Source organism: Saccopteryx bilineata, chromosome X (genome assembly GCF_036850765.1).
Source record: "Saccopteryx bilineata isolate mSacBil1 chromosome X, mSacBil1_pri_phased_curated, whole genome shotgun sequence".
Classification (NCBI taxonomy): Eukaryota; Metazoa; Chordata; class Mammalia; order Chiroptera; family Emballonuridae; genus Saccopteryx; species Saccopteryx bilineata.
This window is the reverse complement of record NC_089502.1, coordinates 99,888,781-100,013,270: the sequence shown is the minus strand read 5'-3', so window position 1 is coordinate 100,013,270 and position 124,490 is coordinate 99,888,781. Positions and strand designations below refer to the sequence as shown.

Sequence of the window (124,490 nt, the reverse complement as noted above, 5' to 3'; positions counted from 1 at the left end):
CATGTGAAAAAATGTTCACGTCAGTAACGATCAGAGAAATGCAAATTAAAACCATAATGAGATATCACCTCACATCTGTCAGAATGGCACTCATTAACAAGTCAACACACAATAAGTGCTGGCGAGGATGTGGAGAAAAGGGAACCTTCCTGCACTGCTGGTGGGAATGTAGACTGGTGCAGCCACTGTGGAGAACTTTATGGGGTTTCCTCAAAAATTAAAAATTGAACTGCCTTTTGACCCAGCTATCCCACTTTTAGGAATATACCCCAAGAACACCATAGCACTGTTTGAAAAGAAGAAATGCACCCCCATGTTTATTGCAGCATTGTTTACAATAGCCAAGATCTGGAAACAGCCCAAGTGTCCATCAGTGGATGAGTGGATTAAAAAGATGTGGTACATATATACTATGGAATACTACTCAGCCATAAGAAATGATGACATTGGATCATTTACAACAGGGGTCCCCAAACTTTTTACACAGGGGGCCAGTTCACTGTCCCTCAGACTGTTGGAGGGCCGGACTATAAAAAAAACTATGAACAAATCCCTATGCACACTGCACATATCTTATTTTAAAGTAAAAAAACAAAACAGGAACAAATACAATATTTAAAATAAAGAACAAGTAAATTTAAATCAACAAACTGACCAGTATTTCAATGGGAACTATGCTTCTCTCACTGACCACCAATGAAAGAGGTGCCCCTTCCGGAAGTGCGGCGGGGGCCGGATAAATGGCCTCAGGGGGCCGCATGCAGCCTGCGGGCCGTAGTTTGGGGACCCCTGATTTACAACAACATGGATGGATCTTGATAACATTATACTGAGTGAAATAAGTAAATCAGAAAAAACTAAGAACTATATGATTCCATACACAGGTGGGACATAAAAATGAGACTCAGAGACATGGACAAGAGTGTGGGGGTTATGGGGTGGAGAGGAGGAGAGGGAGGGGGTTGGGGGAGGGGAGAGGCACAAAGAAAACCAGTTAGAAGGTGACGGAAGACAATTGGACTTTGGGTGATGGGAATGCAGCATAATCAAATGTCAAAATAACCTAGAGATATTTTCTCTGAACATATATACCCTGATTTATCAATGTCACCCCATTAAAATTAATTTTAAAAAAGGGAAAAAAAAGCAGTGGTACATATACACAATGGAATACTACATGGCTGTGAAAAAGAAGGAAACCTTACCTTTTGCAACAGCATGGAGGGACCTGGAGATTTTTATGCTAAGTGAAATAAGCCAGGCAGAGAAAGACAAATACCATGTGATCTCACTTACATGTGGAACCTAATGAACAAAGTGAATGGAGGAATGGAATAGAGATAGAAGCAGGGTCACAGGGAGCAGAGGGACAGCTCTTAAAGGGAGGGGGATGAGGGGATGGGATCAGAGGTGAAGGGATTAGTGAAATTATATATACCTAACACATAGATACAAATAACAGGACAGCAAATCCCAGAGGGAAGGGGGGAGGGAATTCGGGGGAGAGGGGCAAAGGGAGTATAATGGGAGACACGGGGGGGTGAGGGTGTTATATTTAGTGGTACACTTGAATCCATGTAAACAAATAAATTAAAATTAATAAGAATTTCTAAAAAATATTCCACATACAAGTAAGATCATATGGTATTTGTCTTTCTCTGCCTGAAGATATGCACCCGTGTTCATTGCAGCATTATTTTATAATAGCCAAGATCTGGAAACAGACCAAGTGTCCATCAGTGGATGAGTGGATAAAAAAGTTGTGGTACATATGCACAATGGAATACTACATGACCATAAAAAGAAGGAAATCATTCCTTTTGCAACAGCATGGATGGACCTGGAGATTATTATGTATCTTGCATGTCTTAACTAAGTATCTTGGCAATCATCAGATATCTCCATATTATTAATGACAGTTGCATAGTACTCCATTTTGTAGCTGTATCAGAGTTTATTTAACCAGGCCAGTATTGAGCACTTAGGGAGTGTCCGATCTTTCTTATTATAAAGAGCAAGCACTTCAGTGTATCATCTTAAACATATATCTTTTAGCACAGGTATGAATCTAGCTGAAAGATAAATTCCTAGAAGTATAAATACTGAGCCAAACAGTATATGGATTTGTTAGTTTGTTAGATTTTGCTAAATTGCCCTCTATAGAGATTATATCAATTTAACTTACATGGGCAACTTATGAAAATGTCTATTTCTGGGCAGCCTGACAATACTGAACATTATCAAACACACATTTTTATGTTTACCACCCTCAAAGGTGAAAAAACAGTATCTTAGTAGATTTTATAGGCATTTTGTTTAGTATAAGTGAGGTAGAGTATTTTAAACTCCAACTGTATTTATTTGTCCATTGGATTTTGTTACATGGCAATCACGGTTGACTTTGGTGGGCCTAGTTTCAGTAGCACATAGGAGAACTAGTCCAATTAAGAGCCAGCTGAAAAATAAGAGGATGTAAAGAATAAAGTTAGAGTAGGCAAAAATTTGACTTAGGAAGAAGAGAGAAATAAGGGAGATGGAAGGGAGGGTTAAATGTGCTTAAAATGCGGACGAGAAGAAACCCTAGAGAAATGAACTATGTTTAAATAGTAGGGACTTTGGGCACTGGCAGTTGTAGCTGGGCGACCTTGTGCAAGTCACTTAACCTCTCTGGGGGCTCACTTTCTTCATCTGTAAAAATGAAGCTAACAGTCCCTACCAAATAATGCTGTTTTAAGGATTAAATCATTGAACAGATTCAACAAACTCGGTAAGGGGCCTGGTAAAATATCATACTGTAGGACCGAACGGTCCTCCTCTCCGCAGCCCTCTTATCTGTGTTTTCAGAGACACAGATCTTCCTTGAGCTTTCTCGGGGTTCCAGCCTCGGGCTGAAAAGGCCGCCGGGGACTTGTGCACGGCCACTGTGCGCAGGTGCGCATGGCCAATGAGGCGGGGGCGCGAGGGGAGGAGCTGCGGCTGTCTCGGCAGTTCTGACGATCGCGCACCCCCCCTCCGCTCCACCCGCCCTTGCTAGCAGGCTCCTCCCGCCCCCTGCATTGCTGATGCTGCTGCTGGCCGACATGGACGTGGTGAATCAGGTACGCGTTCCAGCACCGCGGACAGAGCCCGCCGCTGCTGGGCCTCCCTGCGCGGGTCACAGCGGATCGGCTGACTCTGAGAGGCGGTGGCCAGGGTCCTGGCAGCGGGCACCCAACCCCGGACGCTGGGGCTGGGGTCTGCGGCAGACGGAGGGAGGAAGGGGGAGGTGGAGAAAAGGAGTGCACCCTTTGCCGCAGCAAGGGCTGTCCTCACTGCCGCAGCGGGGGCCACCACAAGCCTGGTTTCTTACAGGCCTCCGGGAAGGGAGGAAGAGTGTCTTGGGACTAGGGTATGGGCAAGGGAGAAAGGGGGAGAGTGGAAGAAAGATGGGGGGTGCTGCGGATGAGCCAGGGAATAGCAACAGAAGGCTTTAGGGCGGAAGGTGGGGGAGGGCTGACAGCGGCCCCTCCCAAACAGAGACGGTACCCCAATAGAAAACCACTCCTTCTCCCAGAGCAGACCGAGGAGGTCGAGCCGATTTTGCCTCTCCAAAACCCTTAGTCTGCCCTCCCCCAGCACATATCCAGCGAAGCCATGTCCCAGCCCTCCCCTATCTTAATCAGCCTAGACTCTGCCTTCTCTCTTCTTCAACACATTAGAACCTCACCCCTCTCTAACCAGTACCAACCCTTCCCTATCCTCATCTCTTCAGACCCCCCATCACCACCATCCGATTCACGTTGACTGTTGCAGACCCCTCCCCCACCCAAGTCAACCTGACTCCCTCCCTGTTATGACTCACCTTCACCATTCAAGACCCCCTCCCCCACCCTAATGAACCCCTACTCTGTCCTTACTCGTCCCACCTGATACCTTTCTCCATCTGATTCACCTGTACCATTTCAGACCTTCTCCCTTTGCCTAATTCATCCTGACTTTACCCCATCTTCCTCATCCCTGACACCCTCTGAATCTATCTCACCACCTCTCCAGACCTTCCCACCAGTTCTGAACCCCTGGGGTCTTCTCTTAGAGAAGGTGTGCCCACACCTTGCCCGAAATGTCACTTTCTCCTTCTCACCCCCTCTCCAAACAAACGTCCTCCCTCCCTCCAGGACGTCACATGCCCTATCCCCAGGGGTCATCGCTTGGTGGCGCCCCTCACCTCCCTCTCCATTCCCAACAACCCCACCCCCTCCCCACCATTTCTCTCCTCAGCTGGTGGCCGGGGGTCATTTCCGGGTGGTCAAGGAGCCCCTTGGCTTTCTGAAGGTGCTGCAATGGGTGAGTGCGGTCTGGGTAACGGAGAGCGAAAGGGAGGGAGATAGTGGAATCTGGAAGCGCAGGGGTTGAGTTGGGGTGGAGATCAAGGAATGGATGGGTGGACTGGGGGTTGAAGGAGATGGTGGAATTGTACCCCAGCATGAAGTCCTGGGGGTCTGGGGCCAGAGAATACATGGGCTGTCAAATGATTTCACATAAGGCCAAGTGTACCCCGTTGTGAAGTGGAAGATTGTGACGTCCTACCCTCCTCTCCTGAGGTGAGAGAGAGGCAAGGGAGGTGGAGCTTGAAGCTGGTTGCTGCGGGAGAGACGCAAAGCCGAGAGAAAACCCGAGACAGTGAAAAAGAGAATGAGAGACAGGGAATGATGGAGATAGATATGGAAATACCTAGAAAAAAAAGAGATATAGAGATATGAGAGAGGAGACAAACAGAAAGAGACAAAGAAAATGAAGATAGGAAAAGGTGAACAGAGAACAGAGATGCAAAGAGAAATAGATACAAGAAGAGGCAGAAAATGAAAATGGGATGGGGGAGAGAAAGAGACAGGAAAAGAATCACTGAAAGAAAGGAGAAAAAGAGAGACTAATACACAGAGAAAGAGAGGCACAAGGAAGACAGAGAGCACACCACAGAGACAGTAAGAGACAGAGAGAGAGACAGACAGACTGGGAGACAGAGGACATAGAGAGAGAGACGGAAAGACACACAGAGATACTAGAGAGGCAGAAACAGGGAAACAGATAGAGAGACAAAATGACATCTGAGAAAGACAAAGACACAAAAACAAACAGAAAGGGATACTGAGAGAAATAGAGACACAGAGAACAACAGAGGCAGATGGAAACACAGAGAGAGACATAGAAATAGAGAGACTGAGACAGAAGAGAGAGAGAAGGAGGGGGTCAGAGCATTGAGAGGTACAGACAGAGATAGACACTAGGAGAAAGGAAGAAGCAGCCACACCCCAGTAATCAGCTTGTCCTTGGGCCCTGATGAGCCCTGATTAGGGGGTGGGGGGGGACTGGTCCATCTGCTGCTGCCTGTGCTGGGCCCTGATCTGTCCAGAGGAGGGCACCCCATCCCACGTGCACACAGGCTCACCACGGCCATCCCCATCCCTGCTGCCCAAGGTCTTTGCCATCTTCGCCTTTGCCACATGCGGCAGTTACAGTGGGGAGCTTCAGCTGAGCGTGGATTGTGCCAACAAGACCCACAGTCTCCTCAACATCGAGGTTGAATTCCAGTACCCCTTCAGGTGTGCTCCCACCCTAGTCCACCCCTGGGACCCTGACAGACCTTGAAGAGGGGGGGGTGAGGCGGGACCAGCCAACACCTCCTCCCCAGTGGCTCCTGCCCAGCCCCTACCTCAGGAGACCACACCCATTCAGGTCACTGCACATGCACTGAGCACCTACCTCGTGCCTGGCACTGCTCTGGACACCTAAAGCATGTGGTGAGCAAGACAGGCAGAGGCTTCTCTGCCTGTGGAGTAGCCTTCTATCTCTCTCCCACTGCTTCACTAATAAACTCTTTCACTTTCAAAAAAAAAAAAAAAAAGACAGGTATAGGCTGTTGCCCTTTAGCTATGTTCTAGTGAAGGGATGGGGCAGGAGATGGGCAATAAGCAAGATTCTAAAGCAAAAGTATATACAGCCTTAACACAGTAGGTACTCAATAGTGTTAGCCAGTGTCATTGTTTCATTTCCATTCATTTATTTATTTCCATTCATTTCCATACACATTTTTTTTTTTTTGGAGAATCTGTTGTATGTCAAGTACCGCTCAAAGTGCTGGGGACATAACAGTGAACGAAACAGACCAAGCTCCCTACTCTCATGGAACAAACATTATAACAAGTTAATTAATAAAGAGGATAATTGCAGACTGGGAGAAATTCAAGGAAAATATCCTCATGCAGGGTTTTGTGATAGAGAATAATGACGGGGTGCTATTTAGCTATAGGGAATGATTAAAGCTAACTAAACAATTTACTGAGCTCATACTCTGTGCTGGGTGTTAGGTACATGCAAGTGAGCAGAAGCAGGCAAGGTCACTGCCCTCAAGGAGATGTTTACCTCCTGGCTGGGGGGGGGGGAGACAGAGACCCACAGACACAATTTCACTCCTCCACTGCGTGGGACAAATCACATAATTACTCTAGATCTCAATTTCCTCATCTGTAAAATGGGATCATACTCACAGGGTTATGATAAATATTAACTAAATTAATACTTGTAAAGTGCTTAGCACAGTGCCAGGTACATAATAAGCACTCCACAAGTGTTTGTTAACATGGGGAAAATAAATAAGTTCAAGGGACTCAGAAAAGAGATCATTAATTGGATTAGAAATTGGAAGGGGGTGAGCACTAAGGGTAAATGGAGGCTCAGGAGGTCACCCAGGGTTAGAGGGCAGAGTGAAGACAGGAAAGCCCAGCACAGTCCCTGAGCAATGGTGGAAAGAAAAGGCGGTACCAGGAGGCGTGGCCTGAAAGGCAGGGGTGCAACCAAGGATCCACCAGTTCACAGAAACCAGAGAAGAGTTTGGGGAAGGAAGGGAAGTTGGCAGCACGGGGTACTGCTGAGAGCAGGCCCTTTGAGAATCCAGAAGACCACAAAAATCTGTGTCACTCCCCCCACACCTCCCATGATTAGTACCTCGGGTCCTGAGGATCGACTTTTTACCCACAAGTCTACTGGGAAAAAGTCTGGACCATGGGTCCCCCTAACCAACCCACCACCGTCCCAATACCCCCAAGTGCCTTTCATTCCCCTTTAAATACACCTCTCTCAACCCAGCACACTAGAAACCAAGCAACTCCAACCCACATTCAACTCTCAGCTCCAACTATTACCAGCTACACAACCTTGCACAAGTCACTTAACCTTGCTGAGCCTCCATTCGTTCATCTGTAAAATGGGTATAATAATGCCTGCTTTGGAGAATTTCGGGGATGGAAGGATCATTAAATAAAGCATTTATGCAAAATAGTAGGGGATTAATAAGTGAAAGCCTTGGGACCTTTTCTACACAAGGGCATTGGCCCCATTGGCTCAGGCTCGGGATCCTGCACAGGAACCTGAGGCGAGAGCACTGGGACCCCACCCCAGTCTCCCCCACACACATCTCTCCCTATGACCCCCTCCTCCATCACACCACCAGAAAGGCCTTAGCCCCAGGCCTTCTCAAACAGCCCCTCCCGCCTCAAAAAAACACATCGTGTTCCAGGATCCCCTATTCCCTCCTGTCCGTCTGTGTCTTCCCATTTTGTAGTCTCTTGGGTCTCTGTTATGCATCCATATTTTTTTCTCTCGGGGACCTGAAGTAAGATGGGGAGAAGAGTCAATGTGATGTAAGGGGAAAATACAGGTTTCAGACCCCAAACTCTGCTATTCCCATGCCAGCTGTGTGACTTTAGGTATGTTAATGCATTTCACTGAGCCTCTGTATATTTCATTTAATAAACATATATAAAGTGCCTACTATGTGGAAGCACTGTTTCAGGTCGTACAGACACAGCAGTGAACAAAACAAAGGGAAAAACCCTGCCTTCTTGTAATTACAGCAAAAATGGGGAAAAAAACAATGGTTTGTCAGATGGGATATCACTGCTACAGTGAATAAATGGAGCAAGGAAGGGGGCTAAGGAGTGCTGGGAGGGAATGGTTGAATTTAATTTTAAACAGTAAGATCAAGGAAGACCTCAGTGAGGAGGGGACTGTTGAGCAAAGCTCAAGGGAGATGAAGGGAGTAAGACATAAAGATATCTAGAAGATCATTCCAGTGCACAGATTCTGGGGTGGGAGGGTGCCTGGTATGTTCTATGAATAACCAAGTGGCCCAGGCGCCTGTGTAAAACTAATTTCATTGAGTGCTATGAACAATTAATGAAATGTGACTGGTACACAGTAGGTGCTCTGTGGATGGTTATGTCCTCCTCTTCCAGGGACCTTGTCAATCTGGGGGACTAATGACTGGGCAGGGGGGAGGGAGGAGGGTGGGGGTTCTTCAAGTCTGGGCCACACCTGCCCACCTCTCTCTGCAGGCTGCACCAAGTGTACTTTGATGCACCCGACTGCAGAGGGGGCACTTCCAAAGTCTTCCTACTGGGGGACTACTCTTCATCAGCCGAATTCTTTGTCACGGTGGCCGTGTTTGCCTTCCTCTACTCCATGGGGGCTCTGGCCACCTACATCTTTCTGCAGAACAAGTACCGAGAAAACAACAAAGGGCCCATGCTGGTGAGCCCCCACTGCCACTTGTATTCCAGGGCTGGGAAACACAGAGCCTCGGGGAGATGGCCATGTTCATACATCACACCAAATCCCAGACAGGCCCATATGCAAGCAGCCACCATAAGAGCCACACATGCTACTGCTGCTGTTGCTATGACTATCAGGAACACTAAATCAAGGAGTGACAGAGACACACTCATAGGCCACACAGAATCCCAGACAGGCCTACATCTGGAAAACAGCCACTTCTCACACAACCAAACAGTCACACAGCCTTAGATCAAAGGAAGAAGCACACAGAGGTTCACCACAAGAGTCATGCTTGTCAGGCCACACAGACATGCTGATTCCTACACAGCTGTACTCATACACTCTCAGCCCAGACAAAGAATGACATATCCTCACATTCAGATGAAAGTGGAAAGACACATTACTTTCCACAGATTCGACAACCATCCTCAGAATTCACCCATACCCACACCACGTATCACAATCACACTCCCACATCCTCTGTGTCACACACAAGCCCAAGCTAGGAGGGCTACCTTCAAGTATGTTTTGGGGAAAAGGCAGGGGAGAGAGAGACCTCTTCTGTGGGACCATCCTCCCAAGAAAGCCTGTGATCAGAGGGGGCCCCACAGCCCAGCATGAAGCAGTCCACTCAGTGTCATCTTCCTCTCCCCTGTCCATCCTAGGACTTCCTGGCCACGGCGGTGTTTGCCTTCATGTGGCTGGTTAGCTCATCAGCATGGGCCAAGGGGCTGTCGGACGTGAAGATGGCCACAGACCCAGAGACCATTATCAAGGAGATACCTAGCTGCCAGCAGAAGGAGAATACATGCAAAGAGATAAGAGACCCCGTGACCTCTGGCCTCAACACCTCTGTGGTGAGCCTTGGGAAGCTGGTTGGGCTGGCTAGGGAGAGGGGCTGATCACTTACAGTCTGGTATAGGGAGTGGTGGGAGAGAGAGAATGAGAGAATTCAGAGGACATCCAAGAGGCACACCAACAAGAGAGCCTTGAAGGATTAGATAGCAATTGTAACTACTGTGACACCACAAACTGTCTCCAAGAGGAGAACATGACATTCTCAATTAGGTTGGGGAGACCTGGATCCCAGCCCCAGCCTACTCATGTAAAATCTCCAGCAACTCAGTACCTTCTGTTTCCTTATATGCCAAATGAGTAATTTGAAATATTTCCCACCTGGACGCCCCCTACTGGCCGGAGTCTGTCTGAGCTCAAATCCCTGCTCTGTTACTTCCAAGTTCTGTGACCTGAAACTCGTTACTAAGTCTACCAGGCCTCAGTTCCAGCATGTAAATTGAAAACTAAGAACAGGTCCTGTTCCAAAGTTGAGTATTTAATGAGCTAATAATACAGAGTGCTTAGAAAAGGGCCTGGCATATGGTAAGTCATATACAAGTGTTACAGATATTTAGATTCCAACTTTTATTTGCTAGCTGTGAGACCTTAGGTAACAGGCTGTCTGAGCTTCAGTTTTCTCAACTGTAAAGTGAAGATATTACTTCCTGTCTCAAAATTGGATTATATTGTATATATTTATTTTATATACATGTAAAACATATTTTTTATTTATAAAATGTGTTTAATATGAAAGTATGTATTTATTTATATACTTTATATATGTGTAGTTTATATATGTATGCATAATTATACACCTATTAGTACATTTACATATTTAATCCAAGTTTACGCTTAATATTTTACTATATCACAAATTTAATTTACTATATTTTGTACATATATAAAACGTGCATATGTAACACGTAAATGTGCAAATGTATAAACAAATGTATGTACTGTTACTAGATCTCAACATCCCAGGAATCTGAATTCTAACATGCCCTACCCCTCGCCCTCACGATGATTTTTCTTCACATTGATGTTCATGCGCTGGGACTTGGTGGTCTGTGTTTCAGAAACCACCACCCTTCGGGCGCCCACGGATCCATGCCTGACGCGCACGCTGCCTCGACGTTTCCCGGGGCTGCCGTGGCAATGGGCGTAGGACGACAGCCGGGCTTTATCTCCCCGCAGGTGTTCGGCTTCCTGAACCTGGTGCTCTGGGTCGGCAACCTGTGGTTCGTGTTCAAGGAGACAGGCTGGGCCGCCCCATTCCTGCGCGCGCCTCCTGGCGCCCCCGAGAAGCAACCGGCTCCCGGGGACGCCTACGGCGAGGCAGGTTATGGGCAGGGCCCTGGCGGGTACGGGCCCCAGGACTCCTACGGGCCCCAGGGTGGCTACCAACCCGACTACGGGCAGCCTTCTGGCGGCGGTGGCGGTGGCTACGGGCCTCAGGGCGACTACGGGCAGCAAGGCTATGGCCCTCAGGGTGCGCCCACCTCCTTCTCCAATCAAATGTAGTCTGGTAAGTGATGGGCAGGCGGTGCGGCCAAGGAGGGTACCTGGTAGGAAATGGGTGGGTCAGTAAACCAATAAGAGTCCGTAAGAAATGGTTAAGTGAGACGCTGGCTTCACAAGTGAGGGTGGGAGTTTGAAGGAGCCAATACAGAGGCTTAGCTAGCTACTGCTAAGAGCGAAAAGCTATTCACTTAGTGGAAAGCAGAAGAGTGCTTGAAGATGGGCAGAATGGAGAGCCAATGGGAGAGGATGCAGTATGGCTATGAGGGAAGGGGGGGGACTGTGTAGTGGAGAATCAGCGGAGCATAGGAGTGGTGCAGGAGGAGGAGTGGTCTTGGAAGTGATGGACAAGCCAATATGGCATGATAAATCCAATAAATGGTGAGGGTAAACTGGTTTGGATCATGAAAGTCAGACCAACTCACCAATTCCAATCGGGAGGAGGTGATAGATCTTCCACCTCTCCCCAACTCTGGAGGTAGGGGATGTGGTATGGAATTTCAAAGAAGGAAAAAGGGATGCGGCAGGGGTATTGGAAAGGCTTGCTGGCCTTCTTGCCCGACCTGAAAAGTGAGATTCCCCACATATATGAGGGGAGAAGAAGCAGGGGAATAGAATGAGAGAAGAAAGGCAAGGAGATGGCAGCCCATGGGTGGAGATAGCATCTGGCATTTGGCCAGGGTGGAAAGGGCAGGGAGGAGTTTACTACCATCCCACATCTAATTCATCAAAAAATCATTTTGGCTCTACCTTCAAAATATATCTATAATCTTCCCACTTCTCACTGTCATATCCCCCAAGCATTTTAGGTTTCCACCCCCATTCCTGTTCTATTCGCTGCATTGGAAAATATCTCATTAAATGCTTTTTTTTTTTTTTTTTTTTTTTTTTTTTTTTTTTTTTTTTTTTGAGAGAGAGATGAGAAGAATCAACTGGTAGTTGCATCACTTTAGTTGTTGATTGATTGTTTCTTATACATGCCTTAGGGAGGGGGGTCAAGCTAGGGACGTTGGGAATCATGTCCATGATCCCTTACTCAAGCCTGCAACCCCACGCTCAAGCTGGTGACCTCAGTGTCCCAGGTTGGTGTTCTATTCACTGTGCGACCACTAGTCAGACAGGATCCCATTAAACTTTAAGTCAGTCCACCTTCCTCGTGCTCAGAGCTCTGCCAGGGCTTGAATCTCACGCAGATTGAAAGCTACAGGCTTCACAAAGCCCTACACAATCTAGCCCCTCCCCTGATTCCTCTGGTTTCTCATTTTACCACTCCACACAAACACACACACACACTCACTTCCAGCCACACTGGCCACACCGAGGTACCAGGCACAATCCAACTTCAGGGCCTTGCCTTGGTACTTGCTTTCCTCCTGGAGTTTCACAACCAGGCACTAATAACCTCACCTGGCCAGGTCCTTACAAGTCCCCTTTCTTAACCTCTCCCATGGTACCCTGTGCTTTTTTAAACAAAGTTTGTAATTATTAGTTTAGATGTTTATTGACTCTCCCACTAGGCTAGGGGATGTGACCATGACTTATTCAGGCTATAAACACATCATTTAGAGCACTACTAATGTTAAGAAACATTTATTGCCTGACCAGGCGGTGGCGCAGAGAATAGAGCATCAGACTGGGATGTGGAGGACCCAGGTTCAAGACCCTGACATCGCCAGCTTGAGCTCAGGTTCATTTGGTTTGAGCAAGGCTCACCAGCTTGAGCCCAAGGTCGCTGGCTTGAGCAAGGAGTCATTCGGTCTGCTGTAGCCCCCGGTCAAGGCACATATGAGAAAGCAGTCAATGAACAACTAAGGAGCCGCAATGAAACATTGATGTTTCTCATCTCTCTCCCTTCCTGTCTGTCTGTCCCTATCTGTCCCTCTCTCTGACTCTCTGTCTCTGTCACAAAAAAGGATAAATATTTTCAAAAGAGACATTTATTGAAACAACATAAACATGAAACTTTTTATTCTCTGCTCAGAATCTTCCCATGATTTACACCTCATCCAGAGTCAAAGCTGAAGGCCTCACAACCTAGTTCTATGTGACCCCATTACTTACCTCTCTGATATCACTTCCCATCCCACCATTCTCCCTTGCTCATTCCATTCAAGTCCCACAGACCCCCTTGCTATTCCTCAAAAGCATTGTTCAAGGTCCCACCGCAGGGCCTTTGCACTGGATGTACCCCCTGCTTGGAATGCTCTTTTCCCCTCCTCCCCCAGTTATCAGCATGGCTCATTCCTTCACCTCCTGAACTCTTGATTTATTCCAATATCACTTCTTCAGTGTGGCCTCCTCTGACTACCTTACTTACTACAGCAACCTTCCTTCCCCTGCTGGCACTTCTAATCCCCTTACCCTGGCCTACCTTTTGTTTTTCCATTTCACTTATTATCACCTTACGTTATGCTAGATAATTTTGTATATTATGGTAATTATTTGAAGTCTGTGTCCCTGCTACAGTGTAAGCTCCACAAAGATGAGAATCTTTGTTTGGCTTCATGTAGTTTATAACCAATGACTAGAAAAGTTCCTGTTAACAGACTTTTTTGGGTTAGGGGAGTGAGGACCATAATTTCTTTGGTACCTAACCTAGCGGGGCAAGGTATATCTTCCTAGTAGGGAAAGCTGGGATGAAGCTGACTCCAGGACTCTGACTGAAGGAAAAGGGAAGACCTGGCAGGCAGAGGATAATGCCAGGGCAAAGGTATAGCAACACAGCCCCTCCTTAAGGGTGCTGTGTCTGGACCCCCTCTCCTTTCTGTGTCTTTTGTCTCCACAGGTCAGTGCATCCCAGGAGGATCCCATGGGTGGGCAAGAGCTCAGGAGAAGGCCTGCCCCCCTTCTCACCCCTACACCCCAGGTCTCCACCCCTCAAACCAGGAGACCCTTAACCGTCTTTGATATATATATATATGTAAAATATATATAGATATCTATTTGTCTGTCTGAGCCCTCGCCCCCACTCTACTCCCCTCATGCATTAGGGGCCCAATCTTTAGTCGGCTCCTCTCTTACCTCTGGCTCTTTCCCTGCATCCCTTGGCCCCTCTCTGTTCCCAGGCCCTGTGCCCTGAGGTTGGGGAGGACTCTGAAAGAGGAACAGGGAGGAGACAGACCTTGGCTGTGTGGGAAGGCTGGGCTTGACTTCAGACTGTCTCTCCTTTCTCCCTCCCCTCCTACAAACTCTGGCCTTGATTTCTCCAGCAATGTTTGAACAAGGGCCATTACCGAAAATTCAACCCTGACTGGGGGAGGGAAGAGATTGGAGGGCATGGGACCTCAGGTGGTCTTGGAGAGGAGGTCTGGGGTGGAGGGGACTAATGAGCAGGGAGATTGGGTTCCAGGCATACTGGAAGTGGAGTACATAGGAGAAGGGTGCCTTAGAGCACTCCGGAGAGGATCTTGAAAGGGGGCTGAGGATGAGATTCTGAAAAGATCTGAGCTTTGAGTGAGGCAGTGGGTTGGCCCCACAGTGGTCAGGGCTTGCAGTAGGACTTGGCTCTATGGAAGGGGTTTGACTTGGGGGTCTGGAGACAGGGTTCGGAAGAACGCTGAGAGTTCTGGAGGAGGTGGGGCTTGAACCAGGCAGTGAGTGAAGCTCCAGAGTGGGTGGATCTTGGATTGCGACAGGAGTCTACGCAAGGAGTGTGGCTTGGAACATTTAGGAGACAGATAGATTCTAAAGCTGACTGACAGGAAGGGTGATTCAGTAATGGGCCGCACTTGAGGTGTGGGCGTGGTTGGGGTTCTAAATGGGACGGGGCTTTAAAGTGGGCCGTGCTTGGTGGTTTAAGACAGGACAGCCTGCCACCCTACTTCACAATGGGACAGTGAAGATAGTATGTTTTAAGGCAGGCAGGTTTGGCAGTGGCTAGTGCCTATGGGATGAGAGGGAATAACTCCTGCCAACGCTAGGGACTGAGGGAACCTAGGGAGAGTTGAGAGGTATGGCTTGGAGGGTAAGGGGTGGGACCCAGATAGAAGCACCCACACCTACCGTTGCCCACCCCCACAACGGGACAGCTACGTAATCAGAGGACAGAGCCAATGGGCTTGTGGGGCCGGACCACCCCTCTCTCCACCTTCTCCTGCCTCCTCCTTCCCTCCACACCCCCACCTGTCCCAGGGTGGTTGGAGGCCCCGTGTGCAGCCCTTATCCTACACTTTCTGCTGTGTCCGTGACGTCGGTAGTGCCTGTGACCGTGTGTTGCCATTTTGTCTGGCTGCGGCCCTTCCCCCTCCCCTGCAGACCACCACCCTTTTCCTTTCCCTTGGTATTGTTTGAAGACTCCCTCCCAGAGGAAGAACAAATATGATTAATTATCCTCCCCTAAATAAATTCCTTAACCACCTAGTACACCCGGTTCTGCCTTCTCAGTGTGTCTTTTTTTGGGGGGACACAAAGGGAGAGATGGAGAGGAGGCGAGAGGAAGCTCTTCCCCCAAACTGCTGGACTTGATTCAGTTCACTCCACCATTTTAGGCCCCTCCAGCAGTGTTTGGCCAAGCTGCATCCTCAGTGAGGCCTCGCCTACAGATAATTCTAAGTCATGCTGCCTCACTATTTGCCAAAGAAAGCCCTGTCTTTCAAGAATTCAGTTCATATTGTTTAAAGATTTTATTTATTCATTTTAGAGAGGAGAGAGAGAGAGAAAGGGAGGAAGAGCAGAAAGCATCAACTCATTGCTTCTAGTAGGTGCCTGGACCAGGCAAGCCCGTGGTTTTAATCCAGCGACCTCAGTACTCAAGGTAGACTCTATTCACTGCACCACCACAGGTTAGGCTCAAGGGTTTGGGTCTAATTCTAGTCCGTTAGCCACGCACCTTCCCCGCCCTGTCCTCAAATCCTCAAGATGTTCGATTAGAGAACCCCATACTCCACAGGGAGACTTTCCCCTACCCACACCACACCCCTCGTATTCTACAGACCCTACCGTCTCTTCATCTTGCTATCTCCACCCCAGCTGGAACACAGGGATACCGAGTAGGCTGCAAGGCCGGGAGGCGGCGCGCCAGGGCGACTTGTTATTTCATTCATTCATTCCCTTTAACCCCTCCCAGGCTCCTCCCTGGAGCAGGAAGAGGCGGGAAATGACAAGTCTGTGCGTAATGGAGCGGGAGGGCGATCTGAAAATCCCTGGTGCCTGCGACGAAAGGTTGGCTCACTACCGCCTCTGCCCTAATTAGAGACCCCAGCCGGGCACCCTATTTCAAACCGCAGGCCACGGACCCCCTCCTCCCAGCCCCGAGGTACAGCAAAGCCTGAGAACCTGGAGAAGCTCCCAGCTCTGGGACTGAACTCAAAGAAAGGGCTATCTAACTGGAGAGAGAAAAATGGGACCAGGGGAGGGAAGCCTATTAGATCTTCCAAGGATTTAAGGAACATGACAGCTGGGCCTGTAAGGATGGGGAGGGAAAAACAAAGCGCTGGGAACCTGGCCAGTGACTTTAACCTCCTCCTCATAAATCTCAAATGATCCTGGCTCTGAAGAGATGAGAGCGACGCACGTGGGTGTGTATTAGATCTAGCTCCCTGATGGGGGCGAGTGAGCACCAGCTACAGCTGCGATGCAGTTGAAGACCATTCTTGCAGCATTTATTCCGGAGGAAAGAATCCCTCGGAACATCACCAGTAGGGAAGGGGCTAAGGCTTTAACCCCTCCCCCAAATAAGCATACATGATAAATGGTCACGAAGCGCCAGTACAAGTATCCTAGCGCAGTGGTCTCCAACCTTTTTTGGGCCACGGACCGGTTTAATGTCAGAAAATATTTTCACAGACTGGCCTTTAGGGTGGGATGGATAAATGCACAAAATAAAATTATGCGACCTGCGTAAACACTGTGGTATTTTTAAATATAATTGTCCAACTTACGAGACAAGCGTCAAGAGTGAGTCTTAGATGGATGTAACAGAGGGAATCTGGTCATTTTTTAACAATAAAACATCGTTCAGACTTAAATATAAATAAAACGGAAATAATGTAAGTTATTTATTCTTTCTCTGCGGACCGGTACCAAATGGCCCACGACCGGTACTGGTCCGCGGCCTGGGGGTTGGGGACCACTGCCCTACCGCACCACCCCTTGCAGTCAAGTCACCACTTCCAAGTTCCCTCCTCCACTACAGAGCTGTTAAACCCTAGAATGGCCTGTGAGAGGCCACGTGGCACCTTGGGGTTCTAGGGCGCGGGGCAGTAGGGCCGCCGAGCTCTCTCGCACAGAATCCCTTAGCTGCGTGCCCTTCACCTCTAGGCAGGGGGCGCCTTGGCCCCAGAGAGACAACAGGCCTAGGGGCGGGTGCTCTGAGGCGCGCTCCTCCCCCGCAGGTGTCAGGTTTACGGAACAGAGAGCTTCCAGGCAGGACGCGCGGTGTCCTGACGGCCGCGAGAATTCCATTCGCCTGACCCGGCCCGTGTTGACCCTGCCCGGACGCGCCATGTTCGCGCGTGGGTCCCGGAGGCGCCGCTCCGGGCGCGCGGTGAGCGAGATTCAGGGCAGCGGCGGCGGTCGGGGTAAACTGAGGCCCAGGAGAGAGGGCAGGGGATATAGATAGCGAAGAGTCATTCCACAGAGTGTTTGGGAATCCCCATCCTCAGAATTCCCTGACCAGAGGGCTGGGACAGCTGAAAGCATGTGGATGAAGGAACGGAACGTGGAGATCTAGTGGCCACACTTCCTAATCTCCTCTCCCACCCCAAGGACCGGGTGTGCTCCCCTATCATGTAAATTATGGGAGAGGATTCTGAGGGCCAAAAGATTGGGATTGGGTTCTTGGATTGAGCACGGGCCTTTTGAGCTTCTGAGGGAAGAGGCCTGCCCCTGTGCCTTGGCAGAAGGTGAACTGAACAGTGAGGCCCTACACTCCTATGGTGCCGGAATACTGAGGGTCAAGCGATTGGGATTTGGGGTAAGAGGGTTTCCAGGCTTCCATTTATGCAAGGAGCCTTTGACTTCCTGGATAGGAGGATCTCTCTTTTCCTTTGGCGGGGGTCTCTCGGTGGGGTCTGGGTTTAGTGGTCCAGAGCAGTGAATAGGCCGAAGATATGAGGGGTAAGGACCAAGGTTTCTTAGAACAGGGTTTCTGAAGGTGTCAGTGGCCTCCTGAGGTCCTCCAGTTCTTTGGGTGAAACCAGGGTTTTGGGGGGGGTTCATGTATGGATACCAGGTAAGGAGGAGGTCTCAGGCTCCTACCCTCTGGAACTGGAGTGCTGCTGGCCTCTGGAGTGGTGATGGGCCACGTGAGGCCTGGGGGAGATACTCAGATTAGGGACTCTGTGCGCTGAGTGGGGAGAATAATCTGAGTTTGGAGGGAGGTATTTGAGGTCTGGAGGAGTCAGAGGTTGGAAGGCAGTGTCCTGGCTGGGTGGGGGGAGTTGGAGGCCGGCATGGGGAGGAGAATTCCCTGAAAAGGAGGCGTAGAGGGACGTGGCCTCAGCCGTCCCACCTCTATCTCTGTTGTGCCCCCCTCCCATGAGCTCTGGAGACTGTCCCAGCCTGCCCAGCGTTGCCCTGGTAGGACAGGCCCCAACGTGCAGTCTCTGGCCTTGTAATGGAGAGGCGGGTGTTGACTTCTCCCTCCCTGCCCCCGCTCCTGGCGGGGTCCCGCGTCTTCCCCCGCCCACTACAGCCTCCAGAGGCAGAGGACCCAGACCGCGGCCAGCCCTGCAACTCCTGCAGAGAGCAGTGCCCTGGCTTCCTGCTGCATGGCTGGAGGTAGGTGACTATCCCAGGGCCTTGCCTTCATCAGGGCTCCGCCCTCAGGGGAATCCCGCCTCCCCCCCAAGACTTAAGCCACGCCTCTAGGCTTTAGCTGGTCCACTGAGGAAGCTCAGTCGGGGAAAGATCCTCAAGCTGATTCACAGCTCTGCCCCCTGACTCATTCCCTACTCTCAGATTCCCAGGAGAGCTCCACCCACGGCACAGTCCCGCCCCAGATGTGTCCTTCCCCAAGCCTTATATCCCTAGGGAAATCCTCTGTCCTGAGCTCTGAGCAACGCCCACTGACCTCCAGCCCCCTTATTGAGTTAGGAACATCTCTCCCAGTCCCTTTTACCAAATTCTCCTACTGGAGCCCAGTACCCAAAATATCACATAACATACCACAGACAGAGCCCTACCTGAAAGTTCAGAGGAAAAGTTCAGGGAAAAGTTCCCCAGAATGTCCAGAGCCTGTCCGGAGGGGAAGCCCATAAGGCCAATGTCAGACTCAGAGCCCGCTCCTACTCAGGCTCAAGTCCCAGAGCTGGAAGTCACCCGCCGGCTCTGAGACCCCACAGCTCCATCTCTTCTGCACCCACGCTCACAGCCCCACCTCCTATCAGCCTCGACCCCAGTCCCAGAGTCTTTCGGTGGTGATAATCTTCATGTCCCTGCCCCTCAGTTGGAATTCCTTGGGGTGCTGAGGGGTCCCAGTGGGCTACCCCTTAGTAACTGACCCCTATCCTGACCCCCTTAGAAAGATCTGCCAGCACTGCAAATGCCCTCGGGAGGAGCATGCTGTGCACGCAGTGCCTGTGGACCTGGAACGCATCATGTGTCGCCTGATCTCAGACTTCCAGCGCCACTCCATCTCCGATGATGACTCGGGCTGTGCTTCAGAGGAGTATGCCTGGGTGCCCCCTGGTCTCAAGCCAGAGCAGGTGACCAGAAGGCACCACCCACTGTTGCTCTCCAATGAGGCCACACACACACACATATTCAAATGGAAACCTATATCAGGGGCAACACTAGAGTGTGTGGTCCGACGGCACCTGTCTTTCTGACCCCTCTGTGATCTAGGGTGTGATTAACCCCTCAACCCTGAGTGATCTCTGGGCTTGTTTCTCTGGGCCTGTTCACCCCACTCCTGTTCTATCCCTTGCCTCAGAGCTTATTCTAGCACTTCATTCTCCACACCTCCATTGATTAATTAATTCAACAGTTATTGAGTGCCTACTGCGTGTCAGACAACTGATTCAGGCATTAAGGACACAGCAGTGAATAAAACATACACATACATGGAGGATAAATTCCTGAAGGGAGCAACAACCAATAAGCAAACCTGTAAAGTATGTGATATGGTGTAAAACAAGGAAGGGGTGTGTGGAGAGAGATGTTAGCATTGTAAATAAGGTACCCAGGTAAGCCTCTGTGAGAATATGATTTTTGAGCTTCCTGAAGGAGGTGAACTGTGAACTACGCAGAAATCCTAGGATAGAGAGATCCAGGCAAATGGAATAGCTAATGTAAAGGCCCTGAGGCAGGAGTGTACTTGGCATTTGTGAGGAACAGAGAGAAGAGTGAGCAACAAAGGAGAGTGGTAGGAGGTGGGCTTAGAGCGGTGGTAGAAGGCCATGGAGAGAACTTAGACTTCTACTCTGAATGAGGCAGAAATCACAAGAGATTTGTAAGCAGAGAAGGGATGTTTTTTGTCTTAGAATTTAATGGGACTTCTCTGGCTACCGAGTGTAGAACTGACTGCAGGAGTGAGGGTGGGAGCAAGGGACAAGTGAGAGGGAGACTTTTACAATAAGTCTAGGTGACAAATGATGGTGCTAAAAGTGGAAGTAGTAGCCTGACCTGTGGTGGCACAGTGGATAAAGCGTCGACCTGGAAATGCTAAGGTCGCCGGTTCAAAACCCTGGGCCTGCCTGGTCAAGGCACATATGGAAGTTGATGCTTCCAGCTCCTCCCCCCCTTCTCTCTCTCTGTCTCTTCTCTCTCTCTGTCTCTCTCTCTCTCTCTCTCTCTCTCTCCCCGTCTCCTTTCTAAAATGAATAAAAAAAGTGGAAGTAGTAAGTGCTGGTCAGATTCTAAAGTCAAGATGAGAGGATTTTCTTGTGAGTGTGAGAAAGGAAAGAGGCAAAGATGACCTTAAGGGTGGATGAATTAACTGATATGGGTCAGGCCAGGTCAAGAGCACATTTGAGGTCTAAGAGCATAAGTTTGGTTTTGACATCTAGAGTTTGAGACACTCATTAGACATCTGAGTGGTCACGTTGCTTAAAACTCAAGGGAGAGATCACAGGGCTGGAGGCATGCATTTGTGAGGCATTAGCCATGAAGCGGTATTTATAGCCATAGAAGTTCGATGTGATTCCCAATGGAGTGGAGAGTCAAGAGGACGAGGGACTGACCCCCAGGACCCTCCCACACTTGGAATTCAGTTAGTTGAGAAGGAACTAAAAGAACAGAGAAGGAGCGGCCAATAGGTTCCCTTTTGGTAGGAGGAAACCCAGGACTGTGAGATGTCCTGGAAGCTAAGGGAACGCCGTGTTCCCAGGAAAAGGTAGTCGTCAGCTGTGTCCAGTGCTACTGATGGATCAAGTTGGATAAGGACTGAGACCTGAACAATGATTTTTAACAAAGTGGACGTCATCAATGACCATGACAGGAACAGCTTTAGAGGAAGGGCAGGGACTGCAGGGGCAGGAAAGGCTAACTGGAGTGGGATCTAGAAAGAATAGGAGGAAAAGAAGTGGAGACAGTGCGTGCAAAGAACTCGAAAGGAATTTTACTGTAAAGGAAAGGGGAAAAGTGGAGCAGTAGCTGGAGGGAACGCTTGGCATGTTTGAGAGTTGGCATTAGCAGGCATTACCTTGTGATGACTTTCATTTTCTCGAAGAAGTAGGGACCCACCATGCCACTACATTCCAACCATGCCTGGTCTCAATTGATTTCTCCCATCTCCGTGTCCTCCCAGGTATACCAGTTTTTTAGCTGCCTCCCAGAAGACAAGGTCCCCTACGTCAACAGTCCTGGAGAGAAATACAGGATCAAGCAGCTGCTGCACCAGCTGCCCCCACACGACAGTGAGGTGAGGAGGGCTAAGACAGGAAGGGCCTGCCAGGTAGGGGGCACAGCCTGGGCAAATACCAGACAGAAGGAAAGGAATGGGCAGGATCAGAGGTGAGCTGATCTGAGATGAAAAGTCTGGAAGGGCGGAGGCAATCAGGAGACATTCTTTGGCAAAACTACAGCAGGAGGTTGGGAGGTCAGGGGTGGGTATTTCAAGCAGGAAGCGCCATCTACACAAAAGGCCTAGAAGTAAGTTTTTTGAGCATGGATGAAATTAGGAGGGTGGGGGTGGGGCAGACATCAAGGGAGGAGCTTGGATGAACCCCCACGACCCCAGGCACAGTACTGCACAGCACTGGAAGAGGAGGAAAAGAAAGAGCTCAAAGCCTTCAGCCAGCAGCGGAAACGGGAGAATCTGGGACGTGGCACTGTGCGAATCTTCCCAGTGACCATCACTGGGGCCATCTGTGAGGAGGTGAGCCATGAAGGGCTTCCCGGAGTGAGTGGTGCTCCAAGGAGCACCACTTGCTCCAAGCCCGGGGGTGTGGGACCCATATCCCTATCACACTGCTAGGCAGGGACCACCCCTAAGGCCTTCCTAGCCAGTGATGTCTATGTGTAGGCCCCCCTTGTGGATGGGACCTGGCCCTCTGATCCCATTGTTGGGTGCATGCTGTCTCTAAGGAGGCCCTGGTGTACCTTCTCCTTTAGTTTCCAGCCCTCCATGAAGTAGACATGGGGCTGTCTTTCTGGTCCCCTTCTGCTTGACACTTGTCCTTAGGAGCCCACCCACAATGGCAGGGCCTCTCTCTAGAGCCTGATGGTGAGTGGACTTTGCCTCCAAGCCCTCCCCACCATGCCCCTGACCTTAGATCCTACTGTTAGGTGAGGACTGTCACTATGGTTCCCTCACTGGGCCAGGCCTGTCTCTATGGTTTCACAAACCACCCACAATGAGTAGGACCTGTCTCTAAGGTTTCCCACTGGAGCAGGGTCAGGTTTTTGTGGGAGTTTTTTGTTTTTTTGGTTTTTTTTTCTGAAGCTGGAAACGGGGAGAGACAATCAGACAGACTCCCGCATGCGCCCGACCGGAATCCACCCGGCACGCCCACCAGGGGGCGATGCTCTGCCCCTCCAGGGCGTCGCTCTTTTGCGACCAGAGCCACTCTAGTGCCTGGGGCAGAGGCCAAGGAGCCATCCCCAGTGCCCGGGCCATCTTTGCTCCAATGGAGCCTCGCTGCGGGAGGGGAAGAGAGAGACAGAGAGGAAGGAGAGGGGGAGGGGTGGAGAAGCAGATGGGCGCTTCTCCTGTGTGCCCTGGCCGGGAATCGAACCCGGGACTTCTGCACGCCAGGCCGACGCTCTACCACTGAGCCAACCGGCCAGGGCAGGGTCAGATTTTATTATTATTATTATTATTATTATTGGTCTTAGATTTTGATTTGTTGTTCCACTTATTTATGCATTCATTGGTTGATTCTTATATATGCCATGACCAAGAATTGAACTCATAACCTTGGCCTATCAGAAAGGACGATGCCTAGGCCAGGGTCAGTTTCTAAGGCACTTTTCTTTCCTATGAAGGCAGGGCCTCTCTCAGTTACCCCGGTGGGTAAGGCTAGTCACAGAGGTCCACCACGGGGAAGGCCCAAGTATGCTACACATTGGCTGATCGCCACCTAACCGTCTTTGTGAGGGTTCTGGTGTCTGTTATCTGGCAGTGCGGGAAGCAGATTGGAGGTGGGGACATCGCAGTGTTTGCCAGTCGAGCAGGCCTGGGTAGTTGCTGGCATCCCCAGTGCTTTGTGTGCTCCACCTGCCGGGAGCTGCTGGTGGACCTCATCTACTTCTACCATGCCGGCAAGGTCTACTGTGGTCGGCACCATGCTGAACGCCTGCGCCCGCGCTGCCAAGCCTGCGACGAGGTGCGTGCTTCTGTGCCCAGGGGTGGGAGTGGAGAGCAGGCGGGGCCAGAGGCAGGCCCTGTTGACGGCCACAGCTGCCTGTGTCCCCCAGATCATCTTCTCCCCTGAGTGCACGGAGGCCGAGGGCCGGCACTGGCACATGGGTCACTTTTGCTGCTTTGAGTGTGAAGCATCGCTAGGAGGACAGCGCTATGTCATGCGGCAGAGCCGCCCCCACTGCTGCGCCTGCTATGAGGCCCGCCATGCAGAGTACTGTGACGGCTGTGGGGAGCACATCGGTGGGTGCACATGGCACTGGACAGGGGGATGGATGAACAGCTGGACCCCAGCCCACCACCGTTCCTCCTGTCCACCATGATCCCCATACTTTCAGTCTAGCCCAAGCATCCTAACCCTATATTCTTCACTACAAGTCCCATCAGTGATAGCCCCTATTCTGCTATACTTTTTAAACCCCACTAACACAGCACTACATCTAGGTCCACCTCCAGAGTGCCTTCTAATTCCCAGGGCCCCAGGGCTACTCTGTCAGCCTAACCCTGTGCCCCTAAGCTATACCCTTTTCTCTAAGACTCTTCCATCACCCTAGGTCAGCAGTTTTCAACCAATGTTCTGTAGCACACTGGCATACCACAAGAACTATTATTATTTTTTGAAATTTTTAGTAAAAATTTATTTGAGCCAAACTGACCACATATGCCAGGGCTGTGATAATTTTTAAAACTTGTAATACCTGGCTATTTAATCAGGGGGCATTGACATCTTTTCCCTTAGATTGTCAAATAAATGACAATGGCCAACACAACAATAGCCATCTGGTGTGAATGAATCAAAATCATACCTATACCTATTTTTTTTGGCAAGTCGGCAAAAAAATATATTTTTGATGTGTCACAGAATTTTAGTAATTAGTTTATGTGTGCCATGAGATGAAAAGGGTTTAAAAATCGCTGGCCTAGGTATAGGTACTTTCTAAGCCACACCCTACTCTTTAAGATCCACTCCTTTCCCACCAAAGCCACTCCCTACCTTCTAAGTCCTGTCCACACCACCCAGGCCTCTGCTACCATCTGAAGCCATATCTTACTAAGTCTGACCCACATCTTAAGAGAGGTTGGGGGAGAGGGTGTCTTGGGGTACCCTGCCTCAGATTCCTGCTCTTTTCCAGAGAAAGGCCCCATTCCAGTCCCCCTCCCAGTGAGACATGCCTGGGGGATCTTCCTTAGTTTCCCCCTCTTGGTGTCCCCACAGGCCTGGACCAGGGCCAGATGGCTTATGAAGGTCAGCATTGGCACGCCTCAGACCGCTGCTTCTGCTGCAGTCGTTGTGGACGAGCCCTCTTGGGCCACCCCTTCCTGCCACGCCGTGGCCTAATCTTCTGCTCTCGAGCCTGCAGCCTGGGGTCCGAGGCCACAGCACCAGGGCCTGGCCGCCGCAGCTGGAGTGCGGGCACAGTCTCCACATCACTCGCTGCCTCCACAGCCTCTTTCTCTGCTGTGGAAGGGACAGCCAAGACCGCCACCAAAGGCACCAGCACTGAGCTAGAGCCTGGTGAGTTAACTCTCAATTCTCGCTCAGCCACTCCAAGGCCCGCCCCCTTCCCAACCCCTGGCCCCTCGGGTGACTGCCTAAGCCGTTCACCTGCAGTAGTAGCTCTGGGCCCGCCCCCAAACCATTCCAGGCATGGTCTCCACCCAAACTACACTGCCTCGTGAACCCTGGTTTTTCTCCCTTCTATACAGGGTCCTCCCCTACCTCATTTTGTACCTGCCTAAGCCCAAGTTCCCCCTCCTTTTCTCCAAACCCTTGACCCTCCACCGTATCTAAAACCTAATCTGCTCCAGCCAATGCCACCCCTTCCATCAGAAGCCACGCCCCCTTATACCAACCCAGCCTTGCTTGCCCCTCTTCCGTTCCAACCTCCTTCCCCTTCACTCAGAGCCTGTCCCTTGCCTCATATTTCCCAGATTTCCCACTTCGCTGACCCTGTACGACCCCTGCCCCACTTTCCCAGTCCTGATATGGAAAGGAGAAAGGAGGCCCTTCCACTGGGTTCCTCTGGGAGGGGGCAGACATAGGGATTCCCAGGCATCTGTCTTTCCAGCTGCAGGCCCCAAGGAGCCCACCCGTTTTCTGAGAGGGGCCCCTCACCGCCACTCCATGCCCGAGCTGGGGCTCCGCAGCGTCCCCAAACCATCCCCAGGGACTCCCAGCCAACTGGATCCTGAAGATGGTGCCTTCAGTCGACAGAGTGCCCCTCGCGTCAGCTTCCGGGACCCTCTGGTGTCTGAAGGAGGCCCACGGAGAACCCTGAGTGCGCCTCCAGCCCAACGCCGTAGACCTCGCAGTCCCCCTCCCAGGGCCCCCACACGTCACAGCCACAGCCACCGTCATCACCACCACTGGCGTCGCCGCCAGTCTGGCAGATTTCACCACCATCAGTGTGACTTGGGATCGGGGTCGGACTCAGAATCTTGCTCTGGCTCACACTCTAGCTCCAGCTCCGAGTCCTCAGAGGATGATGGCTTCTTCCTGGGGGAACGCATTCCGCTGCCCCCGCACCTGTGCAGACTCGTGCCTGCTCAGGACACTGCAACGGAGACCCCCAACTCTCTATCTCCACTGCCTCCCGGGAACTCTGGCCCAGGAATGCCTCGCCAGGCCAGAGACAAGAACTGCATAGTGGCTTGAAGGCTAGGCAGTCCTGGGGGGCTCCATTCTTCCATTCTCAAGTCAGAAGGGGAAGAGAATACATCCCCTTCCTGTCTCCCTCTGTGCTATTGAAGTAATTTAATATTTGGTGTAAAAACAGGCTTGGCTTCTTTACCTCCTTGCTCCAGCTGCCCCCGTCCCAACCCCCCCCCCAAATGCTTGAGATTTATCCACATTTGATCAAAGGATTAATTTATTCATTATCATAGAGTCTAACAATCTGCTCATTATTTATTTATACGTATGCCTCCACAGAACCCACATACACACTGAGGTTATTTGGAGTGGGTCACAGCCTGGGGCCTGGAGTCTGAAATCTGAGGCACGCTTCTCCCTCATTTTGTGGCATAGGTGGGGGCTTAGTCCAGGCAGAACTGGTGTCCACTTTTGGACACTTCAGAAGGGGTCCTATGCACACACAATGGTGGCCACATCCAGTAGGACTGACTGGCAGGCTAGAAGACAAATTCTCCTGATAAAGGCACTTTTACCTCAAGAGGGGCTGGGGAGAGTTGGCTAGGAGTGTTTGTAGGGGTGGGGAGAAGTCATTTCAATGGAAGTGTTATTTGCAGGTTGCAGAGAGAAATGAAAGGAGTTCGTCTAAACCGGGCCATCTGCAGTGTCTGCAAGTGAGAAAAAGAGAAAGCAGTTTGGAGCCATATGCTCATTTTACAAAGAAAAATACTGAAACTTATGGTACTTATTGGCACTAAAGCCATAGGTACCCCCTCAACAGCAGCCCCTACACAGATACACGCACGCACACAAACACATGCACACTTACCGGTTGGAGCCGCTGTATGTCTTTGCTGCCTCAAGGGGAAGGTGAAATAAGCATCATAACCAAAGAGGCATGCAGCAATAAGGCCCATCACCTGGGGGTGAGGGAGTTTGGATTAGGCTGGTCAGCCTATTCAGCCTCCTACCTCCTTGTAGCTGCTACTACCTCTAGTGATTGCCCCATGCAGGGATGGTGACTAAAGCCCCAAGTTAGGAAGCCAGAGAGCCCCAGAAAGAGGTCAGGGAACTGGACTCGAAGCCCACTCTCCCTTCTCTTAATACTGATCAACACAGGACAACCTCATGGTGGCCCCACGTATAGGTAGCACCATTCACAGTGTGTATTTGAGAAAAAGTTCTAGCAGATGGTCATATACTTTGTTAACAAAGATCTTGTGTCAGACAAGGGATGGCCCTTTATAGCAAATGATGATCATGAGAGCAAAACCAGGGCCTGGGCCAGACTTTCCTGCAGACCCTGAAGACAAGTGCGGCCTGTGGGTCACACACTTTCTGCCAGAAGCAGAGACAGAAATGGCCCCTAGATCCTCAAATATCTCTCTGTGCTTTGGGGCTTCCTCCACAGCCTTTACCCCTGCGACGATTTTGGAGTGGTTTCCTTTCTCAACAAGGACAATAATGGAGATGATCAGGTAGAGGATGGTTGCTATGAGGGTTCGGAGGAAATCCTGTAAGGGGTAGGGAGAAAAGGGAAGTCAGCATCCAGAGTTCAACGGACAATCCCAATGGCTGCAGCCCCTCCCTTGTCTAGACATTTCTGTTCCCTTTCTTACACTCCAAGGCCAGTTGATGTTTATCCTGGTGTTCAGGTCAAACATGTAGATGACAAAGTAGACAGCAGCAAGGACCATTTCAACCACTGACAAAGAGAAGTATGCTGATGTGGAAGCGATGAAGCAGATCAGAATCACCAGGCACAATATCTGGAAGGATGCATTGAGGAAGGGGGCTTCCATCAACTTCCAGGGCTGAGGGGATGTATTAAAATCAGGGGCCTCAAACTCAGATGCATACCAGGACTGGGAAGATGACGAATCATCATAGCTAAACATTTATTGTGTGCTCATTCTGCTCCAAATATTGTTCTAAGAGCTGTATAAGGCCCTAGCTCAGTCAATTAGAGCATCATCCAGAAACGCCAATGTTCTGGGTTTGATCCCCGGCTGGGGCACAATATGAAAAGCAGCCAGTGGGCCCTGGCCGGTTGGCTCAGTGGTAGAGCGTCAGCCTGGCGTGCAGGAGTCCCGGGTTCGATTCCCAGCCAGGGCACACAGGAGAAGCGCCCATCTGCTTCTCCACCCCTCCCCCTCTCCTTCCTCTCTGTCTCTTCCCCTCCCGCAGCCAAGGCTCCATTGGAGCAAAGTTAGCCCCCGGCGCTGAGGAAGGCTCTGTGGCCTCTGCCTCAGGCGCTAGAATGGCTCTGGTTGCAACAGAGCTATGTCCCAGATGAGCAGAGCATCGCCCCCTGGTGGGAATGCCGGGTGGATCCCGGTCGGGCGCATGCGGGAGTCTGTCTGACTGCCTCCCCGTTTCCAACTTCAGAAAAATACAAAAGAAAGAAAGAAAGAAAGAAAGAAAGAAAGAAAGAAAGAAAGAAAGAAAGAAAGAAAAGAACAGCAGCCAGTGCCTGACCTGTGGTGGCGCAGTGGATAAAGCGTTAACCTGGAAACGCTGAGGTTGCCGGTTCAAAACCCTGGGCTTGCCTGGTCAAGGCACATATGGCAGTTGATGCTTTCTGCTCCTCCCCCCCTTCTCTCTCTCTCTCTCTCCCTCCCCTCTCTATAATGAATAAAAATAAAATAAAATAAAATCTTTAAAAAAAGAACAGCAGCCAGTGAATGCACAATTAAGTGAAAAAACAAATGAATGCTTCCCTCTCTCTTTCTCTCTAAAATCAAGCAACAAAAAAAAAGTTTGGGGGAAAAAAAGCTGTACAGACTGACCAGGCGGTGATGCAGTGCACAGAGCGTCGCCCTGGGACACTGAGGACCCAAGTTTGAAACCCGAGGTCGCTGGTTTGAGTGTAGGCTCATCCGGCTTAAGCATGGGGTCAATGGCTTGAGTGTGGGATCATAGACATGACCCCATGGTTGCTGGCTTGAGCAAGGGGTCACTGGCTCAACTGGAGCCCCCCCAACCCCATCAAGGCACATATGAGAGAGCAATCAATGAACAACTGAAGTGCTGCAAAAACAAGTTGATGCTTCTCATCTCTCTCACTCCCTATCTGTTCTGTCTCTCTCTCTTGAAAAGAAAAGAAAAAGGGCTGTAAAAGTATTAATTCACCTAATCTTCCTAACAAGCTAACCAGCTGGATACTGTTATTAGTATCTTTATTTTATAGATGAGAAAAGCGAGAACCAGAGACATTAAGTGACTTGCCCAGGGTCACCTGGCAAGTAAGGGGTAGATTTGGAAGCCTCAGTTTTCACCCTTTTCCCTTCGAAAATAGGGGCATCCTTCCGGGAGTGGCCCCGCCAGATGTTTTGCGAGCACTGCTGGAGTCAGCCTGTGGCCCTGACAGGGATGGACATGCAGTTCCCCCGGCAACCCTTTGGGAAGCGGCGAGAGTTACACCAGAGGGGCAGGGCTCCGCTTAAAGACAACGCACCCCTTTTAAAGTGACTCAAGGGCGGCATCCACTTTGGGGGGCGGCAGGAAACCGAGGTTCCGGAGCAGTCGGATAGCTAAGGACCTCCTGCCCCACCGCAGAAGAACGAAAAGAACCGGAGAACAGCCGGGCGCCCTAACCCGCAGGACGAGTTCGGGGCTCCACCCCAACAGGCCCCGCCCCTGGGCGCGCCGCCAGCCCGCCCGACTGACTCTGCCCAGGCCGCGCCACGCCCTGCCACGGGAGGGACCCCACGTCCCAGCCACCTGGGACCCCTTCGATGACCCCACGGATGAGTTCATACGGTCTCTCTCCACGGCATTCCCCATATGCATCATGAACCCTTGGCCTCATCCCCGTGGCCCAGCAACTCCCGATCACCTTCTCCAATCCACTGACGCGCCCTGCGCCCCTGGTTTCGGGCCTCTGGCTCTAACCCACTTCCCCCTGTCCCACAGCCCAGCTTCCCCGCCCACGTGCCTGCCTCACCCGGGGTCGCCCGGGTCCGCGTGATCCAGCCGCTCCACCCCGCCTTTGCCCACCCGCCAGTCCGGGGACTCTCACAATCTCAGCAAGCAGAAGAATTCCCTTGCAGGTACGCGCGAAGTTGGTGAAGGCGGCCCAGCAACCAGGGGCCGAGAAGCGCTCAGAATCCGCCATGGCGTGGGCCGAAGTCCCTAAGGGTGCGGACGATCTGCTTGCTTTCTCGCTGGTTCGAGGACACTACACACCCAGCTTTCTTGCCGCTGTTTGGCCGGGAAGGGGCCCCCCAGGGCGAAGGAGGGAGTGAATCACCGAACTAAGCAGAAACGGGCGGGGCCTGAGGGGGCCGGGCCAGGTGGCCGCCGCCCCGGAAGCCCCTCACCGCACCCGCCAGGGATCGTCCCCACCCGTGGCACAGCCACCGGGGCGTCCCATCTCTGGAGGCGCCACCCTTTGAGTCTTGGCACTTTGGGGTACCTTGAACGGTACTGGAGAGACCCTTTGCCCTTTTGGAATAAAAATGCACCCGGGGCTGCCTCAACTCCGAATCGAGGAGAGCTTGCCTTTGGGAGGGAGTGACTGTTTCCTTAGCTGTAAAACGAACTAAGAAACAAAAAAAGGTCGAAGCCCTGGTGAAACCCAGGTATGTTTCCTGAATTCGGAATATTTTGAATTTTGGAAAAATTTCCCAGTGCATATACGATATATTACTTAAGACTCAGTGAGAGGTGAGGCTGCCCCGTTTTAAAAGTATGTTACTATTTCCTCAAGCAAAGGCGTGGACCTTCACAACAAGTGGAATAAACTGGGACTGAAAATTGTGCCGCATTAAGTCAGGTCAGGTTTTGTAACTAAATGGTACCAAATTGTGGGACGGTGTAATAAATCTCTTAGCAGTGAAAGGAATAAGGCTGCTTGCTGTGGAGCACAGGCAGAGAGAGAACAGGGCCTGGAGACCATCCAGCTGCTCAGCAAACATCTTTAATAGTGCCAGAGAGCAGGGTCGCCCTGATTCTCTGTTCTGCATTCCTAGAGAAGCCCAGTTTTCTGGTTCTGAGTAGGGCTGTCAGCCCAGCCCTAGATGAAGAATGGGGGGAAAAAAAACTGGTTTTATTGCTGAGAGCTTGGCAAGAAGGGAAGGCTCCTGGGGTGTTAAGCTGGGTGACAAGGCTGACATTTGGAGAGTGTGTTACCCTGAGCAAATAATTTCTCCTGATTCAGCCTGTCTTTCTGCACCTGAGATAGGTACCTACTTACAGGAATTTGGATCTCCCCAGAGATGTGCTGGGGGGCACCCTCTGTAGACTAGACATTGGTTTTATTCTCATCTCATCAGAGGAGGGTAGAATGGTGGCTGGTAGATCAGAATAGTACAACCCAAGGGCTTGCCTGCTTTCCAGCCCCTAGCTCTGGGCCCCTCAAAACCAAAGAAGGTGCTCCCCTCTTTCAACCCAGTGAAAGAATGATTGGATAGTGGAAGAGATGAAACATAACTTTTCCCAGTGCTCAGTGTGCTTTCCAATGCTGTGAAGGCATGCTGGAATTTCTAGACCATAAAAGGCTCTGCATCAGGGCCTTTGCACTTGATGTTCTAGCTGCTGTCAATGCCCTTCCCCCAGCTCTTTATACATCTGGGTTCTGGTCATTCAGGTTTCAGATCAAATGTTAAATCTTCAAAGAGACCAACAGCCCACCGTAATTACCTTCCCCAACGTAACCTCCATTTTCTGTCTTTATAACTCTCACTTCTTTCAGACATTCATTTTCTTGTCTCTTCTGACATGTCTATCCCCTAGTACATCAGCTACACAAGGATAGAAATCTTTGTGTTCCCCCTCCCCCCAGCATCTCCCCAATTCCTATCACAGTGCAAGTTAAATAGTTGGAGTCAATTAATACTTGTCAAATTCAGGTGAGATTAAAGTTTGGGAATCAGGCCTTGAGTAAATCTTGCTTCAACCTGCCCCCCACCCCCCAGCTATATACTCTTTGGGCCTCACTTCCCTCCTCTGTGAAACGGACATATCAGGATTACTTAACAGATGTGTAACCAGATGGAAACAGTGCAAGTGAATCCAGTAACAGAGATAAAGCTAAGTAAATAATGGCTGGGGTTACTATTATTAGTCTCCTGACCTGGAGCTTAAAAGCCATTTCCTTACTTCCACAGAACCACACCTCCACCAGGCTCTGACTTAAGGGCAGCACACTCCCCCTCCTCAATGTCTACAGTGCTAACCATTCCAGGGTTCACCTCTTCACCTTTTTATACCCCAACTCCCAGCCTGGCTTTGCAGTCTTTGCTCCCCAGTGCCGCCCTGGACATGCACACTTTGATACTTTCATTTCTCTCCCCACTTCCTTCCTGCCAAGTGTTCAGGATATGGTGACAGCGAAGGTGACTGGATATTTCTGGCCTCAACCAGCGCTGGCTTTGGGGCTACCCAGCTTGGAGTCCGCTGGCCATATAAGCCTGGGCTTTATGGCTTTGTTCCCAGGATGGAGGAAACTGGCCTCCCAGGACCGGGAACGCCCAGCGTGTGGCATGTGCACACAAGCCCAGCCGCAATATGTCACCATCTATGGAAGGGGGGGGGCGCAGCCCAAAGTCTCCAACAGTTGCTTTTTTTAAGTCCAGCCGGCTGACTCACACCTTCCCAGCTCCACCCCAAACGGGGCCATGAGGCCGGAAGTGAAAGACCACAGACTCCCGGCAAAGGAAGCCGCCGTTTTTAACTTTGCAATCTGGCCGGCCACCAAGGGTCTGGATGATTCAGGGCCAGGGCTCTGGGTATACTGGTGTACTGTTGCTACAACAGGCCACCTCTGCATTCCCCATGCCACGCACAATAATTATCTGTGAGCCCTGTACACCTCCAAATAAAAAAGTGAAATTAATGAATGGGTTGAGAAGCAGGAGTTGGCGAAGAGAAACAGAGCGGGGTGAAAGCACGCCGGGCTGAGGACCGGCAGAAGTAAAGACACTTTGAAGAAGCCTGAAAGAAACAGCACTTGTCAAAGGTTGCAAGAGGCCCTCCTCCAAACCGGATTGACCCTCCCCCTCCTTTACCCGGTGGACTCAGGAGCCCCACCCGGCCTAGAGCACCTGGCAAGTCAAGACGGATTGGGTGGCTTTATTACCTCCCCAGCCCAAACCCGAAGCACAAGCTGGAGGGTCAAGGAGGGCCACACCACTGACACTGCGAGGGGAGGGGAGTGCGGGCTGGTCGACTGAGCAGCAAGAGGGGGGACAAGGCCAAGTGGCTGTTCTGCTTGCGATTCTGACAGAGCACGCCAGATCCAGGTCGGGCAGTACCAAGTGAGCACCCAGCTGTCAGATAATGCTCAGTGCCTCCGCCTTCCAGCTGCCATCTCCAGGGCGAGCTGCGTGGCCCCTGGGACACCTAGGGCCCGCGAGAGCCGTTCCTCGCTGGGCACCAGCCAGGGTCCCGGGGAACCCGGGGATCGATGGTCTGGGTCCTCCATGCGGCGCTCAGGAGGAGGAACCACGAGGCTGTCTGCTGTTCTCTCAGGGCTATGCTCTGGGCTGCCGCGGCTCCTGTGCGTCCTATAGGACTGAGGCTGCTGAAGTGAGGAAGCCCTGGTGCCACGAGACTTCATCGTCTCCAGTCCCCCAGGATCTGGGCTGTGACCTGAGGATGGTAGGAATACATGTTAAATTGAGCTCAGGGTGGCCAGAAGACTCCAAGTGCTGAGAGAGACAGAAACCCTGCTCCTTAGAAAAAACTTCTGGCCCTGGCCGGTTGGCTCAGCGGTAGAGCGTCGGGCTGGCGTGCGGGGGGGACCCGGGTTCGATTCCCGGCCAGGGCACATAGGAGAAGCGCCCATTTGCTTCTCCACCCCCCCTCCTTCCTCTCTGTCTCTCTCTTCCCCTCCCGCAGCCAAGGCTCCATTGGAGCAAAGATGGCCCAGGCGCTGGGGATGGCTCCTTGGCCTCTGCCCCAGGCGCTAGAGTGGCTCTGGTCGCGGCAGAGCGACGCCCCGGAGGGGCAGAGCATCGCCCCCTGGTGGGTGTGCCGGGTAGATCCCGGTCGGGCGCATACGGGAGTCTGTCTGACTGTCTCTCCCCGTTTCCAGCTTCAGAGAAAAAAAAAAAGAAAAAACTTCCATCAGGTCTGGGGACACGCCCTTCAGGAACTGACGCCTCCCCTCAGGACCCTCACACCTCCTTTCCAGAGACCCCACTCCTCCCTGGACCCAGAACACACCCTCAGAAATAATTTCCCACAATCCCCAAGGGAAATCAAACCTTGACCCTCACAATGTAAACCCCTCCCATCTAAGTCCCCCAATGCTCTCTGCACAGTCCACCTCCTACTACTCTCAGCCCTTTCCCTTATGAACCCCTGTCTTTAGGAACTAGACCCCCTACCCTCTGCATCCTCATCCCAAGCCCTGGCCACTAACCCCACCCAGCCTTCACCTCCAAGGCCCAGCCTTCACCTCCAAGGCCCACAACCCTTCCTTCCGAACACCTGCTTTTACCCTAAACCTCCTCCTTCCTGTCCCCTCCCAGTATCTCCAAAGCCTCCCCTCTGAAATCCACCTTTATTCTCATCTTGGGACGCTGCCCTCCCCACCCCCACTTTTGAGAATGCCATGACTTCCTCACAGACACCAAATCCCCGACCCTCCCCACTAAAGCCACCAAACCCTTTCCACCCAGGACCCCAGACTCTCTACTCTGAGACCTTCTTCCCCTCACAGATCCCAGAGCTCTTTCCCCTGGGAAACCCACCGTCTCCTTTTGGGGGTCCTCCCCCCCTCTCAGACTTGCTGGGGTGGGTCTCAAGAGACCTGCTCAGCACAAGGTGAAGCCGGGGGCCACCTGCGCGAATCCGCTCCACGACTTGGGCATGGGTGAGGCCCTGAGTCGACTCTCCATTGACTTGGAGCACACGGTCACCAATCTGCAAGAGTACAAGGTGAGGAGTGTTGTATGAAGGGCATACGGAGAGCACCCCGACAAAGGATGTCAAAGGATGAGATCGGGGCCCTGGCCGGTTGGCTCAGCGGTAGAGCGTCGGCCTGGTGTGCGGGGGACCCGGGTTCGATTCCCGGCCAGGGCACATAGGAGAAGCGCCCATTTGCTTCTCCACCCCCCCCCCTCCTTCCTCTCTGTCTCTCTCTTCCCCTCCCGCAGCCAAGGCTCCATTGGAGCAAAGATGGCCCGGGCGCTGGGGATGGCTCCTTGGCCAGGCGCTAGAGTAGCTCTGGTCGTGGCAGAGCGTCGCCCCTGGTGGGCGTGCCGGGTGGATCCCGGTCGGGCACATGCGGGAGTCTGTCTGACTGTCTCTCCCCGTTTCCAGCTTCAGAGAAAAAAAAATACAAAAAAAAAAAAAAAAAAAGGATGAGATCGGGGTTAGCACCATGGAATGCAGGGTGCCTGGTGGCTCACCTGCAAGCGACCGCAGCGCTGGGCCGGCCCGTCCTTCAGCAGCCCGCGTATTGTCAGTGGAGTGTCTCTGGCTGCATCTCGGCCTCCACTTAGTGTGAGGCCAAAGCCTGCAGAACCACGAACCAGCTCCACACGGAACCAACCAAAGTCCTGGGGCAGCTTTGAAGCACAACGTGCCTTAACCTGAGTCACTTGGGATGGTGCAGCACATGTATCCCAGGTCTCTGACCGACGATGCTGGAATAAGGACACGAGTGTACATACATATATTGCCAGTCTTGAGGCAGTTGGCCTCGATTAGGAGGACTAGGTGGTACCTGGGGCTGGTGTTCCACGCAAGTGGGATTAGGCAGGCGACTGTCTGTGAACTCTATGTCCGCAGAATCCAGCTCGCTAATGGCTGGCGGATGAAATGGGGAATCCAGGGTCAAACTTCGTGTAAACTACCCAGGTCCTGCCCTGTGAGTTGCCATTCTAGCTTCATCTCATTGACTTACCTCTAGATTGCAAAAACAGAATCGCCCACCCATCTAATAAGTTTTTACACACTCAAATAACTGTACTGATACCGACTTAAATAATAATCTTGGGCCCGGCTATGTAAATCATTTTCCATACCTTCCTCCCTCCAATTACACGCAAATCATGCCCCTCAAATGAACTATAGGCCCACCTTGGAGGCTGCAACTCCAGGATTTGACGCCTGAACATTCCAGGCTCCACCTTCTAATAGCCTTTAATCTCAACCAATCCTGACATTTTGAGCCCCTCCACCACCTGTTTATAGGCTCCACCCTTTACACCAGCATTACAGGCCTGCCCTCAGCTAAAGGCCCACTCCCAATATTCTCCAAGCCCTGCTTTCTTAGGAATACCACCGCTTAAGCAGGGGTCCTCAAACTTTTTACACAGGGGGCCAGTTCACCGTCCCTCAGACCGTTGGAGGGCCGGACTATAAAAAAAACTATGGACAAATCCCTATGCACACTGCACATATCTTATTTTAAAGTAAAAAAACAAAACAGGAAGAAATACAAAATTTAAAATAACAAACAAGTAAATTTAAATCAACAAACTAACCAGTATTTCAGTGGGAACTATGCTCCTCCACTGACCACCTATGAAAGAGGTGCCCCTTCCAGAAGTGCGGCGGGGGCCAGATAAATGGCCTTAGGGGGCCGCATGTGGCCCGCGGGCCGTAGTTTGGGGACCCCTAGCTTAAAGCCTCCCTGACAGGGATAACCAATCCATCCTTGCACCCTCAACTAATATTCCAACACTCACCTAATGCCATAATCCTCCCAATGTCACCTCTTGAAGGTATATGCTAGCCCCACGGCCCCGCCCCCTCGAATCCCTTCCAGCAGGGTCCTCCTAACTCACACTAGCGGCTTCAGAACCAAATTGCATTCCGACCCCGCCCCAGAGGGAGGAACCGCCCCCGATACGCACAGTCCTTGGAGCGCAGGCCCAGTGTGGCGCCGGCCCTGCGTACTAGCGCCGCCACATCGGCTGTAGCTCGGGCCGTCAGGGGGCGCGCGTGCAGCCGTGCTAGCAGCTGCCTGGCGCTCCCGCCCGCTCTCTGAGGAGCGCGGCGACCTGCGGGGGAGGGGCAGCGAAGAACAGGTCAGGGCAGACCCTGAGCCTGGGCGGACCCCAACACTCCACGATGTCCGAAGACCTAAAATACCCCTCAGGCTCCCCGGAACCCCCCACCCCTGGTTAGTTTCGAAGGTCGCCAACTGTCCCTACCATCTCCCGCGAGCCCCGGCCACCACGGGTACGCGCGTGGAACTTCGCCGGCCTCCACAATAGCCCTAGAGCCAGCTGTTTGACCGCAGTATTCCTGGATATCGCGAAGACCCTGTGACTATCTCTGGAACTCTCGGACTGCTCCTTCGTCACCCCCGATTCCAAACTCTTACCCCGCAATATCGAGAGGGACCCCGATTTCCCCTGATGTCCCGAGAGAACACAGTCTACCCCTCCCGTGGCTCCGGGACCCCCGACTCACCCTCCCGATACCCCCTAGGCCATCCTCGTGGCCCACACCGTGGGCCCAGATTGTCCCTCCGCTTATCCCCAGAGGCCCTCGCCTGAGACCCCGCAATTCCCCGGCGATCCTGGGCAGAACCGTCCGGCACACCTCCCCGGGGACTCCTGAGAGCCCCGGAGCTGGAGCGCGGCCCCGTGGCCGGCGCGGATGCGGTGCGGATGCGGGTAGGGGCCTCGAGCCCAGCCCGGGTCGCTGGGCCCCCGCCTGCCGCCGCCGCCAGGGCACCACGCTGCCGTGTTTACCACGTCTCCTAAGGGAACGCGAAGGAGCAGACAGGCGGAGCGAGGCGTGGCGGGGACGCGCTCCCAGCCCCCACTCCCGTACCTCCTCTGCTCCCCCTCGGGTCCGTGGTGCCCCCCGCGCGCGGCTCCATGACCCAGAGTCGCCCGGATGGACGCAAAGCCGCCGGGGACGCGTTTTGAGTGCCCGTGCGCGCTCACCTGGCTGCCCGCCCGGGCCTGGAGGCGGTGAGGCCGGCCTGTTCTGAGCCTGGCGCCCCAGTCCGCGCGGTGACCTACCTGGCGGCAGGCAAAGAGGCCTTGGCTGTGGGCGCCAGCGCTTGGCCTCGCTTTGCCTCGGGCATGCCTATGTTATCCCAGGACCCTGGGCTGGGATCCTCTTTCCATCTAGGGGACGTTGTTATTCCACGTGTGAGAAGGGAAGTCGAGGTCCCGAGAAATTAGGGGCCCAGCCCAAGCCCTGGCACCTAATAACGGGATGCTGAACTGGAGCCCAGGTTACCTGGAAATTCTGCAGCCTCCAACAGAGCTCTGCACATAGTAGGCATTCAGAAAAATTGCAGTGAATATCTGTCCAAGCCAGGCCCTACTGGGGAACTGCAAGAATATGGTGGGCTTGGTACGGGCCACCGTTGGAGCGTTTGTAGCCAAGGGACGGCTTAGAACCTTGAGCCTGATAAGGTAAGGGGGCTCAAAAACTGAGGAAGGCCAGGTCCCCTGGAGTGGAGGGGCAGTAGGGTCCTGGACTTGAGGAGGGTTTGAAGGCACCTGGGTGAGAGGGGACACCAGCCAATGAGAGGGGAGAAATGAGGCTCTTCCTAGGTATGAAAAGTTGGGGGGACCGAGGACATAGGCCCTAAGGAACACTTAGACACAGTGCTACTGCAGTGGAAGGAGAAATGGGGAAGAGTGAGAGACAGACTTGTGCCCACCACTCTGTGGAGGAAGAAACAGGGCTGCGGTGGCTCAGGCACCTGTCCAGGGCCCAGCAGCCAGCTACCAACAGCACCTGTCTCAGGGAGCTCATCCCCAATGCTCACTCGGTCCGTGACTCCTTCACTATGAGCTGGGGACGCACTGTGTCCTGACGTCCATTCCATCAGACTGGACAGTCTCATCCACCTTTCAGGGTCCCAGTGTTGTCATAGGTGAACAGAACTGAATGGTTTCTACTTTTATTTCTCTTGCAGCCCCCCGCCTCTCCCATGTCTGACCAGACCTTGTCTGAGGGTGGACACACTGGACCTCCTTCACTGCTCCACCCCACTCTTGAGATTTCAAGCAGTGCGGATGGGGAGGGCAGCCTCCATTCCTGGGCTGCGGGTTTCCAGAACTAGTGTATGGGGTAGGGAGGCTCTTACAGACTGGGGAACAGGAGATGAGGCTCTGTAGATCCCTGAATGGGATGATCTTGCAGACTGGCATTATTGAAAGGCTGGAATGCACGGATGGTGAAGGGAGGTTGCCAAGCACTGGGAAGCCTGGATGCTTCAAAAAATGGGGCAGGATATCTCCGGTGGTTAGAGCACTGTCTCAGTACGCAAATCTGCCTGTTGAATTCCCAGTCAGAGCACATACAGAAACTGATTGATGTTTCTGTCTCTCTCGCCCTTTCTCTCTTCCTCTCTTTCTAAAATCAATAACATTTTTAAAAGTGAAAGAAATGGGGCAGGCCTGACCTGTGATGGCGCAGTGGATAAAGCGTCAACCTGGAAACGCTAAGGTTGCCGGTTCAAAACCCTGGGCTTGCCTGGTCAAGGCACATATGAGAGTCGATGCTTCCTGATCCTCCCCCCTCCTTCTCTCTCTCTCTCTCTCTCTCTCTCTCTCTCTCTTCTCTATAATGAATAAAATAAAAATCTTTTTTTTAAAAAAAAGATTAATCCTAAATAAATTAATTTAAAAAAAAAAAGAAATGGGACAGGATGCTGGCCAACTGAATGGGTGCTCAAGGGTCTGCAGATAGGGAATTTCTCCCAGATTGGGAGGTTTTTGCCCTGGGGGTTTTTGTGAAGGAATAGGGTGGCCAAGGACAGCCTCAGGGATGAATTATAGGGGCAGGGGCCCTGGAGGTTGGGGGTTCTCTAAGAGCCATGCCAGGAGGGCTGCAAATCTGGGGACAGTGGCAAGGATTGGGGTTCAGGGAGCAGTGCTCAGGTCACCGAGAATGCTGACAGGGTTTGGGGTCCAGAATGACGGCAGAGCGAGGCCAAGCGCTGGCGCCCACAGCCAGGCCTCTTTGCCTGCCGCCAGGTAGGTCACCGCGCGGACTGGGGCGCCAGGCTCGGAACAGGCCGGCCTCACCGCCTCCAGGCCCGGGCGGGCAGCCAGGTGAGCGCGCACGGGCACTCAAAACGCGTCCCCGGCGGCTTTGCGTCCATCCGGGCGACTCTGGGTCATGGAGCCGCGCGCGGGGGGCACCACGGACCCGAGGGGGAGCAGAGGAGGTACGGGAGTGGGGGCTGGGAGCGCGTCCCCGCCACGCCTCGCTCCGCCTGTCTGCTCCTTCGCGTTCCCTTAGGAGACGTGGTAAACACGGCAGCGTGGTGCCCTGGCGGCGGCGGCAGGCGGGGGCCCAGCGACCCGGGCTGGGCTCGAGGCCCCTACCCGCATCCGCACCGCATCCGCGCCGGCCACGGGGCCGCGCTCCAGCTCCGGGGCTCTCAGGAGTCCCCGGGGAGGTGTGCCGGACGGTTCTGCCCAGGATCGCCGGGGAATTGCGGGGTCTCAGGCGAGGGCCTCTGGGGATAAGCGGAGGGACAATCTGGGCCCACGGTGTGGGCCACGAGGATGGCCTAGGGGGTATCTGGAGGGTGAGTCGGGGGTCCCGGAGCCACGGGAGGGGTAGACTGTGTTCTCTTGGGACATCAGGGGAAATCGGGGTCCCTCTCGATATTGCGGGGGTAAGAGTTTGGAATCGGGGGTGACGAAGGAGCAGTCCGAGAGTTCCAGAGATAGTCATAGGGTCTTCGCGATATCCAGGAATACTGCGGTCAAACAGCTGGCTCTAGGGCTATTGTGGAGGCCGGCGAAGTTCCACGCGCGTACCCGTGGTGACTCGGGCTCGCGGGAGATGGTAGGGACAGTTGGCGACCATCGAAACTAAACAGGGAGTGTAGGAGGGGGGTTTCCGGGGAGCCTGAGGGGCATTGTAGGTCTTCTGAGGTCCTGAAGTGTTGGGGTCCGCCCAGGCTCAGGGTCTGCCCCTACCTGTTCTTTCCCCTCCCCTCCCCCGCAGGCCACCGCGCTTCCCGAGGGCTAGTCCCAGAGCTTGGTAGCTCCTGACGCTGCTGCACGCGCGCCCCCTAGTGGACCTAGCTAAGGCCGACGTGGCGGCGCTGGTACACAGGGCAGGGCGGGCGCCACATTGGGCCTGTGCTCCAGGGACTGCGTGTAATTGTTCCCCACTGGACTACAAACCTAACGATAAGGAAGGTGACCAACGTTTTTACAGTGAAAAAGAGGACAAAAATAAATTGAAGAAAACAATATCGTAAATAAAAGAAACATTTTATTCATTGCAACAATAATACACTATAATATGATAAATGCATAATAAAAACATTTGTAATATTTTATATTGTAATTATGCTTACATGCCTATTAATTCTTAATAATAATTGTAAGAACCTGACCAGGCAGTGGCGCAGTGGATAGAGCATCGGACTGGGATGCAGAGGACCCAGGTTCGAGACCCCGAGGTCGCCAGCTTGAGTGCGGGCTCATCTGGCTTGAGCAAGAAAAGCTCACCAGCTTAGACCCAAGGTCGCTGGCTTGAGGAAGGGGTTACTCGGTCTGCTGAAGGCCCACAGTCAAGGCATATATGAGAAAGCAATCAATGAACAACTAAGGTGTCGCAATGAAAAACTGATGATTGATGCTTCTCAACTCTCTCCATTCCTGTCTGTCCTTATCTATACCTCTCTCTGACTCTCTCTCTCTAAAAAAAAAGAAAAGAAAAAGAAAAGAAATGCAAATGTTCCCTCCATTGCAGCCAACTGTTTTTCATCTTTAGAATAATTTGAAGTTTTAAAAAAACTTGTTACTTTATAACTGGAAGCATCTAATGATTGCTTATGTTTGTTGGTGGTCAAGTGTTTATCACTGCTTTACCCCCAAATGCAATACAAAATTTTCTGCTGCAGATATTGCAGAAAACAATGGTACCTTTCTTTGATATGAGGAATGGAAATTCCTTTTCAGTTTATTGTTGAAATGGCATTTTCTCTTGTTTGACTTTCCATACCTTAAATGAAATTTAAAATTAAAAATAAAATATAGAGCTACAGGAATGATGCAAGCACATTAGGAACTGAAAAGTTTACATCATGGTAGGCAAATTTTCCGGAAGCTAAATTAACAAAACTAAATATCAAACAAAACCACTAATTTGGAGTAATATTTGGGTGTATTTTTCATTTTCTAATTAAAAAACATCTGTTTTATGCAACTATTTAATCAAAATGCGTTATTAATAGACATGGTTTGAGGTTAGAGTTCCACTTTAAAACTCAAATTTCAGGAAAATACTTGTAAATAAAATTATATGTATTTAGGCCCTGGCCGGTTGGCTCAGCGGTAGAGCGTCGGCCTGGCGTGTGGGGGACCCAGGTTCGATTCCCGGCCAGGGCACACAGGAGAAGTGCCCATCTGCTTCTCCACCCCCCCTCCTTCCTCTCTGTCTCTCTCTTCCCCTCCTGCAGCCAAGGCTCCTTTGGAGCAAAGATGGCCCGGGCGCTGGGGATGGCTCCTTGGCCTCTGCCCCAGGCGCTAGAGTGGCTCTGGTCGCGACAGAGCGACGCCCCAGAGGGGCAGAGCATCGCCCCCTGGTGGGCAGAGCGTCGCCCCTGGTGGGCGTGCCGGGTGGATCCCGGTCGGGCGCATGCGGGAGTCTGTCTGACTGTCTCTCCCCATTTCCAGCTTCAGAAAAATACACACAAAAAAATTATATGTATTTAGAAATTATTAAATAGATAATGAATTAATAAAATGTGAATTGTGCTTACCTGTCTATGATTGAATATTCACTGAGAAAGAAATAATCGTGAGTCTACAATGTCGTATGTGCCATGTTGTGTTTCAGTAAGAAGTACACAAAGCCATTTGCATGCTCGGTATATTGCGCGCTCTCTCAAGGTCCCCCATAGGGAGCGTATGCATCCCATAATCGTTTCTCTCCACACTGTACTGATCCATGTCAAATACAAATATGTCACATCACACACAATGGATAGACTCTGCATCGATCAAATATAGACATTTACAGATTAGTCTTCCAATATCAAAAAGGAGGCCCCCCCTGGCCGGTTGGCTCAGTGGTAGAGCGTCAGCCTGGCGTGCAGGAGTCCCTGGTTCGATTCCCAAACAGGGCACACAGGAGAAGCGCCCATCTGCTTCTCCACCCCTCCCCCTCTCCTTCCTCTCTCTCTCTCTCTCTTCCCCTCCCGCAGCCAAGGCTTCACTGAAGCAAGGTTTGCCTGGGCGCTGAGGATGGCTCTGTGGCCTCTGCCTCAGGCGCTAGAATGGCTCTGATTGCGGCAGAGCGACGCCCCAATATGGGCAGAACATCGCCCCCTGGTGGACACGCCGGGTGGATCCCGGTCAGGCTCATGCGGGAGTCTGTTTGATTGCCTCCCCGTTTCCAGCTTCGGAAAAAAAAAAAAAAAGGACATGTTCCATGAGTTCTCGGCCAGTGTGTCCGTTTGCAAAGATAATCTATCCACCCAAAGTTTTGTAACTTCTATTAAGAAAAATGATGGACAAGGAAGAGAACATGATGACTGGGGTGTTGTTTTTAAAAATAAACTGTCAGGGATAACAACAACAAAAAAAGGACATTTCGAGGGAGGACAGAATTTACAAAAGGACTGTCCTCCCTAAAGGAGGACGATCGGTCATCTTACTACAGAGGAAGTCTGTTTTATTAATATTTGAACCTAGAGCTTGTTGAGTATTAAATCTGGCATCGGTAGGCATATTTATGTGTCTTTATTATTCTTTTTGTATTTTTCTGAGGTGAGAAGCTGGGAGGCAGAGATTCAGACTTCCGCATGTGCCCGACCAGGGTCCACCCGGCATGCCCACCAGGGGGCGATGCTCTGCCCATCTGGGCCGTTGCTCTGTTGCATCCAGAGCCATTCCAGCACCTGAGGCAGAGGCCATGGAGCCATCCTCAGCGCCCGGGTCATCTTTGCTCTAATGGAGCCTTGGCTGTGGGAGGGGAAGAGAGAGACAGAGAGGAAGGAGAGGGGGAGGGGTGGAGAAGCAGATGGGCGCCTCTCCTGTGTGCCCTGGCCAGGAATTGAACCCTGGAATTCCACACACTGGGCCAACACTCTACCGCCGAACCAACCGACTAGGGCTTATGTGTCTTTATTTTTTACACATCTATTTATTATTGTATTATTGTACACAACTGGCATTTGTTGATTTCTAAAAATATTTTTAAAAGACTTTATTTTATTTTAATTATTTATTTTATTTATAATTTTAGAGAGGAAGAGAGAGAAAGCAAGGGGAGGAGCAAGAAGCAGTTGCTTCTTGTATGTTCCTTGACTGGGTAAGCCTGGGGCTTGGAACTGGCGACCTCAGCTTTCTCGGTTGAGGCTTTATCCACTGCACCACCACAGGCCAGTTTAAGATTTTATTTATTGCCCTGGCTGGATAGCTTGGTTGGTTTAGAGGAGCACTGAGGTTGCTGGTTCTATCTCAGGTCAGGGCACGTACAGGAACGGATTGATGTTCCTGTCTCTCTCTCTTTCTACCCCCTTCCTCTCTCTCTCTAAAAATCAATACAGGCCCTGGCCCGTTGGCTCAGCGGTAGAGCGTCGGCCTGGCGTGCGGGGGACCCGGGTTCGATTCCCGACCAGGGCACACAGGAGAAGCGCCCATTTGCTTCTCCACCCCTCCCCCTCCTTCCTCTCTGTCTCTCTCTTCCCCTCCCACAGCCAAGGCTCCATTGGAGCAAAGATGGCCCGGGCGGGCGCTGGGGATGGCTCCTTGGCCTCTGCCCCAGGCGCTAGTGTGGCTCTGGTCGCGGCAGAGCGACGCCCCGGAGGGGCAGAGCATCGCCCCCTGGTGGCAGAGCGTCACCCCTGGTGGGCGTGCCGGGTGGATCCCGGTCGGGCGCATGCGGGAGTCTGTCTGACTGTCTCTCCCCGTTTCCAGCTTCAGAAAAATACAAAAAAAACAACAACAATACAATCAACATTTTAAAAAGATTTTATTTATGGATTTTAAAGAGAGGCAAGAGAGAAAAAGACGAAGGGAAGCAGCGGGAAGCATCAACTCGTAATTGCTTCTCTGCACGTGCCCTGATCAGGCAAGCCTGGGGTTTGGAACTGGCGACCTCATCATTCCAGGTCCATGCTTTATCCACTGTGCCACCGCAGGTCAGGCTGCCACTTTTTATTTACTTACTTTTTTAGATTTTATCTATTCATTTTTATTAGAGAGAGAGTGGAAGAGATAGAGAGAGAACAGGGGGAGGAGCAGGAAGCATCAATTCCCATATGTACCTTGGTCAGGCAAGCCCAGGGTTTTGAACCGGCGACCTCAGCATTCCAGGTCGACGCTTTATCCACTGCGCCACCACAGGTCAGGCCCAGGCTGCCACTTTTTTTTTTTTTTTCTGAAGCTGGAAATGGAGAGACAGTCAGACAGACTCCCGCATGCGCCCGACCAGGATCCACCCGGCGCGCCCACCAGGGGGCGATGCTCTGCCCATCCCCGGCGGCGATGCTCTGCCCATCCCAGGCGTCGCTCTGTCACGACCAGAGCCACTCTAGCGCCTGGGGCAGAGGACAATGAGCCATCCCCAGCGCCCGGTCCAATGGAGCCTCGGCTATGGGAGGGGAAGAGAGAGACAGAGAGGAAGGAGAGGGGGAGGGGTGGAGAAGCAGATGGGCGCCTCTCCTGTGTGCCCTGCCCGGGAATCGAACCCGGGACTTCCGCACGCCAGGCCGACGCTCTACCACCGAGCCAACCGGCCAGGGCCCAGGCTGCCACTTTTTAAAAATTATTTATCTTCGCACACCAGTAGGGCACAGTAACGTGCACACTAGACGATCAATAAATACTGGTCAAATGCCTACACGAAGTAGTAAATTTCTTGAAAGACTGAGTCTACCTTCTACCACGCCTACCTCTCTGAAGAACTACATTTCCCAGTATTCTTGGCGCTATGCTCTGTAAGAAGTAGGAGGGTGACAATTACTTCCCACGCCCTAATTCGCCCTCGCCTGGCGATGCCGCAGTATTTTATTGGAAATGTAGTTTTAAAGTTCCTTCCTCAGCCCCCGCAAGCTGAGCCCAAACTAAATTTCCCAGCAAGCAGCGCACCAGCCTGGGAAGAGGGGAAAGATGGCGGATCGTGAAGAGAGTGTTTTGCGGCCGGCAGGACCCTCCACTGCTCCAGTTTCGTTCAGTTTCAGTCGTACGGCCGCCCGAAGACGGCTGGCAGACCGGGGAGACGACCTGGATGCGGCTCCAGAAGAGAAAGATTTCTTGAAGACTGTGGAAGGGAGGAAGTTGCAGAGGTGAAGCGCTGGGTCTTTCATCCCTTGAAAATGCGTGCGGTGGGCACAAGAGGGAGGGTGCAATCTGAGTTGATTGTCTTGGTGGCAGTGGCCTGGAAATCCTGAGTACCGTATGTGGAAATTCATGGAGGCGAGAGGGGGAAGTTGTAGGACAGCTGGAGAAATTGAGCCTGATGATCATTGGAATTGTCTAGAGAGAATACAGCTTGAGAGGGAGTGTCTTTAGGATTTGGTGTCCCTGAGGTGTGTGCATTCTTAAATGTTTATTTTATTGATTTTAGAGAGAGGAGGGGAGAGAGACCGAGAAGGAAAAGCAATCTATTCCTATGTGCCCTGACCGGGGGTCGTACTGGCAACCTCTGTGCTTCGGGATAATGCTCTAGTGCGTTCTGAGAGAAGGAAAGGAGGGGGGAAATGACAGGACCCTAGTTTCTCAATTGAAGCGGTGGGGTTTCTTCGATGTGGGAAACGGGACGGAGCAGCAGGTTGAAGATGGGGGAGGACATCATCAGCTTAATTCAGAAAGGAGAGGGCCTGAGGGAGGGAGTTCCAGAAGAGAATCAACCATCAGGAAGCTGGTGTGGAGCCTAGATCTGGGGAGAGAGTTTAGACTCAAGGTAGTGATTGGTGGGTCGTTGTGGAAGCCATGGACTGAGGACTGATTCCTCAAAGGTACAATTAAGAGTTGGGGCTGGAGATACTCCAAAGAAGGCACCATCAGAGACATAACTTGGGAACCAGACAAAACAGAGGGTATGGTCCACGGGGCTGGGGATGAGTTTGGCTCTTATGTTTTCTCTGAATGAAGGCGTGTGGCTCAACACCCACTGACCTGACTTCATCTCTCTGTGTCCACATCAGTGTGTATCCCTCAGAAGCCCCCAAGGAACTTGTTATCCCTTTGATCCAGAAAGGCCCTCGAAAGCAGCCACCAGCCCAGGCCCCTGGCCCATCCGTGGTGGATGGGGTGCTGTCCCAGGCTGTAAAGGAGCTCATTGAGGGTGAGTGATCCCCTTTTCCTTGCCATAGTGAAGGAAGAACAGGAGAAAAGTGGAAGGATATGGTGGGACCTCATTGCTCCCTCCCATTCTTCCTTAGAATCCAAGAAGTCTGTGGAGGAGAGAGAAAATGCGGGTGTCGACCCCACGCTCGCTATCCCCATGGTCCAGAAAAGATGCATCCCCAACGAGGAAGAGGCAGACAGCGAGCCCCTGGCTGAGACAGTGAGCTAGCCCCTCCTCCCTCCTCTGCCCTAGTCTCTTCCCTTTCTGCCAGGCTTGCCTCCCTGCCCAGAGCAGGGAAAGTCTCTGTGTGTACTAGAGGCCTGCTGCCTATCCCATCCTCCTTCCATACTTTGGAGTATTTGAGGAACACCAAGGAGACAGATGTAACTGGAGTGGAATGAGCGAAGAGGAGGGGTAGTAGATGAAGTCAGAAGTGGGAGCTAAACCAGGCAGGGCCTTTTGGGCCATGGTAAGGACTTTGGACTTTATTCTAAATGAGATGAGAACCATGACAGGGCTCTGAGCAGAGAAGGGACAAGACTTAGGATTTGACAGGATTTCTCTGATACCTGTGAGCAGAATAGACTAGTAAGCAAACATGAAAAGCAAGACTAGTAGTCCAGGCTAGAGATGATGGAGGCTGAGACCAGAGTGGTAAAAGTGAAACCTGGAAGGACAAGTAGGGTTTAGTGAGAAAGGGAAGAGCAGGGTGAGTGCTCCTAATGGCAACAACAACCCAGACAGTGGCATGGTGGGAGAAAATTCATGTGGTATATGTTTGACAGGGCGGCAACTTATGGTGTGTCTGGAGTGAGTATAAAGAATTGAGGGAGTGATGATGGGAGGTGAGAACATGAGAGGTGAGGGTTGTGTCTACAGAAGTGACCAAGTCTGTCTCATACCCATGGATCCACTTTTAACCTCTTCATTCACATTTTTTTTTTTTTGTAGTGCTTCTTTGGAGCCTAGTTTTCCTTCAGCCCCAGACCACCATTTCTTTTGACAGAATAGTTCTTAATAAGCTTTCAGACATCCTCTGATTTCTTTCATTTTAAAAAAGGAAGGCCCTGGCCGGTTGGCTCAGTGGTAGAGCGTCGGCCTGGCGTGCAGAAGTCCCGGGTTCGATTCCCAGCCAGGGCACACAGGAGAAGCGCCCATCTGCTTCTCCACCCCTCCCCCTCTCCTTCCTCTCTGTCTCTCTCTTCCCCTCCCGCAGCCAAGGCTCCATTGGAGCAAAGATGGCCTGGGCGCTGGGGATGGCTCCTTGGCTTCTGCCCCAGGCACTAAAGTGGCTCTGGTTGCAACAGAGCAACGCCCCGGAGGGGCAGAGCATTGCCCCCTGGTGGGCAGAGCGTCGCCCCCTGGTGGGCGTGCCGGGTGGATCCCGGTCGGGCGCATGTGGGAGTCTGTCTGACTGTCTCTCCCCATTTCCAGCTTCAGAAAAATACAAAAAAAATAAAAAATAAAAAAAATAAAAATAAAAAAGGAAAAAGGTTTTCACCTCACTTTGCGTCCTCTTCTAGCTTTAGCCTCATTTTCCCTCTTGTTGCCTTCCACATCTCAGCTGATCACAGTTCCATCCATTCTTTCTCTCACTCAGACTAAAAACCTGATCTTCACCTTCCACTCCCCGTATTATTTCATACCCCAAATATAATCTGTCAGCAGAATCCTAGCTCCCTTTTCAAAACACATCTGTATAGCATCTGACCACTTTTCCCCATCACCATTACCAGCATGCTGGTCTGAACCACTAGCATTTCCCATCTGAACTATTACAATTACTTATTCACTAGTCCCCCTTGTGGCTGCTACCGTCTTGTGAATCCCGCCCAGCTCTCCTAATTAATTTTTTTTTTTTTGTATTTTTCTGAAGCTGGAAACGAGGAGAGACAGTCAGACAGACTCCCGCATGCGCCTGAGCGGGATCCACCCAGCATGCCCACCAGGGGCGACGCTCTGCCCACCAGAGGGCGATGCTCTGCCGCGACCAGAGCCACTCTAACGCCTGGGGCAGAGGCCAAGGAGCCATCCCCAGCGCCCGGGCCATCCTTGCTCAAATGGAGACTCGGCTGTGGGAGGGGAAGAGAGAGACAGAGAGGAAGGAGAGGGGGAGGGGTGGAGAAGCAGATGGGTGCTTCTCCTGTGTGCCCTGGCCGGGAATCAAACCCAGGACCCCTGCACGCCAGGCCGACGCTCTACCACTGAGCCAACTGGCCAGGGCCAGCTAATTCATTTCTTACCACTCCTCTGCCTTCACATGTATGTTTCAGTTTGGTTGACTTTCATGATGCTTTTCACACATACCAGGTCTTATTCTGCTTCAGGGCCTGTGCTCTTAACTGTCCTCTCTGCTTGAAACACTTTTCCTTCCCTTATCCTCATGGCTTCCTGTAATCTTCTTGTGATGTTTTCTCAAAATATCAACTCAGTGACTGCCTGGCTTGTGATGGCACAGTGGATGGAGCATCGACCTGGAGCGCTGAGTTCACTGGTTGGAGACCTCAGGCCTGCCCGATCAAGGCACATACGAGAAGCAACTATGAGTTGATGCATCCCGCTCCTCCCCCCATGCCTTTCTCCTTTCTCTCTCTCTTTCTCTTTCCTCTCTCTAAAATTAATAAGTAAAATCTTGCCTGACCAGGTGGTGGCGCAGTGGTTAGAGCGTTGGACTGGTATGAGGAAGGACCCAGGTTCAAGACCCTGAGGTCACCAGCTTGAGTGCGGGCTCATCTGGCTTGAGAAAAAAAAAGCTCACCAGCTTGGACCCAAGGTCGCTGGCTCGAGCAAGGGGTCACTCGGTCTGCTGAAGGCCCATCCGTGGTCAAGGCACATATGAGAAAGCAATCAATAAACAACTAAGGAGTCCCAATAAAAAACTGATGATTGCCCTGGCCGGTTGGCTCAGTGGTAGAGCGTCGGCCTAGCGTGCGGAGGACCCGGGTTCGATTCCCGGCCGGGGCACACAGGAGAAGCGCCCATTTGCTTCTCCACCCCTCCGCCGCGCTTTCCTCTCTGTCTCTCTCGTCCCCTCCCGCAGCCAAGGCTCCACTGGAGCAAAGATGGCCCGGGCGCTGGGGATGGCTCCTTGGCCTCTGCCCCAGGCGCTAGAGTGGCTCTGGTCGCAACATGGCGACGCCCAGGATGGGCAGAGCGTCGCCCATGGTGGGCGTGCCGGGTGGATCCCGGTCGGGCGCATGCGGGAGTCTGTCTGACTGTCTCTCCCTGTTTCCAGCTTCAGAAAAATGAAAAAAAACCAAAAAACTGATGATTGATGCTTCTCATCTCTCTTCATTCCTGTCTGTCTGTCCCTATATATCCCTCTCTCTGACTCTCTCTCTGTCCCTGTAAATAAATAAATAAATAAATAAATAAAATCTTGAAATATATATATCAACTCAGTGACACTCCCTTCTTCATCTTTCTCATCTCCTTAAGCCTTTGAGGAGTATGAACATTCATGTACGTCCTCATTCAAAGCGTTAACAAAAAACTCACTACTCAAAGGGTTAACCTGTTTTATTTTAGTTCATATAACTTGTCACCACCTTACATACCGTGTTTTATGTGTTTATTCTGTGTCCTACACTGGAAGTAAGCTCCCCAAGGGCAGGAGTTTTTGTCTGTTCTGCTTATTGCTTTATCCCCAGCACCTAGAACAGTACCTGGCACTGAATAGATGGTTTATAAATATTTGCTGAAGGAGTAAAGTAAAGTGAAGGATGGAAAAAGGAAAGCAGAAGTTTCCCTTGAGCTGACTGGAAAGCACTGAGGGTCACCCAGTAGGTGACAGCAAGTGCAGTTCAGAGGCCCTACTGTAAGCAACGTCTGACTGTCCTTCTTCCACCTGCACCCATAGGTGCCCGAGGATGCTGATTACGAGGCAGTCCCTGTGGAGGCCTATGGGCTGGCCATGTTGCGGGGCATGGGCTGGAAACCTGGCCAGGGCATTGGCCGCACCTTCAGTCAGTGAGTTCTGGGGTATGGCCATGGGGACAACAGACAGGGCAGTGAACAAGCCCCTGTGGTTACCGCCCACCCACAGGAGGGGCACATTACCACCCTAACCACTTCAGTAGTCTTCCACTACTGTTTCAAAGTCCTGTTTGCCCTTTGAAACCCCATCATGGGATCCTATTTATGGAATGATTGCCTCCCTAGGCATCAGCTTCCATATCTGAAAAAATGGGAATAACAGACTTCCTAGGTCTGTTGTGAGAGTTAAGTGAAATTACACATTTAAAGCACTCGTAGTAGGCCGTGGCCCCAATAAGTATGGACTAGACGTTTGCTATAATCACACAGACTGACAGTCCCTTTTCTACAGTTCTAAACTCCACAAAGAATTCTGAAAACCAAACCATACTTTTTTCATAAACCCTTTGGCAGCCAAATGTGACCTGAACTGACTGTTTTATAGTGTGTTTCTCCTGCTTGGTGTGGATATTTTATATGAGTTCCCCTGTAGAAATATTAGTGTATTTGATTGTACTATAGATCCTATGTATTGGATGGCATATGTAGCATGTTATTAGGTTGAACCAAATGAAATTTCCATCTCTACAGGTCAAAAGCAGTCCTAATATGACATGGGGAAGTATATTCTTTTTATGGGGGGTGATATATTCTTGAACACATTGAAAACATGAGATTTATATAGGGGTTGGGGGGCATCGAACACCATTACATCCCCCAACACGTCCATATCCTATGCTCCCTACAGAGTGGTGAAGCCCCGTGTCAACTCACTGAGGCCTAAAGGGTTAGGGCTGGGTGCCAACCTGACGGAGGTCCAAGCCCTGGCCCCCAGCGGCCCCCACCGCCTGCTGCGGCCAGGTGGGGAGCAAGAGAAGAGTAAGGAAGACCAGCCTCAAGGACTGGCACCTGGAGGAGCTGTGGTGATTCTTTCTGGCCCTTACCGAGGCCTCTATGGGAAGGTAAGGAGCCAAAATGTGCCTGGAGTCCAAGACAGACAGCAGGAAAGACTGACATGAAGGTTGGGGGGGGCATAAAGAGAAACAAACAGAAGGTGACGGAGGATGATTTGACTTTGGGTGACAGGTATACAGAAAAATCGACTGTCCAAATGATGTGGAGATGTTTTCGCTAAATCTTTGTGCTCTAGTTCAGTGCTCCTCAACCCCCGGACCACAGACCGGTCCCGGTCCGCAGAGAAAGAATAAATAACTTACATTATTTCCGTTTTATTTATATTTAAGTCTGAACAATGTTTTATTTTTTAAAAATGACCAGATTTCCTCTGTTACATCCATCTAAGACTCACTCTTGACGCTTGTCTCCTAAGTTCGACAATTATATTTAAAAATACCACAGTTTTTACGCCGGTCGCATAATTTTGTGCATTTATCCGTCCCACCCTAAAGGCCGGTCCGTGAAAATATTTTCTGACATTAAACCAGTCCGTGGCCCAAAAAAGGTCGGGGACTACTGTTCTAGTTGACCAATGTCACCCTATTAAATTTAATTATCTAAATAAAAATAAATAAAAAAATTTTTAAATAAATTTTTTTAAAAAAGAAAAATAATTGGGTTTGGGATAGAAAGGCTGGAAGTCCTTGTCCTTTAGGCCTGTCCAGCTCATTGCCTCATTTAGTCACTCAGGACCACTTGCTGGGCTTTTCTGAGCCTCAGTTTCTAACTAAAGGGAAGAAAATACTGTATGCTACAAGTCCCTGAGGATTAAATGCTTAAAATATGTCCAGTCCCACTGTCTGATGGGGGAGACACAGGGACCAAGCCTGGTCCCCACTCTTGGAGGTCACAGTCTGCTGGGGAAAACATAGGGGTCAGACCGATTAGAGCAGCGGTTCTCAACCTGTGGGTCGCGATCCCGGTGGGGTCGCCTAAAGCCATCAGAAAATACATAATGCATATCAGGTATTTACATTCCGAATCATAACTGTAGCAAAATTACAGTTATGAAGTAGCCACCAAAATTATTTTTTGGTTTGGGGTCACCGCAACATGAGGAACTGTATTGCGGGGTCACAGCATTAGAAAGGTTGAGAACCACTGGATTAGAGGTAAGGGTGGGCAGCTTGGTCCTAGAAATGTGGGCCAAGTCTGCTCAGTGTCTGCCTAACTTCTTCCTCCCAACGCTTTAGGTAGAAGGCCTCGATCCTGACAACGTTCGGGCCATGGTTCGTTTGGCCACGAAAAACCGCATGGTGACTGTCAGTGAGTACTGTCTACGGCCTGTCTCCCAGCAGGAATTTGACAAGAACTCGAGTCTCAGTGAGTGATCCTCTTGCCTCGCTGGGGGAGTGGAGAAGTGTTCCTGGGGGTAGTAGGGCCTGTCTTAGGCAGGGGGCGTTAGACCCCCAGGGAGGAGGGACAGTGGCCTTCCTGGAAGGTGTGCCTGGTCAGAAGTCAGGAGGTGAAAATGGAAATAGTGATTTATTCAGTCTGCTTGAAGAAGGGTTGATCTAGTAACCCTAAGTCGTTAGCCTCTCTGAAAGAGAGGAATCAGGTGTGGAATCCAGTTTCTGCCCTTGGGAGGTCTTTGTCTAGTTGGGCGATGAACCTCTGGTTTGCTAGAGAGTGAGAGCAGCTAGGACTAAGGCCTGGCGGGGAGGAAGGCACGTAGGCATGTCAATGGAACGGGCTAGTGTGGCAGATGGGAGACAGGTGCCACAGAACTCGCCATGACTCCTAGCCCACATTAGGCAGTTGACTCAGGTAGGCACTGTCAGCACAGGCTGCGATTGCTGAGAAAGGCTTCCTGAAGAAGGCCGAGACAGGTGAGAGGAAGGGGAGAGCATTCTAGTAGTCCAGGCAAAGGCATGGTGGTAAAAGAGGACACTTTGGCGGCTGAGAGGTAGCCTGAGGCTGGGGTATGGCCTGGAAGGAAAGAGAGTGAGTCACTGAAGCTTGCCTGGTTCTCCCCATACCCCCTTAAACAGGCCAGGTGAGCAAAACTTCTCCAGGGCAACGGAATGAAACAGCCTCGTCATGGAAGGTCTTCCGGGATCAGGACCTCTCTACCCAGCAGGGAGTGGATGAGAGGAAGCGGAAACAACTTCCTGACAGGTGGAGCCCTGGGAATCTGGGATGGTAAAAAAAGATAGGTGTTTGGGGAAGCTACAGCAGTCAGAGAAGGCTTCCAGGGCAAGGCAGGTGCATAGAAGGAACTAGAAACGGTAGTACGGGTGGGTTTTATAGCATCGGCCAAGGTGGGACGACTGGAACGCACGTCTGACTAAACCTGCTGTCTGCCCCATCTCCACAGAGAAGACGGGCCTGCGTCCAAGAGTAAGAAAGCCTCCAGGAGTCAGCACTGGCTGCACAGGGACCTGCGTGTGCGCTTTGTGGACAGATTGCACAAGGGCGGGCAGTACTACAATACCAAGGTGGGAAGCCCGTTGTCTAGGTCCCCTGCCTCCCCCAGAGGCTGGACCTCCTTTACTCTAGCATTTGCACGTCCCCTGACCCTCTCCCCAGATGACCATCGAAGATGTCGTCAGCCCAGATACTTGTGTGTGTCGAACAGATGAAGGCCAGGTCCTGGAAGGTGAGTCTGAAGGATGGCCACGGGATCATTACCATCCAGGAGGCTGATCAAGAAGGCAGACTGGGAGGTTGGTCAGAGTTAAGGTTTTTCGCAAGGCCCAGCATCCTCTAATACAACATTAGATACTTATCTGGGCCTCACTTTCCACTTAGGCAAAATTGGCACGGAAATGACTTGTTTCTCCCTATCGTGGCCGGAGCCCGATAGAGGTCTGCATGAGTTCCCCGTGCAGGGCCGGGCTTACCACAGGAACACGATAAGCAGTGTCTGTTATCCCCACCAACCATTATCGTTGTATGTAAATGCTCCCTTTAGTACAGCTATTTCTAGGAACGGCTTCTTAGGATTCCTCATTTGTGAAATGGGTGTGGTAAGACTCCTGTCAAGGCCCTGTCCGGTTGGCTCAACGGTAGAGCATCGGCCTGGCGTGCGGGGGACCCGGGTTCGATTCCCAGCCAGGGCACATAGGAAAAGCGCCCATTTGCTTCTCCACCCCCCCCCTTCCTCTCTGTCTCTCTCTTCCCCTCCCGCAGCCAAGGCTCCATTGGAGGAAAGATGGCCCGGGCGCTGGGGATGGCTCCTTGGCCTCTGGCCCAGGCGCTAGAGTGGCTCTGGTCGTGGCAGAGCGACGCCCCGGAGGGGCAGAGCATCGCCCCCTGGTGGGCAGACCGTAGCCCCTGGTGGGCGTGCCGGGTGGATCCCAGTCGGGCGCATGCGGGAGTCTGTCTGACTGTCTCTCCCCGTTTCCAGCTTCAGAAAAATACAAAAAAAAAAAAAAAAGACTCCTGTCAACAGGGTACACAGTAGCTCCAGGGAACACAGGAAAGGCCTTTCTAACAGGACCCTGGTTGAGCTGAACCTCGGCTGCAGACCCCACTCCTCTCTCCTCTGCAGGAGTCAGGGAAGACATGCTGGAGACGCTCATCCCCAGGGGCCAGGGCAACCGCGTGATGGTGGTACTGGGGCCACAGGCTGGAAGGGTGAGTTCTAGACCTGGGAATTCAGGATGGAAGCATGCAAGGAATGTCTCGGGGTCTGGCTTGAGCTAGCTGACTCCAACTGTCCCTATTCTAGGTAGGCCATCTGCTGGACTGGGACAGAGAGCAGAGCCAGGCTGTAGTTCAGCTGCGGAGAGAGGATCGGCTGGTGGAGCTTCACTACGATGCTGTCTGCGAGTACACGGGCCCCAGTGACTCCGACGAAGACTGACCCGTGGACCCGTTCTGTTCCCCAGGCAGTTACCAGTTCTGTGCAGTGTGAAAAGGCCACCTTTGTGAAGGGGGGAGGTGATTGTTCTGTCCGGCACTTGCAGTGCCAACCTGGGACAGGGCCAGGGCACAAAATGAATAGAGCAGAAGGCAAGCTGGAAACAAATCTAGTATTTACCAGCATAGATGAAATAAAAACCATTTCAAATACTTAGTAAAATGAAGGCTCATAAATGGTGTGCTGAGCTGTGTGTGGAGGTAGGAGCCACGCTGAGGTGGGAACCTTGTCATTTGTCAGCCTCACCCCCTGCTTGTGCTGCCAGGCGATTGCAAGGATCCATTTGCTCATGAGCTCACTCTCGGAACACAGAAGTTATGGAATCTGTCCCCTAAGCAGATGCTAGGAAGTCTGGAACAGCACATCTCTGGACAGTTTCCTGAGCAAGAATCGTAGTAGTGGCTCTGCTTCTAGTCTTGTTTCAGAGCAGATGCCCAGAGGATATCTTGAGCCAGTGATGGGAGTCAAGAGGCAGGGAAGTCTCTACCCACGAATGGGACGCGTTAGCACTACTTTCCTGAGGAGCCAGTTAATTTTTTGTTTTGAATTTTCTTTAAGCTAGTGAGAGAAGGGGGGAGGAGCAGGAAGCATCAACTCATTGCTTCTAGTAGGTGCCTTGACCAGGCAAGCCCAGGATTTTGAACTAGCGACCTCAGCATTCTAAGTCTACGTCAGGGGTCCCCAAACTTTTTACACAGGGGGCCTGTTCACCATCCCTCAGACCGTTGGAGGGCCAGACTATAAAAAAAAAAACTATGAACAAATCCCTATGCACACTGCACATATCTTATTTTAAAGTAAAAAAACAAAACGGGAACAAATACAATATTTAAAATAAAGAACAAGTAAATTTAAATCAACAAACTGACCAGTATTTCAACGGGAACTATGGGCCTACTTTTGGCTAATGAGATGGTCAATGTCCGGTTCTGTATTTGTCACTGCTAGCCGTAACAAGTGATAAGACGTGCTTCCCGAGCTGTGACACGTGCGTCCCGCGTCACCAGAAGTAGTACTACTGTACGTGAGTGAGGCTGCACTTTGTGGCGCCACCACATACAGTACTCCAGTACTGCATCCGCATCCTGTATTCCTCTCACTGACCACCAGTGAAAGAGGTGCCCCTTCCGGAAGTGCGGCGGGGGCCGGATAAATGGCCTCAGGGGGCCGCAAGTGGCCCGCAGGCCGTAGTTTAGGGACCCCTGGTCTACGTTTTATCCGCTGCGCCACCACAAGTCAGGCAGAGCAAGTTAATTTTGTGCACCCCAGCCCTGGATGGTTGGCTCAGTGGTAGAGCGTCGGCCTGGCATGTGGAAGTCCTGGGTTTGATTCCTGGTTAGGGCACACAGAAGAAGCATCCATCTACTTCTCTACTCTTCACCCTTCTCCTTTCTATGTCTCTTCCCCTCCTACAACCAAGGTTCCATTGAAGCAAAGTTGGCCCGGGCACTGAGAATGGCTCCATGGCTTCTGCCTCAGGCACTAAAATGGCTCCCATCACAACAGAGCAATGCCCCAGATGGGCAGAGCATCGCCCCCTAGTGGGCATGCCAGGTGGATCCCGGTTGGGCACATGCAGAAGACTGTCTCTGCCTCCCTGCTTCTCTTCAGAAAAATACAAAATAAATAAATAATTTTGTGGGCCCTATTTTAGCCCCAAAACCTTGGCTTGAAGATAAAAAGTTTGTCTGCCTCAGGTAGAATTTCTCTGGTTGCTCCAGGTAACTGGGTTCTCCAAAAGGTTGTCAGAAATTCCATACAGAATCAATGAGGGAAGTCAGAGCTTTAAGCACAGTTGTTTCTGTATCATTCTCAGTCTCTAAGTTGTTAATGTAGTAAGTAGGATTTGAGTTAGATCTAGGCCCCTGGCATAAAGTCCTGATGGCTCAGAATGTGGCCCAGTGCTGGAGAATTTAAACTTACTCCTAGACAGGATAGTAAAGGTGAGCTGCTGTCTCCACTGCCAAGCAGAGGCAGACTGCTGTTTACAGCCAAAATGAGCTGGCCAGATCAATGGCCATGTCCTCCTAAGGTAAGAGATGATTAGGAAACCTTCCTATGTTTACTAACCTTAACATGAAGTACATTAGCACAGAATGATTGACTTTTTTTTTTTAATTCAGTGAGATGAGGGGAGGCAGACACACTCCTGCATGTGCCCTGCCTGAGATCCACCCAGCAGGCCCACTAGGGGGCAATGCTCTGCCCATCTGGGGCCATTGCTCCATTGCTCAGCAACCAAGCTTTTCTTTAGTGCCTGAGGCGGAGGCCATGGAGCCATCCTCAACACCTGGGGCCAGCTTGCTCCAACTGAGCCATGGCTGCAGGAGGGGAAGAGAGAGAGAAGTGAGGGGGGAGGTGGAAAAGCATATGGGCGCTTCTGTGTGCCCTGACCGTGAATTGAACCTGGGACATTCACATGCTGGCTGACACTCTACCACTGAGCCAACTTGCCAGAGCCCTGATTAATGTTTTCATCATCCCTACCTGTAATTAATTCCAGAGCTCATCTGTTGTTGGGTTTTTTTTTTAATTTATTGATTTTAGCGAGAAAGGGAGGAAAGGAGAGAGAGAGAGAGAGAGAGACAGGGACATCGATCTGTTCCTGTATGTGCCCTGACTGAGGATTGAACCGGCAACTGCACTTCTAGACAATGCTCTAACCAGCCAAGCTAACCCAGCAGGGCTGACCTGTTTTCTTTTTAGTGTATCGCTTGACTTTAGAAAGAAAGGAAGGGAGAGGGAGAGAGAGAGCATTTATTTGTTCCACTTAGTTGTGCATTCATTAGGTGCTTTCCATAATGCCCTGACTGGAGATCAAAGTCGCAACCTTAGTGTTTGGGGACAATACTTGATTGAACCAACTGAGCTAACTGGCCAGGACCAGAATTCATGTTTTCAAGATTGGCCAAACAGGCCTGACCTGTGGTGGCGCAGTGGATAAAGCGTCGACCTGGAAATGCTGAGGTCGCCAGTTCAAAACCCTGGGCTTGCCTGGTCAAGGCACATATGGGAGTTGATGCTTCCAGCTCCTCCCCCCTTCCTCTCTCTCTCTTTCTCTCTGTCTCACTCTTTCTCCTCTCTAAAATGAATTAATAAATAAATAAATAAATAAAAAAACAAAAAAAAAACAAACCAAAAAAAAAAAAAAACTTCTAAAAAAAAAAAAAAAAAAAAAAAGAAAACATCAATATAAAAAAAAAAAAAAAAAGATTGGCCAAACAGGCTTGTTAAGGCAAACAGCAGGGACAAACCTCTATTCTCAGTTTCTCCAGTTCTCCAATGGTCGTGATTGCATGCACTACCCCTGGAATTCTAGGGTTAGTTGTATTTTTAGTTTTGGGGGAAAGGTTGGGATTCTAGAGATTTCCAATTTGGCGTGTCCAATAGTCAACATCCTACATTGTATGTGCTTCACCCGGTAAAGGCCTACTCTTTTCTCTAAATATTAAATCCGCCTGACCAGGCGGTGGTGCAGTGGATAGAGCGTCAGACTGGGATGCCGAGGACCCAGGTTCGAGACCCCGAGCTCGCCAGCTTGAGTTCAGGCTCATCTGGTTTGAGCAAAAGCTCACTAGCTTGGACCCAAGGTCGCTGGCTCAAGCAAGGGGTTACTCGGTCTGCTGAAGGCCCGTGGTCAGGGCACATATGAGAAAGCAATCGATGAACAACTAAGGTGTTGCAATGTGCAACAAAAAACTAATGATTGATGCTTCCCTTCTCTCCATTCCTGTCTGTCTGTCCCTGTCTATCCCTCACTCTGACTCTCTCTCTGTCTCTGTAATAATAATAATAATAATAATAATAAATAAAAATAAAAATAAATCATATTAAATCCATCTTTGGTAACCTCTTCAAGAAGGGCTCAAATCCCCCTGGTGAAGGGCACTGGGCCCTTGTATCTGCCCTGCACTGTTGCATAATGTGACAGTTTTGGATAATCCCTCCTTTTCTTGCATACACTATATAGTACTTAAAGTTGTTCTTTCATCAGATTCTGATTTCTTGGAGTTAATATTTCTCCCAAGCCTGCCTTTGAAAGCAAGGTCTGAAGTTCTTGACTACTGCCCCGTGTCCAGAAAGCCTAGCCCTAGGCAGAGCGCCTGGTTCCCCCTGGTGGATCAGTGGATTATAGGAGCTTTTTGTGCTTCCCCGGAGAGAATCCTTCCTGGTCCCTTAGTTTGGGGATAGAGCTCCTTACATTCTGAGAAGTGGACAATATCAGGAGGCTTTCCCAATCTGCCCCTTGTTCGTTGTGCACTAACAAAGACTTGTTTCTTATGATGCTTTGAGTCTGCACCATTTTCTCTTGGCTTGCTGCCAGCATTTGCCTGCTGCCAAAGTTGGCCCTTGGGCAGCGGTTACTGCAGCAACAGCTTCCGTGAGTCTTTGGATTCTCCATGGACCACTTATAAGCTGGGGAATTGGGACCCATGCAATCAGTCCAGACTGGCTTCTTCCACATTACAGGGATTGAGCAAGATGTGGGTGAAGAAGTTTCTACTTATTCTGCCAAGACCCCAGAAATTTCCCTGGCAGGGTGCCACCTCTGTTAAAAAACACTGTCTAGGCCCTGGCCAGTTGGCTCAGCGGTAGAGCGTCGGCCTGACGTGCGGGGGACCCAGGTTCGATTCCCGGCCAGGGCACATAGGAAAAGCGCCCATTTGCTTCTCCACTCCCCCCTCCTTCCTCTCTGTCTCTCTCTTCCCCTCCCGCAGCCAAGGCTCCATTGGAGCAAAGATGGCCCGGGTGCTGGGGATGGCTCCTTGGCCTCTGCCCCAGGCACTAGAGTGGCTCTGGTCGTGGCAGAGCGACGCCCCGGAGGGGCAGAGCATCGCCCCCTGGTGGGCAGAGCGTCACCCCTGGTGGGCGTGCTGGGTGGATCCCGGTCGGGCGCATGCGGGAGTCTGTCTGACTGTCTCTCCCCGTTTCCAGCTTCAGAAAAATACAAAAAAGAAAACAAAAAATAAAACCACTGTCTAGCCTGACCAGGCGGTGGCGCAGTGGATAGAGCGTGGGACTGGGATGCAGAGGACCCAGGTTTGAGACCCCGAGGTCGCCAGCTTGAGTGCAGGCTCATCTGGTTTGAGCAAAGCTCACCAGCTTGAACCCAAGGTCACTGGTTCGAGCAAGGGGTCACTTGGTCTACTGTAATCCCATGGTCAAGGCACATATGAGAAAGCAATCAATGAACAACTAAGGTGCTGCAACGAAGAACTGGTGCTTCTCATCTCTCTGTATTCCTGTCTATCTGTCCCTATCTATCCCTCTCTCTCTCTGACTCTCACTCTGTCTCTGTAAAAACAACAACAACAACATAAAAAAGCTGTCCAGACAGGCCTGGCTTGTGATGGCGCAGTAGATAGAGCACTGATCTGGAATGCTGAGGTCACCGGTTCAAAACCCTGGGCTTGCCCAGTCAAGGCACAGACAACAAGCAAGCAATGAACAACTAAAGCAAAGCAACTATGAGTTGATGCTTCTCGCTACCTCCCCGTCCTCTCTCTGTAAAATTAATAAATAAAATCTTAAAAACAAACAAAAAACACCAGACACTGAGCCAGGAATTTGTGGAAGCAGACTCAAGGAGCAATTTTTCTGCCTTTCAGAGAGAAGGGAATTATTTGGGTGACTAGGAGTGCCTCCTATGGCTGAGCTTCGTGGCAGGTGTGTACCGGGAAGACTCTGCTGACATGCCTTCCTCAGCTGGGTGATGCTCCCTCCACTCCCACACTGGGGCCTCTCGACCTCCATGTCGGTAGCAGCACACAGAGGGATGAGTACTCGACACCATAGAAAGCTACATGAAGGGAAGTGGGTCCTCACCAAGTGTCTCTATTTGTCCCCTATTTATTCAACAAGCATCTATTGATTCTCCTACTGAGTGCCAGGTACTCTTCATTATCCAGGGATCCAGTAGAGAGTAAATTATTTCATCCAACAAATACTGAATCCCTACTATATGCCAGGTGTGATTCTACCTACTGCGAGTGTAGCCATGAATCAAACAGACTCTTGCCCTTGTGGAACTGACATTAAAGTGAGGCTGAGAGACTATAAGCATAAGAATGTTACAAGAGGCCCTGGCCGGTTGGCTCAGTGGTAGAGCGTCGGCCTGGCGTGCGGGGGACCCGGGTTCGATTCCCGGTCAGGGCACATAGGAGAAGCGCCCATTTGCTTCTCCACCCCTCTTTCCTCTCTGTCTCTCTCTTCCCCTCCCGCAGCCGAGGCTCCATTGGAGCAAAGATGGCCCCGGGCGCTGGGGATGGCTCCTTGGCCTCTGGCCCAGGCGCTAGAGTGCCTCTGGTCTCGGCAGAGCGACGCCCCGGAGGGGCAGAGCATCGCCCCCTGGTGGGCAGAGCTTCGCCCCTGGTGGGCATGCCGGGTGGATCCCGGTCGGGTGCATGCGGGAGTCTGTCTGACTGTCTCTCCCCGTTTCCAGCTTCAGAAAAATACAAAAAAGAAAAAAAGATTAAAAAAAAAGAATGTTACAAGAACCATGGGAGGAAAAGAAAGAACAGCAGAGTAAAGGGGACCTGGGGTGAGCAGATGGCAGTATTCATAGGATAGCCAGGGAAGGCTTTACTACAGAGGTGACATTGAGCGAAAAGAAGGAAGTGAAGGTCATGCAGCTATCTGGAAAATGAGTGGTCCAGGCAGAGGAACAATGCAAAGGGTGTGTGGTGGAACCATGGCCGGTGTGCTTGGGGGACAGTGAGGAGTCCAGTGGTCGCAGGGGAGTAAACAAGGGAGACAGGCAGGAGGTCAGGTGAATCAGGCACTGCAGGGCTTTGAGGGACACACACACTTGCACTGCTACACTAAGTACATCTGACACCCCCCCCCCCCCCGCCCCAGTGTGTTGGTCAGTCTGGCTGATTTCCAATGCTGGGAACGGATTCTCCCACTGGCTTCTCAGTGGGAGTAGTTGCCTAAATCTTGGGAAGCATTTGCCTTCCCAGTCCCCGCAGGGATCCTCAGCACCTGACTTCCATGCACCCCTGGTCTTTGACCAGTTCTCTGGGAGTTATCATGGATGTAGATCACCAGACAGTAGCAGCTAAAGGGAAGAAGCCCTAAATGTGTCCTCCCGTTTCCTCACAGCATCTCATGAGAGCACTAAATGTGCCATGGCCAGGTGGCTCAGTGGATGAAGCATCGAGCTGGCATGCCAGAGGTTGTGGGTTCAATCCCCAGCCAGGGCAGACAAGAAGCAATCAATGAGGACACAGTGAAATGGAACAACTAAGTTAAATGAGTTCATGCTTTCTCTCTCTCTCTCTCTCTCTCTCTCTCTTTCTTTCTCTCTCTTTCAAATCAATGAAAAAATACAATTAAAATTTTTTTTTAATTTTTATTTATTTATTTTATTTTTTACAGAGAGAGAGAGTGAGTCAGAGAGAGGGATAGACAGGGACAGACAGACAGGAATGGAGAGAGATGAGAAGCATCAATCATTAGTTTTTCATCGTGCGTTGCAACACCTTAGTTGTTCATTGATTGCTTTCTCATATGTGCCTTGACCATGGGCCTTCAGCAGACCGAGTAACCCCTTGCTTGAGCCAGCGAACCTGGGTCCAAGCTGGTGAGCTTTGCTCAAACCAGATGAGTCTGCACTCAAGCTGGCGACCTCGGGGTCTCGAACCTGGGTCCTTCCGCATCCCAGTCCGACACTCTATCCACTGCGCCACCTCCTGGTCAGGCAATACAATTAAATTTAAATGAAATAAAAGAGACCTAAATGCCACAACTTTACTCACCAATCTTATAGAAGTTCCCTCATTAATTATCCCATCCAGTAATGGCTTTTCATATTTCGGGCCCTGAGAGATGATTTTTTTATGTCCTCTATCAGAAACATCACATAATGATATGGACACTGAAAGAGACTGTGGTGGCTTATAAGAGCAGAAGGTAGGGATTGTGCTATTTTTATCTTGCTAACTTTTTCTTTAGAGAGGAGAGAGACAGAAAGGAGGGTGGTTGAGGAGCAGGAAGCATCAATTCATAGTGCTTGCTTGTTTATGCCTTGACCTGGCAAGCCGGGAATTTTGAACCGGTGACCTCAGCATTCCAAGTCAATGCTTTATCCACTGCGCCACCACTGGTCAGGCTCTACCCCCCCCCCCCCCCCGTTGATTTAAGAGAGAGAGATGAAGGGAGAGAACAGCATCAACTCGCTCCCCTTAGTTGTTCCATTTATTTGTGCACTCATTGATTGCTTCTCATCATGTCCTGACCGGAGGTCGAACCTGTAACCTCTGGTGCACCGGGTCAACACTTTTTCCACTGAGCCACCTGGCCAAGGCCGTATAATGTTTAAAATGACATGCATTCACCTGTGAAACCATCACCACAGTCATGATAGTGAACATACCATTACCCCCAAAAGTTTCCTGTGCCCCCTGCTAATCCCTTCTTTCTACCCTGCCCTTATCTCCAAGCAACTGCTGATTTTCTTTCTGTCTTAGTTTAGTTTGCATTTTCTAGATTTTTCCATAAATGAATCATTCAGTATGTATTCTTTTCTGTGTGACACACTCTGTCCAAATGATCAGATTCACCCATGTAGTACCATGTACATTCATATACCATCAAATCCACCTCTTTAAAGTGTACAACTAGGTGGTTTCATTTTATTTTATTTTTAAGTGAGAAAGGGGAGATAAACAGACTCCTGCATGTGCCCTGACTGGGATCCACCTAGCAACCCCATCTGGGGCCGATGCTTGAATCAACCAAGCTATCCTCAGTGTCTAAAGCTGGTGCTTGAACCATTTGAACCACTGGCTGCGAGAGAGGAAGAGAGAGAGAAGGGGGAGAGAGGGGGAGAGAAGCAGATGGTTGCTTTTCATGTGTGCCCTGACCAGGAGTTGAACCCAGATGTCTGCACATGGGGCCAATGCTTTATCCACTGAGCAACTAGCCAGGGCCTATCCTGGATATTTCATATAAATGTACCACACAAGATGTGGCCTTTTGTGTCTGGCCTGCTTCACTCCGCATGATTTCAAGATTCATGCATGTAATAGTGTGTATCAGTACTTCATTCCTTTTGTGGCTTAATAATATTCCATTGTTGCCTGATCTGTGGTGGCACAGTGGATAAAGCAGCAACCTGGGATGCTGAGGTCGCTGGTTCAAAACCTTGTGCTTGGCCCTGGCCAGTTGGCTCAGTGGTAGAGCATTGGCCTGGCATGCAGGAGTCCCAGGTTCCATTCCCAGCCAGGGCACACAGGAGAGGCGCCCATCTGCTTCTCCACCCCTCCCCCTCTCCTTCCTCTCTGTCTCTTCCCCTCCCGCAGCCAAGGCTCCATTGGAGCAAAGTTGACCCGGGCGCTGAGGATGGCTCTATGGCTTCTGCCTCAGGCACTAGAATGGCTCTGGTTGCAACAGAGCTACACCCCAGATGGGCAGAGCATCGCCCCCTGGTGGGCATGCCGGGTGGATCTCGGTTGGGCGCATGCGGGAGTCTGTCTGACTGCCTCCCCGTTTCTAGCTTCAGAAAAATACAAAACAACAACAACAACAAAAAAAAAACACAAAAAACCCTGTGCTTGCCTGGTCTAGGCCCATATGGGAGTTGGTGCTTCCTGCTCCCCCCTCCTTTTCTCTCTCTCTCTCTCTCTCTCCTTTCTAATAAATGCATAAATAAAATCTAAAAAAAAAAGAATGGCATAAAATTAATATTCCATTGTATGTATATACCACCTTTTGTTTATTCACTCATCTGTTGATGGAGCTTAGTCTTTGTATGGCATATATTTCCTTTCTTGTGGGTACATACCTAGAAGTGGAATAACAGGATCATATAATAAGTATACTATGTTTAATTTTTTTTTCCTGGAGGTTGGGTAATCCAAGATCATGGCTCCAGCAGATTCAGGAACTGATGAGAACCCATTTTCTATTTTTTTATTTTCTTTTAGAGGGGAGAGAGAGAGAGAAAGCAGGTGAGGGAGGACAGGAAGCATCAACTCTCATATGTGCCTTGACCAGGTAATCCCAGGATTTCGAAACTTCAAACTGTCCACCTCAGCGTTCCAGGTCGACACTTTATCTACTGTACCACCACAGGTCAGGCAGAGAACCCATTTTCCAGATGGCCATCTTTTTACTGTAACCTCTCAAGGCAGAAGGAGGGAGGGATCTCTCTGAAGTAACCCCACTCATAAGTGCTACATGCTTATGACCTAGTCGCCCCCCAAAGTCCTCACTATCTTTTCTTTTAATGTTTATTTTATTGATTTTAGAGAGCCAAATGGGAGAAAGAGAGAGATAGTAACTTCAATCTGTTCCTGTATGTGCCCTGACTGGGAATCGAACTGGCAACCTCTGCGCTTCGAGACGATGCTCTGTTTTTGTTTTGTTTTTTATGACAGAGACGGAGAGAGAGTCAGAGAGAGAGAGACATAGACAGACAGGAAGGGAGAGAGATGAGAAACATCAACTCTTCGTTGCAGCACCTTAGTTGTTCATTGATTGCTTTCTCATATGTGCCTTGACTGGGGGGCTACAGCAGAGTGAGTGACCCCTTGCTCAAGCTATCGACCTTGGGCTCAAGCCAGCGACCATGGGGTCATGTCTATGGTCCCATGCTCAAGCCAGCGACCATGGGGTCATGTCTATGGTCCCATGCTCAAGCCAGCGACCATGGGGTCATGTCTATGGTCCCATGCTCAAGCCAGCGACCATGGGGTCATGTCTATGGTCCCATGCTCAAGCTAGCAATCCCGCACTCAAGCTGGTGAGCCCGTGCTCAATCCAGCAACCTAAGGGTTTCAAACCTGGGTCCTTCCGCATCCCAGTTCAACGCTCTATCCACTGTGCCACCGCCTGGTCAGGCTTGCTTGCTTGTTTGTTTGTTTGTTTTAATGTATTGATTTTAGCCAGAGAGGAAGGGGGAGAGAGAGAGACAGGAACATCAATCTGCTCCTGTATGTGCTCTGACCGGGGATCAAACCGGCAGCCTCTGAGCTTCAGGCTGATGCTCTAACCAACGGAGCTATCCAGCCAGGGCTATTTTTTTTTATTTTTATTTATTCATTTTAGTGAGAGAGGAAGGGATAGATAAAGAGAAAGAGAGGGAGAGAGAGAGAGAGAGGAACATGAACTGATCCTGTACGTTTCCCACCTGGGGATCGAATCAGCAATCTCTGTGCTTCAGGACAATGCTCTAACCAACTGAACAATCCTGCCAGGGCAGCTGAAAGTTTTAATGTCATATCATCCTTTAGGTCTCTGACTTTACAAGGCCACCATGCAGGCCTCCCCTGAGCTTGTCAGGTTCAGCATGTGGCCCTTTTTTCATCTATCAATACATTGTTTTTGTTGCTGCTGTTTGGTTAGTGAGTTTTCTGAACTAATTCTTTAAAGTTTGTGGGGTTTTTTTTAATTTAATTTATTGCGGTGACATCGGTTAATAAAATTACATAGGTTTCGTGTGGAAAGTCTGTATTCTTTGTTCTGTGTGACCACCCAAAGTCTCTGCTTTATTAGCTTAGTGGTCAGTTAATGGGTAGACAGAGATTTCATTAAATCCCTTGAAGTGAAAGATTTGACCCTTTGCCGGGGTTTCTGTGTGTGTGTGTTGGAGCATGCCTTGAACATTCCAACAGGTAGTTTACAGCTCTGCTTCAGCCTCCACTCTTGCTTGCACAGAGCCTCACAGTCACCAAGAGGCAAGAGCTTCCGGCCTCCTCAGTTCTCTCCCGGGCATGCTTATAGCCTTGCACAGGCACGTGTGTGTGTCCTTCCAGATTCCCAGGACTATGTCAGAGCTTTTCAAAACCCCCTTGGGTACCCCGCTCCCTAGCTTTTACTTCCATGTTTTTGGTCAGCTTCTTGTTTGCTCTAACTCTTATCACCACCTGAGGTACTGTGATGTTACATAATGGCCACCAACTGTTTGTAAAATGGCTATTCAGTCTGAGAGAGCTCTCAGTCAGGTCAGACAAAGATGAGCTCTTGGAAGGGTGAGCGTCTATAGGGGACTGGCATGCAGGTCAAGAATGACAACTCTCTGGTTCTCACACCTATTAGGATGGCCACCGCCTGACCTGTGGTGGCGCAGTGGATCAAGCATCGACCTGGAAATGCTGAGGTTGCCAGTTCGAAAACCCAGGTTTACCTGGTCAAGGCACATAAGGGAGTTAATGCTTCCTGCTCCTCCCCCCTTCTCTCTCTCTCTCTCTCTCTCTCTCTCAAATGAATAAATAAAATCTTTTAAAAAAAGGATGGCTACCATTTATTCACTTTTATTTATTGATTTGAGGGGGGGGAGAGTGAGAAGCATCAATCCGAAGTTGCTTCACTTTAGTTGTTCATTGATTGCTTTTCCTATGTGCCTTAACTGGGGGCTCCCAGCCGAATCAGGGTCCCCTTGCTCAGGCTAGTGACCTTAGGGTTTCTAACCAGAGACCTAAGCATTCTGGGTCAATGCTCTATCTACTGTACCACAACTTGTCAGGCACGATGGCTACTATTTTTTTTTTTTGTATTTTTCTGAAGCTAGAAACGGGGAGAGACAGTCAGACAGACTCACGCATGTGCCTGACCGGGATCCACCCGGCACGCCCACCAGGGGGCAACGCTCTGTCCCTCCGGGGCATCGCTCTGTTGCGACCAGAGTCACTCTAGTGCCTGGGGCAGAGGCCAAGGAGCCATCCCCAGCGCCTGGGCCATCTTTGCTCCAATGGAGCCTCGGCTGCAGGAGGGGAAGAGAGAGACAGAGAGGAAGGAGAGGGGCAGGGGTGGAGAAGCAGATGGGCGCCTCTCCTGTGTACCCTGGCCGGTAATCAAACCCGGGACTTCGGCACGCCAGGCCAACGCTCCACCACTGAGCCAACCGGCCAGGGTGCTGGCTACTATTTTTAAAAGAAAGTAAGTGTTGGTGAGGATGTGAGCAATTGGAACCCTTGTAACTCTTGGTAGGAATATAAAATGGTGCAGCTGATATGGAAAATAGTATGACATTCCCCCCCCCCCCACACACACCCAAATTAAGAAAAAGAATTACTAGCCTGACCTGTGGTGGCGCAGTGGATAAAGCGTTGACCTGGAAATGCTGAGGTCGCCGATTCGAAACCCTGGGCTTGCCTGGTCAAGGCACATATGGGAGTTGATGCTTCCAGCTCCTCCCCCCTTCTCTCTCTCTGTCTCTTCTCTCTCTCTCTCTCCCTCTCTCTCCCCCCTCTAAAAATGAATAAATAAAATGAAAAAAAATTTTTAAAAAAAGAAAAAGAATTACTATATGATCCAGCAATTCTTCTTCTGGATATATATCCAAAAGAACCGATTTTACACTCTCATGTTTATAGCAGCATTATTCACAAGTGCCCATCAGTGAATGAATTGATAAGCAAAATGTGGTATACATAAAATATAAAACAAAAACAAAAATGAAGGAAAATGTGACATATACATACAAGGAATGTTACTTAGCTTTCATTTTATTTTTTAAAATATTTTATTTATTGACTTTAGAGAGGAGAGAGAGAGACAGAAAGGGTGGGGGAGGAGCCAGAAGCATAAACTCTTAGTAGTTGCTTCTTTATGTGCCTTGACCTAGGCAGACCCAGGGTTTCAAATCAGCAACCTCAGCATTCTAGGTCGATGCTTTATCCACTGTGTCACAACAGGTCAGGTGTTATTTAGCTTTTAAAAAGAAGGAAATTAAAACACATGATGCAACACAGATTAACCTTGAAGACGTTTTGCTAAGTGAAAAGCCAGTCACAAAAAGATAAATTCTGTATGGTTCCATTTATATGATGTATCTGTTAGGCAGGATAGACAGTTATCAGTAAAAGGGGAAGAGGAAAAAAGAGTTCACCTCACCCACTGAAGGAGGGAGTCATCGGTCTTAAGATCTGCCAAAACAAAATTACCAGATGTTCAAATGGCTTATGTTAGACCCAATATCAGGGAAGGGGAGCTTTGAAACTCTATATGTTAGTCCAATAACAGGGAAAAAAATCCTTGAAGCTAAGAATATATAGCTTCAAGAGCCCCAGTAGGAGGTGCGTTTAGACGAGCAGAGTTTGCCTACTTGTGTTTTGTGCCAAGTGTATAGCTTTGCTTAATAAGCTGCCTCCTTTGCTTGAATGCTGCACCCTGTCTCTTGCCTGAATTCTTTCTCGAGAGCATGATAAGAACCAAGGAGGGGTTTTTGTTTGTTTTTTTCAAAATATGGCAAAGGTTCAGGTGAACAATGTAGTGGTGCTGGATAACCCTTCTCCTTCCTACAACCCATTCCAGTTCGAGATCACCTTCGAGTACATCAAGGACCTGTCTGAAGACTTGGAATGGAAAATTACCTAGGGGGCTCTGCAGAAAGTAAAAACTACTATCAAACTTTAGGCTCTGTTTTAGTGGGCCCTGTTCCTGCGGGAAGGCGTATGTTTGTATTTCAGGAAAATGCACCTAATCCAGGACTCATTCTAGGCGCAGACAGTAGGTGTAACAGCTGTGCTAATTACATGCATCTATAGAGGTCAAGAATTTATTAGATTTAGCTATTATGATAATAATGAATATACTGAGACAAAATTAAGGGAAAATCCATCAGTAAAACCAGACTTCTCTAAGCTTCAAAGGAATATTTTGGCGTTTAATCCCAGTCACAAGATTCCGCATTAACTGGGAAGATAACACAGAAACACTTGAAGATGCAGAGAGCAGTAATCCAAATCCACAGTCACTTCTTTCAACATATGCATTACCTTCAGCATCAAAGGGATGGTCCATGTCAGAAAACTCACTAAATGCTGTGGTGAGATTCAAAGGGTTATCAATTTAACAACCAGTTTTCTGCCCTAAAGATAGTTTTAAGTATTTTAAAACAATATACCACCTGACCAGGAGGTGGCGCAGTGGATAGAGTCAAACTGGGACACAGAGGACCCAGGTTTGAAACCCCGAGGTCTCCAGCTTGAGCGTGGGCTCACCAGCTTGAGTGCAGGGTCGCTGGCTTGAGCATGGGATCATAAGCATGATCCCATGGTCGATGGCTTGAACCCAAAGGTCGCTGGCTTAAGCAAGGGGTCACTTACTCTGCTGTAACCCCACCCCCTCAAGGTCCATATGAGAAAGCAATCAATGAACAACGAAGGTGCTGCAACGAAGACTTGATGCTTCTCATCTCTCTCCCTTCCTGTCTGTCTGTCCCTCGCTCTGTCTCTGTCACAAAACAAAACAAAAATGATATATCGAAAGGTGGTTTATTATTTCATGCATTTAATACTTAAATAAGAACAATAAGAGGTACACAAAACTAGAATACGGTATAAGAAAGAGTGTGTATATATATTTTTTTTCTTTTTTGTGGCAGAGACAGAGAGAGTCAGAGAGAGGGATAGATAGGGACAAACAGACAGGAAAGGAGAGAGATGAGAAACATCAATTTTTCATTGAGGTTTCTTAGTTGTTCATTGATTGCTTTCTCATATGTGCCTTGACCGCGGGTCTACAGCAGACCGAGTAAACCCTTGCTTGAGCCAGCAACCTTGGGCTCAAGTTGGTGAGCCTTGCTCAAACCAGATGAGCCCGCGCTCAAGCTGGCGACCTCAGGCTCTCAAACCTGGGTCCTCCGCATCCCAGTCCGATGCTCTATCCACTGCGCCACAGCCTGGTAAGGGAAAGAATTTTAAAATATTAATGAAAATATATTAAGTAATATCTGACAAAAAGCAATAAAACTGTTATGTAAGATATTTCCATATTGTTTCTTGATTGGCGTCCTCACTTGCAACTTTTTTCACCTATGGACAGAGTGAACATTACTACGAGCACTTAGAATATGTTGTTGCACAAATGAATGTTAAAGAAGAATAAGGGGCTCTGGCCGGTTGGCTCAGCGGTAGAGCGTCGGCCTAGCGTGCGGAGGACCCGGGTTCGATTCCGGCCAGGGCACATAGGAGAAGCGCCCATTTGCTTCTCCACCCCTCTGCCGCGCTTTCCCTCTCTGTCTCTCTCTTCCCCTCCCGCAGCCAAGGCTCCATTGGAGCAAAGATGGCCCGGGCGCTGGGGATGGCTCTGTGGCCTCTGCCCCAGGCGCTAGAGTGGCTCTGGTCGCAACATGGCGACGCCCAGGATGGGCAGAGCATCGCCCCCTGGTGGGCAGAGCGTCGCCCCTGGTGGGCAGAGCGTCGCCCCTGGTGGGCGTGCCGGGTGGATCCCGGTCGGGCGCATGCGGGAGTCTGTCTGGCTGTCTCTCCCTGTTTCCAGCTTCAGAAAAATGAAAAAAAAATAAAATAAAATAAAAAAGAAGAAGGAATGAATTTGTGATTTCCACATTGGGTGGCTGCCCAGGCACCCACCTTAGAGAGAACCCTGATTACAAGTGCCATTTTAAACAACCAGTTTGGCAAATTCAACAAAAATCTAGGAAACCGGCTGAATCCCATCATTGACTAAATGTTATGTTAGAATCCCACATGAACTGCATGTGACCACCTGCCATCCCTTTAGTACAAAATTAAGCTAAAAAAACACACACATAATTTCCTGGCATGTGGTGGCGCAGTGGATAAAGCGTCGACCTGGAACACTGAGGTCGCCGGTTCAAAACCCTGGGCTTGCCTGGTCAAGGCATATACGGGAGTTGATGCTTCCTGCTCCTCACCCCTCCTCTCTTTCACTCTCTCTTGATTTCTCTCTCTCTCTCTAAAATGAATAAAGTCTTAAAAATATTTTTAAAAACACACACAGAACAATTTCCCTGAAATTCTGGAAGTCACTAAAATACAATGTGAAGAATTTGTTTAAAAAACTTTGTTTGAAAAACATCCTGTAGAAAGTTTATAAGAAAAGCAGTATTTGAGCAAATTGTGGAATATAAAAACAACTATTTTTGCCCTGGCCGGTTGGCTCAGCGGTAGAGCGTCGGCCTAGCGTGCGGAGGACCTGGGTTCGATTCCGGCCAGGGCACACAGGAGAAGCGCCCATTTGCTTCTCCACCTCTCCGCCGCGCTTTCCTCTCTGTCTCTCTCTTCCCCTCCCGCAGCCAAGGCTCCATTGGAGCAAAGATGTCCCGGGCGCTGGGGATGGCTCTGTGGCCTCTGCCTCAGGCGCTAGAGTGGCTCTGGTCGCAACATGGCGAAGCCCAGGATGGGCAGAGCGTCGCCCCATGGTGGGCGTGCCGGGTGGATCCCGGTCGGGCGCATGCGGGAGTCTGTCTGACTGTCTCTCCCTGTTTCCAGCTTCAGAAAAATGAAAAAACAAACAAACAAAAAAAAAAACTATTTTTAAGTAAAAAAAAAAAAAATGAGGAGGGAGCCTAACTATCGCTAGTGCAGTGGACAGGCATTAACCAAAGACCACTGAGGTCACCATTGGAAATCTCCAGGTTGCCAGCTCTGAGCGTGGGGTCATCAGCTTGAGTGCAGGCTTGCTGGCTTGAGTGGGGATCATCTTCATGATCTCAAAGGTCCCCAGCTCGAGCCCAAAAGGTCGTTGGAGTGAAAAGCCCAAGGCTCCTGGCTTGAGCAAGGGGAAGTTGGTTCAGCTTGAGCCTGAAGTTTGATCCCCAGTCAAGACACCTACAAGAAACAATCAAGGCACAACTTAAGTGAAAGCAGCTATGAGTTGATGTCTCTCTCTCTGTCTGTCTCTCTCGCAAAATTAATTGATTAATTAGTTAAAGTTAAGGAGAACATTAAACTGTTAAATGTTAAAAAGAAAAAAAAAAGAACCAAGGTGGCCTGACCAGGTGGTGGCGCAGTGGATGAAGTGTAGGACAAGGATGCAGAGGACCCAAGTTCGAAACCCCAACATCACCAGCTTGAGCGCAGGCTCACCAGCTTGAGCATAGGTCACTGGCTTGAGTATGGGATCATAGACATGACCCCATGGTAGTTGGCTTGAGCCCAAAGGTTGCTGGCTTGAAGCCCAAGGTCACTGGCTTGAGCAAGAGGTCATTGACTCTGCTGTAGCCCCACCCCCCCGGTCAAGGGACATATGAAAAAGTAATCAGTGAACAACTAAGGTGCCACAATGAAGAATTGATGCTTCTCACCTTGCTCCCTTCCTGCCTGTCTGTCCTTGTCTGTCCCTCCCTCTGTCTCTGTCACACAAAAAAAGAAAGAAAAAAAGAACTGAGGTGGCAAAAGCCCCAGGGACTGAGGCCCTGGCAGAATAGCGTGGTTGGTTAGAGCATTGTCCCGAAGCACAGAGGTTTCCAGTTCAATCCTGGGTCAGGGCACATACAGGAACAGATCTATGTTCCTGTCTCTGTCTCTCCTTCCCTCTCGCTAAAATCACTCCCTCACTTCCTTCAGGTCTCTGCTCAAATGTCACCTTATCACAGAAGGTTTCTGACCAACCCAAATAAAATAGCAACCCCTACTCCTACGTAGCCCTTCCTGTATTCTAATTTATCTCCAGTGTGTGTGTGTGTGTGTGTGTGTGTGTGTGTGTGTGTGTGAATCACCTTTCTTTTTTTTAAGAGAGAGAAAGAGGAAGGGAAAGAGGTGAGAAGCATCAACTCATAGTTGTGGCATTTTAGTTGTTTATTGATTGCTTTCTCATATGTACCTTGACTGGGGGGTTCCAGCCGAGCCAGTGACCCCTTGCTCAAACCAGCAACCTTTGGGCTCAAGCCAGCGACAGTGGAAACATGTCGATGATCCACGCTCAAGTTGGTGACCTCAGAGTTTTGAACCTGAAACTTCAGTGTCTCAGGTTGATGCTCTAACCACTGCCTCACCACTGGTCAGGCTCACCTTTTACTTTTAATACTAGTTAAGAATGACCAGGTTGAAAACCAAAGGTTGCTAGCTTGAGGGGCTGGCTTGAGTGTGGGATCGTAGACATGACCCCACGGTTGCTGGCTTGAGCCCAAAGGTCACTGGCTTGAAGCCGGGGCACTGGCAAGGTCTCCGGGGCAATGCTATATTCACTGAACTAACCAGCCAGGGCCTATTAAAACAATTTTTATAAGAGAAAGTTTATTTAGAAAGTCACAGAGGTGGAAGAAATGGGCTCAGGAAACAAGTTACAGAGGCAAAAGAAGGGCCCTTGGAGTTTAAGAGAGAGAAAGGTAATTTGCCTGGGGGGAAGAAGAGGGAGAGAGCACCAATAACACCTCTACTGAAATGTAATTCCTGTACTAAATAATTCAGCATTTAAAGTGTACAATTAAATGGTTTTTAGTATACTTACAGAGTTATGCAACCATCACCACAATCAGTTTTAGAACATTTTAATCACCCTCAAAAGAAAACCCATACCCCTTACTGGTCATTGCCCTTTTCTTCCTCCTCCCACCCTAGCCCCAGGCAATCACTAACCTACTTTCTGCCTATGGATTTGCCTATTCTGGACATTTCATACACATGGAATCATACAATCTGCAGGTGGTCTTTTGTGACTGGCGTCCTTCACTTAGCATACTATTTTTTTTTTGTATTTTTCCGAAGCTGGAAACGGGGAGAGACAGGCAGACAGACTCCTGCATGCGCCGGACAGGGATCCACCCGGCACGCCCACCAGGGGGCGTTGCTCTGCCCCTCCGGGGGGTCGCTCTGTCGCGACCAGAGCCACTCTAGCGCCTGGGGCAGAGGCCAAGGAGCCATCCCCAGCGCCCGGACCATCTTTGCTCCAATGGAGCCTTGGCTGCGGGAGGGGAAGAGAGAGACAGAGAGGAAGGAGGGGGGGAGGGGTAGAGAAGCAGATGGGCGCCTCTCCTGTGTGCCCTGGCCGGGAATCGAACCTGGGATGCCTGCACGCCAGGCCGACGCTCTACCACTGAGCCAACCGACCAGGGCCTCTTTTTTTTTTTTTTTTTAAAGAGACAGAGAGAGAGTTACAGACAGGAAGCGAGAGAGCTGAGAAGCATCAACTCACCTGACCTGTGGTGGTACAGTGGATAAAGTGTTGACCTAGAATGCTGAGGACAACGGTTGGAATCCCTGGGCTGGCCAGGTCAAGACACATACAGGAAGCAACTACTATGAGTTGATGTTTCCCGCTCCTCCCCTCTTTTTCTCTCTCCCCCCCAAAAAATTAATAAATAAAATCTTTAAAAAAAATTCAACTCATACTTGTGGCACTTTAGTTATTCATTGATTAATTTCTCATACGTGCTTTGACCAGAGACTACAGTTAAGTCAGTGACTCCTTCCTCAAGCCACGTGACCTTTTGCTCAAGCCAGCAACCTTGGGCTTCAAGTCAGCAACCTCTAGGCTCAAGCCAGCAACCATGGGATCATGTCTATGATCCCACGCTCAAGCCAGCAATCCTGCACTCAAGCTGGTGAGCCTGTACTCAAGCCAGTGACCTCAGGGTTTTGAACCTGGGTTCTCAGTGCCCCAGGTCGATGTTTTATCCACTGTACCACCATCTGGTCAGGTAAATATTTTGTTTATTGATTTTACAGGGAGGAGGGAAGCGAGAAGTATCAACTCATAGTTACTTCACTTTAGATGTACATTGATTGTTTGCCATATGTGCCTTGACCGGGCAAGCCCACAATGTCAAACCTGTGATATCATCATTCCAGGTCTATGATTTATCCACTGCACCACCACAGGCCAGGCCATTTTCAATTTTTAACCTTTTATTTATTTTTGTTTGTTTGTTTGTTTTTTGTATTTTTTCTGAAGTTGGAAACGGGGAGGCAGTCAGACAGACTCCTGCATGCGCCCGACCAGGATCCACCCGGCATGCCCACAAGGGGGTGATGCTCTGCCCATCCGGGGCGTTGCTCTGTTGCAACCAGAGCCATTCTAGCACCTGAGGCAGAGGCCATACAGCCTTCCTCAGCGCCCGAGCCAACTTTGTTTTAATGGAGCCTTGGCTGCAGGACGGGAAGAGAGAGACAGAGAGAAAAGAGAGGGGGAGGGATGGAGAAGCAGATGGGCGCTTCTCCTGTGTGCCCTTGCCGGGAATCGAACTCGGGACTCCTGCATGCCAGGCCAACACTCTACCACTGAGCCAACTGGCCAGGGCTCAATTTTTAACCTTTTAAAAGTTTTTATTTATTGCCTGACCAGGCAGTGGTAAAGTGGATGGAGCGTTGAACTGGGGTGCGGAGGACCCAGGTTCAAGACCCCAAGGTCACCAGCAGCGTGGGCTCATCTGGCTTGAGCAAAGAGCTCACCAGCTTGGACCCAAGGTCACTGGCTCAAGCAAGGGGTTACTCGGTCTGCTGTAGACCCGCGGTCAAGGCACATATGAGAAAGCAATCAATGAACAAGTAAGGAGTCGCAACGAAAAACTGATGATTGATGCTTCTCATCTCTCTCCGTTCCTGTCTGTCTGTCCCTATCTATCCCTCTCTCTGACTCTCTGTCTCTGTAAAAAAAATAAATAAATAAAAGCTTTTATTTATTGATAAGAGAGAGGGGAGAGAGAGAGGAGAGAGAGAGAGAGAGAGAGAGAGAGAGAGAGAGGAATTTATTGTTTCACCCATTTATGCATTCATTAGTTGATTTTTGTATGTGCCCTGACAGGGATCGTACCTGTAACCTTGGGGCATCAGGACGATGCTCTAACCAACTGAGCTACCCGTCCAGGGCTTAGCATACTACTTTCTTTTTTTCTCCTTCATTTAAAAATTGTTTATATACTGACTTTAGCATACTGTTTTCAGGGTTCTTCCATGTTGTTGTTTTCCTCCTGCTTCTTTTCATGCCTAGGCACCTTTGTTTGGATAACAGATATTGTAAATGTTACCTTGTAGGTGCTGGGTTATTATTCGTATAAATCTTCCTGACCTTTGTACTGAGATAGTTAAGTTACTTTGAAACCCTTTGATGTCTCAGGGTCTTCCTTTTATGATTTGTTAAGTGGGTCTGGAGCAGTACAGAAAATCCTCACTTAACGTTGTTCATAGGTTCTACAACTTTAAGAAAAATGATGTATAACAAAACCAATCTTACCATAGGCTAATTGTTACAAACAAGAGTTAAGTTCCTACAGCATCTCCTCAACATTATAATGAAACAACAAAAGAATGGCGTTATTTGTAATTTTTTTTTAAATTTTAGTGAGAGGAGGGGAGGCAGAGAGACAGACTCCCGCATGTGCCTTGGCAGGGATCCACTCGGCAAGCCCACTAGGAGGCAATGGTCTGCCTATCTGGGGTCGTTGCTCCATTGCAAAACAACAGGGCAGAGGCCACAGAGCCATCCTCAGTTCCCAAGGCTAACTCACTCAAACCAATTGAGCCATGGCTGTGGGAGGAGACGAGAAAGAGAGAGAGAAAGAGAGAGAGAGAAGCAGATGGGTGCTTCTCCTATGTGCCCTGACTGGGAATTGAACCTGGGACAGCCACACACTGGGCCAATGCTCTACCACTGAGCCAACCAGCAAAGGCATAAAATGATGTTATTTGAAGGCCTATCCTACTAAGTCTAGGGCTAATTATTCCCCATGACTGAGGTTTCCTGTGTATTCTATGCCCTGTGAATTATGACTTTTCCAGTCTGACTGGTAGGAGCTGGCACAATTCTCTGTTGTGTGGTAGGCCCTGTTCCCTCCAATCCATTTGGATGGTTCTTCCCCTGGCCTTGGGTCGTTTCCTCATATGCACGCAGTGATCAATATTCCGCTGAATGCTCAAGGGGACCCTCTGCACGTCTCTGTGGTTCCCTCTCTATGCAGTTCTGTCCTGATTTTTGTTTTTGTTTGTTTCTATTTTTGTTTTTCTCTCTCCTGATAATCTATCCTTTGAACCCTAGCTGCTATTGTCTCTCTAGTCTATCTCAACTTAGAAAGGCTAACAGGCTGTGCCTCAGTCTCCCTTTCCTCCACCCCCCAGACCTATGCAGACACTAAACTATTTTCTGTCTCTATGGATTTCTCAAATCTGGACCTTTCATATAAATAGTATAACATACAGATGGTTCTTTGTGAATGACTTCTTTCATTAAGTATACTGTTTTCTTTTTTCCTTTCTTTCTTTTTGTGACAGAGACAGAGAGATACAGAGAGAGGGACAGATAGGGACAGACAGGCAGGAAGGGAGAGAGATGAGAAGCACCAGTTTTTCATTGCAGCACCTTAGTTGTTCATTGATTGCTTTTTCATATGTGCCTTGACCAGGGGGCTATAGTAGACCGAGTGACCCCTTGCTCAAACCCAGAGACCTTGGGTCCAAGCTGGTGAGCTCTGCTCAAACCAGATGAGCCCGCGCTCAAGCTGGCGACCTCGGGGTCTCGAATCTGGGTCCTCTGCATTCCAGTCCGATGCTCTATCCACTGCGCCACCGCCTGGCCAGGCTCTTTTTTTTTTTAATTATTGATTGAGGGAGAGAGGGAGAGAAAGACTGAAACATCAATCTATTTTGTATGTGCCCTCACCAGAGATTGAACTGGCAATCTTTGTGTATTGGGACAATGCTCTAACCAACTGAGCTAGCCAGCCAGGGCAGCATACTTTCAAGGTTCTATCATGTATGTAACCCCTGATTCTTGCTATGCCTGGTTATCTTTGTTTGGATAACAGAAATGGTAAATGTTATCATTTAGGTGCTGGTTATAATAATAATAATAATAATAATAATCATTCCTATATATCTTCCTGACCTTTGTACTGAGATAGTTAGGTTACTTGGAAACAGTTTGATCTTTCAGGGTCTTCCATTTATGATTTAAGTGGGTCTGAATCAGTACTAAGTCTAGGGATAATTTTTCCCGTCATTGCCATAGCATGGAATCTCTAGAAGTGCTATTCTGGGGAAATTGTAGGACTCATCTTGTTCGCCATTTCTCAGGGATCACTGTCCTTCATTGCCTGATGCTTATATCTTGAAAAGGATTGTTTCATGTATTTTGTCTATTTTGGGGGGTGTTGTTTCATACAGGAGGGTAAATTTGGTCCCCATTACTCCATCTTGACTAAAAGTGCATGACTGAGGGGTTATATTTATGATACCTCTTGACAGGGGGACCTACAGAATTTGCCAGTGCCAATGAAGAAGAATCAGGCATAATATATACACTCTGACTTGAGTGACAAACTGGGTGTTGTGGTACCATTGGTTGAGATGACAGAGAAAGGAGGGTGTTTTAACCAAGGAAATTCCAGAGATCTGTTTAGATGGGTTAAGTTTGAGCTGCCTTATGAGACATCTATGTGAACATGTCATATAGCACATGAGTCTGTTGGTCAGGAGAGGTCTGGTATATAGGCCTAAATTAATGGATCTTCCAAAAATTTGCGATAATTATGACTATGAGACAAGATGAAGTCACTTAAGGAGACAATATTGGCTACAAAAGCAAGGGGGACAGGATCATACCCAAAGATACTCCAATATTTGAAAATTGAATAAAGGTGGAATAGCCAGAGATGTTGGAGAAAACCAAGAAAGAGCAAGAAACTGTGGAGCCCTGGCCAGGGAGCTCAGTTGGTTAGAGCTACCTATACAACAAGGTTGTGGGTTCAAGCCCTGGTCAAGTCATATATAAGAATCAACCAGCCCTGGCCAGTTGGCTCAGGGGTAGAGCATTGGCCCAGTGTGTGGATATTCCAGGTTTGATTCCTGGTCAGGGCACATAGGAGAAGCACCCATCTGCTTCTCCAACCCTCCTTCTCTCGATTCTCTCTCTCTCTCCCCTCCTCTTCCCCTCTCCCCCTCCTGTAGCCATGGCTCGATTGGAGAGAGTTGGTCCCGAGTGCTAAGGCTGGCTTCATGGTTTCACCTTAGGTGCTAAAATATCTCAGTTGCTAAGCTGAGCAATGAAGCAAAGGCCCATACAGACAGAGCATCACCCCTTAGTGGGCTTGCTGGGTGGGTCGCAGTGAGGACGCATGCGGGAGTCTGTCTCTGCCTCCCCTTTTCTTACTGAATAAAATAAAAAAAGAATCAGCCAATAAATTTATAAATCAGTGGTACATAGATCTATGCTTTTCTCTTTCTCCCTCCCCCCTTCCTCTCTTTCTAAAATCAAGAAAAAAAAACAAACTGTAGAATGTGCTGGGCAGTCACAGGAGAGGGTAGAGAAGTAAATGCTGTTTTGGCAAGATTATTATTCATCGGTGATCTGGTTGAGCAGTCTCAGACATACGAGTGACAGAAGCCAAACTGAATTAAGTTAACTATGATCTGGGACATGAATAAATATATCATGAAAAAGGCTAGAAGACTGGCTTTGCTGAGGAGCACAGCAACGGAGTCACTCCATGGATGTTGACAACACAGTACATGAAACAACCTAGAAAGATGGCCATCAGTAGGGGAACAGCTGAACAATGCTACATTTATTCCACCAAATACCATGAATCAGTTTAAAAGGATAGATGAAACACATCTCCACCATATAGTAATAATTTTTAAACAATACTTGGAAAAAAAGTAAAGGATGAATGGATTTTATCAATGTCAATATCTTGAGACTAAGCTTCCGGCTGGAGAGCTCAGTTGGTTAGAGCTTTGTCCCAAAGCACAACTCTTGCTGGTTCGATTCCAGGTCAGGGCACACACAGAAACAGATCAATGTTCCTGTTTCTCTCTCTCTCCCTCTCTCTCTAAAATCAACAAAATAAACATTTTTAAAAAAAGAAAGTTTATATATGATTCCATACATAGGTGGGACATAAAAATGAGACTCAGAGACATGGACAACAGTGTTGGGGTTACAGGGTGGGGGGGAGGAGAGGGAGGGTGTTGGTGGAGGGGAGGGGCACAAAGAAAACCAGTTAGAAGGTGACAGAAGACAATTTTATCAATGTCACCCCATTAAAATAAATTTTTAAAAAAAGAAAGTTTAGCCTGACCAGGTGGTGGCACAGTGGATAGAGCGTCAGACTGGGATGTGGAAGGACCCAGGTTCGAGACTCCGGGGTTGCCAGCTTGAGCGCGGGCTCATCTGGCTTGAGCAAAAAGCTCACTAGCCTGGACCCAAGGTCGCTGGCTTGAGCAGGGGGTTACTCGGTCTGCTGAAGGCCCGCAGTCATGGCACATATGAGAAAGCAATCAATGAACAACTATGGTGTTGCAACAAAAAACTGATGATTGATGCTTCTTGTCTCTCTCCGTTCCTGTCTGTTGGTCCCTAGCTATATCTGACTCTCTCTCTGTCCCTGTAAAAAAATTAAAAAAAGAAAAAGAAAAAGAAAGTTTGGACAAAATAAACATTTTTTAGAAAAGAAAAAATATCTTGAGTATAATATTTTAGTGTAGTTTACATGTTACCTTTGGGGGAACTATTATTAAAGTACATGGGACTTCTGTGTATTATTTCTCAAAACTACATGTAAACCCACAATTATCTCAAAATTTAAAAAGTTGAATTAAAAAATATTTCCAACCTGACTGGTGGTGGTGCAGTGGATAGAGCATCAGCCTGGAATGCTGAGGTCCCAGGTTCGAATCCCTGAGGTTGCCAGCTTGAGCACGGGCTCATCCGACTTGAGTGTCGGGTCACCACTGCCTTGAGCCCAATGTTGCTGGCTTGAGCAGAGGGTCACTGACTAAGCTGGATCCCCCCCACCCCAAGGGAGGTCTGAGAAGCAGTCAGTGAACAACTAAAGTGATGCAACTATGAGTTGATGCTTCTCACTTCTCTCCCTTCCTCTCTCCCACTCTAAATATATTTATATTTCCAGGTCCTGGCCAGTTGCTCAATTGGTTAGAGCATCATCAGGAAACAAGGTTGAGGGTTCAATTTCCGGTCAGGGCACACATGGGAAGCAACCAATGATCACACAGCTAAGTAGAACAACAAATGAATGCTTCTATCTCCCCCATTCCTCTCTCTGTCTCTCTAAAAATCAATGAAAAAAAATATTTCCACTATGTGTATAATTGGAGTCTTTTTCCCCCACAACAAACATTTATACCTCTTGCCATTAAAATGCCATTTTCATTTTGTAAATAAAACAAAGAGGTGGGTGGCAGAATACCATCCATGGTTTCTCAAGGCCAAGGGTGGATGGCCTCAGCTTTCAAGGTCTCCAGGGCCGACCCGCCTGGACGGTTCCCAGTCCTCTCTAGGAGCCTGGGAGGATTACGTATAAACAGGGCACGGCCACCTCGGAGGTCCAAGTCTCGCTATTCCCACAGAGTTCACTCTTGGAGCTCTCCGAGCTGGACCAAGGAGGAAAATCCTCCACCCTTTCCGGTTCAGCTAGGAGAAGGCTCTCTCGCCCACCCCTTTTAGTTTCTATTAGACACTCATGGCCTTGCAAAACCTCTTCTGCTTGTCCGTACCCTCCTATAAAAAGGCCGTTTTCACTTGCATTGCCCTAAAGCAGTGGTCCCCAACCCCCAGGTCATGGACCGGTACCAGTCCGCAGAGAAAGAATAAATAACTTACATTATTTCCGTTTTATTTATATTTAAGTCTGAATGATGTTTTATTATTATTTTTTTAAATATAGAACGCTTCACGAATTTGCGTGTCATCCTTGTGCAGGGGCCATGCTAATCTTCTCTGTATCGTTCCAATTTCAGTATATGTGCTGCCGAAGCGAGCACGATGTTTTTATTTTTAAAAAATGACCAGATTCCCTCTGTTACATCCGTCTATGACTCACTCTTGATGCTTGTCTCGGTCACGTGATACATTTATCCGTCCCACCCTAAAGGCCAGTCCGTGAAAATATTTTCTGACATTAAACCGGTCCGTGGCCCAAAAAAGGTTGGGGACCACTGCCCCGAAGCACCAAAACCTGAACGGGGAGGAATGCGACCTCGTCTTCCTGCCAGGATGAGTCATTTCCTGTGACAGACTCCCTCCCCCGGAAGTGAGACCTGATGTAAACACGGGCGCCGGGTGTCAAGGCCCTGGAGGTCAGAAAGCCGGGCCGCAGGCGGCACCGAGAGCTAGGCCTTTGATCCGTACGCAGGGGAGTCAGGTCAGTACAGATGGCGGGGAACTGGGGCATAAGCCCAGAATTGGTCGGAGTTTGGGCGTAAACTGGGGGACTTTTTCAGCAAGATTTCTTGGTGGATGTGGGGATCTAGGACAAGGATCTTGAGTGGGTGCTGGTGTTGGAAAGAGTATGAGTGTTGTCTTGGACATGAACAAATACTGGGGGGGGGGGTTGTGTGAAGCATCCCCAGACAGGGTTCTTGGGTGGTGCGGATCTTTGGAATGGGAGACCAAAAGAGGGGATTTTGGAAGGTGGGGCTGTCAGAAGAATGGGTCTTTGGGGAGTGAAGTGGTCCGGGCGAGGTGGCACTGGGGGGAAGGTAGGAGGTTTGGGCTCTTGGGAGATGGAGAGGGGCATGCCTGGACAAAGGTCTTGAGAGGTCGGAGTTTGAAGGGAGTATGGGGGCTCCAGAACACGAATCTTAAAGAGATCCAGAGTAGGAGTCTGGATTGAGTTATCCAGGTAGTGATTTTAGGAGGTGTATCCTGGACAGTGGGGCAGGACCCTGGGGAGAGGACAGGGAGTCTGGAGGAGGACTCTATCAACAGAAGAGTCCACTTTGGCTCAAATAAACTCATAAAAATTCTCTACAAAAAAAAAAATAGAGTTCAGACCTATTGAGAATTTTTAAGAGTTTTTTTGAGCCAAGACTGACTACAGTTGCCAGGAAACAAGATCTCAAATGCTTTGGAGAGTAACAGTTGCAGTTTCTTTTATGTATTTGAGATTAAGGCGAGAACATAAGAACAATTATATTAAGGTGTGAGTAAGCAAGGTGGGGATTGGATTAGAAGGCAGGGTCTGAAAGGTGGAGTTTCAAAGGTGCAATTATATTAAGGTGCGAGAAAGCAAGGTGGGGATTGGATTAGAAGGCAGGGTCTGAAAGGTGGAGTTTCACAGGTTGCTTAAGGCAAAGATAAACCTTTTGCTAAAGAATTTATTGCCCTGGCCTCGGGTAGTTAGAGCATCTAGCCGTTAGAGCATCATCCTGATATGCCAAGGTTGTGAGTTTGACCCCCAGTCAGGACACATACAAGAAGCAACCAATCAGCCTTACCTGTTGTGGCACAGCAGATAAAGCATTGACCTGGAATGCCAAGGTCGCTGGTTCAAAGCCCTGGGCTTGCCTGGTCAAGGCACATACAACAAGCAATCAGTAAACAACTAAAGTGTAGCAGCTATGAGTTGATACTTCTTGCTTCTCCCACCCTCTCTGCAAAATTAATAAGTAAAGTCTTTTCTTTTTCTTCTTTTCCAAGTGAGAGGAGGAGAGTCAGAGAGACAGAGTCCCACATGCACTCCGACTGGGATCCACCAAACAACCCCTGTCAGGGGCCAATGGTCAGCCCATCTGGGGCCATGCTCACAACTGAGCTATTTTTAGTGCCTGAGGCTGAGGCTCCGGAGCCATCCTCAGTGCCTGGGGTCGATGCACTGGAACCAATCAAGCCATGACTGCAGAGGGGGAAGAGAGGAAGGAGAGAGATGGAGAAATAGATGGTTGCCTCTCCTGTGTGTCCTGACTGGGAATTGAACCCTGAACATACACACACTGGGCCAACACTCTACTACTGAGCAACTGGCCAGGGCCAATAAGTAAAATCTTTTTTTTTCTTTTTAAAAAGAATCAACCAGTGAATGCATAAATGAGTAGAAAAACAAATCAACTCTCCTCCCCCACACCCCTCAAATTAATAAATGAAAAGTTAGCCTGGCCTGTGGTGGCACAGTGGATAGAGTGTCAACCTGGAATGCTGAGGTTGCCGGTTCAAAGCCCTGGGCTGGCCTAGTCAAGGCATATATGGCAGCAATCAATGAACAACTAAAGTGAAGCAGCTATGAGTTGGTATTTCTCGCTCCCCCACCCCTCTTTCTTCATTCTCTGTAAAATAAATAAATGAGGCCCTGGCTGGTTGGCTCAGTGGTAGAGCGTCGGCCTGGCGTGCAGAAGTCCCGGGTTCGATTTCCGGCCAGGGCACACAGGAGAAGTGTCCATCTGCTTCTCCACCCCTCCCCCTCTCCTTCCTCTCTGTCTCTCTCTTCCCCTCCCGTAGTGAGGCTCCATTGGAGCAAAGATGGCCCAGGGGATGGCTCCTTGGCCTCTGCCCCAGGTGCTAGAGTGGCTCTGGTTGCAACAGAGCGACACCCCGGAGGGGCAGAGCATCGCCCCCTGGTGGGCGTGCCGGGTGGATCCCAGTCGGGCGCATGTGGGAGTCTGTCTGACTGTCTCTCCCCATTTCCAGCTTCAGAAAAATACAAAAAAAAAATTAAAAAAGAAAGAAAGAAAGAAAGAAAATGAAAAGCTAAAAAAAAAAAAAAGGTATGTGCCTGTGGTGTGACTATCCACCATGACCTGCCCAGTTAGGAATTTATGATCAGATCATCCTGTGTGGTTACTTTCTGTAGAACTCCTTTTTTGTCCACAAATCTTAGGGGAACAGGATTCCTGGAGGTAGGTCCGACCCAACCCATGTTGGAGTCAGGAAGAGCAAAGCACATTGAAGAGGATGTCCCAGGGGTGGGGGATTTGGAATGATAGAGGATTCTAACGTAGGGTCTTTAGGGCATAAGGGGAACTGGCGAAACATCCAGGCTGGTCCTGGTGGGGCATGAGAAGGGGTCATCTTGAGGTAGGCATGGGATCCTGAAGTGCTTTGGGGAAACCTGTGAGGAGAGAAGATGTGAGAGCACTGTAGGGCGGTGGAACAGGTTGTGGGATTCAGAAGGGCATGAGGAGGGAAGTTTCTGTGGGCAGTGGACCAACCATAGCTGGTCTCAGGCCCAGGTCACTGAGGTGCAGGAAGAGGTGGATGTTCTATCCCCTTTCTCCATTTGTTGACCAGTGGAGTTGGGTGCCTGTTTTAGGTGTGAGGATGAGAAGGGGGTGGGGGGTGATTCCAGGCCATGCTGGCATTGTGGGCAGGATTGCCTGGGGGTGGAGAGGAGATATCACTGGGGCAGTTACTTTCTTACTGCTTTCTGATAAGCAGTTTGCGAGGGCTGAGGAGTAAGGAAGGGGGGGGCGTCCCGGTCAGAATATCCCTGGAGCTGGGGTCAGCCAAATGTAGGAAGATGGGGAGGTTCCTGGCTATGTTGTTTGGGGTCTTGGGGGCTTAGAATGGAGACCCCAGGACTCTTTCCCCTGTTTTTGTCTTTGCAGTCCTGCCACAGTAAGTAGGTAGCTGAGTGGGAGGAGAAAGAAGAAATCAAGGACAAGAGTTCTAGGAGTTGGAGGGCAGACCCAGGACTCTTTCCAACCCTACCGCATTTGTTTCCAGGAAAGCGATCCTGGATCATGACTCAACAGCCACTTCGAGGAGTGACCAGCCTGCGTTTCAACCAAGACCAAAGTGAGAGAGTCTTGTGCCTATATCCTTGTGGGAGGGAAGGAGGAAGGGAGAGAGTGGTCAGTGGTGGGTGTTAAGCAGCCCTAGCTTTCCACCTGGGCCTCCTCTGAGGCATCCTGGATTCCTCCCATTCCCTAGGCTGCTTTTGCTGCGCCATGGAGACAGGCGTGCGCATCTATAACGTGGAGCCATTGATGGAGAAGGGGCATCTGGGTGAGCCATTGGTGGAAGAAAGACAATGGGCAGAAGGGACGGGCTGGGCATTGGCTCCCACTTCTGCTGACACCCTGGTCCTTGTCCAGACCATGAGCAGGTGGGCAGCATGGGCCTGGTGGAAATGCTGCACCGCTCCAACCTGCTGGCCCTGGTGGGCGGTGGTAGCAGCCCCAAGTTCTCAGAGATCTCAGGTAAGTTCCCTCACCTCATCCCGCCCTTGGCCCAGATTCCCTAGAATCCTGGCCTCTCCCAGGCACCCCAAAGCACTGGCAGATGAAGATGTCACAGCCCTTTAGAGTCACACAGTGAGGCCTACAGCTTGGAAGTCATGGATCTTATAGCCTAAGAAACTTGTTTTGTGTGCTTGCTGTGAGCCTAGTACTGTTCTAAGCACTTTACAGGTATTAACGCACTTAACTTCATAGTAACTCAATGTAATAATAAGTATAACTATCCCCATTACTGCAGATGAAGAAACTGAGACCCAGAGAGAGGCTGAGTGACCTATAAAAGGTCATACGACTAGTAGGTTTTAACATCTTGGAGCTGTATCCCCAATGCCCACTTGCCTTGAACCTCAAGCACTATCTTGTTTTAAGGGGTTTTTTGTTGATCCCATTAGGACATGGCAAGAGACTTGTCCTAGGCAAGTCAGAGCCTAGGATTTCTCACAGAAATTTCAGGAGTATAGGGACTAAGACCCTGGAAGCAGAAATCGTGACAGAAAGTTACAGGCCTGGGTGCGAGTCCCTGCTTGCTTGCTAATGGGCTGGGAGGTCCTTGGCTAAATAGTCAACTGCTTTAGCTTTAGTTTTTTTGCCTGTAAATGGGTACAACGTTCTAGAACCTGTTCTCTCAGGAATCACACGCACCAGTGCTCATGCTGTGTGAGGCTCACATTGTGTATTAGTGTAAACACGGGAGTTGAGGTCCCACGGGGAGTAGGGGTGGGTCTTGTGTCACCAGAGCTGCCCTTCAGCTTAAATCTTGGCCCCGACAATGCACCCACCTGCCCAGCAGTGCTGATCTGGGACGATGCTCGGGAAGGCAAGGACTCCAAGGACAAGCTGGTGCTGGAGTTCACCTTCACCAAGCCAGTTCTGGCTGTGCGCATGCGCCATGAAAAGTGAGCCTGAGGAGAACTAGGGGTGGGGGAAGTGGGAGGTCCCCACAGCAGGTGAGAAGGTTAGTCCTGCCTGGGCATCCCGCCCTCCCCTCATGGCTGTCCTGTGTTGTGTGATGCCCACAGAATCGTGATTGTGCTGAGGAACCGCATCTATGTGTACTCCTTTCCCGACAATCCCCGAAAGCTGTTTGAGTTTGACACCCGAGACAACCCAAAGGGTGAGAGGACCCAGATATCCAGCAGTAAGGACAGGAGGCAGTGGATGGGGTAGAGGGGAAGAAATGAGAAAATGGAAGGGGCATGCTGACAGAGAAATGGGAAAAGAGGCAGGGAGAGAGTCTGCACAGCGACGCCCATTTGGCCTGAGGCACTCATATTCCCCATCTCTGCGTCTTTCCATCCCTTAGCCAGTTCTCTCTCCCCATGCTTAGCCCTGCCTCACCCATGAGTGCCCCAGATAACAGATCAAAACACTTAGTAAGCACATGGGTGGGTGTTTCATGGATCCCTGGGCCTCCTGTGACCGCCACAGCTGTGTCGGGAAGAAGGGAATATCCTCGCAGGTGGGGAGCACAGCTGAGGGCAGCCCCCTGAGCGTTTTGTGGGTGACATGTATCATGGAAGGTTCAAGTCCAGCCTTTACCCAGCTCTGTCCATTCTGAGACACTGGCTGGCCCCTGCCTCCCCTTCCCCAGCCCATGCCCCACTTTACCTTCACACCAGGGCTCTGTGATCTTTGCCCCAGCCTGGAAAAACAACTCCTAGTGTTCCCAGGACACAAGTGTGGGAGTCTGCAACTTGTGGTGAGTTTTCCAGTGGACAGAGGTGGGGAGGTGGGTGGGCTAGTTCTCCCTGTGGAGTTTGGGACTCTGCCCTCCACAGGAGCCCAAGCCCAAACTGCTCCCTTCTACCACAGGACCTGGCGAGCACAAAGCCCGGCACATCATCTGCTCCATTTACCATCAACGCACATCAGAGCGATGTGGCCTGTGTGTCCCTAAACCAGCCAGGCACCGTAGTGGCCTCAGCCTCCCAGAAGGGCACCCTTATTCGCCTTTTTGACACACAGTCCAAGGAGAAACTGGTTGAACTGCGCCGAGGCACTGATCCTGCCACACTATACTGGTGAGCACAGGGTATGTGTGGTAGGCCACTGACTCCGTGCCACATGACATGTGGGCGTCATTGTTAGTCTGTCTTCCAGCATCAACTTCAGCCATGACTCCTCCTTCCTGTGCGCTTCCAGTGATAAGGGCACAGTCCATATCTTTGCTCTCAAGGATACCCGCCTCAACCGCCGCTCTGCGTGAGTACCCCCAGCCCCTGCCGCACCTTACCATGTCCCTATCCCCCTGCCTATGTACCATACCTGGGCTTAGTCAGTACTGCCTGCAGGCTGGCTCGCGTGGGCAAAGTCGGACCTATGATTGGACAGTACGTGGACTCTCAATGGAGCCTGGCAAGCTTCACTGTGCCTGCCGAGTCAGCCTGCATCTGCGCATTCGGTCGCAACACTTCCAAGAATGTCAACTCTGTCATTGGTGAGTGGGACTAACCCTTGACTAGGGATATTGCATGGGCAAAGTCCTGCAGGTTGAATCTGAAAATTTTAAGGAATACAAAGCGTGAAGAAGCTAGAGTGGGTGGTTCAACTCTGTTATCAGTGAGGGGAATGGCATGTAGGCAAAGGCCTGGAAGGAGACCATAGGCCATGGGACACCTGGATTCAAGTGTGTGGCTTTGGCAGCCTCTAACTTTTTACTGATCTTCCCCTCCTCCTCCAGCCATCTGTGTAGATGGGACCTTCCACAAATATGTCTTCACTCCTGATGGAAACTGCAACAGAGAGGCTTTCGATGTGTACCTTGACATCTGTGATGATGATGACTTTTAAGGACCCCGTGGGTTGTGCTAGGGACTTTTAGTAACAGAGGCAAAGAAAGCACTTATGGGGATGGGAGTGCTAGAAACCAGCTGCTGGCAAGCACTAATGGGGCAGGTGCGCACTTTCCACTCTACAGAACAATGCTTAAACAGCTCATTTCCCCCAAGCACCTATTGATGATTGTGTCCTTAGGGGCTGTGTGCCCACAGGTTCAGGCTGGGGACCCAGAGAGACAGCAGATGCTCTAAGGCTCCCAACCTAGAGAAGACTACTAAGGGCCCAGCGGGAGTGTCCTAATCCAACCTGTAGGGATTAAAAAAAAAAAACTACAAAATTTCCCAGAAAGAGCTAATCTCTGATATGATGAATATGAATAAAAAGCCCTTAATAGTATTTATCGCTGGACCTCGGGGGTGGGGACTGGAGGATAAGTCTGAAAAGGCACTGCAGGAGTTTCCAGGAAAGGTATGACCCTCTTGGACAGAAAGGAAGTGGGATCCTCCTCCGGTGCTTCTGACAGTCCCTGCAATCATCTCTGCTACAATCATATGTCTGGCTGCTGTTATTGCGCCACCAGCGTCGCCCAAAACAATCGCCCTTGGCGCCCCCACCCGGGGCATGGATGGGAACGGCTCGCCACACTGCCGATACTTAATTTCCCGGCAGTCCTTGCTGCCTAACAATTTTTTACGTTTGCTTTTCTGGTCACGTGTGTTGCTGCGCCTGCGCCGTTAGCCTGGGTGGGTAGGGTAGCCGCCGCCTCTCTCAGACTCCATTTCCCGGTGTCCGCCGCGGTGGCGCACTGTGTAACGGGTGTTGTAGTCCCGTTGTTTTCCTGGCTGGTCCAGCTACCATCTACTCGCAGGATGTCGGAGGTGCGGCTGCCACCGCTACGCGCCCTGGATGACTTCATTCTGGGGTCGGCGCGTCTAGCGGCCCCGGATCCATGCGACCCTCAGCGGTGGTGCCACCGCGTCATCAACAATCTCCTCTACTACCAAACCAACTATCTTGTCTTCTTCGGCTTCGGACTTGCTCTAGCTGGGTGAGGGAAGGAGGAAGGCGCCAGTTGGCCGGGGACGCCTACAGGGCACGGAGGGTGGGCCCTCAGGATTCTGAGAACCGGGAAGGGTAACGGAGGGGGGGGGTTCCTGCAAAGCGCGGAAGGACAAATTCAGAAGCTATGGAAAGTTTAAGGGGCTTGGGAATGGGGACTTGAAGGGAGTGGGACCTGGTTATAAGGGCCTAGGGCCGGTTACAGCCTGGCTGAAGATGGCCCTAGCGGGTTAATGGGACTGAAAGGAATACCTGGGAAGAATGGAGAATGTGGAACTGAAGGGGAAAGAGCTGGGAGGTGCACCTGAAAATAAGGAGGGCTTGAAAGTGGGACGTGAGTGTGTCGGGATGGTGGGGCGATGTGAGTGATGGGGCCGGATTAAGGCGGCTCTGGAGGCCTTACTGCAGGCACAGGGACGTCCCTTTAGTCGAGTGGAAGGGTTTGGAGGGTGAACTTGTGGAAGATCTGGGCTTAGAGGAGAGTGATTGTCACGCAGTAGGAGCAGTTACCTACCTATTGGGGAACTTGAGCCAAGAGGGAGGCCCCAGGGATAGAAGGCCTGAGACCTGACATGGATGGAGAACCTGGAGGAGGGACCTGAGCGGGATTGGAAATTAAGACTGGGACCTATCGGCCTAGCGTGCGGAGGACCCAGGTTCGGTTCCCGGCCAGGGCACACAGGAGAAGCGCCCATTTGCTTCTCCACCCCTCCGCCTCGCTTTCCTCTCTGTCTCTCTCTTCCCCTCCCGCAGCCAAGGCTCCATTGGAGCAAAGATGGCCCGGGCGCTGGGGATGGCTCTGTGGCCTTTGCCTCAGGCGCTAGAGTGGCTCTGGTCGCAACATGGCGACGCCCAAGATGGGCAGAGCATCGCCCCCTGGTGGGCAGAGCGTTGCCCCCTGGTGGGCGTGCCGGGGTGGATCCTGGTCGGGCGCATGCGGGAGTCTGTCTGACTGACTGTCTCTCCCTGTTTCCAGCTTCAGAAAAGTGAAGAAAAAAAAAAAGACTGGGACCTAAAGCCTGGAAGGGGTTCCTTTAAGGACCCTGGGCCTGGGGAGGGAAATGTGTGGACACTGAGGGCCTGGAAAAAGAATCAGCAAGGGTTGGGCTCGAAGGGTGGATTTGGGAGAATAGGGTGGAATACTGGAGAGGGCCCCTGAGGGGGTCAGGTCAGAAGGAAAGAGCAGGGAAGAAACCTATAAGGATGGGAGGGCCTGTGAGGCTCAGGAAGATGGGGCTGCAAGATCGAAAAGAAAGTCCACGGGCAGTCGGAAGTCCTGGAGAGTGGAACTGTTGTAGTCTGGGCTGGCAGGAATATTTGCCGGGCTGGAGGCGGGGGTCCGGAGAGGGAATCAAAGCTCTTAGATCCTGGGATCGGGTGCACTGTGGTCTAGGAGGCTTGAAGGCCGGGTGGCCCTCTCCCCGATTGGCCGACTAGCTTAGTTCTATTGTCCCCACAGGTACATGAGCCCTCTGCATACCCTCCTAGGCGCACTGATAGTGGCGGTGGCCCTCGGGGCGCTGGTGTGGGCGGCTGAGAGTCGCGCAGCGGTGCGCCGCTGCCGCCGCAGTCACCCCACTGCGTGCCTGGCTGCAGTACTTGCCGTTGGCCTCCTGGTTCTCTGGGCAGCGGGCGGCGCTTGCATCTTCCTGCTCGGCATTGCTGGACCCGTGCTTCGTGAGTCTCCACTACCCTGAGATAGCCGGGAACAAAGCCAGCGCGTGCGCATGGCATCAGGCCCGCCCAGCTCTGGTTCCTGGGCGGAGAGGGGACTGGGAGACCCGCGGGGCATGGCCACACCCCTTTACAAAGCACCTTCCCTCCCCTCTTTTAGAAATACCTTTCTTAATACAGCCTTTTGAGGCCTCACTCCCGGTATTAAGTGCCTTCCAGAGCCACGTCCAGTTACCATGCCCATTACTAAGCGTTACTCGACCATAGTTTAAGGATCAGAGATGTACTGTCCACTGATCATTCCATTGGCCTGCCTGTTCTCTAGTTTCCCTCTGTGTGCCACCATTGGCTAAAGGCTGACGTCCCATTCCTCTGACCCCACTCCTTTTGGTATTGCCCACAGTGATTCTGGTGCATGCCTCCCTGCGCCTGCGCAACCTCAAGAACAAGCTAGAGAACAAGATCGAGAGTATTGGTCTCAAGCGAACACCAATGGGGCTGCTACTGGAGGCGCTAGGACAAGAGCAAGAGGCTGGATCCTAGGGCCCTGGGGTCTGTACCCAAGACCTGGAGAATGCCCCCCCATCCTGACCCATTACCAGGATTTAGAGTTCTTTCCCAGCCCTTAAAGTAGGAGCCTCTTGCCCAGTTCAAAAAGCAGGGAATCTGTATTGCCCCTCACCCCCAGATCCAAAACTGGGATATCCCTTATATACTTTATACCAAGTTTCTGTTACCTAGGGGAACAGAGTCTTCCCCAGCCTTCAACTTGGGACACAGAGCCATCCACATCCAGCCCCAAAGTGGGGCCTGGAGACTCAAGTATCCATGGCCAACATCAAACTGGATAGAGATACTCCCCCAACCCCAATCTGGGACCCACTTGTCTACCATGGTCAGCCCCAAAGCTGGGATATGGGACCAAGACATTCTGAAATCTTGAACCTTAGACCAAGGCTTTTTGAGACCACACCCCAGCTTTGAACCCAGATCAAGGCATTGCCAAATTTTTTTAAGGTGTTAACAGTTTTTTTTTAAGGCATTGCCAAATCTTGACACCAGGACCCAAATGTTGTCAGTCCCCACTCCAGGTGGAAGTCAGGTACCCTGACCCTGTTGAACCTGTTGGTTCCAATTAACCCCAACATTTCAGTCCCATTTGTCTCCCTCCAGCTCTGCTTAGGGATTCTGCCCCCACCCAGCCCCAAAGTTCCACAGCAGTGAGGACCATGGGGTGGGATAGGGGTAGCCTTGACCTGGAGTGAGGCATATATATCAGTGTTGCTGCAACAATAAAGGCTGTTACATTGCTCAAGCCAATTTGACCTCCTGGATAAAGTCTGTACATTTCAATGGCCATAGTGGCCAGCTTTTCAATTCTGCTAGACTAATTGGGTCTGTCAAATATGTGGGCTGAAGGAGTGAGCTCTCCTTCCGGGAACTTGTTCCCTCCAGAGCGGGGTTATGGGTATGCAGTGTTCCCATTATCATTTGTATTAGTAAGGGCTCTTGTTCAGGGTTGGCTAGAAATCTGACCACAGGCAAAGAAATTGCCCCACATCACAAAACAAAGCCAAAGCAGATAACATTATCACAGGCTGTTTCCACTGTGTTATATTTTTCATAACATGGTGTTCTAAAAACATTACTGTCTGGTTTTAACTATTGGTATAGGCCCCAAGGCAAGGCAGGAAAAAGAGCAACACATCAGTTGGTTTACACATTTATTCTAGAAATCCCCGTCCAGTGTGGATATTGTATTGGGTTCAGATTTGTTGGTACAAAAAGAAAAGTTTAACACCAGGTTAAAGGGGGTATGGGGACCCCCAGCTCCAGAAAGACAGGTATAGAAAACACAGCTTGTATAGATCTGTTTAAAAAGTGGTGGGTGGAAGATGTGATGCGGCCTGTGGCTAGGTATCATCACCTGAGGATTTTACTGGAGGGCAGGTTCCACCACAGCAGCATCCCAGGACACGCCCCATGGCTGTCCTTGGGCCCTCCTGTGGGGCCTCCAGAGTGGGGGTGGTCAGGGTGGAGGCTGGGCCATCTCACCCTGGGGGCAGAGGAAGCTGGCAGGCAGGCAGAGGGACTGGGGCTCCTTCTGGCACCCCTGTGGTGGGAAAGTGAACTCAAGCCCTGACCCAGATTTTAGTCCTTCCAAATGTGTACAGAGAGCTCACCTCCCCAAGAACCAGCCTGGTGGGTGGGAAGGGATGCCAGGGAGTTCTGTTCACACCAGAACCCCCATGAGCCCCAAACAGTGCCCTGTGACTCTATGGTCCATTTCGTGGAGGGGGTTCCTGAATGGAATAGGCTGGGCATGGGACAGGAATGAACCCAACCAGATAAGATCACAGTTTCCCTTTTATAAAACATCTAGTATTGGGTAAAGACAGTGAAAACCTAAATCACAACTGTAAACAGAAATGGAGGAGGGAGCTTGGAGCCCCCATTACGTCATCCCCCCGCTTTTAAGCTGACTGGGGGCCCGCAGTTCCCAGCACAATATGAGAGGAGAAGCAGGGTGTCAGATACCTTCATGGACCCACGGAGCCGGAGGCCTTGGAAGATCAGGTTGGCACCCTCCCCCCAGGACCAAGAGCAACCACACCCCAGGCCTCAGCGAGGTCAGCTGTGTGCTCCCCAGTCTGAAGTCATGCCCAGGCCAACAAGGGGCATATCAGAAGGGGTCAAACCAATGTCCCCGGGGTTTGAGAATCAGAACTGGAGGACTGCTCCCCCTCTAGCGTCAGGTCACTTAACCGAGCGCTCAGCTCCGGGGGGTACAGGAAGTCCGCGTAGTATCTTTAGAAGGGGTAGCAGGAATCCGGAGGACAGGATGGGGAGAGAGAGAGGAGAGGAGAAGACGTACAAGACACAGAAAGAGAGGAAAAGAGGCTTGTTAAAGAGGCGGAGGGCAGCACAGGACAGCACCTTGAGTCTCACAAGTGTGGGGTGTGGTGAAAAGAGGAAGAGAAAGGCGAGGGCACAGGATGTCCCTTCCTCCCAGCACCCTGGTTCCAAGGTCCATTTTTAGCTGACATGCACTGGTTGTTAAATATTAAAATTCTCCTACAGCTTGGTGAAGAACTGCTGCTACCAGGGCCCAAGATACCCCTCCAAGACCCCACGGACTAATATATGTCAGGCAGGGCCTGGGGACCCTGTGCCAAGGCTGCAGCTAGCTCTCATGGTCCAAGTCATTAGTTTTCACGACCCCCTGGTCCCTTAGCCTGGAGACCTTTGCCATCTACCTCAAGAGACCCCTGCCCATCATCAGTAAAAGCACCCCCCATACCTGCTGGAGACAGGGGGCGCCGTGAAACTCCTCGAGTGTGGGAGGGGTGCCTGGCTGGGGGCCCCATACAGGGCCTGGCCCACTTCATAGCAGCGGGCATGGAGGAAGGGTGGGTGTTGCGGGCCCACGTGGGAGAGTGCAGGCCGGCGCTGGGGCCCCGCGGCCAGTCCCGAGTTCCGGATGTACCAGTCCCGTAACCCCTCCAAGGCAAGGTTCTTGTGGCCACTGCGCTCGCCAGCCGGAGGGATACGGGTGGCTGGAGGCATCCATAGCAGAGGGTTTGGGTGCACCTCTGGCCCCTCTGCTGCCTCCAGAGGCAGGCCACAGGGCTTGCTGCGGGTGGCACGGGTGTGGGGGTCCTTGCTGCGGAGGAGGGGGCTGCTGCCATCAGCTGCATACACAGGGGGTGGACCTGGGAACATGGTGAGGAGCCCATCCCGGCGGGAGAAGGGTCCTGGGACCTCAGCTGCAGGCAGCAGCTCCCCCCAGCCTGGCCCACCCATACCACGGGGTAGGCCCCGGTCCAGGGTATAGTCCAAGAGGAAGTCTCCACACAGAGGTGGGAGTCGGGGGACCCCGCGGGAAGCAGGGGCAGCTGAGCTTGGCCTGGCAGCCCGGGGAGGGTCTGGGGGGCCGGCTGTGCGGGAGGAGAAGGCGGGGGCTGGCTGGGGGCGCTCATACAGCACCTCACTGCTTTTGCAGACTGGGGGCCCAGTGGCAGGGGGAGCCAGAGGTGCAGGGGGGGAGCCAGCTGTCCCCCCAGCTGCCCGGTCCACTAGCAGGGCCTCAGAGCTGTTGCTACGGCGGGTGCGAGCGGCGAAGAGCGAGGCGCGGTCTGAGGCCGGGTCTGCACGGGGAAAGCCCATTTGGGAGTCCTGGCTGCCGGACCACTGGCGAGAATGGAGGCCTTCAGGTCTAGGAGAGTGGAGGTGGGGATGATGGGAGGAAGGTCAGAAATATCAGGCAGATGAGCTGAGTGCCCTTGGTATACCTCTCTCTGAGCCTTCACTTCCCCATCCCCCAAATGGACCCAGAATCCACTGCTAAGGCACTTCTTATTGCTCCCTGCCTCCTCCACAATAGGGTTCTAACCCTTTGGCCTCAAATTCAAGGCCTTTCCCGAATTCTCTGTCTCCCTGTGTGTGTGAACCAACCAAAGCTGTCATCTCAATAGCCACCATCACAGAATGTAAGTACCGTAAGGACCAGGACTTTGTTTTGTTCATGGCCTGAGAAAAGCAGGCACTTAGTATTTAAGCAGTAAAGTACAGTGGTTAAATGACAGACTCTAGAGTCAAACTTGTCTGGGTTCAAATACCAGGTGTTCAGTTTACTAACAAGTCATTTAACTTCCTTGTGCCTCAATTTCCTCATCTATGATATGGAAATAACAATAGCACGTCCTCACAGGGATCTTGTGATGATTGAGTTGATACCATGTAAAGCACTGATCCCTAGTAGATACTCAGAACATGTTAACCAGAACTTATGTCCCTGGCATCTTTCAAAGGGAGATATTATTATGCCCATTTCACAAATGAGGAGACCAAAATTCAGAGAAGGGAAATAAGTCATCCAAAATGTACAGAGAAGCCCACACTCAATCACTGGGGCTATTGCCTCAAATCCCCACCCTGTTCTCTACCAAGCAACTCCTCTTCACCTCTTAAAGCCCAGCCTCACGTGTCCCTACAACCTGGGGTAATGCTCTCCCGGTTAGAACTAATGATTACCTCCTCGAGTCCTCAAGCTGCTCCCCTAGGCCTTCCCTCTCGGGGGCACCCTGAGCCTTTCCTGTCTTGTTCCTTTTCCCCGCGGGCGCATTACCTTCACCCTTCTCTCTCCTAAGCTCCAAGGGCCCCTTCTTTTGCCTCTGTAACTTGTTTCCTGAGCCTATTTCTTCTACAGCTCACTCTACATGTGACTTTTTCTCTTTCTTTCTTTCTTTCTTTCTTTCTTTCTTTCTTTCTTTCTTTCTTTCTTTCTTTTTTTTTGAAAGAGGCAGGGAGAGCGAGACAGGATCATCCAGCTGCTCCTGTGTGCGCCCTGACCGGGAAATTGAACCGGCAACTCTGCTCCCGGATGACACTCCAACCAACAAAGCTATCCAGCCAGGGCTTTTTTTTTTATAGAGAAAGAGGGAGAGAGAGGGGAGGGGGAAGGGAAGCATTCATTTGTTGTTCCACTCAGTCGTGCATTCACTAGCTGCTTCCTGGGTGCCCTGACCAAGTATTGAACCTGCAACCTTGTCATTTCGGGACCAGGCTTTTAACTGACTGAGCTAACCGGCCAGGGCCTTCTGTGACTTTCTATGTTTTCTTTAATCTTTTTTAATTTATTGATTTTTAGAGAGAGGAGAGAGAGCAAGAAGGGGTGAGGAAGGAGCAGAAAGCATCTACTCATAGTAGTTGCTTCTCAAATGTGCCTTGACCGGGCAAGCCCAGGGTTTTGAACTGGCGACCTCAGCATTCCAGGTCAACGCTTTACCCATTGTACCACCACAGATCAGGCCTTCTGTGACTTTTGAAATAAACTGTCTCGGCCCTGGCCGGTTGGCTCAGCAGTAGAGCGTCGGCCTGGCGTGCGGGGGACCCGGGTTCGATTCCCAGCCAGGGCACATAGCAGAGGCGCCCATTTGCTTCTCCACCACCCCCTCCTTCCTCTCTGTCTCTCTCTTCCCCTCCCGCAGCCAAGGCTCCATTGGAGCAAAGATGGCCCAGGCGCTGGGGATGGCTCCTTGGCCTCTGCCCCAGGTGCTAGAGTGGCTCTGGTCGCGGCAGAGCGACGCCCCGGAGGGGCAGAGCATCGCCCCTGGTGGCCGTGCCGGGTGGATCCCAGTCGGGCACATGTGGGAGTCTGTCTGACTGTCTCTCCCCGTTTCCAGCTTCAGAAAAATACAAAAAAATAAAAAATAAAAAAATAAACTGTCTCTTATAGTTTGAAACCCCCTCCCCCAAATCCCCTTACTTGCAGAGCTGAGGGCCAGCGCCCCGGGTAAGGACAGGGGTGGCAGGCACACTTCGCCCCTCAAAACTGGAAGCACTCCTGGGCAGTGAGCGTGTGGGGCTAGAGAGACAGACAGCCCCAAGGAGGGGTCCACATTAGAGACCGTCCCCACCAGCAGGCCCTCCTGCCAGCCCAGGCTCAGGACCCTACTCCTGGCTTGTAGGGAGAGGAGGGAAGGGGCTCGTCCTCACCTGGTGGGGCTGGCCACAGAGTTCCGTCGGCTCTTCAGGTCCCCATAAAGATCTGACGGTGGGGGTTTCCATGGGGCTCGCCGCTCAGGGCTGCCCCCAGATACTGCCCGCAGTTGGTCCCAGGCCTTGGGTGGTGAGGGGCGCTCAGTCAGAGGGAAGCAGCCACGAGATTCCTCTGGGTGGAAGGGAGGAAGTGGGGAAGAATTCAATGTGAGGGGAGCAGAGAGGTTGTGGGCAAAGCAAATGCAGGGGCTCGGGAGGCGGGCAGGGACAGAGGACTAGGCAGGGCTGAGCAGACTGAAAGTAAAGAGGGGGGCGCCGCTGGAGGATGGGGCGTGGCTAAGGAGAAGCCGGAGAGGGAGGGGCTGAGCACCAAGGGGCGGGCGGCTTGGGGAAAGGGGTCCTCACCGTTATCATGGCTGGCCCCAGACTCGGAAAGGGAGCTGCTCTCTGAGTGCAGAACTACATCCTCTACAGGAAAGAAGGGAGAGACCCCAGTCTATCAGTGCCAGGCCTGCAGCTATCTCCTTACACCACTGACCAGTCTCCACCACACCTGGACCCTCCCCAAGAATCTACCTTGACTCGAATTCCCAGACCACCAGACACTTGGCTCCAAACTTTCCCGGAGCCTATGGGTCAGTTCCCAATGGCCTCACCCTTGCCCGAACCCAGTTTATCACCACTCCTCTTAATGTTCAGGTCCCTTGGGTTCTGCCTGCCGCCTGCTTCTCCCTGGCTGTTCCCCCACCCCACCTCTGCTCCGTTCCCTAGCCAATGCCCACGTTCCTGCTTTCACTGCTGAAGTGATGGGGCCTGGCTCACCTTGGCTAAGCTGAGCGAGGCGCGTGCCCAGGCAGACGCCTTGGGTGGTGATAACTGCCCCTGTAGGCAGTGGGAGCACCTGAAGGCCAAGGCGGACCCGGATGTCCCGGAGCTGCTCCTCCAGCTCATGCAGTCTCCGCAGAGCATCCGCCTGGACCTGGCGCCGGCGCCTGCGCTGCTCAGCACTGAGCTCAGGGGCCAAGGCCAGGCGGCGGGCAGCTGCTGCAATCTGCTGTTGCACCGACACCTCGCGTTCCAGAGCCTCGAGAGCCAGCTCCTGTGGGGCCCACCCGACAGGATGGGATTGAAACGAATGTTGGAAAACGCCAAGCACAGGGACCAGACAGTGGCAGAGCTCATGGACAGGGGAGGCAGGGCCTGTTCTTCCTGGGGTGGAGCTTATTCCATCTCGGGGGTACGGCCTGTCTTGATTAGGCTCTAGGTCTATTCATCTTCCAGAGGGTGAGAGGCTTTACCTGATAGTTAGGGACCAGCATCTTCTCTCAGACCAGGAACCCACCTCCTTCAGGCTGGTCCGTTTTCATTTTGGCGTTTCCTTCCCCTGGAGGCAACCCCCCTCTCTGCCCAGCTCCCTCCAGAGTCCTCCTCTTCTGTATCTGGCCCACCCGTCCTGCTCAGTATTGCATGCCTGTTCTCCCCGACCATCTGCTCACCTCAGCAGGGCACAAGGAGTGGTGTGCTGGGTTGAGGGCCGGTGGAGGGTAGGCTCGGGCTGCAGGGGGCCGCCGGCGGACCAACTGGGGCCGTTCACCAGGCTCCAGCGGGCACTCGGGGGGCAGTTGGCCAGTTAGCTCCTGGGGGGGGGAGGTGCCGGCAGGAGTCAGAGACTAGCAAGGGTTAGTTGAGGGGATGGGGAAAAGCAGTTATGACTCCAGAAGCTACAGAAGTCCTACTAGGAGCTCAGTCCTGCTTGGTATTGCAGGCCTGTTCATTCTCTTCCTCCTCCCAATTATCTACTAGGAGTGCGCTGCCTGGACCTCAGCCCCTTGATGGCCCAAATCCCAGGCACTGAGCATGGGAGGTGGGGAGACTTGCTCTGAAATCCAGAATTTCTGAATTTTTATGAAGATGACAGTCTATATACTGCATATTATAAAACATTCCTTCAGGGCCTGTGCTGTATGTTCTGAACTGCATTATTTTTGTCAAACTCTGCGGACATTCACACCAAGAGGGGTAAATCAACAGTATAAATCGCCCCAGGTCAGTTTAGGCCAGGTTTTACTGCCAAATTTTGGAAATAACAATTGCTTTGTGAAATTTTTTGGACTTCAAATTGTTGATGGTAGGGGGTTGGGGCAGGCCTCCATTGCCATATTTTATTGATTCTAAGATATCTAAGCTGAGCTTTGAGGAGCCATATGGTGACAGAGAATTTGCAGCTCAGACAAGTGGCTCAGCAGTGGCCACCCCAGTCTGCCTACCTAGGTGCCCCAGCTCCTCACCCCCATCCCACGCACTTAGGGTCAGGCCCTCACCGCCTCTTGGAGGCACACTTTGCGTAGCTCCTGAAGTTTCAGGCTCAGGGCCTCCTGCAGAGCCCGTTGCCGGTCGAGCAGTCCCCTCAGACGCTCTGACTTCACCTGGGGGGCAGCCTCTCCGAACAGGGCAGCTGGACACAGAGGGAGCAAAGATCAGCGGGGCAGCCATGGCACCCTGCATCCTGTGCGGCCAGGGACCAACCCTCCCCCTGTAGGCAGGCAGGTGGTGACTCAGAGCAGGGGAGGAGGCAGCAGGAAGGGAACCAGACACTGACCTGAGGCATTGAAAGTGGGAGAGCTAATCAGCTGACCTTTGACTTCCATCCCGGTACCGTCGAGAGGCCGTGGCTTATGGTGGGACAAGGCCTGGCGGTGAATCATGGGAGCCATTACGGAAGCACATGTGTGGTCCCCCAACCCCGCCCCACCCAGCTCCCCACACCCCGGGACGAAGGGGTACCTTGACCCCACCCGCCTGCTTGACTTGCCCTCTCAGAATCGGTATCAATGTCTGGCCTCCACTTGGCCCTGGTACCTTGGTCCCCTTCCCATTGAGTGGGAGCACAGCAAGTGGTGAGCTGGACGGACTTATAATGCCTCCTCAGAGGCCCATGGGCCACAGCCTGGAGTCTCACCTGGGGAGGGAGAATTAATGTCACAGATTCAACCAACTATAACAGTGGGGCATTTATTAAGCACCTGGGTGCCTGGAATCTTACATGGCACCTTTAATCTTTACAGCCACCTTATGATGGCAGTTCTGTGATTATCGTTACTCCTAGATGATGAGAGTAAGACACACAGAGGTGAAATAACTTGCCCCAAGCCCGCCCCTTTTGTCCAACACTCTCCATCACTAGAGGTGCTCCAACCCCACCAATTCCTCATAAGCTCACAGTCCATCTGACCTCAGGGTCTTTGCCCAGCTGTGACTGCTGTCTGAAGTGCTCTTTTCACCTCTCACTAGGTGAGACTTTGGGACTTAAACGTCGCCTCACAACTGCTGTCCAACAAGACTACCTTCCTCATACATTCACGAGGACAGGACACGTCTCTCCTTTTTTCATCAGTCTCTGGCACTTAGAACAATTCTGTGTGCAAAGCAAGTGCTCAGTGAATGTCTGCTGCGTGAGGGAAAGAATGACAAAGCAGCTGATGCAGGGGTCAAGCCCTAGTGTGTTGCTACTTGTCCCAACTCTATCCTGCAGCTATAGCGTAGCCAGGAGAATGTCCACTTGGCTCCAGAACCCCTCCAGCTGCTCTGCCCAACCCAGCCTGTCCCGCACCACCCAGCACAGGGAAGTCCCCTTGCTGAGACTGTGGTCAGTAAAGTCCACAACTGCAGGTAACAAGCCAACTGCCTCCTGCCTCTTTCTCTTCCCCAAGCTGCCCTGGCTGACCATGCAGGCAGCTTTGGCTGGCTGCCCGATCTATCCTCATCCCGTCCTCTGGAGTTTGCTCTCTCCCTCCCACATCCTGCACAGTCCCCAGCTGGGCAGCCAGGTGACATCACCTGCCAATACTTGACCTGACCTCAGTGGTAGGCGGCTGGGAGGGCCTCATGAGGCCACAGAGGTCCCATCGCCACCTATCTCAAACTTGCAAGCTTGTTAGGACATGCTGGGCGGGTGTGGAGAAAACCCAAACTGAGGTGGTGTGGGTTCGAGCCCCTTCCCCATCTGTCCATTGGGAGATGTGGCCAAGTTACTAATATGGCGCCGCCAGTTCCTTGGCAGTCCTCCTACCTGCCCCTTAGGGTCTGTACTCCTCCCATGGTTCCCTGTCCTCAACAGCAGGGGCAGGGATCAGTACCGAAAGCCCTTCTGCTTACCCAGGCGGCAGCGTGTGCTGTGCAGAGGTGCTCACATGCCCGTCCTCCGAGGTCTGGCACTGCCCAGCACAGTGGGGTTTCCTTAAGGTCCCAGCTCAGCCTCCTCTGCCCTTTGCTTCTAGGGGGTCCTTCCACCCCTGCCTCCGTTTGGGTTTAAGGAACTCTCTCAGAGCTCCCTAAACCTTCCTCTACTCCAACAGGAGCCTCTACTCCTCCCCAGTGGGCCCGTTCACCAGGACTGGTCCTACATTTGATACTAAGCTGCCTCGAGCCTTCCTTCCCTGGGAACTCATGGCATCTTAGAAGTCAACAAGGGGTCCAGAAAGGAACCCTGACTCCGCCCTGTCAGCCTGACCTTGGGAACATAGCTAGGGCCTGAGTCATGGGGTCACTGGGCAGGCTAGACACAGGTCCACGCCCCACACCCCCACACCTGGTTCCCGAACCAATGCCTCTGCATGCTGGCCCTTGGGGCCTGGGGCTGCCAGGTGCCCGCCCAGAGACGATGAGAAGGGGATCCCAGCAGTCCCTTCCCTAATCCCCTCCCAGACCAGCCCCTGGGTTTCCCCACGGGTGGCCCTGTGCCATGCTGTCCCAGGATGGGCTGCACAGGAGAGCTGCAGAGAGCGCTCCCACACCCAGAGGCGGGCCCAGCAGGTTTTTCAGGTCTGCCCTTCTGACACCACAACCAAGAAATTCCTGGCTATAATGACTGTTTACAACCAAGACACCTCACCTGGGTAGCACCCCAACACCTTCGCTGGTACCCCCATTTCCACATCCTGCCACCATAGAAAATACAAATTCCCAGTGTCTAGACTGTTCCCACTGCCCTAAGAGCCCCCCGCCCCACTTTAGGTGGACAGACGTTGGGGAGTGCAGGCAGGCAGGCTCTCGGTCCCCTAATCTGGGCTTTCCTGAGAGCCTGGGCCCCAGGTCGAGGAAGGCAGAGGCTACTCCCACAGGGAAGAAAGGGGGAAGAGGAAGTGGGGGGAGTGGAGAAGGGAGATTCTGGCTTCTCTCCTCCCTGATCCCTTCCCTTCCTCCATTTCCGGCAAGGGATCAGCTTCATGCCAAGAAAGGAAGTTGGACATTTTGGGCTTCACCCATCTCCTCAGGCGCTCCTTCCTTGCTGTCCTCTTGCACAGATCTGGCTCTTTCCCTCAGGTACACTAGTACACCCCACACGCTCCTCTCCCCAACCTGTGGGCCCATGTTCCCAGGTGCTCACCAATACCAGATAGGTACTGTGGGGTGGCCTCAGGTACCTGAAAAAAATAGTAGTCTCCACCAGGCCTGGCTCCAGCTGGTAGTGGCAGTGAGCAGAGAGTGTGAGGCAGACGCCTAGGCCACCTCCCACTAGGCAATGGCCCAGCCTACCTGGCCAGGGACTGGGCCGGCCCACACCTTTTAACCCTTGCCTGCCCTGCCTGCCACCCAGGCTCGGGCCACCTTTAGAGGCAGTCTCAGGGTTAGGTAGCCTCAGGGTGTCCAGTGTGGCTGAGAAGAGAGTCTGGACCGCCCCCCTCACCCACACACCCAGCAGAGAACTGTGGAAGAAGGGTTATGAGTGATGGAAGTGGCGGCTGCCTCTGGCGCTGCCCAAGTTCCCAGATCAGACCCTGCCCAGCCCAGGGTCTACCTGGGAGCTGGGGGATGAAAGTCTGGGGAGGGGCTAAGTACCCTGGAGGACCGGTGTAAGTTAGTGTGTGCTGTATATCTCTTATCAGTCTGCATTCCTGAGGTCCCTATCCTTTGTCCCCAGGGCAAGGCAGAGGTGTGAGAAGGTCTTAGAGTAATTCCTACCCTCACTGAGGTAATAGTTTTCCAACTGGGGACAGAGGTCAACTTTTCTAAGGAGAGACCAGGTCTCAAAACCCAACCACCTTCTGCAGCTCCCGGAGAAGTCATCTCAGCAAATGGACCAAACATGCATGTGGTTTAATCCCTCTCGGTCCCTACAAACCTGCGTGGACGGCACAGACCAAGCTCCTCATAGTCAGTCTGTCGATGTGGAAGCCGGGGCTCGGAGAGGTGAAAAGGCCTGGTTCTGATCACCGAGGCATAGAGCAGGCTAAATCAGATCTTGGGGGGCTGGGCCCTGGGTTGGAGGCTGACAGAGGCTACTCCTGCAAGGGAGGAGGAGTGAGAAAGAGGACTCAAGCTGCTTCACGTCCATACTGGGCTCCCCACTCCCATTCTTCCCCCTTGGGCATTTCTTGCCAAGAGTCAAGGAAATTGAGGGCTCGAGTCCCTACAATATACTGTTTCCCGCACACCAGCACCTGGGCTCTGGGTCTGTACCAGCACACAACACACATTCTGCGCTCCACTCAGAGCCATCTGCATCGTGACCTCAGGGCCCAAGCTGAGCCCAGGCCCCTGCAGCAGTCCACACTGCGACGTGAAAGGTCAGAGGGAGGCAAATTCCCCGCCTGCTTGGCAAGTAGGCCAAGCCTGGAGAGAAGCTCCCTCGGAATCAGCAACACTCCATAGACATGCCTCCTGCCACCCTGCCCACCTTTCTTCCTGGGTATGAGATTTCCTGCACGGAGCACAAAGGTCCCTTTCATCACCCCCTTCTTCCCCCACCCCGCGCCCCACACTGCCTAGGGCTGGTGGAGGCAGCAGACAGAAGATGGGCAGCTGGGTGTTGGTGGGGAATGTCCTCTCAGCCATGGCCTCTCCCACCTCTTGTGGGACACCAAGGATGTTGAGAAGAGGGATGTTTACAGAATCATACATGAGAGGAACAAGGGTATCTAGCTGGCAATGCAGACTGAGTCTGAAGGCTTAGGTATGCTCATTTGAAAAATGACTAACTGGCCTGACCTGGTGGTGGCGCAGTGGATAGAGCGTCGGACTGGGATGCGGAAGGACCCAGGTTCGAGACCCCGAGGTCGCCAGCTTGAGTGCGGGCTCATCTGGTTTGAGCAAGGCTCACCAGCTTGGACCCAAGGTCGCTGGCTCCAGCAAGGGGTTGCTCAGCCTGCTGAAGGCCCGCGGTCAAGGCACATATGAGAAAGCAATCAATGAACAACTAAGGTGTTGCAACGCGTAATGAAAAACTAATGATTGATGCTTCTCATCTCTCTCTGTTACTGTCTGTCTGTCCCTGTCTATCCCTCTCTCTGACTCACTCTCTGTCTCTGTAAAAAAAATATATATATAAAAAAAAAATGACTAACTGGTGCTTACAGAGCCAAGAGAGGCCAAAGCCACTTTAGAAGGCATTTCACAGCGCAAGGTTACTCACACCATGTCATTACTGTCAGTAACAACAATAATAACCGCACGCAGAGATGGGCTGGTGCAGGAGTACAGAGGAGAGAGAAGGTCACTCGGCCTCTTGGGCCAGGCAGAGTCACACAGACACATCATCTCCCTAGTCCACAACTTTTAACAGCCTGGAAGCGGGCCAACCTGGAAGCCCCACTGCGGCTGGGACTTGAGCCTCAGGTGGCCTCATGGAGGGGTCGCTAGTGGTGGGTCCAGGGTTGAACCCAGCTCGCCACTCATTGGCTGTGTGACTGCTTGAACAAGTCCCTTAACTTCTCTGGCCTCAGTATCCTCATCTGTAAAATCGGGGTGATTATGACCATATGTACCTCACAGGGTTGTTGTGAGCATGACATGAGTTAACACACTTAAAGCATTTAAAGCAGGGGTCCCCAAACTACGGCCCGCGGGCCACATGCGGCCCCCTGAGGCCATTTATCCGGCCCCCGCCGCACTTCCGGAAGGGGCACCTCTTTCATTGGTGGTCAGTGAGAGGAGCATAGGATGCATCACAAAGCACGGCGTTGCTTACGTACAGTACTACTTCCAGTGCTGCGGAACGCACGCCTCACGACTCCGGAAGTGCGTCATATCATTTGTTACGGCTAGCAGTGACAAATATGGAACTGGATATTGACCATCTCATTAGCCAAAAGCAGGCCCATAGTTCCCATTGAAATACTGGTCAGTTTGTTGATTTAAATTTACTTGTTTTTGCCCTGGCCGGTTGGCTCAGCAGTAGAGCATCGGCCTAGCGTGCGGAGGACCCGGGTTCGATTCACGGCCAGGGCACACAGGAGAAGCACCCATTTGCTTCTCCACCCCTCCGCCGCGCTTGCTTTCCTCTCTGTCTCTGTCTTCCCCTCCCGCAGCCAAGGCTCCATTGGAGCAAAGATGGCCCGGGTGCTGGGGATGGCTCTGTGGCCTCTGCCTCAGGCGCTAGAGTGGCTCTGGTCGCAACATGGCGACGCCCAGGATGGGCAGAGCATCGCCCCCTGGTGGGCAGAGCATCGCCCCCTGGTGGGCGTGCCGGGTAGATCCCGGTCGGGCGCATGCGGGAGTCTGTCTGACTGTCTCTCCCTGTTTCCAGCTTCAGAAAAAATGAAAAAAAAAATTACTTGTTTTTTATTTTAAATATTGTATTTGTTCCCATTTTGTTTTTTTACTTTAAAATAAGATATGTGCAGTGTGCATAGGGATTTGTTCATAGTTTTTTTTTTTATAGTCTGGCCCTCCAACGGTCTGAGGGACAGTGAACTGGTCCCCTGTGTAAAAAGTTTGGGGACCCCTGATTTAAAACTTACTTATGGTAGTGCCTGGCCTGAGCTAAGTGCTCAATATGTACTGGCTGTCACAATTACAAGTATTCTTCCCAATCCAAAGTCAGGAATCAAAATATGTACATGTGTATACATATGAGACAGAGCTGGTATCCTTCAGTCTCACCTGATAAATTTGAAACAGCTGTTTTCTGTTTTTCCTCAAATAACTTGTCCGAACTCTCACTATCAAAATTAGGAACTAAATATATTCAGGTGAATTTCTGAGACCCAGCTGGTATCCCTCAGCCTCAAAACCCTTGCTCCACAAACCTGGAACCCTCCCTACTTGCCGAACCAGACATATTTGAAACAGCTGCTTTTCCCTCATTATCCAACCTCTCCTTACTCAACATCAAAAACACAGGAACCAGTCCTGACTAAGTTGCTCAGTGAATAGAGCATGGAACCAGCGTATAGACATCCTGGGTTCGATTCCCGTTCAGGTCACACAAGAGAAGCGACCACATGCTTCTCTCTCCATCTCTCGCCTCCTTTTCTCCTCCCTCCCCTCCCGAAGCCAGTGGCTAGACTGGTTTGAGCATCACTGACCCCATGCGGGGTTTGCCCGGTAGATCCCAGTCAGGGTGCATGCAGGAATTTGTCTCATTATCTCCCTTCCTCTTAAAAAAAAAAACAAAACAAAAACAAAAACAGACCAGGCGGTGACGCAGTGAACAGAGCATTGGACTAGGATGCAGAGGACCCTGGTTCAAAACTCCAAGGTCGCCCGGCTAGAGCACAGGCTCATCTGGTTTGAGCAAAGCTCACCAGCTTGAGCCCAAGGTCTCTGGTTTGAGCAAGGGTCACTCGGTCTGTTGTAGCCCCACAGTCAAGGCACATATGAGAAAGCAATCAATGAACAACTAAGGTGCTACAACAAAGAATTGATGCTTCCCATCTCTCTCCCTTCCTGTCTGTCTGTCCCTGTCTGTCCCTCTCTCTGACTCTCTCTGTCACACACACACACACACACACACAAACAAAAACAACACAGAAACCAAATATATTTACATAACACAGTACCCTTACTATCTCAATTCTTGCCACTGGAGCTCAAGAAAATGAAAATATTTAAATAGGTTTTTGAGTTAAGAGTCATTATCCTTATTACTTGTCCTCTTCCTACTCACTATGTAAAATGCACAAACATTTGTTTTTTAACAGTCAGTTTATCAACATACCACCGATCCATGTGACAGAGAGGAAAAACAAAAGAGCTGGCATAAAAAAAAGAAAGAAAAAAATATATATATATAAAATGCAAAACCTAAATCCCTTTAGATAACTTAGGGTCTTTTACTGTCTCAACTAACTGAACTTTTCCTCTCAGATCTCAGGAACCAAATAAATTTAGGACAGTGAGGGATACATGTGTTGTTATTAATAGGTTAGGATAAATATTTTAGGTAAATGAGATGGGTATGGTATCTCATTCCTCAAAGTCTTACTACTGTCTATAAAAAAATGCAAGAACAAAACATAATTGAGCCTGATCTGTGGTGGCACAGTGGATAGGGCTTTGACCTGGAATGCTGAGGGTCACTGGTTCAAAACCCTGGGCTTGCCCGATCGAGGCACATATGAGAAGCAACTACTATGAGTTGATGCTTCCCACTCCGTCCCCCTTTCTCTCTCTCTCTAAAAATCAATAAGTAAAACCTAAAAAAAAATTTTAAACATAATTGAATAACACATTACCTCCCCACTATCCAAACTCGCTGATTATCCTCAGAAGCAAGGAGACTCAGACAACAGGGAAACGCTGTTGTTGTGGTTGTTATTGCTACTACTGGAGGGGCTTGATTCTAACACCCAGTGACTGATCCCCCCCAGAACTGCCCCACACAAGTTGGATGGACTTAGCACCAACATTTTTACACTTGCTGCTGAGGGAAGGGAGATAAGCCCCTGCCCCACCCCACCCTTACCAAGCCCTAAAGTCTCTGGCCTAGAATGGGCTGTTTCCAGACCGGGAAAGCAGGGATCATGAATACGGGGTCAAGACCAAAAGATGGGGATGACATGACCTAGAAAAGTCACATATACCCTTGAGGCTCCCACCCCCACATATTTGCTCAGTCCTCACCCAGGGGGCAGCTCTCAACCTAGCAAGGCTGGAAATATGAACCAGACCTCCCAGACTCCCAGAGAGTCACTGAATAATTTAGGGTATTCTTCCACTGTTGGGGAGGCTGGGAAGCACAGGAACAGTTCTATGCCCTCCTAGGGCAGGGTGATAAATGCGAACTCTGTGAGATCACTGAGTGGGGGTGGGGGAAATTACATATAAAAACCACTTCAGCCACAAGAGGCCCACAGAGCTGCTTTTTCTTGCTCGTGCTAAGAGAAGCATTTGGGATGAACTTCAGAAACAATAGAAACAGTGGAACCTCCAAGTTCAGAACAGGGTACAATGGGACCCGTGTCTTTCTGGCTCCAAGATGGAAAGTGGATGTTAGGAAGGAGGAAGATTTCAACACGATGGTAGTGGGGCATGCTAAGGGGTAGAACAGGGGCCTGGGGTTGGGACAGGAGAGGAAGGAATACAGGGGACAGAAAAAAATCAGAGTCATTGTAGGATGCAGGTTAGGCTGGACAGAGGAGCCAGGACACTGGTCAGGATATGTGATGAAGTGAGGTTCAGAACAAGGGTTAGAGGTACAAGAAGGGGGCAGCAGGGGATAAAAGAGCAGAGCAGAGGTCAGGGTCAGTATAGAACAGTAATCAGAAGATAAGATTGACAGGCCAAGACAGTGGTCAAAGGAAAAGACAGGGCAAAGGGCAGGTGCTAGATGGAGGTAAGGAACAGGAAGAGACTGGGGCAGAATGAGGATAGGAATGAGGACAGTGATGGGACAAGAGAAGACAGGGGGAGCCTGACCAGGCGGTGGGGCAGTGGATAGAGTGTCGGACTGGGACATAGAGGACCCAGGTCCGAGACCCCGAAGTCGCCAGCTTGAGTGCGGGCTCATCTGGTTTGAGCAAAGCTCACCAGTTTGGACCCAAGGGCGCTGGCCCGAGCAAGGGGTTACTCGGTCTGCTGAAGGCCCGCGGTCAAGGCACATATGAGAGCAATCAATGAACAACTAAGGTGTTGCAACGAAAAACTAATGATTGATGCTTCTCATCTCTCTCTGTTCCTGTCTGGCTGTCCCTATCTATCCCTCTCTCTGACTCTCTGACTCTCTGTTTCTCTGTCTCTGAAAAAAAAAAGAAGATGGGGGGGACAGCACAGGGTTGGGGGCAGGGATAGGGAAAGAGACAGAAGGCTAGTAGTCTACAGGTGGTTAGCCAGGGTGGAGAGCAGGAGTCAAGAGAGGGACCAAGAGAATGGTACAGAGTGGGGAAAAGTACATAAGTCAGAGGTCGGGAATCTGGACAGACACGGATCAGACTGGGGATAGGGGGACAGGATCGGGCTGGAAGGGGTTCAGAAACTTGGTAAGAGTTTGGAAACAGGTCAAGCAGCAGGACAGAAACTGGGGTGATCAAGACAAGGCATGATGAGCTTCAGAGATGGAACAGGGTCAAACAAGGACCTGGGGTCAGGCCAAGATCCTGAGAGCAGAACTGTACGGGGCATGGGGTCAGGACTAAGTTTAGGGGGACAAAACAGGGGCTGAGGATGACGCCGGGCCAGAATATGGCTAGGTCAGGGTCAGCCCGGAGGTCTTGTGGTCAAGACCGACACGGCTTCGACATTAAATAAAGGTGTAGTCAGTTCGCCGGGGGTCGAGAGGAATACCACGGCGTCAGAGGTCGGCGTTGCGCGCGCAGGTACCGAGCCCTTCGGAGTCCAGGCCCTCACCCCGCCCAGTCTCCTCCCTTCCTCCCCGGGCGGGTGTTACTCACCCAGTGTCCTCGCCCCGCGGCCGGGAAAGGCGATGGGGCGCCCCTTCCTCGCCGCCCCCCTGCTGTCCCTGGGCTGCTGCCCGCTCCCCTTCTGTGCCCTGCGGTGGGCCGCGTTCGGTCACGCCACTGGGAGCCGTGGGGGCCAGATGGGGGGTGCGGGGAGGGTCAGACAGCAGCGCCGACTCCGACGCGGGCGGTGGGTCCCGGCCCCGCACGGGCAACTCGGACCCGCCTGCTCCCAGCGGCACCGCCGGTGCTGAGCTCCAGCCTGCGGTGGGGGCTCGGGGGGGCTGCCAGGGGGCGGGGCGCGAGACCACAGCAGCGGCGGCGACCAAGTGCGCAGGCGCCAGTTTGGGTCTTCGAACCCGAAGAGCGCCAGGAGCGAACAAGCTGCGAGCGCGTGCGCAAACGGTTTCTCGAGGGCGGCTGAGCTTTCTTCTCTCTAGCCACGCCTTCTCGGTGATCAGAGTGGCGCCCCTCATTCCGTCACCCCCTAACGGAACACCAAGCAGTAGTTCAAACTACCTTCATTCAGCCATCACCACTACTCTAAACTCCCCCAACTGCACCCCACAGCACCCTTCATCATCATTGTATCCCAAACTACTATCCATTGATCCCCCAAAGCTGTACAAACTACCCTCCACTACACCCAGATTGTTCCCCAAAATTATCTGCAACCGTTAACCTCCAAAAAACACTTTCAAATCACCCTTTATCTGCCCCCAATATGCACCTCATACGCCCTCCTTTGACCCCAAACCACTCTTCATATACCCTGCTAAGCATATTCTATCAATCTCCAATGGCTCTTCAAGAGCCCTCAACACCACCTCAGACATACTCAGCTACCTTTGGTGTGACCCCCACCTGCACCCAAAAAAATTTCAACAGTCACAGGTTCTACCTCCAAACCATGTTCCATGAACCCCCTACCAAACTTTTCATTGACTAACCCTATACCCTGCAAAACCACCTTCCAATAGCCCCTATCACTATGCCATGTACTCCCAACTACCCTATCACTATGCCATATACTCCCAACTACCCTATCACTATGCCATATACTCCCAACTACCCTATCACTATGCCATATACTCCCAACTACTCTATCACTATGCCATATACTCCCAACTACTCTATCACCATGCCATGTACTCCCAACTACCCTATCACTATGCCATGTACTCCCAACTACCCTATCACTATGCCATATACTCCCAACTACTCTATCACTATGCCATATACTCCCAACTACTCAATACTGTAGCCCCTATCACTATGCCATATACTCCCAACTACCCTATCACTATGCCATATACTCCCAACTACCCTATCACTATGCCATATACTCCCAACTACCCTATCACTATCCCATATACTCCCAACTACCCTATCAATATGCCATATACTCCCAACTACTCAATGTGATTCTCTAAACGCACTTCAAACTACCCTCCAACACCTTCTCCACCTCCAAACCACACCACACTGATCCAAACTCCACCCACGAAGCACTCTTCAACAGTCCCCAAATATACCTCCAAATCCACCTACCTTCTCTCTGTAGTTACTCAATTAGACCCCCAAATCATACTTCAGTGACCCAAATATATTAGAAAGTACCCCCCCAATGATGTTTTTTAGTTTGGGTTTTTTTTTTAATTGAGTGAGAGGTAGGAAAGCAGACAGACAGACTCCCGCATGCGCCCAGACGAGGATCCACCTGGCAAGCCTACTAGGGGGTGATGCTCTGCCCAACTGGGGCATTGCTGTTACTCAGCAACCATGCTATTTTAGTACCTGAGGGGAGGCCATGGAGCCATCCTCCACACAGGGGCCAACTTGCTTGAACCATTTGAGCCATGGCAGCAGGAAGGAAAGAAAGAGAGAAAGAGAAAGAAGGGGGAGGGGGGAAGAAGCAGATGGGTGCTTCTCCTGTGTGCCCTGACCAGGAATCAAACCTGGGACTTCCACATGCTGGGCCAATGCTCTACCGCTGAACCAACTGTTCAGGAATTATCTTTTCTTAAAACAACTTAATTGAAGTATAATTTACATACATAAAAGTCATTCACTTAAGTGTGCAATTAAATTATCATAGTAAATTTACCAAAGTGAAACAATTAACACAACCCAGTTTTGTTTTTGTTTTTTTGTTTGAGGTTTTTTTGTATTTTTCTGAAGTGAGAAGCAGGGAGACAGAGAGAGACAGACTCCCGCATGCGCCCAACCAGGATTCACCCATCAAGCCCACTAGGGAATGATGCTCTGCCCATCTGGGCCATTGCTCCAATGCAACTGGAGCCATTCTAGTGCCTGAGGCAGAGGCCATGGAGCTATCCTCAGTGCCCGAGCCAGCTTTGCTCCAATGAAGCCTTGGTTGCGGGAGGGGAAGAGAAAGATAGAGAAAAACGAAAGGGGGAAGGATGGAGAAGCAGATGGGTGCTTCTCCTGTGTGCCCTGGCTGGGAATCGAACCCGGGACTTCCACACACCGGGCCGAAGCTCTACAACTGAGGAAACCGGCCAGGGCCAACACAACCCAGTTTTAGATCATATTAATCATCCCAATAAGATCTCTGATGCCTGAATACAGTTAATCCCCATTCCTATTCCCAGTCCCAAGCAACCGCTACTCTACTTCTTTTTTCTTTCTTTCTTTTTCTTTTTTTTTTTTTTAGTTTATTGATTTGAGAGAGAGGAGAGAGAGAGAAAGCGAAAGGAGGATAGCAGCGGGAAACATCAACTCCTAGTAGTTGCTTCTCACGCTTGCTTTAACCGGGCAAGCCCGGTGTTTGGAACTGGCAACCTCAGAATTCAAGGTCAACGCTTTATCCACTGTCCCACCACAAGTCAGGATAATTTACTTTCTATTTCTATACATTTACTTTTTCTCTACATTTCATATAAATGTAATATGTGGAATTTTGGTATTTGGCCTCTTTGTTTCTTTCTTTTTTTGAAAGAGAGGAAGGTAAGGGGAGGAAGGGAGAGAGAGAGAAAGAGAGAGAAGCATCAACTCATTGTTCTACTTAGTTGTGCACCCACTGCTTGCTTCTCCTATGTGCCCTGACTGTGGCTTAAACCAGAGACCTCAGGGTCCAGCTGGTGACCCCAGAATCAAGCCAGCGACTTTGGGATTGAACCAATGATCTCAGCACTCCAGGACAATGCTCTATCTACTGCTCCATCTGCCAGAGCTGGCTTCTTTCACTTAGCATAGTGTTTTTGAGGTTCATGTTGTAGCATGTATCAGCAGTTTGTTCCTCTAATTTCTTTTTTTTTTTCAGAGACAGAGAGAGTCAGAGAGAGGGATAGACAGAGACAGACAGACAGGAATGGAGAGAGATGAGAAGCATCAATCATTAGTTTTTCGTTGTGACACCTTAGTTGTTCATTGATTGCTTTCTCATATGTGCCTTGACCGCGGGCCTTCAGCAGACCGAGTAACCCCTTGCTGGAGCCAGTGCCCTTGGGTCCAAGCTGGTGAGCTTTTCTTAAACCAGATGAGCCCGCGCTCAAGCTGGCGACCTCGGGGTCTCAAACCTGGGTCCTTGGCATCCCAGTCCAACGCTCTATCCACTGCCCCACTGCCTGGTCAGGCTAATTTTTTTTTTTCGTTTTTCTGAAGCTGGAAACAGGAAGAGACAGTCAGACAGACTCCCGCATGCGCCCGACCGGGATCTACCCGGCACGCCCACCAGGGGCGACGCTCTGCCCACCAGGGGGCGATGCTCTGCCCATCCTGGGCGTTGCCATGTTGCGACCAGAGCCACTCTAGCGCCTGAGGCAGAGGCCATAGAGCCATCCCCAGCGCCCGGGCCATCTTTGCTCCAAAGGAGCCTTGGCTGCGGGAGGGGAAGAGAGAGACAGAGAGGAAAGCGCGGCGGAGGGGTGGAGAAGCAAATGGACGCTTCTCCTGTGTGCCCTGGCCGGGAATCGAACCCGGGTCCCCCGCATGCTAGGCCGACGCTCTACCGCTGAGCCAACCGGCCAGGGCCTAATTTATTTTTTTAAGCATTATTTTTTTCCAGATTTTTATTTATTCATTTTTTTAGAGAGGGGAAAGAGAGAGAGACAAAGGTGGAGGAGCAGGAAGCATCAACTCCCATATGTGCCTTGACCAGGCAAGCCCAGGGTTTTGAACCGGCGACCACAGCGTTCCAGATCAATGCTTTTATCCACTGAGCTGCCATAGGTCAGGCTGTTCCTTTTATTTCTGAATAATATTCCATACAATAATCTTTAACTGCTCCCCAAACCATCCACTAATAGCTCCCCAACTACAACTAATGATAGTGCTCTGACATCCAGACCTCAATACAGGCCCCTAAACTGTATCTCAGAATGTACCCACCAGCCCTTAACTATATCACCAAACCATACAATTGGTCTTCAGATTTCACCACCAAACTACTCTCCCAAAGCCTTATCTTCTCCTCCCAAACCCCTTTCCAACAGCCCCCCTCAAACTACTCTCTAACTCTCAAGAATATCCCCAAAGTACCCTGTCAATGATACCCAACTCTAACCCCAAACTACCCTTCAATAATTACCAGCCTTGCCCCTAAAATTCCCCTTCCAGGCCCTGGCTGGTTGGCTCAGTGGTAGAGCGTCAGCCTGGCGTGCAGGACTCCCGGGTTCGATTCCCGGCCAGAGCACACAGGAGAAGCGCCCATCTGCTTCTCCACCCCTCCCCCTCTCCTTCCTCTCTGTCTCTTTCTTCCCCTCCTGCTGCCAAGGCTCCATTGGAGCAAAGTTTGCCCAGGCGCTGAGGATGGCTCTGTGGCCCCTGCCTCAGGCGCTAGAATGGCTCTGATTGCGGCAGAGCGACGCCCCGGATGGGCAGAGCATCGCCCCCTGGTGGGCGTGCCGGGTGGATCCCGGTCGGGCGCATGCGGTAGTCTGACTGCCTCCCCGTTTCCAACTTCAGAAAAATACAAAAAAAATTTTTTTAAAAAATAAAAAAGGATAAAATCCCCCTTCCAAAAGCCCCCAAATATACCTCTAAATACCTTCCCTTGTCCCCAAACTATACCTCCAAACCACTCTTTAATGACCACTATACCTAACCTTGTCTTAAATGACATGCAACTACACCCATAAAACAGCTTGAATTTTTCCCAATCATACCCCCCTAACCACCCTCCAAGAACTTCCAACTACACCCTAAACCAGTGATTTTTAACCTTTTTCGTATGGCACACATAAACTACTAAAATTCTGTAGCATAGCAAAAAATACAGATTTTTTTTTTTTTTTTTTGCTGATATCACCTGTATTGGTACAGTGGATAAAGCATTGACCTGGAATGCTGAGGTCACTGATTCAAAATCCAGGGCTTGCCTGCTGAAGGCACATACAAGAAGCAATTATTAGTTGATGCTTCCTGCTCTTCCCCCTTTCTCTCTCCTCTTTTTAAAAATCAATAAATAAAATCTTTAAAATAAATAAGTATAACTTTGATATATGCATATTGGTTAGTTATTAAGTTGGCTGTTGTCATTTTTTTATAATAAGAGTTCTTTTTAAAAAAAATTTTTTAATTTATTCATTTTAGAGAGGAGAGGGAGAGAGAGAGAGGAGAGAGAGAGAGAGAGAGAAGGGGGGAGGAGCTGGAAGCATCAACTCCCATATGTGACTTGACCAGGAAAGCCCAGGGTTTCGAACCGGCGACATCGGCATTTCCAGGTCGACGCTTTATCCACTGCGCCACCACAGGTTGGGCTGTTGTCATTTTTTAATTTGAAAATCTAAGGGAAAAGAGGTCAGTGTCCCTGACTAAATAATCAGGTATTGCATGTTTTAAAATTCTTGCCATTGCCCTGGCTGGTTGGCTCAGTGGTAGAGCGTTGGCCCTGCGTGTGAATGTCCCAGGTTCAATTCCCAGTAAGGGCACACAGGAGAAGTGCCTTTCTGCTTCTCCACCCCTCTCCCTCCTCTCTCTCTTTCCCTCCTGCAGCCAAGGGTTGATTGGAGTGGGCTGGCCTCAGGCGCTGAGGATGGATCCATGGCTTCCCCCTCAGGTGCTAATAAGAGCTTGGTTGCTAAGCAAAAGAGCAAGGACCCAGATGGGCAAACCATCGCCCCCTCATAGGCTTGCCAGGTGGATCCCAGTCACAACAGTGTGTCTCTTGCAGCCCACTGGTTGAAAATCGCTTCCCTAAATTGTCCTATAATAGCCCCAAATGTTAACTGTAAACATCCCCTATTTATCTTCACAATCTCCCAACTATACTTTCAAACTACCCTCCAGTGACCTTCCAACCCCATCTCAATCTCCCCTTTGATGGCTCCAACTGACTCAAATGCTTTCCAATGGCTCTTAAGTGTACCTTCAAAGAGTCCTCATAAACCCCAAGCATAGCACTATGTCCCTTCAACAACTCCAAAATCTACCCCCAAGCTATTTGTGGTTGCCATAAGAAATTACCACAAACTTGATGGCTTAAGACATAAGAAATTTATTCTCTCACAGTTCCTGGGGCTGGAAGATCAAAATCAAGGGGCGAGCAGGGCGATACTTCCTCCAGAGAGGGTCTAGAGGAGAATCTGTTGCCTCTTTTTCTTTTGGTGACTGTCAGCATTCCTTGATTTGTGTCTGCATCATTACACTCTCTGCATTCATGATCGCATTGCCTTCTCCTTTTCTGTCAAATCTGTCTCTGCTTTCCTCTTATAAAGACATGTGTAATTACAATTAAGGTTCCCTGGATAATCTGAGATAATCTCCCCATCTTAAACTCTTACCTTAATCACATCTGCAAACTTTAAAATTCTTTTTCTCTCCTTCTCCTTTCCATGTAAAATACATATATCCACAGGTTCAAGGAATTTGGATATGTCATTCAGCCTACAACAGTACATTCTTGGCCCTCAAAGAGACACATTCACCCCATGTGTAAAATACATGTACCTCATCCAGTAATCCCAAAAGTTTCAAACCATTACAGCAGGGATCCCCAAACTTTTTACACAGGGGGCCAGTTCACTGTCCCTCAGACCATTGGAGGGTGGACTATAAAAAACTATGAACAAATCCCTATGCACACTGCACATATCTTATTTTAAAGTAAAAAAACAAAACGGGAACAAATACAATATTTAAAATAAAGAACAAGTAAATTTAAATCAACAAACTGACCAGTATTTCTTTTTTTTTTTTTCTTTTTCTTTTTTTTTTGTATTTTTCTGAAGCTGGAAACGGGGAGAGACAGTCAGACAGACTCCGGCACGCCCACCAGGGGCGACGCTCTGCCCACCAGGGGGCGATGCTCTGCCCCTCCGGGGCGTCGCTCTGCCGCGACCAGAGCCACTCTAGCGCCTGGGGCAGAGGCCAAGGAGCCATCCCCAGCGCCCGGGCCATCTTTGCTACAATGGAGCCTTGGCTGCGGGAGGGGAAGAGACAGAGAGGAAGGAGGGGGGGTGGAGAAGCAAATGGGCGTTTCTCCTATGTGCCCTGGTCAGGAATCGAACCCGGGTCCACCGCACGCCAGGCCGATGCTCTACCGCTGAGCCAACCGGCCAGGGCCCTGACCAGTATTTCAATGGGAACTATGGGCCTGCTTTTGGCTAATGAGATGGTCAATGTCCGGTTCCATATTTGCCACTGCTAGCCATCACAAGTGATATGACGCGCTTCTGGAGCCATGACTTGTGCATCCCGCGTCACGGCAAGTAGTACTGTACGTGAGCGATGCCGCACTTTGCAGCGCTGCCACATACAGTACTCCAGGATGCTCCTCTCACTGACCACCAATGAAAGAGGTGCTTCTTCCGGAAGTGCGGTGGAGGCCGGATAAATGACCTCAGGGGGCCGCATGCGGCCTGCGGGCCGTAGTTTGCGGACCCCTGCATTACAGCATCAATTTTATTTCAAAACTCTCTCTTTAAGATCATCAGCTCATGGCCCTGGCCGGTTTGCTCAGCGGTAGAGCGTTGGCCTGGCGTGCGGGGGACCCGAGTTCGATTCCCGTCCAGGGCACATAGGAGAAGCGCCCATTTGCTTCTCCAACCCCCCCTTCCTCTCTGTCTCTCTCTTCCCCTCCCACAGCCAAGGCTCCATTGGAGCAAAGATGGCCCGGGCGCTGGGGATGGCTCCTTGGCCTCTGCCCCAGGCGCTAGAGTGGCTCTGGTCGTGGCAGAGTGTCGCCCCTGGTGGGCCTGCCGGGTGGATCCCGGTCGGGCGCATGCGGGAGTCTGTCTGACTGTCTCTCCCCGTTTCCAGTTTCAGAAAAATACAAATAATAATAATAATAATAAAAATAAAGATCATCAGCTCAAAAGTTTCAAATCTCATCATCTAAATAATCTAAATCAGATATAAGTGAGACTTCTGGGTATGATCCACCCTGAAGGAGAATTACTCTCCATTTCTGGATCTGTGAAAACAAGTTTTCTGGCCCTTGCCAGGTGGCTCAGTTGGTTGGAGTGTCATCCTCATATGCAGAGGCGGATTTAATGGTGGGCACACCAGGCATGTGCCCTGGGCCCCAACTTCTGAAGGGCCCTGAAAAACCCCTTTACACTTTTTTCTAATGACACCAAGTTTAGTTTCATATGTGCAATTTTAACATGAATAGTACATAATATTTTTTTTTTATTTAAAAATATGGTTAACATGTATTTTTATTTTCCCCGTATCTCTCTTTTTCTTCAGGAGCCCAATATTTTCTTCTGCACCTGGAGCCTCAACCGAGCCTCTGCCCATATGGGAAGGCTGTGCGTGTTCAATCCCCCCACCAGGGCACATAGAGGATTCAACCACTGAGTGCATAAGTGAGTGGAGCAACAGGTCAATGTTTCTCTCCCCCTCTCTCTAAAATAAATCAGTCAAATAAGATCTTAGAAAAGAAAACAAGTTATTTGTTCCCAAATTACAATGGTGGGACATGCATAAGATAAGAGTTATAGACATTGCTATTACAAATGAGAGAAAATGGGGAGAAAAAAGGTGTCACAGGTCCAAAGCAGTTCTGCAATACAGCAGGGGATGTTCTGTTAGGTTTTTTTTGTTTTTTGTGTGTTTTTTTTTTACAAAGACAGAGATAGATAGGGACAGACAGACAAGAATGGAGAGAGATGAGAAGCATCAATCATCAGTTTTTCGTTGTGACGCCTTAGTTGTTTATTGATTGCTTTCTCATATGTGCCTTGACGGGGGGGGGGGGGCCTACGGCAGACCAGGTGACCCCTTGCTCAAGCCAGCGACCTTGGGTCCAAGTTGGTGAGCTTTGCTCAAACGACATGAGCCCGCGCTCAAGCTGGCAACCTCGGGGTCTTGAACCTGGGTCCTCCGCATCCCAGTCCAACGCCTGGTCAGTCTCTATTAGGTTTTAAGGCTGGAAATAATTCACTATGGCTTGAGGCTCCTTCTTTGGGTCCATAGCTCTGAGTCATTCTTTCTTTCTTTCTTTCTTCTTTCATTTGAAACTGGGTAGGTTTAGCCTCTATTCTTCCAGTAGAATTTTGGGAGGCCAACATCCTTTCTTCATTTCACCCTGTCTCTGTCTTTTTTAAGCCAGTCAGGTAGTGTTCCTGACATTATAACATTCTCAAACACTGTGAGTCTCACCTGATCTGTGGTGGCGCAGTGGATAAAGCATTGACTTGGAATGCTGAGGTCACTGATTCAAAACCCTTGGCTTGCCCGGTCAAGATACATACAACAAGCAATCAATGAACAACTAAAGTAAAGCAACTATGACTTGATACTTCTTGTTTTCTCCCCTCCTCTCTCTGTAAAATCAATCAATAAAATTTTTTTAAAAATTTTAAAAACCACTGTGGGTCTCCTATGGAAGTCACAGGAATTCATACCATTGGACAACAAGATTTTCCACAAATCCTCTATTCCCAACTTATGCTAAAATGGTTGAGAGAATCCATTAGTCACACACCTAATCTCTTTATTACTAGCAAAAGGCTGTCCATCCATACTCTTGCCTTTCACTCCAGAGGATACTTTCCTGACAATGAATATCCTAAATTTTGTGCCTTTTGCAATCGCCAGCCTGAGAATTTCTCAAATCATCAAATCCTGGGACCATTTTGCTTATGTACATTCTTCCCTCAATTTATCTCTTTCCTTTCACATTTTACTACAAGCAGCAAGTAGAAATCAGGCAGTACTTTCAACACTTTCCTTAAAAATCTCCTCAGCCTGACCAGGCAGTGGCGCAGTGGATAGAGCATCAGACTGGGATGCAGAGGACCCAGGTTCGAGACCCCAAGGTCACCAGCTTGAGCGTGGGCTCATCTGGTTTGAGCAAAGCTCACCAGCTTGAGCCCAAGGTCGCTGGCTCCAGCAAGGGGTTACTCGGTCTGCTGAAGGCCCGCGGTCAAGGCACATATGAGAAATGAACAACTAAGGTGTCACAATGAAAAACTGATGATTGATGCTTCTCATTTCTCTCCGTTCCTGTCTGTCTGTCCCTATCTATCTCTCTCTCTGACTCTCTCTCTCTCTGTCTCTGTAAAAAAATAAAATTTTAAATCTCCTCAGTTAAATACCTCAGTTCATCACTCATAAGCTCTGCTTTCCACACAATGGTTGGACACAATTTAGCTAAGTTTTTCTGCCTTTCTATAATAAAAATCCTTATATTTTTGGTTCCAATAACATGTTCCTCATCTCCCTCTGAGACCTCGCCAGCAGGACCTTTAAGGTTCACAGTTCTAACAGAACTGTGTTTATGGTGATACATATATTCTCTAAGACAAAGTGGGCTTTCTCTACTGTTCTCATACCTTCCTTCTGAGCCTTCACCAGCAGTGCTTTTATTTTTTCTTTTTTATCTCTTCTCAGCAGTGCTTTTAATATTCATATTTCTAACAACAGTCTATTCAAGGCAATCTAGGTTTTTTCTAACATGTGCCTAAAAATTCTTCCAGCTTCCACCCACTATATAATTTCAAAGCCACTTCAACATTTTTAGATATTCATTACAACCTGTTATTAACTGAATTGTGTCCCTCTCAAATCCATATGTTGAAGCTTTAACCCTCAATATGACTGCATTTGGAAACAGGGTCTTTAAGGAGGTGATTAAAGTTAAATGAGGTCATGAAGGTAGAGCTCTAATACAATAAAACTGGTGTCCTTATAAAAAAGAGAGAGAGAAAGAGGCCCTGGCTAGCTGGCTCAGTGAATAGAGCATTGGCCTGGTATGTGGGCATCCTGGGTTCGATCCCTAGTCAGGGCACACAAGAGAAGTGACCATCTACTCCTCTTCCCATCCTTCTCCCTCTTTTCTCTCTCTTCCCCTCTCGCAGCCAGTGGCTCAGTTGATTTGAGCATTGGACCCAGATGTGGGTTTCCAGGTGGATCCCAGTAGGGGTATATGCAGGAGTCTGTCTCTCTATCTCCTCCTCTTCTCAAAGAGAGAGGGAGAGAGATATCAGGAGTGCATGTGCACAAAGGAAAGGCTATGTGAGGACACAGCAAGAACAGCCATCTGCAAGTCAGGAAGACAACCCTCATTAGAAATCAACCCTCTTGCCTGACCAGGCGGTGGCACAGTGGAGAGAGCATCGAACTGGGATGCAGAGGACTCAGGTTCAAAACTCCAAGGTCACCAGCTTGAGCACAGGCTCACCAGCTTGAATGTAGAGTTGCTGGCTTGAACGTGGGTTGAGGTGGATTTAACAGTGGGCGCACTGGGTGCAAGCCCTGGGCCCCGGCTTCTGAAGTGCCCTGCAAATCTCCAACTTTATACTTTTTTCTAATGTAAAGAGCCCAATATTTTCTTCTGTGCCTGGGGCCTCAACCGACCTTAATTCACCTCTGAACGTGGGATCATAGACATGACCCCAAGGTCGCTGGCTTGAGCAAGGGGTCACTCGCTCTGCTGTAGCCCCCTGGTCAAGGCACATGTGGGAAAGTAATCAATGAACAACGAAGATGCCACAACAAAGACTTGATGCTTCTCATCTCTCTCCAT

The 124,490-nt window shown here is 50.6% G+C and overlaps 8 protein-coding genes, 1 non-coding gene and 1 pseudogene across 23 annotated transcripts; 6 read left to right on the top strand and 4 right to left on the bottom strand.

Annotated features, from left to right (window-relative positions):
• The first annotated feature begins 3,016 nt into the window (after positions 1-3,016).
• On the top strand, positions 3,017-15,306 carry SYP (synaptophysin). Its single transcript, XM_066249576.1, has 7 exons — positions 3,017-3,098; positions 4,258-4,323; positions 5,455-5,579; positions 8,370-8,565; positions 9,255-9,446; positions 10,621-10,951; positions 13,730-15,306. The coding sequence occupies exons 1-6, from the start codon at positions 3,063-3,065 to the stop codon at positions 10,945-10,947; spliced, it is 942 nt and encodes a 313-aa protein (XP_066105673.1). The 5' UTR covers positions 3,017-3,062; the 3' UTR covers positions 10,948-10,951; positions 13,730-15,306.
• Positions 15,307-17,302: 1,996 nt separating this feature from the next.
• PRICKLE3 (prickle planar cell polarity protein 3) lies at positions 17,303-26,510 on the top strand. Of its 3 annotated transcripts, none has more exons than XM_066249423.1 (9): positions 17,303-17,428; positions 18,578-18,663; positions 19,406-19,589; positions 21,632-21,745; positions 22,064-22,201; positions 23,448-23,651; positions 23,743-23,929; positions 24,903-25,202; positions 25,756-26,510. In XM_066249423.1, exons 1-9 carry the CDS (start codon positions 17,387-17,389, stop codon positions 26,340-26,342), a joined length of 1,842 nt encoding a protein of 613 aa, XP_066105520.1. In that variant the 5' UTR covers positions 17,303-17,386; the 3' UTR covers positions 26,343-26,510. The 3 variants fall into 3 exon arrangements, with proteins under 3 accessions (XP_066105520.1, XP_066105521.1, XP_066105522.1); XM_066249424.1 differs by lacking the exon at positions 17,303-17,428 and adding an exon at positions 17,439-17,462 and having other exon boundaries at positions 25,756-26,508; XM_066249425.1 differs by lacking the exon at positions 17,303-17,428 and adding an exon at positions 17,642-17,857 and having other exon boundaries at positions 25,756-26,508.
• A 351-nt stretch (positions 26,511-26,861) lies between these two features.
• PLP2 (proteolipid protein 2) lies at positions 26,862-30,684 on the bottom strand. Of its 3 annotated transcripts, none has more exons than XM_066249426.1 (5): positions 30,256-30,665; positions 27,938-28,087; positions 27,737-27,832; positions 27,148-27,238; positions 26,862-26,986 (listed from the first exon to the last, which is right to left on the bottom strand). In XM_066249426.1, exons 1-5 carry the CDS (start codon positions 30,433-30,435, stop codon positions 26,964-26,966), a joined length of 540 nt encoding a protein of 179 aa, XP_066105523.1. In that variant the 5' UTR covers positions 30,436-30,665; the 3' UTR covers positions 26,862-26,963. The 3 variants fall into 3 exon arrangements, with proteins under 3 accessions (XP_066105523.1, XP_066105524.1, XP_066105525.1); XM_066249427.1 differs by having other exon boundaries at positions 30,340-30,602; XM_066249428.1 differs by lacking the exon at positions 27,938-28,087 and having other exon boundaries at positions 30,340-30,684.
• A 2,693-nt stretch (positions 30,685-33,377) lies between these two features.
• On the bottom strand, positions 33,378-38,167 carry MAGIX (MAGI family member, X-linked). Its single transcript, XM_066250041.1, has 6 exons — positions 38,058-38,167; positions 37,130-37,276; positions 35,995-36,077; positions 35,678-35,914; positions 35,018-35,189; positions 33,378-33,911 (listed from the first exon to the last, which is right to left on the bottom strand). Exons 1-6 carry the CDS (start codon positions 38,104-38,106, stop codon positions 33,604-33,606), a joined length of 996 nt encoding a protein of 331 aa, XP_066106138.1. The 5' UTR covers positions 38,107-38,167; the 3' UTR covers positions 33,378-33,603.
• A 2,124-nt stretch (positions 38,168-40,291) lies between these two features.
• GPKOW (G-patch domain and KOW motifs) lies at positions 40,292-56,462 on the top strand. The gene is made up of 12 exons (XM_066249985.1): positions 40,292-40,419; positions 46,301-46,509; positions 47,371-47,510; positions 47,608-47,732; positions 51,373-51,482; positions 52,237-52,450; positions 53,639-53,768; positions 54,437-54,563; positions 54,763-54,883; positions 54,975-55,044; positions 55,939-56,024; positions 56,119-56,462. Exons 2-12 carry the CDS (start codon positions 46,334-46,336, stop codon positions 56,251-56,253), a joined length of 1,434 nt encoding a protein of 477 aa, XP_066106082.1. The 5' UTR covers positions 40,292-40,419; positions 46,301-46,333; the 3' UTR covers positions 56,254-56,462.
• Positions 56,463-70,500: 14,038 nt separating this feature from the next.
• LOC136317482 (histone chaperone ASF1-like) lies at positions 70,501-72,761 on the top strand (annotated as a pseudogene).
• A 10,867-nt stretch (positions 72,762-83,628) lies between these two features.
• On the bottom strand, positions 83,629-83,735 carry LOC136317937 (U6 spliceosomal RNA). Its single transcript, XR_010727927.1, has one exon. It is a non-coding gene; the product is annotated as a U6 spliceosomal RNA (small nuclear RNA).
• A 153-nt stretch (positions 83,736-83,888) lies between these two features.
• On the top strand, positions 83,889-91,041 carry WDR45 (WD repeat domain 45). 3 transcript variants are annotated; one of them, XM_066249267.1, is made up of 11 exons: positions 83,889-84,115; positions 87,294-87,483; positions 87,619-87,693; positions 87,783-87,887; positions 88,714-88,822; positions 88,946-89,040; positions 89,546-89,625; positions 89,739-89,947; positions 90,027-90,128; positions 90,218-90,363; positions 90,607-91,041. In XM_066249267.1, exons 2-11 carry the CDS (start codon positions 87,429-87,431, stop codon positions 90,714-90,716), a joined length of 1,086 nt encoding a protein of 361 aa, XP_066105364.1. In that variant the 5' UTR covers positions 83,889-84,115; positions 87,294-87,428; the 3' UTR covers positions 90,717-91,041. The 3 variants fall into 3 exon arrangements, with proteins under 3 accessions (XP_066105364.1, XP_066105363.1, XP_066105365.1); XM_066249266.1 differs by having other exon boundaries at positions 83,890-84,115; positions 87,412-87,483; XM_066249268.1 differs by having other exon boundaries at positions 83,894-84,115; positions 87,412-87,483; positions 88,717-88,822.
• A 400-nt stretch (positions 91,042-91,441) lies between these two features.
• PRAF2 (PRA1 domain family member 2) lies at positions 91,442-94,757 on the top strand. Its single transcript, XM_066249269.1, has 3 exons — positions 91,442-91,752; positions 93,223-93,440; positions 93,841-94,757. The coding sequence occupies exons 1-3, from the start codon at positions 91,574-91,576 to the stop codon at positions 93,978-93,980; spliced, it is 537 nt and encodes a 178-aa protein (XP_066105366.1). The 5' UTR covers positions 91,442-91,573; the 3' UTR covers positions 93,981-94,757.
• A 391-nt stretch (positions 94,758-95,148) lies between these two features.
• On the bottom strand, positions 95,149-112,786 carry CCDC120 (coiled-coil domain containing 120). Of its 9 annotated transcripts, XM_066249013.1 has the most exons (11): positions 112,547-112,786; positions 106,060-106,222; positions 102,798-102,897; positions 102,538-102,628; positions 102,260-102,393; positions 101,435-101,575; positions 100,761-101,037; positions 100,344-100,406; positions 99,936-100,110; positions 99,706-99,804; positions 95,149-97,653 (listed from the first exon to the last, which is right to left on the bottom strand). In XM_066249013.1, exons 4-11 carry the CDS (start codon positions 102,584-102,586, stop codon positions 96,717-96,719), a joined length of 1,875 nt encoding a protein of 624 aa, XP_066105110.1. In that variant the 5' UTR covers positions 102,587-102,628; positions 102,798-102,897; positions 106,060-106,222; positions 112,547-112,786; the 3' UTR covers positions 95,149-96,716. The 9 variants fall into 9 exon arrangements, with proteins under 9 accessions (XP_066105110.1, XP_066105114.1, XP_066105116.1 ...); XM_066249017.1 differs by lacking the exon at positions 106,060-106,222 and having other exon boundaries at positions 102,751-102,897; positions 112,547-112,629; XM_066249019.1 differs by lacking the exons at positions 106,060-106,222; positions 112,547-112,786 and adding an exon at positions 105,362-105,413 and having other exon boundaries at positions 102,751-102,897.
• Positions 112,787-124,490: the final 11,704 nt, after the last annotated feature.

Excerpts from the sequence above, each read along its gene's own strand:
- WDR45 (XM_066249267.1), top strand. The coding sequence starts at position 87,429 with ATGACTCAACAGCCACTTCGAGGAGTGACCAGCCTGCGTTTCAACCAA. Across the intron at positions 89,948-90,026 it reads GATCCTGCCACACTATACTG|CATCAACTTCAGCCATGACT; the intron begins GTGAGCACAGGG and ends TCTGTCTTCCAG. Across the intron at positions 90,129-90,217 it reads CGCCTCAACCGCCGCTCTGC|GCTGGCTCGCGTGGGCAAAG; the intron begins GTGAGTACCCCC and ends TACTGCCTGCAG.
- PRAF2 (XM_066249269.1), top strand. The coding sequence starts at position 91,574 with ATGTCGGAGGTGCGGCTGCCACCGCTACGCGCCCTGGATGACTTCATT. Across the intron at positions 91,753-93,222 it reads TTCGGACTTGCTCTAGCTGG|GTACATGAGCCCTCTGCATA; the intron begins GTGAGGGAAGGA and ends TTGTCCCCACAG. Across the intron at positions 93,441-93,840 it reads CATTGCTGGACCCGTGCTTC|TGATTCTGGTGCATGCCTCC; the intron begins GTGAGTCTCCAC and ends TATTGCCCACAG.
- GPKOW (XM_066249985.1), top strand. The coding sequence starts at position 46,334 with ATGGCGGATCGTGAAGAGAGTGTTTTGCGGCCGGCAGGACCCTCCACT. Across the intron at positions 51,483-52,236 it reads ATTGGCCGCACCTTCAGTCA|AGTGGTGAAGCCCCGTGTCA; the intron begins GTGAGTTCTGGG and ends TGCTCCCTACAG. Across the intron at positions 55,045-55,938 it reads TGAAGGCCAGGTCCTGGAAG|GAGTCAGGGAAGACATGCTG; the intron begins GTGAGTCTGAAG and ends TCTCCTCTGCAG.
- PLP2 (XM_066249426.1), bottom strand. The coding sequence starts at position 30,435 with ATGGCGGATTCTGAGCGCTTCTCGGCCCCTGGTTGCTGGGCCGCCTTC. Across the intron at positions 27,239-27,736 it reads ACTCCAAAATCGTCGCAGGG|GTGATGGGCCTTATTGCTGC; the intron begins GTAAAGGCTGTG and ends CCTCACCCCCAG. Across the intron at positions 26,987-27,147 it reads ACATACAGCGGCTCCAACCG|ACACTGCAGATGGCCCGGTT; the intron begins GTAAGTGTGCAT and ends TCTCACTTGCAG.
- CCDC120 (XM_066249021.1), bottom strand. The coding sequence starts at position 102,586 with ATGGAAGTCAAAGGTCAGCTGATTAGCTCTCCCACTTTCAATGCCTCA. Across the intron at positions 101,038-101,434 it reads ACTCCTTGTGCCCTGCTGAG|GAGCTGGCTCTCGAGGCTCT; the intron begins GTGAGCAGATGG and ends TGGGCCCCACAG. Across the intron at positions 97,654-99,705 it reads GCTGGCCCTCAGCTCTGCAA|ACCTGAAGGCCTCCATTCTC; the intron begins GTAAGGGGATTT and ends CCACTCTCCTAG.
- PRICKLE3 (XM_066249423.1), top strand. The coding sequence starts at position 17,387 with ATGTTCGCGCGTGGGTCCCGGAGGCGCCGCTCCGGGCGCGCG. Across the intron at positions 17,429-18,577 it reads GGCGCCGCTCCGGGCGCGCG|CCTCCAGAGGCAGAGGACCC; the intron begins GTGAGCGAGATT and ends CGCCCACTACAG. Across the intron at positions 21,746-22,063 it reads TGCCCCCACACGACAGTGAG|GCACAGTACTGCACAGCACT; the intron begins GTGAGGAGGGCT and ends CCACGACCCCAG.
- SYP (XM_066249576.1), top strand. The coding sequence starts at position 3,063 with ATGCTGCTGCTGGCCGACATGGACGTGGTGAATCAG. Across the intron at positions 8,566-9,254 it reads ACAACAAAGGGCCCATGCTG|GACTTCCTGGCCACGGCGGT; the intron begins GTGAGCCCCCAC and ends TGTCCATCCTAG. Across the intron at positions 9,447-10,620 it reads CTGGCCTCAACACCTCTGTG|GTGTTCGGCTTCCTGAACCT; the intron begins GTGAGCCTTGGG and ends ATCTCCCCGCAG.
- MAGIX (XM_066250041.1), bottom strand. The coding sequence starts at position 38,106 with ATGGAGCCGCGCGCGGGGGGCACCACGGACCCGAGGGGGAGCAGAGGA. Across the intron at positions 35,915-35,994 it reads GCGTGGAACACCAGCCCCAG|CATCGTCGGTCAGAGACCTG; the intron begins GTACCACCTAGT and ends TCCTTATTCCAG. Across the intron at positions 33,912-35,017 it reads AGGACCCCCAAAAGGAGACG|GTCACAGCCCAGATCCTGGG; the intron begins GTGGGTTTCCCA and ends TACCATCCTCAG.